The 144,179-nt window shown below is 43.4% G+C and overlaps 4 protein-coding genes across 9 annotated transcripts in view; 1 reads left to right on the top strand and 3 right to left on the bottom strand.

Annotated features, from left to right (window-relative positions):
- The window catches only part of BCAS3 (BCAS3 microtubule associated cell migration factor), a 604,042-nt gene extending 591,971 nt beyond the window's left edge, over nt 1–12,071 (bottom strand). For 2 of the 6 annotated variants that reach the window (XM_026710222.2, XM_087924916.1), the window contains exons 1-5: nt 11,814–12,070; nt 5,627–5,712; nt 4,701–4,755; nt 3,176–3,251; nt 1,921–2,027 (exon numbers count right to left, since the gene is read on the bottom strand). In XM_026710222.2, coding sequence (XP_026566007.2) covers nt 1,921–2,027; nt 3,176–3,251; nt 4,701–4,755; nt 5,627–5,697 — 309 coding nt within the window. In that variant the 5' untranslated portion in view covers nt 5,698–5,712; nt 11,814–12,070. Of the gene's footprint in view, nt 1–1,920; nt 2,028–3,175; nt 3,252–4,700; nt 4,756–5,626; nt 5,713–11,721; nt 11,744–11,813 lie in introns of those variants that run through there. The other 4 variants (XM_087924912.1, XM_087924924.1, XM_087924910.1 and 1 more) reach the window with 3 other exon arrangements.
- A 2,709-nt stretch (nt 12,072–14,780) lies between these two features.
- On the bottom strand, nt 14,781–61,510 carry PPM1D (protein phosphatase, Mg2+/Mn2+ dependent 1D). Its single transcript, XM_026710226.2, has 6 exons — nt 60,594–61,510; nt 38,749–38,977; nt 36,585–36,709; nt 29,714–29,904; nt 27,818–28,063; nt 14,781–16,372 (listed from the first exon to the last, which is right to left on the bottom strand). Exons 1-6 carry the CDS (start codon nt 61,021–61,023, stop codon nt 15,812–15,814), a joined length of 1,782 nt encoding a protein of 593 aa, XP_026566011.2. The 5' UTR covers nt 61,024–61,510; the 3' UTR covers nt 14,781–15,811.
- A 12,127-nt stretch (nt 61,511–73,637) lies between these two features.
- Nucleotides 73,638–126,053, top strand: APPBP2 (amyloid beta precursor protein binding protein 2). The gene is made up of 13 exons (XM_087924960.1): nt 73,638–74,200; nt 95,188–95,276; nt 98,659–98,810; nt 100,706–100,829; nt 108,054–108,222; nt 108,690–108,779; nt 109,461–109,528; nt 109,626–109,731; nt 111,542–111,666; nt 113,719–113,804; nt 115,631–115,821; nt 116,998–117,163; nt 118,015–126,053. Exons 1-13 carry the CDS (start codon nt 74,060–74,062, stop codon nt 118,266–118,268), a joined length of 1,761 nt encoding a protein of 586 aa, XP_087781086.1. The 5' UTR covers nt 73,638–74,059; the 3' UTR covers nt 118,269–126,053.
- A 15,956-nt stretch (nt 126,054–142,009) lies between these two features.
- YPEL2 (yippee like 2) overlaps nt 142,010–144,179 on the bottom strand; it is a 100,550-nt gene continuing 98,380 nt past the window's right edge. Inside the window, exon 5 of the mRNA XM_087925059.1 lies at nt 142,010–142,842. Within this exon, the coding sequence (XP_087781185.1) occupies nt 142,768–142,842 (75 nt within the window). The 3' untranslated portion in view covers nt 142,010–142,767. The remainder of the gene's footprint in view (nt 142,843–144,179) is intronic.

Genomic DNA, 144,179 nt, shown 5'->3' with positions numbered 1-144,179 from the left:
ACTTTGAACAGTCACTAAATGAACTGTTGTAAGTCAAGGACTAAACAGATACAGGTAATCCTCAACTTACGATTCATTTAGCTACCATTTGAAATCACAGCAGCACTGAAAAAGGTGACTCACAAAAGGTCCTCACACTAACCACCAGTCCTCACGCTGAAAACCGCTGCAGCATCCCCAAAGTCACATGATCAAAATTTGGGCGCTTAGCAACTGGCCTGAGTTTATGATGGCTGCAGCGTCCTGGGATCACATGATCTTCATTTGCAACTTTCCCAGTTGGTTTCCGACAAGCAAAGTCAATGGGGAAAGCCAGTTTCATTGAACAACCACATGATTCACTTAACAACTGCAGTGATTCATTTAACAACCATCAGAAAAAGGGTTGCAAAATCAGGTGTGACTCACCTAGCAATTGCCTTGCTTAGAAACAGCAATAGTAAAAACAAGTAAAATAAAATAATAAAATGAATTGAAATAAAATAATTTATTTATAAAATAAATAAAATAATAAAATGAATAATATAAAGTAAAATAGTCAATCTAATCCAGCTCTTTCTGAATGTCAGGGTCTTGTCCCACACAAATTGCTTTAGGCCAGGATAGAAAATTATCAGCATCTGTTATGCGAGTAGGATGAGGTTCTGAATCACACTTGAATTGGGGAAATCTGAGGTTATGAATCAGACTGGAACTGGGGAAATTCTCCTAAATTCTCAGACTTAAAAATAAGCCAGGAAAATTATTTTTATACCAGATCCATTTAGATATCTACCACATCCTGTATTAATTGGCAATAGCTCTCCAGGATCTCAAGATGGCAACCTGCCCTCGCCCTTTAAATTCTTGTTACAATTCTTTTAACTAAAGATGTTTATGATCCAAGCTGGGGGGTTTTGCACAAAATGTATCCTTTTTGCCATTCAGAGGAGCAGAAAACATCTCCAGTGCTACCGCTTCTTTCATTCATCAGAAAAGACGCAGGAAAAAAAGGTAGCTTTATAACTTTCACGTCAGAGGAGAGAGTTTATGCTCCCTCACTGAACCCAAGGTACCTTTTTTTCAAAAGGCAACTAGACTTCCTTTGTTTTTCCTCAAAGATGTTTCGCTTCTTATCCAAGAAGCTTCTTCAGTTCTGGCTGAATGGTGGAGAATGGAAGGATTTAAATTGATTGCAGTCATCTGGTCATTAGCGCTCTCTCTGAGTTGTTGAGGTCAGAACTGAAGAAACTTCTTGGATGAGAAGCGAAACGTCTTCAAGGAAAAACAAAGAAACTCCAATTGCCTTTTGAAAAAGCACTTTGGGGACTGAGTGTCTCCAGAGACATTTCCCTCACTCCAACAGTTGCTGGAATTGGGTATGTCTTGTCTGATGAAGAGAAGGACCAGGGGTGACATGATAGCAGTGTTCCAATATCTCAGGTGCTGCCACAAAGAAGAGGCAGTCAAGCTATTCTACAAAGCACCGGAAGGCCAGGACAAGAAGCAATGGGTGGAAACCAATCAAGGAGAGAAGCAACCTGGAACTAAGGAGGAATTTCCTGACAGTGAGGACAATTAACCAGTGGAATAAATTGCCTCCAGAAGTTGTGAATGTTCCAACACTGCAGATTTTAAAGAAGAGATTGGACAACCATTTGTCTGAAATGGTGTAGGGTCTCTTGCCCAAGCAGGGGTTTGGACTAGAAAACCTCCAAGGTCCCTTCCAACTCTGTTATTCTATTCCAGGGATGTCAAACTCACATCGTCACGGTGGCACCACAGGATGTATCGGGACTTTTTTCCCCTTCACTAAACCAGGCGTGAAGGTGGCATCCAGACCGCAGGCCGGGAATGGCAGCCTTGTTCTATTCTATTCACTGAAATTCTGCTTACTGTCTACTAACCTTTCCCTTTTCTTCTCAGCTACGAGATACTTACAGGTATGCTCCATATCTGTATCCCATCACTGTAGCCAATCATGAGCAGAAGAGGAGGCTCGTTCCCAGTGCTGTGCATCTCATGTAGCTCCACATTCCTTAACATATCTAAAAAAAAAAAAAAAATCAGAAAAAAGGAATCAAAGACAGAAGCACCAGACAAGGACAATGCTCCCATAGAATCCAAAGAGTTGCTTTGGATAGCGGGACCGGTGGCGTATAAATAAAACAAACTGAAACAAAACAAAATATTCCATTATTTCTACAGAAATTAAGAAAAAAACAAATAAACCATGTTATTTCATTAACACACTGAAAAGGCTTTGACCCGCTAACAAAAGCTATGTGAAAACAACAGCAGCCAAGCAACTGGGACATCTCTGTGTTGTGGTGACATTTCAGGCGTTGCAGAACAATAATTGCCTTGTAGGATTCCTTGCACTGTTACTGAAGCCATCAAATTAGTTTTTAACAGGACTCTGAGTAGTGCAGAAGATCAAACGAAAAGAACATTAAAAGGTAAAGCCAAGAGTGCTTTTTCAAGAGGCATCTGGACTTTCTTGCTTTTTCTCTGAAGACGTTTCGCTTCTGATCCAAGAAGCCTCTTCCCAGTGGATTTTACTTCACTAATCATTGCCTACTGGAGGGGGCGCTCTCATCTGTTTCAACGGCCACTGAACCAATGCTGTCCACACACAATTTCCATGGTCATGTGGCCAGCATGACATCATAGGGTGCTGCTGTTACCTTCCCACCCAAATGGTACCTATTTTATCTATTCGCCTTTACATGCTTTCGAACTGCTAGGTTGCAGCACCCACTATGGTCCTGTGATTAAAATTTAGACGCTTGGCAACTGTCATGTATTTATGACGGCTGCAGTGTCCCCGGAGTCACGTGATCAACAGTTCTAACCTTCCAGCTGGCTTCTGACAAGCAACATCATTGAGGCAAACCAAATTTGTGAACAACCACATGATTCGTTTAACAATTGCGGTGATTTACTTAACAACTGTGCCAAAAAGGTCGTAAAATGGAGCACTTAACAACTGCCTTGCTTAGCAAGGGAAATTTTGGGTTGAACTGTGGTCATACGTCAAGGACGAACTGTATAGGCTGTCCAAGCAAGGACGCCTCCCGTTTGTTACCATCTGATTTGGAAAGAAGTGGCTCTTAAAATGCAGATGCCACAAAACCGAACAGAAAGTGCAAGGCCGTGAATTGGACAGGGAAGCTGAGGCGGCTGGGAGACTTACCATTCAAGTCAGAATTTTCAAATCGGATCCATACAATTTTCTCTTTTTCTTCTGTTGGAGCTGTACTGCTATAAGCCTGTAAGAAAAAAAAATGAGGTTCAAAAAAAAAAAAACCACCTTCAGTTGTACAGTTAACAGCTATTCTGTGGATATACTACAGAGCCAATTTGGTGTAGTGGTTAAGGTGCTGGCAGAAAACCCAGGAAACTGAGTTCTAGTCCTACCTTAGGCATGAAAGCTGGCTAGTTGACTTTGGGCCAATCACCGGGAGACTGGGAGTTCTAGTCCAGCCTTAGCCATGAAAGCCAGATGGGTGACTTTGGACCCATCCCTCTCCCTCTCAGCTAAACCCACCTCAAAGGTTTATCATTGTGGGGAAAATAGGAGGAGGAGGAAGGAGTATTAGGTATGTTTGCCGCCTTAAGTTGTTTATAAAGTTAATGCAGGCAGGATAAAAATCTAATAAATAAAAAATTGCATCCTGTCTCTAAAAATAGTACATAGTTTCACTCTCCTGGCTACCTGTATGTAATGCTGTCATTTTCAAATCTTCATACTACATTACATAGATAATACGGTAGTTTTCCGGTAGCTGCTGGAGGGCATAGTGTATTTTTCCTGAACTACAATACTACCCGTTTGTGACAGTACTTTTTTCATCTGTCGCGCCATTGTGATTACAACTGCATAAATACTCATAATCTGAATTTAATTTTTTTTAAAGTATACAACTCATTTGTATAACATGCTAAATGAAAATCAAACCAATCACAGTATGATTTATTGTCATATACCCGTGATGATGAACAGGTGCGATGCAGAGCCATTTATGTGGGCACACGAGCCCTAGCCAAACTTACCTGCACTGTGCATGTGTGCGCCTCCCAGATGATTTTTGGCCCATTTGAGGCCGTTTTCGCCCTCCTGGAGGCTCGAGGAAAGCCTCTGCAGCCTTGGGAGGGCGAAAAGTAGACCTTCTGGAAATAACAGAAGTGCCGAAATGGGCCCGTTTTCAGCCTCCAGAGGCTCCGGAGGCTTCCCTCGAGCCTCTGGAAGGGTAAAAACGGCCCCAAACGGGCCAAAAATCAGCTGGGAGGCATGCACCTGCGCGGTGCAGGTAAAGGGGCAGGGCAGGGGGATTGCACAAGCCTGCACAGGGGGCGGGCACATTGCATTGCGGGTGCCAGCATGCGCACGCTTTCGGCACATCACAACAAAAAGGTTCGCTATCACTGTCATATACAAACTATGACTCACTAATTAACATAATTTAACAAGCTCTTTCCTGCATTTTCAATTACACTTTCTTTGGGGGGACCCATTTCAAGAGGAGGAAAAACTTTAAAAGAGAGTGTTGGTTGGGCACTGGGCCAGAAGCAAAGCCCCATCTGCGGGATGAAGGCAGCACATGAAATCACACCCCCTCCGGTCCATGGGAAAACCTCTCTCCACGGAACCAGTCCCTGGTGCCCAAAAGGTTGGGGACCACTGGCTTAAAACATTGCAGCAAACCAGTTGCACTTGCCTGTGGTACGACATCTTGCAGAAATGTAACAACGCTTTCCATGTAGGACTGCTCCCTGGAACAGAAAGATGAATATCCATTAAAAATCAGCAATGGTTATTATATATACATATATAAATGTCCATGGTGGAATTACAGGTCAAGGGGCATCATGCATGTCACAGAATGGGACTAAGAAATGAAGGGCATAAGATGAGAAAAAAGACATTGGAAGAAGTTAGGTTTAAAACTGCACTTTTTTTCTGAATGGTACAGATCTTTTTTCCCGAAAGTCAATTTTCATACTGTCATTATCAGAATTCACTGGAATGTAACATGAACAACTATGAAAAAAAATTGTAAAAGTATATGTACCTATAAACTGCTGGAAGAATAAAAACTGACTTCAAAAGTTAAGAGAGGGTTTCTAAGACAAATGACAAAATTTGAAATGCTCATATAGAATTAAGACTTGAGATTAATTATGACAGCTCATAGTTGTTACAGCTACTTTGAACTCTGGGTTGCATCAGATAAAGCAATTCCAAAGTAGATATCAAAATTACCCACCACCAAAAACTTCATTCCATCATTCATACAGGTAGTGTGTTTAGCAAACTTCAGCAGCAGACGTAAATTCAAGTTTCATCTACCATTTGGAATTCTAGATGAACAATATGAATTGCATCTATAAAGTCATGCTGGCGCAGTGGTTACAATGCAGTATAGCAGGCTGACTCTGCCCACTGCCAGGAGTTTGATCCTGGCAGGCTCAAGGTTGACTGAGCCTTCCATCCTTCCAAGGTCGGTAAAATGAGGAGCCAGATTGTTGGGGGCAAGAGGCTGATTCTGATTCTTAGAGAGGGCTGTAAAAGCAACGTGAAGCATAAAGTCTAAGTACTATTGCTAAAGCATAAGTCTAGGTACTATTGCTATTAACCACTTACGTAACGGCCTGTGGCCGGACTATCACTCCTCCAGTACATCGGCTTGGACGGCGGGGAGATTCAGCAGCCATTACTGTTCTAAATTCCTAGAAGCAAAAACAAGGTATTTTTTAATTATGTCTCACACTTCCTTCCTCTTCCTCACTAACTTCTTCAGTGTTCATCAACAGTACTATTTAAAAAAGAAACTGATATCACAAGGTATGTAAAGAACAAGTCCGCAGGTCAGAAAAGGCAAGTTGTGATGGATTAATGATATACTGTATTTTACCTCCCACGGCTCAAAACCTTGAATTGAATCTCTAAAGCCCTGCCTGAAAAAAGTGCCCAGATCACCTTCCTATGTAGATAGAAGCAACAGAAAAATTAAGTCAGTCCTAATTCAGTGGTTATTTCATTCAATCACATTAAACTAAAATCAAACAAGGAAAGCTCATAAAACATAGTTTGGTGTGATATTGAAAATTATCATTAATATCAGTGGGGCTTAAGTTAACTGCTGCCTAGAATAGCCACACAGTGAGATAGGTGCCAAATAAATTTAACAAATAATAACAGAATAACAGAACTACCGATTGGAAGGGACCTTGTAAGTCAGGGGTGTCAAACTCGTGGCCCATGGTCTGGGTGCATCACGCGCTCGCCACGCTCACCCCCACTTTAGCAAAGAGGGGCAGTTGTGATACATCATGTGATAACGTGATGACGTGAGTTTGACACCCTTGTTGTAGGTCATCAAGTCCAACCCCCTTCTCAAGCAGGAGACACTACCCCAGGTGTGTCAAACTCATATGTCACATGCTGGCCACACCTACCCCCATTTTAGCAAAGGGGGAAAAAGTCACAATATGTCATGTGACTGATAACACTATTTTGACACCCCTGCTCTACACCATCTCTGATAGATGGCAGTCCAGGGAGCCTCCAGGGATGAAGCTCCCACAACTTCTGAGGACAACTTCTGTTCCATTGGTTGGTTGTTCTCACCGTCAGGAAATTTCTCCTTATTTCTAGGTTGAATCTTGCTTAGTAATAGAAATAACCCACCCCGCATGCTATGTAGGGATCCACAGGTCATAACCAGCATCTTTAATTGAATCTGGACAACCAGTACAGCCCACAGGGTAGAGTTGTAACATACCCTGGTCAAGGAACACATATAACACCAAGATATTTTGTATCAGTGGCAACTTATAGGTGCTCTTCAAGAGCAGCCCTTTGTAGTGCTTGCAGTAATCCATTAGGGATGTGACTAAGGTGTGTGTGACTGAAAGTAGTCTTCTATTCCAGGAACAAGTGCAACTGGTGCACAACACGAAATTGCACAACTGGAACCTGCCACGGAGGAAGGAAGAGAACCAGCACAATACTGATGCCCATCTCCAAACTCTGGAGTAGTCAATCCAGAAGGATACCATGGTCAATCGAGCAAGGATGGACTACCCAAATCCCATTCCTGCCAAAGGTGATCCAAAGGACAACCAGTCACTGTGTTTTTTAAAGTATGGTTTACAGCTTAGATTTGCTACTTAGCAGAAACCCTATATTCATTTTTTTGAATGTAAAAATGTCTCTATTGTTGTTGCCCAAAAAAGAACATTTGGGGCCAGTGTAATAAGTAGCAAATACCGTATATCAATAAGACCCAGAATGGTTTATATAAGATTTATTCTACATTGGCTCAGCTATTCCTTCCCCCTTGCCCTTCTTAAACATATATGCCCTCCAAGAAAAGCAATATAATTGTTTTCTAAGATCAAAAGTTATTCTTTTATTTTCAGTCTTCTAAGAACTGTCATTTATTTTAAACAAGCCCACGAATGAGTTCAAAAGAATCCTTCAGGCGCATAGACATACATGACCAGCTGGGGGCCACAGTAGGTTTTGATAACCCAAAAATCTGAAGCTGGCAGAACTGTGTCAATCATAACCTCAAATGTGTACAAGTATTCCTTGACATAAGATTTCAGCTGAGCCCAACATTTCTGTTGCAAAATGAAACAGTTAAGTGAGTTTTGCCCCATTTTATGAGCTTTCCTGCCACAGTTCTTAAATGAATCACTGCAATTGTTAAATTAGTTAATGGTATTAAGTGAATCTGGCTTCCCCACTGACTTTGCTTGTTAGAAGGTCGCAAAAGGTGATTCTCCTTATTTCTAGGTTGAATCTTGCTTAGCAATGGAAGTAACCTACTCCCATGCTACAAGTGTCATAAATATGAGTTAGTTGCCAAGTGTCTGAATTTTGATCATGTACCATGGGAAAGCTACAATGGTCGCAAGTGTGAAAATGGACACAAGTCACTTTTTTCAGTGCCACTGTAATTGTGAATGGTCACTAAACAAACTGTTGTAAGTCGAGGACTACCTGTACATATACACATGGTTGTCCCCTCCTTTCTACCTCGGCTCCTGCTGTTTTATCTCAAACTCCAAGCAGCTAGGTATTAAAGGAAAAAACAGCTAAGAACTGGTTGCATACAAAGTGAACAAGGCTTTTTTGTTTTTTGAAGAACCTCTATTTTCAGACACTTCTAATGTCTCTATTGTCCCTATCCCAAGAGCAGTAGTATATCTCTCTGACTCCCCACCCTATCAAATGCTCTTGTAGATGTTCCCTAAACTATCTTATATTCTTGCTCTTTCACTGTCATTTGCTTTTAAATTAATAAGTAACCTCATTGACATTATTAGGGCTTTCCACACCCTACAATTAACATATGCTACAAAATGTGAGACAGAAGATCTTTCAATCCCATTTTTTCCTAATATTATAACACAGAACCTTCAGGGCCCGGACCAGCACCAGGCCACAAAATGCCAGAATGCCAGAACCAGGCAGCTCAAATAAGCAAAGCCCCATCCATGGGATACAGGCAGCTCGTGAAACAACGCACCCACCAGTCTGCTGAAAAAACTCTCTCCACAGAACCGGTCCCTGATGCCCAAAAGATTGGGTGCCGTTACTATAGCAGGATAACTAACAAATCATCTTTTGGATTGACCAACAAAACAAAGGCAAAAGGTATCAGCTTCTTATTCTTCTGGCCTGGTATAAATAAAAAATGCAGACACTCAAGTAGTAATTAAAAAGCAGTTAAGAGTGCAGCGTGTCAAACCATACTATTGGTTATCAATGGGCAACATCCACCGATGGCTGTGTTCACACAGCACACCGGCCCACAAATTAATCATGTGGTTAGTGTATAGTTAACAAGCAACTCCAGAAAAATGAGTCAGTTATCCATGGCCAAGTATGTCAACACAGGAACTGTTTGCTCAGTCATAGCTTATGAAATAAATTAGCCAAAGTCACACAACATCAATCAGGCTGCTTGGCAGCATATACCATTCAAATACATTTGGTGCCTCATGGGTATTGCACTAATGGGGAAAAGGATGGCATTGAGAATGAATAGTTATTGTGTTATTCATTAATTGGATTAAAGTAAATCAAAATAGTGGCCTTTTAGAGTTTGCAGGATACAGTAGTTTGGTTTGCATGAATCTCAAACTAGTCAACCGGCTTTTACCCAATGTGTCACAGCTTAGTTTACAGTTCAATGTATTTGGCAAACTTCAAAATTGGTACATTTGAATATACCTTCATTAAATTATCCATGGTTAGGAAAGTTGTGCAAATACACTCTATATTCTATGTCATACTTCTGTTTAAGTTATCACATTTGAATACTCAGTAATGTTATTTGCGATACTATCAAGTGATGTGCAGATGTCATTGCACTCAAGCTAAACATAAATAATACGTCCAAGTATTCTCCTCACCCACTTCTTATTCAAACGCATATATTTCATATAATAACCCTTTCAATTAATTCCTGCCTTTATCCTACACGAAAACCAATCCCTTGTCTCATACATTAACCGAAAGCATAATACAAATAGAAAAGAATATTTGTAGCTCGGGGTTGAACTGTAGGGTTTTTATTGCTCTCTGAGCTGGGTTATTTTCCTGAAGATATTTTATTACCCAACTAGGTAACATCAGCAGTGCTAAAAGAGAATGGGATTTGCTCTCATTATCTTATAACACTGATATTACCTAGGAATAATGATGTTATCTAGTAATGAAAGATTACTGCAAGAAAAAAGCTCAGAGATCATCAGGAACCCCACAACCATAGAACTATCTGTTTGATTCTTATACAGTACACTTAAAATATGCTAGCTACAGCATGATTATCAATCACCCATAGCTGGCTGATTTTACAATATTATGCTAAACGGTAAATAAATTAATCTCTCATTCCCTTGTTGTCAACTATATGTGTATTTTCTAATCAGACTCCTCTAACAACTCTAGGTAAATTCTATATACAGGTAGTCCTTGACTTACAATCAATCATATAGTGACTGAAACAGCACTGAAAAAAGTGACTTATGAAAGTTTTTCACACTTACAAAATCCCCATAGTCACGTGATTAAAATTCAGAAGTTTGTCAACTGGCTCATATTTATGACAGCTGCAGTCTTTCTGAGTCATGTGATATTTTTTGCAACCTTTTGACAGCTAAAGTCAACGGGGAAGCCAGATTCATTTAACAACCGTATGACTAACTTAACAACTGTGGCAAAAAAGGTTGTAAAGCCAGATTCACTTAACTACCGTGTTACTCACAAAACAAATGTCTTGCTTCGCCACAGAAAATTTTGGTTAAATTGTAGTCGTAAGTCACACACACATACACAAAAATAATAAAAATACCTCAGCATGAAGAAAAACAAAGATTTTTTTCTCCTAAACTGGAAAGAAAAAAAGTGTACTACCCCCCCCCTCAATATCTGGCTGTCCAGTTTTGCCCTGTGATATTTTAATAAATTATAAAAAGTATAACCAAATAAGAGTTGGAATCAGGCTTGTCAGATGCTACAACTTTTCTATCCCGCTCTGTGGAGTGGAGAGTTGGTCTCTGACAGAAAGCCATTTGAAGGGACTAGAAGCATTTGAAATGCGGATTCACAGGCGGCTGGGTTGACAAAATCAGAAATGAAGAGTTGATAAGCCACCTGGGAAAGCCAAGAAAAATAATCAAAGCCATAAAAAAAGCAAAAATTAGAATATTTCAGACATGGGATGCCACACCTGGAAAAATATGCCATACTTCACTTAATCCTCCAGGGAAAGATTGAAGGCAAATGAGGTCAAGGCAGAAAAACCTCATGGCTTCAACATCTAAGGGATTGCTTTGAACACAACTCAGCAGCACTTTTTCGTGCGGCTGTTGATCAAAATAGGATTGTCAGCATGATCACCAATATCCGATGATGGATACAGAAGAAGAAGAAGAAGAAGAAGAAGAAGAGGAGGAGGAGGAGGAGGAGGAGGTCTTCTAGTCCAACCCCCTGCTCAAGCAGGAGATTATCAATTATTGTCAATTATTTTTTTTAAAAAAATATTGGGGGCTATATACTGATTCTGTAAATCGCTTAGAAAGGGCTGTAAAGCTCTATAAAGCAGTATATAAGTCTGCTATTGCTATTAATTTACATTTATTTATTTATTTTAACAACAGATGGAAATATTTAATTCCATTCTTAGAACTGTACAAGATAAGATACAATACAGAACTTTTCAAACACACTTCCTGCCAAATTTGTTAAATATTCATTCGCCTGAATGTTCCCAGAATTATTCCAGGTACCCTGGAATATTTAAATCAGATTTCCAGAATAAAAGCCTCATTATATAGAATTTCCTTGGGGGTGTTTCTTTTTAATTGCTATGAGGGGGATAATGAAAAGTTGCCTCAGCTCAACCCACCCTCGCTGTTGAAAAAAAAAACGGTTTGAAATGACCCTGAAGCCAAAAGGAAGGCCCGGGCCCCATATCTGGCAGCCCCACAGGCTCAGCACGACGGGCTTCGGAGTCAGTCGCCGCCTCTGAGGCTGGCCTACCTCGCAGGGCTGTCGTGAGGGAGGAAAGGGGGCGTGGGAGAGGAAATATCGGGGGCTTTGATATTCCCCCCTATTGACAGTTGAAAAGAGGGTGCCTGAAGCGGCACGTGCCCCCCAAATCGCCCCCCACACACACATCAAATTGGCTCCCTCATAAACGCGCGCGACCCTCCCCTCACCTTTCCTGTCAGCCTGGCTTCCCCCTCCCCTCCCTGACAAGCCACACCCACCGCTCGCGCTTCCCGTAATTGCCCCCTCTCTCTCCGTCTACCTGCTGCCGTTGAACAAGCCTCGCTTTCTCCCCTCCCTTGGCAATATTTGGGACCCTCTCACCGGCCGCCGCGCTGACAGCCAATGGTCGGCCAGGGGAGGCCGGCGCTCTACGGCTTTCGGATCCAATCAGCAGGCAGCAGGGCGGTCGGCAAAAGCTTGCCGCGGGTGGTTGTCCCTCTCGCTCTCCACCCGACGTTTCCCTTCTTGCCCAATCGCTGCAACTAAGCTAGGTTGAGAAAGCTGGACGTTTGGGATGCTTTCGACGCTCCCACCTGGAGAAGGGGTGGGGAGTTGTTTACATCCGGGGCTCAAAGGAGGAGGAGAAGGAGGAGAAGGACGTGTAATGTAGCCGGTGCGGAGAGCGCCAATGAGATTCGGGGTTGTCGGATATGCGTAAGCCACACCCACCAGTGACGAACGAGAAGGTTGTTTACTGTTTTCCACTCGGGAAGGGGCAAACTGAGGACGAGCGTGTGACGTCAGGCGGTGGCTGACGCAATGACGTAACAGTCAAGCGCTTTCAGGATATGTAGAGATAGAAAAGTATAGAGGGACAAATCAACCTCTGACAATGTAGCCTTTTTTTAAAACCAGGATATAGACTTCTGAAAAGGTCTTGATTTCCATAAAAGTAAGGGCTCTTAATTAATCAGATTAAGGGCTGTTAATTCACAAAATTCCCATTTGGTCTAGCAATTAAGATGCTGAATTAAAGAACCAGTTAGGTCTAATTACAAAGGTGGGCAATTATGGCCACTTTACAACTTGTGGACTTCAACTCTCAGAATTCCTGTCCCAGCATGAGAGACAGTAAAGTAAAAGGAAGAATATTGAATTCTGCAATATTTTTGCACCTGTACAGATAGGCCTTAACTCACAACCACAACTGAGCCCAACATTTTAAAACAGCTGTTAAGTGAGTTTTGTCCCATCTTAGGACCTTTTTTTTGCTGCAGTTATTAAGTGAATGACTACATTTGTTATCATTCTGATAGAAAGGAAATGGATGCTATGTGGCCTATTGTAAAGAGTGAATCTTTGTCAAAAAGGAAACAAAAGGCTAGTATACACAGGCAGTCCTCGACTTACAACGGTTCATTTGGCGACCGAAGTTATGGCACTGAAAAAAGTGATTTATGACTGTTTTTCACACTTATGACCGTTGCAGCATCCCCACAACCACATGATTTACATTCGGAGGCTTGACAATTGACTCACATTTATGATGGTTACAATGTCCCAGGGTCATCTTTTGTGACATTCTGACAAGCGAAGTTAACAGGGAAGCCAGATTCACTTAACAATCTAACTAATTTGACAAATTGCAGTGATTCACTCAACAAATGTGGCAAGTAAAGTCATAAAATGTGGCAAAACTCACTTAACATTTTTTTTTTCATTTAGCAATATAAATTCTGGACTCAATTGTGGTCATGTTGACGACTTGCTGTAATTGCTTGTCTGGTCTTTCTATGGATGTCAGATGACTGCATGAGAAGGACCACCAAATCGAGTTGGATGTATAGTACTCCTCAACTTATGAATAGTGACCAACTGAAGTTATAGTACTGAAAAAAGTGATTCACAACCAATCTTAACAACTGTGGTAGCATCAGGTAATCAAAATTCAGGTGCTTGGCAACAGGCACCTAATTACCACAGTTGCAACATCCCATAATCATCTGATCTCCATTTGCAACTTTCCCAGCCAGCTTCTCCCAAGCGGCGGGGGAAGTTGAACTTGCTTAATGATTTCATGACACCTTTAAAAACTGTAGTGATTTGCATAGCAACCACGGCAAAAAATAAGCTCATCAAATCAGGTGCAGTTCTCTTAACATTCACCTTGCTTTGCAATGGAAATTTTGGTTGAAATTATAATTAACTGGAGGACAACCCGTTGTGGAAATGAGCTTAAGAAGGATGAATGGGGATAAAACAAGATTGTCAACAAGGAGCAATAGCACTTAGACTTATATACTGCTTCACAGTGCTTTACAGCCCTAAGCAGTTCATAGAGTCAGCATCCGGGTCCTCACTTTACCAACCTCAGAAGGATGGAAGGCAGAGTCAACCTTGAGCCGGTCAGGATCAAACTTCCGGGCAGTGAGCAGTGAGTTAGCCCTGCAGTACTGCATTCTAACCACTGTACCACCACGCGCGGTCACATTCGTTGAGTAATCAGTGAATGGTGGTGGACTGAATTCAAATCTTGTCAATCAGGACGAAAGAAATCCGTTGAGGTGGTTTGATCACAGAGAATGAATACCAACGGTTCTTGATGGGTATTTTGTGTAAGCCATAGCAATAGCACATAGACTGGTACATACCACTTCACAGTGCTTTACAGCCCTAAGTGGTTTACAAAGTCAACATTTTGCCCCCAACAATCTGGGTCCTCCTTTTACCAACCTCAGAAGGATGGAAGGCTGACTACTGCCTGGTTAGAATGGTTCATACATTGTATGAAGCAGTGGATGGATACAGCAGAAGCGAAGGAAAAGCAAATTCTGGTGAATGGATTGGTGTGAACTATCTATGTTCTTTTTTCATCTCTGACTAAGGGAGAACCTGAAGCTCCTAACCCAACAATTTTTGTCATGATACAAGAAGTATTGGGATAGCACGAGAGAGAAAGACATGTAGATTAGATAGATGGATGGATGGATATGTAGATGAGAGAGATAGAGACAGAAAGATATAGAGACAGACATATATAAATGGATGGATGATGTATGGGGACACAGATGAGAGAGAGAGAGAGAGAGAGACAGACAGACAGACAGAAAAGGAGTCAGATACATTTTTTTTCTTTCTAGCTTTATTGTTGTATTGAAGGGTTTTTCCTTTTTCCTTTTTTTATATATTACAGAAATAATTTCTTTCAAAAAAAACAAGTTCTGGGAAACCTGAGCTGCAGCTATGTTTAAAAATAGTTTTTAAAAACCAGAAAGCACCAGACAGGTTTTTAGCAATTTTATTTTATTGTAGGTATACAATGACAACATATGCAAAGAAAAACTAAAAAACTAACCCAATAACTTAAAAACTTTTGGTGGTCACTCTTACGTGCACCATCGATGGTTGGAATAGTAAAATATCTCATGCGTCCATAAAGGAATGTATCATAATTCCAAGTATATCAACCAAGAGAACTTCAAACAGCGGCTCCCAGGAATGGGGAAGCCCAAGAATTGATGGAGAAAAACTTTTTTGTTTAACTGAAATACTGGCCCTGCGTGTTCAACAAATGAACAAACAATCAAAACCCAAATGCAAATACAGCCAGACCTAAAGTACTGCATAGTATTTTAATTAATTTAATTAAAACACAAGAACTCAGCATATACAGCTGTTATAAAGGCTCAACATCTTTTCAGCATAATTTCATTCTGAATAGAGAAATCTAAAAGTTAACAAAAGGAAGAAAATAGACCTACTATTATATTCTCTAATAGAGCACATTCCAGGCAAAACATATTAAGTACTACGAAAATACGTATCTTCCATTCTGTTTTTAATAATTTACTTTTATTAAAAAGTTGTGAGGTCGTCACAGGAAGGCTATACAAATTTGTTACTTTGTACTAAATTAAACTCCCCAACCATATTTAAAAAATAATAATAAAACAGCATCCCAACGCAAGTTTTATATTGTTCTGTTATTTTTTTTACCTTTGTTGTAACAATAAATGCAAGTACCCAGGTAAGGAGACTACAAGCTTCTTGAAGGAATATAAATTTACGCATATATATTTTGTTTTACACCAACCTCTTTATCCTCCTAAGGATGTCTACAAAATTCACAGTTATCTTACAAGCGGGTAGAAGGTTGGGATGAAGCTGCCTGGATTCTCCCGCCTTCTTCTACATTAAAAAATAATGATGATTTTTTTTTCTTCCCCTTAATAAAAGGGAGCAGAGAATAGAATTGCAGCTTCGAATTCTCTGCAAATCTCCAGATTGGGTTGGAATTCTGGACGAGGTGGGGAAGATTCAGCAAACACACAGCGCTTTCCTAGTTTGGTGGAATAAGGGGCTCCCTAACTTCTTCTGTCCTCGTACGCTTCGGCGCATGGCCAGCCTATCGGTGATTTTTTGCTGGGAGGCGGGAGAGAGGCTTTCGGGCTGCCCGCCAACATTTCGAGTCAGGCCACGTCTCGGTTTCTTCACCACGGGCCCCGAGTTGGATTCTTCCAATGTCCTTTTGAAGCTGGCCGCCGATGGAGTCCTCTCCGCTTCCTGTACTTTGGAGGCATCACCCGGGGAGATCCTGAAGGACTTGGGATCAGGACCCACATTCCTGGCATTGGAGGGAGACAGAGTCCCAGGCGGGTTTCGACTGAACGAGTCGTGGGCCCGCAATCCTAGCGCTTTGCCGCCCTTCTCGTCCGGCGGCGCCGCCTCTCTCGAGCAAGCTGCTCCTAAACCATCATTGTCCTTCGTCAGCTCGCCGGCTTGCTCCGGAAATCTGCCCGACACGGTGGCACTGCTGCAGGAGAACAAAGGGAGGCCTTCCGAGGAACTCAGCCGTGGCCACAAGTCATCTTCTACAACCTGATGGGATTTAAAATAAAAAATGAAAATGAAAAACACAATTTTCAACATCAAAGGTTCCATTCAGTCTCATGAAAAAAAGGACCAGGGGGTGACATGATAGCAAGGTTCCAATTGTTCTGACCAGGATTCTCCAGAAAGCACTAAACCGACTCTGTCCCGGCAAAACCCCTTTTATTAAACGAAGGGGAATTTCTTGCATTCACATTCAGCCAAAGGCCTGGCAAACAGTCTTTCCAGGGTGCAATTAGGAGCCCAAACCTTATCTAGCCTGGAGAGCTGCCAAGTAAATATTTCCAAACGCAGTGCTGACAAGGAAGGGCTCAGCACGGTGTCTCTGAGATGCACAGACAGAGCTTCACACAGCCGCAACGAACAAATTGTTTCCTGCAAAAGCCCCCTCCCCTTTTGCTCCTCCTTTAATCCCTGTGGGAGGGGCCATTCACCCTCCACCTGTGGCCTTACTCCCACGTCGACCCTGAGTTTGTAATTGTTCTTTCCTTTTGGTAGCTCAGCGCATGCGCAGACTAGGAACGTGTCCAGCTGCCCCCTCGCCTCACTGCTGTCCGACTCCGAAGGCAGCTGATGACTGCCCGACTGCCCTGGCCCCATCTCTGCCTCTGACACAGAGCCCTCATCCAAGACCTCCTCAGCCTCCAAGACTGGCCATGTTCCTCCCCAACCTCCTCACTGTCCAACTCTGCTGCCAGCTCCGCTAGTCGCCGGCAGGCCACAACACCTATATCTAAGGGTCTGTCATAGAGAAAAGGGTATCAGCCTATTCTCCAAAAAACTGAAGATAGGTATGTATCCTGGCTAAACACAACTGTCCAAGGAGCTGCGGATGGATGGCATAAATTCTGAGGCAGGGTGCCATCCATGTCAAAACACCTTGCCCAGATTGTGGCTCTGTCTATCCTGGAACTGATGATGTTACCTAGTTGGGTCATGAATTTTCTGTAAGAAAACTACCAAAAAGCCTAATAAAAATGATTAGGAGGTTGGAGGCTAAAATATACGAAGACGACATGACTTAGTGTCAAAACAGTAGTAAATGTAAACGTCTGACTGACTAAATAATGGGCCAATGGTCAGGAATCCTGACCATTGCTCTGTTTACCAATAAACCAAGAATCCAAAAATGTCCTGGAGTGTAGCAAACCATTAATTCACACAGAATCTTTTGCCTCTGCCCCTGTAAATGAAGCAGTGGGCCATCTTTGGATGGCTTATCATTTTTGACCCACTGATTGGCCAAAACCTAAGTAGGAACACATTGCACTTGTCAGCGTGGCTGAGTTAAGGGTGGGATTTTGCAGTTCGTTGTTGCGAGATATCCTTGGTACTCTCTGAGCTTGGTTTTCTTGCAGACTTTTCATGAACCAAACTCAGTGCTAGTAAGGAGTGGGATAAGGAGTGGAGTAACCCAGAGGTGGTATTCACAGGTTCTGGCCAGTTCTGGAGAACCAGTTGCAGAAATTTTGAGTAGTTCGGAGAACCAGCAAATACCACCTCTGACTAGAGATTTTACCCTGTCCTTCCCCTGCCACGCCCACCAAGCCATGCCCATAGAACCGGTAGTAAAAAAAAAAAAAATTGAATCCCACCACTGGAGTAACCCAATCATTCCTTACTAGCACTGATGATGTTTCCTAGCTGGGTCATGAAATATTCTCTTTTATTGACAGCGTGTTGTTGGTTTTCAACTGGGATCTGCCTGGATGTCCCTTCCAGATTTCACTGGTTTCCCAATTAAAAGAATGGAACATTTAGATTTTTCAGGAATAATGGGCAAAAAAATAATAATGTCAAAGGTCCAACATGCTTTGGGGACCATCAGTTACCCAACTCTGCATGGAAATCTAGTGGTCTAAAAAAAATCCCAATGTAGGCCGGGTTAAATTCATCTACCCCACCAAGTTTTCAGTGTCCTCACAACCCAGAAATCTCCCACCTAAAACAGAAAATATAAACATTTCTCCTTCCTTAGCGTTCTCCCATAAAGATTATTCTTGCAAACTAATTATTTAGAGCAGGGTCAGCAACCTTAAAGAGCCGCAAAAATCCTAATTGGAAGCCCCTCCCCCCGTGGAGCTGACCGGAAGTCCGGTTCCCCCACCATAGAGTCTCCTCCTAGCAGGGCGTCCTCTACCTGTCCTAACCAAAAGCCCTATCAATTGTGGAGTCAACCGGAAACCCCGCCCCTTACCATAGAGTCTCCTCCTTGTGTGCCATGCTTTCCACCCCCACTTAACCAGAAGCTTATCTCAAAAACTGTGGCACCAACCGCCAACAGGGAACCACAGCAGAGGGATGAAAGAGCTACATGAGGCTCCAGAGCCATAGGTTGCCAACCCCTGATTTAGAGGAGCCATGGGGTTGTTAAGCAAATCCAGTTTCCCTGAGTGTTCTGACCAAGGCTTCCTGAGAGCATAATTAAGCACATGCTTAGTCCAAACAACTCTTGTTTTATTTCAACGCTGGGAATGTTCATTCCCAGCCCGTAATGAGTCCCAAACAGTCCCTCGAGATAAGCACCCACCTTTCTTTCCTTTGAATTACTGCCAACAACTAAAGTGCCAAATTAACTGTAAAAACCCAACTGAAGTACAAAGTCCACACACAGCTTCAAGGTTTAAACTGAACAGAACGAACGACTTTGCTTCCTGCAAAGGTTTCTCTATCTTTGCACTTCCTTTGTACCTTAGGGGAGAGGCAATCACCTCCAAGCCTTACTCCCGAGTCACCCCTTTTGTCTTAGCTGCTCTCGCCTTCTAGCAGCTCTGTGCACACGCACACTGGGAACAGGCTCTCCTCGCTCCTCTGCCTCGCTGCTGCCAGACTCTGGAGGCTCCGGAGTCAGCACACAACTCACAGATTGTCCTGGCCCCATGTTTGTATCAAACGCAGGACCCTCGTCCAAGTCCTCCCCAGACTCCCGGATTGGTCCTCATTCTTCCTTACTGTACGATTCCGCTGCCATTTGCACAGGCTGCTGGCGAACCACAACACGGAGTTCGCTTGTCAGAAGACAGCTGGGAAAGTCCCAAATGGCAATCACATGACCCTGGAGGTGCTGCAAACAGTCATTTGTGTGAGGACCGGTTGTAAGTTACTTTCTTCAGTGCTGCTGTAACTTCGAATGATCACTCAACGGATGTCTGTAAGTCAAGGACTACCTGTCCACCTCGGGCTGATGCTGTTAACTCATAAAACATTCCTATGCCTGTTTTCAAGTTGCCATAAACAAAGGGGGCAGTAAATCTGAAGGAGCATTAGGACAGTTTAAAACCAGAAGTACATTCCACTCTTATCTACAAAGATGGTAGCTGGGTTACCAGATCTTCTGCCCTCGAAAATCCTTCATTGGAGAACGTGAATGATGACACGCTGCCTGTGTACGTGCTTCATTGGAGAATCTGATTTATGGCACACCCAGGGGGAGGGGAATTTACGTTTTCCCCTATAGGTTCAGTTGCCATCTTCCATGCCAGCATCCCCCAGTGCCAGGAATGGGATCCTTATGGACACTGGCTGGGTGGAGGGACCCAATTCTCATTCTACTTATCCAAAGAAGAACCTCCTCTCTGCCACCCTGCCAAAGATAAACCCCCAGGTGGCCTCAAGAGCTCCCAGGGAGAGTACTAATGACCAGAGGACTGCAAAGAAATACAATCCTTTTATTCCTCCCATTCGCACCATCATTCGGTCAGGACCTATCCTTCCATCCCACCACCATCCTGTCTCAACTCTCACTACTTATACCGAAGATGCTTTTTTTTTCAAAAGGCAACTGGACTTTCTTGAAGACCTTTCAGTTCTCATCCAAGAAGCTCCTTCATTTCTGACGGAACGGTGGAGGATGGAAGGATTTATATTCCTCGCAGTCATCTGGTCATTAGCACTCTCTCTGAGAGCCATTGAGGCCACTTGGAGGTTTATCTGTGCCTTCATTGTCACCTGAATAGCGCAAATGGGTGTGGAGCCTTCTTGGAACTGCTGAAAGGACTGTTTTATATAGACTGGAGATAGAGGAGGTTGTATTCCTTCCCCTCTGTTGAGAGAGAGAGAGAGAGAGATGTGCAACTTGGCCTCTTTGACCCCTCTTTCAAACCAGCGCTCCTCTATCCAGAAAATGGACTTTGTTGCCTTCAAAAGAGCGGCCTTTTGTCTTTCAAATGCAGATGGACCGCTGACTCTTGTCCCGGTGGGTTTGTTCTCCTAAGTTGCACCATGCATTTCTGAAGTGGCTGTTGTGTTTCTCCAATGCACAGACCTGCACAGATCTCACTGCACAGAGTCAGCCTTCCATCCTTCCGAGGTCAGTAAAGGGAGGACCTAGATCAGTGATGGCGAACCTTTTTGCTGTGGTGTGCCAAAAGCACGCGCCCGCGTACCAGCACCCACAATACCATGCACCCCGGCCCCCCTGTGCATGCGTGCGCAACACCCCTGCCCCACCCCCTTGCCTGCACTGCGCATGCGCGCGCCTCACAGCTGATTTTCAGCACGTTTGAGGCAGTTTTCGACTTCCCGGAAGCTCAAGGGAAGCCTCTGCAACCTCGGGAGGCTGAAAACAGGGCCCGTTTCAGCACTTCCAGTATTTCTGGAAGGCCCATTTTTCAGCCTCCCGAGGCTGCATAGGCTTCCCTCGAGCGTCTGGGCCTCAAGCAGACCGAAAATCAGCTAGGAGGCGCGCGCATGCACAGTGCAGGTAAGTTTAGCTGGGGCTTGCGTGCCCGGACAAATGGCTCTACATGTCACCTGTAGCACGCATGTCATAGGCTCGTCGTCACGGACCTAGATTGTTAGGGGCAAGATGCTGATTTTCTAAACCGCTTAGAGAGGGCTGTAAAAGCACTGCAAAGCGGTCTACAAGTCTAAGCGCTATCGCTATCTTCCCAGCAAAAAAACAAAGTCCTGTTGCCTTTTGAACAAAGCAGCATTGCGACGGCTGTGGTCCGGACGAGTGAGAATCTTCCACGGATGCCCCTCCTCCCCCCCACACCAAAAAGAAACTCACAAAAAGGGACTCCAACTGAGGATCTTATTCCATTTATTCGCCTCTTTCTTTGTCAAAATCATCTCTTTTGCCCCCGGGTCATTACTCTGACCGATCCGAGCGCCCACCTCCTCCTGTTGCCCCGGCTTGGCACCCCAATGCCTCTCCGTCTACCCAGACAGGTTTTCTGTAAGACAGAGGGCACCGAGTTACTAAGAGGATACCTACCGCATGGCAATGCCACCTTGGCACTTTGCAAGAGCTCGAAGTCCTTTTACGGATAGTCCTCGATTTACGATCACAGACTTTCCGTTGCTAAGCGAGACAGTTCTTAAAATGGGCGTTGCCTCATTTTATACAGGTAACCCACGCCTACAAAACTACAGCCCAAAATTTCTGTCGTAAAGTGAGACATTTGTTAGTGAGTTTCGCCTCGTCTTACAACCTTTCTTGCCACCGTTGCTAAGTAAGCAACACAGCTTTAAATGAATCTGACTTCCCCACTGACTGCTTCTCCAAAGGGGATCACGTGACCCCAGGCACATGGCAACCGTCATAAATATGAGTCAGTTGCCAACCGTCTGAATTTTGATCATGTGACCAAGGGGGATGCTGCAATGGTCGTAAGTGTGAAATAATACACAAATGTGAATTTGGGGCTCTATTGTGGTTGTAACTTGAGAACTACCTGTAATTCTGGAGAGATTTGTTATAACTTAGAATGGTGGTGGCTGACCTTTTTGGGCTCCTGTGCCAGAAATTGTGTGCGCGCTTGCATGCGCTCTTCACATACCAGCACCCAGAAGGCAATATGCACAAGCTCCCCCATGCATGCACGCATGCCCCCCACACACACAGCGCATTTCTGCACGTGTATACATGATCCCCCACCCACCACGCATCTCTGTGCATGAACACGAGCCCCTTGCGCATGCACCATGTGTCTCCCGTGCCCCGCATCCTCTGCGTATGCGCACCAGATACCTGACAATCAGCTGTCAGGTGCGGGGCAGGCAGAGTAGACCTGCTGTGGGCGAGAGCTCGTGTGCCAGCAATAATGGCACTGCGTGCCACTTCTGGCACACCTGCCATAGGTTCGCCACCATGGACTTAGAACAATCATTATGTGACCAGTCATAAGTCAAGAATTACCTACCATGTTTCCCCGAAAATAAGACCCAACCAGAAAATAAACCCTAATGAGCCTTTTGGAGCAAAAAATAATATAAGATCTGGACTTATTTTCGAGGAAACACGCTATATATACCCCTTAGCCCAAGGGTCCACAACCCCCAGAATAAAACCTTTCTCCATGGAACCAGTCCCTGGTGCCCCAAAGGTTGGGGGCCACTTCCTCAGCCCCTCTGCAAACCTGGTAATAAGCTCCCTTGAAGGTAAACTCATTTTATTAAGCCAAATTGGAAATAGAAGGCTAATGTTACACAAGATATAAAAATGTGGTAAGTTGCTGTATCAGTTTCTCACCACTAGGAGGCAGTACACAACTGATGTTTGTCCTTGTATTGGGACCCGCCTGGCACAAGTTAACATTCCCTCTACAAGTAGTCCTCAACTTTACAACAATTTGTTTACCGACTGCCCAAAGCTACAACAGCATGGGGACCGACAAACAGTCTTCGCAGTTACAATGGTTGCAACATCCGCGTGGTCCCATGATCAAAATTCCAGCACTTGGCAAACCCTGGTCATCTCTCGCCTGGACTACCGCCATGCACTCTATGTGGGGCTGCCCTTGAAGAGTATTCGGAAAGTACGGCTGGCTCAGAATGCAGCCTCAGGGAGAGACCTTGATGGCTCTCATGCCACACCACCGTGATGCAAACGGCAGGGATTGGCCCTCTGCTGCCATGCCCAATTCAAGGTACTGGTTCTTACCTTTGAAATCCTTTACGGCGCGATGGACGTGTGCCGGCCCGCCCCTCGCACGAATCAAGCTGTGCGCAAGCATGTGTGTACATCAGCCCACCACTCACACATTCTGGCTCCCCTCTCCCCTCCCCCGCCCAGCCAGGGCACCAAGTTGCAAAGATAGAATAACCGAGTTGGAAGGGGCCTTGGAGGTCTTCTAGTCCAACCCCCTGCTTAGGCAGGAAACCCTACACCAATTCAGACAAATGGTTATCCAATCTCTTCTTAAAAACTTCCAGTGTTGGAGCATTCACAATTTCTGGAGGCAACTTGTTCCACTGGTTAATTGTCCTCACTGTCTGGAAGTTTCTCCTTAATTCCAGGTTGCTTCTCTCCTTGATGAGTTTCCACCCATTGCTTCTTGTCCTGGCCTTCCGGTGCTTTGGAGAATAGCTTGACTCCCTCTTCTTTGGGGCAGTGTCGGGCTCTGGGAATTTACTCGTGTAGGGCACTTGCTTGGAGCCCGACACATTCCTGGGGCTGCAGAACCGATGGATGTATGGACGACTGAATTGTTGAGATGCGAGACCAAAGGCATGGGAGATGCCCAGAACTGTGTTCTTGTAATGCCATGGATGCTACTAGCCTCACTAGACAGCTGCGAGGCATATGGACACTAATCAGTCATCAGTGTTAGGAATAACATAGGTTACCTAACGTAGTTTGGGTAAAATAATATATTTAAACTATGATAGTAAGTTTAAGTGTGTGTCACTTTAAACTGCAAAGCATGTAATTTTGGGTGCGGTGTGAAACCGCCATAAGAGGGAGCAAGAGAACCTGCTGGATTGCTGACGATTGATGGTTTGATGGATTGATGGTTTGTTAACTGCGTGTTCCCTACTACTGCTGCTGCTGAAGGAAGAAAGGAGGTTTGACTTCTTCATATCTCTACTGCGAGGAGATATATTACTGGACTGATATTTGTAAGTTTACTGACCTCTTTTTAAACACTGGACTTTGCAACTGAATAATCCCCGGACGGACTGAATTAGTGAATGATATATGGACTTTTTTGACTATGCTAAAACTATTACTGGAATAAACTATTTAACTAGCACAGTCTATCTGTTTTACTGTGTGTAAGCTACAAAAACGTTTATCTCACATATTTTGCCTGCCTGCCTGACTGCCGTGCACAGTCTGCTAGGGTGTATCCACCCTAAATCAGGCTTATTTCCAGTCGTGCCTTGATATAAACCATCTTGTGGGGTTTTAGGAGATACCCGTTGGTGGAGGGTTATGATCCTGATTCAGATAGATGGTGGGGGGGGGGGGAATGCGAGGTAGGTAAGAATACAGAAGGGATAGATAGCAACGGGGAGAGAAAGGAGTGTAAATAAAGATTAGGCAGTGACAAAGAGGCACAGGGAGGAGGCCCGGGAGTAGATAACGCAGCCGCTGATGTCAGATTGTTAGCTGGGAGGGACACAGCATAAAAGCCACCGAGAGGCAGAAGGCTGTCCGCGCTGACTTTAATCGAGAAATACCATTTTTGCTTTATGGGGACTGGAACTGCTGTCATAAACTTCACCATACCAAATGTGAGTAGAGTGATTTATTAGCGAGATACTCCAGTACCCAGCGGGAGCTGAAAAGCAGCCCCCGAGTTGTTGGAAGACTGCTATAGCGTCACCCCTGGTCCTTCTTTTCATTAAACGTACCCAGTTCCAGCAACCATTCTTTCTATATTTTAGCCTCCAGTCCCCTAATCAACTTTGTGGCTCTTCTCTGCACTCTTTCCAAAGCCTCAACATCTTTTCTGTATGGTGCTGACCAGAACCGAACACAATATCCTCTAGGTGTGGCCTCATTAGTGGAATATAAAGTGGGACTATCACTTCTCGTGCTATCCCTCTGCTGATGCAATCTAGGATTGGCATTGGCCTTTTTTGGCAGCTGCAGCACGCTGCAAAATACCCGGTGAGGGCTAGACAGACCACGACCAGACAAAAAAAAACATACTTGGTTGCGTCAACCTGTCTTGTGAGTCCGACAGTAGTTCATTCATTCATTCAATCAATCAATCGATCAAATCAATCCATTTCTATACCTGCCTAACTCAACCAAGTGACTCTGAGTGACTTAGAATCCTGAAATTGGAGCGGGTGACTCACCTGCTGGTTTATTTTTGAATACAAGTAGTAGAAAAATAGAATTAGAATAGGATTAGGATTAGGAATGGAATGGAATAAATAATACCGTGGAATGGAATGGTATAGAATGGAAGATAGAATAGGACAGGATAGAAATAAAAACAGAAACAGAAATGCAAGAGTTGGCAGGGACCTTGGAGGTTTTCTAATCCAACCCGCTGGCACAGGCAGGAAATCCTACATCATTTCAGACAAATGGTTGTCCAATTTCTTGTTAAAAACCTTCAGGGTTGTTGCAGCGCCCACAACAGCTAGAAGCAAGTTTTCCCACTGATTAACTGTCCTCACTGTCTGGAAATGTCTCCTTAGTTCTAAGTTGCTTCTCTCCTTGATGAGTTTCCATCCTTATTGCTTCTTGTCCTGCCTTCAGGGGCTTTTGGAGAATAGCTTGACTGCCTCTCCTTTAGGGCAGCCCCTGAGATATTGGAATAGTGCTATCATGTCTCCCCCAGTCCCGCTTTTCATTACATACCCAATTCCACCAATTAAGCCATTCGTTTAGCATTCGAAGTTACAACGGCACTTTCAAAAAGCGACGCGCAACCCGTCCTCGCACTTATAACCGTTGCAGCATCCCCCCCTCACGGTCACATGATCAAAATTCGGGCACTAGGCAACCAGCACGTATTTAGAAAGTTTGCAGCGTCCCAGTTTGTGATCCACATTTGCATCTTTCCCAAGCCAGCTTCGGACAAGCAAAGTCAATGGGGGAAGCCAGGTTTGCTTAACACCCCCCCACACACACACGATTCACTTAACAACTGCAAGCGCTTTGCTTAACGACCGTGGCAAAAAAAAAGGGATGGAAAATCGGGTGCCGCTCACTTAACAACTACCGCTTTTATGACTGTTCTGACCCAAACCTTGTTCCAAGGAAACCACCACAAAACGGAGGTAACAGCAAAACCTTTTAATGATTCTTTACGAATTCCGTTCCTTCCTGTTTAAAAGGCTATTTCAAACTAATTGTCTCTGATAAGAACAAGCCTTGCCAAGGTGGTGCAAGGCTGCCAAGAACACTAAAGTTGCTAAGAAATATTTCAAACACAAAGTCTCCAAACACCAACCAAGATATTCCACAAGGCTTGAGTGCAAAAACTTCTTTGCTTCCTGCAAAGAACTCAGCTGGCTTTTATCTATTAAGGGAGGGGCCATTAAGTTGCAACCTTACTCCCAAGTCACTCATTGTTCTGACCCAAACCCTTTTCCAATAAAACAAACACGAACCAAAAGGGAACAGAAACCTTTTAATGATTCTTACGAATCCCCAATTAAAAGGCTGCTGCAAACTAACTTTGATAAGCACGAGCCTCGCCAAAACTGTGCGAGGCTGCCAAGAATAACAAATAAGGTTACCTAGAAATATTTTATAACACAAGGGTCTTCAAATACCAAGTAAGATGCTGCAATGTCCATGAGGCTCGAGTTTCAAAATGTCTTTGCTTCCTGCAAAGAACGTCCGATTCACAGCTGCCTTTTATCTTCTCGAAGGAGGGGCCATTACCTTGCAGCCTTACTCCCGAGTCACCCGTGCTGCTGCAGCTGCTCTTTCCTGCGAGCAGCCCTGTACACACGTACACTTGGCACAGGCTCCACGGGAACCTCCTCATCAATGCTGCCAGCCCCCACAATCTCTGAGGGCATCAATCAGTCCACTCCCCAATGGTCCTGGCCCCTCATCTGAGTCCTCGCTCTCCTCAGCCGTCCACACCTGCTGCCGGCTAACCACAACAATGTCAAGCACTACTTGTAATCCCTCTTAGAATAGCTATACACAGAACTGGAGCTTTTTTTTCTTTCAAAATGCACTTAAAACCATAAAACTTGGGGTGGGGCGGAGGTGGAAATGCCCATTTTTAACATCATCTTAATGGCAGCTGAATTTCAAAGCTTGGGAAATAATTGCCAAGCATCCAGAAAGTATCCATGAGATCAATCAGTCCGAGACATTATCTCTCCAATTGATTTATTAGGAACAGATCTGGCATGTCAAAAGCAATTTCCCAAGTGAAAGTATTTTGGCGCTTTGCACAGAATCCACCTTCTCTCCTCCCACTTCTACACTTCATAAATCACGAGAACCAATTAACTGCAACTGGAAATTCTTAATAGGACACACAGAATAACCGTGAACTTTTCAACTCCTCTCACTCTCTAAAAAAAATAAAAAACCAAAAACCAAAAAAAGAATTCCCAACTTAGCACAAATAATATAAGAAATAAACCCACCCCCCCCCCTCCACCCACCAATTCTGGGAGTTGAAGTCCACAAGTCTTAAAGTGGCCAAGTTTGGAGACCTCTGTCTTACAAGCTCTCAGCCCTTGAGCCTTTAAAAAATAATAATAATCAAATTTTACCTTGGATGACGGAGTTGAGCATTGCGAAGGGGCGATTGTCCATGTTTCGGGGCTGTTGTACGAGGGTCCTTCGGCCAAGTTGAAGCATAGCTCCTCCTCGCTTTGCAGGCAGCCGCTCCGAGATTTTCGGCCGGAACATATACGGATGACGATGGCGCTGGTGTTATCGGCACGAAGCATGCGCTGCCTCCATCGGGCCAGCGCTCGGCTGACCAGCATTTTAGCCAAGGACTGTTGATGTTCTCCCTTTGGGGGTCAAGACACGGGGAAGAGGAGGAGAAAACAGGCAAATCACTATTCCGAAAGGTTGCGATAAGTATGGCCGGATACACAAAGTCTGCTTAAAATCTCTGCGCTGCCACAGAAAATTGGGAAAGATTTACACTGCAACGTTTAGACAATGCTTTAAGAGGGGTGAGCTTCAACTCCCAAAATTCCCCAGCCATAATGCTTTAAGTTGGGAGGACTTCTACTCCCAGAATTCCCCAGCCTGCATGCTTTAAGATGGGAGGACTTCTACTCCCAGAATTCCCCAGCCGGCATGCTTTAAGATGGGAGGACTTTCACTCCCAGAATTCCCCATCCAGCATACTTTAAGAGGAGTGGACTTCCACTCCCAGAATCCCCCAGCCAGCATCCTTTAAGAGGGGTGGACTTCCACTCCCAGAATTCCCCAGCCTGCATGCTTTAAGATGGGAGGACTTTCACTCCCAGAATTCCCCAGCCATAATGATTTAAGTTGGGAGGACTTCTACTCCCAGAATTCCCCAGCCTGCATGCTTTAAGATGGGAGGACTTTCACTCCCAGAATTCCCCAGCCATAATGCTTTAAGATGGGAGGACTTTCACTCCCAGAATTCCCCAGCCGGCATGCTTTAAGATGGGAGGACTTCTACTCCCAGAATTCCCCAGCCATAATGCTTTAAGATGGCAGAACTTTCACTCCCAGAATTCCCCAGCCATAATGCTTTAAGATGGGAGGACTTTCACTCCCAGAATTCCAGCATACTTTAAGAGGAGTGGATTTCCACTCCCAGAATCCCCAGCCAGCATCCTTTAAGAGGGGTGGACTTCCACTCCCAGAATTCCCCAGCCATAATGCTTTAAGAGGGTGGACTTACACACCCAGAATTCCTCAGCCAGCATGTTGGTGGACTTGCTAAAGTTGCTAAGGGTTACAGTGTTTGTCAAAGCACAACTAAGTGATGATAGGGAATGTTATGCCAACAGGAGTACCAAAAACAGTCAAGCTGCTGGCCATGATTACTTGATCGAAGCCTGTCTGTTAGGAATATGAGTCACCTAACAGCTATTTGGGTTAGAAATATATAAACCAGGATAAACACTTTAGTACTATATCTTTAAGGGAATGCAAGAGCATGCAATTGGGTGTGGTTTCTCAAACGGCCATAAGATGGAGCCAGAAACCTGGGTTGTTTTAGTCTGAGTCTCAGAAGAGAGTGTAAGTGTAACTCTGTTTCCTTCTGTTGGAAAGCATTGCCGTTGCTCCATTTCTTCTAATTGACTGATATTACTGGATTTAATGTAAGTCTGATATTGAACTGTTTTTGACACTGGACTTTGATATTTGGATTATCCCTGGATGAAAACTGACTGATTTTACCTGTGAATGACTTTTGGATTGCTTATTTTGGACTTTGCTTAAACCTTTCTGGAAGTAAAAACCTACATTTACTGTACAGTGTATCTGTGTGCTCTGTGTGTATTATTCCAACACTACTCTCAAATATGTCTCCCTGTATGCGCTCATTCTCCTAACGGGGAATTACCTCAACACCCCCTTTTTTACGCAAAATGCATGCAAATTTAAGGATTGGATCATGTGGGATCAGCGAAGAAAGCCAAGAAAAAAAGCAAAAATTTCTCACAACTCACCATAAAATATTTTTTCTCTTCGTGGTCCTGGCACATGGATATAGCCTCCTGGGGTGGGATCATGTTCCACAGTCCATCACTCCCCAAAATTATATATTTATGCTTCTGAGGATCTAGTGTGTGTACACTCGTGTCCGGTTCTGGAGAGACCACAAACTCCCCGCTGTAGAAGTCATAACTCCATAGATCACCTGCATAAAAACGGAACGGAACAGATTAACAGAGTTGGAAGGGATTTTGTAGTCCAACCCCTGACCCAAGCAGGAAACCCTACACCAATGGTGGCTAACCTTTTCCATGTTGCGTGCCGAAAACACACACGAACCCCCCCCCACGACCCCCTGCACATGCATTGCGTGCCTCTGCACATGCACGTGTAACACCCCACATAAACCACGCACCTCTGTGCATGTGTGTGTAAGAGACCCCTCCCACACGTCTCCCCCTGCGCATGCATGGTAGATACCCAGCAATCAGCTGGCTCCCCCCGCACACGTGCATTGGGGCTCTTCCGAGCGATCTCTCGCGTCCCAGTAAAAATTTAACATCCGGTTCACATGAACCAGCCCGAATAGGCTGAATCCCATTCCTGGCTTGGAGGAACAGCCAGGTCTTCAGAATCCTACAAAAATCTAATAGGATCTCTTGAGGGATACTGTTGAACAGGGCAAACACAGCCACAGAGATGGCACCTTGGCTCAAGGAGCGTTGGAATTGGCCCACTAGCCAAAGCTCAACAAAGGTGTTAGGAATCTGTCCATCAATTAGTTGGGTTGGCAGTATATAAACCAACAATGTATGTTTGTAGCTTTAAGACAAAATCACTGTATTGATTTATGCTATATTCCGATTGGTTGGTTGTGTTGTGAATTGCCATAAGAGGGATCTAGAGATCATAGCTTGCTCTCTTTGGCATGCTCTATCTCTGACATTCTGTATTTCTGACATTCTGTTGCTATCTAAGGTTCTCTGTTGTGCTTATACTTTGATATCTTTGTTTACTGTAAATGACAAAGGCAACCGGTAAGAAGACTTTGTAATTGGATATTCTTTGGACTGTAAAACGTATATGACCTGTTTGTTGGACTGTGCTATTTCTTAAAGCAAACTTTAACTCAATTTAGTGTAGCTGTGTGTGGCTGAATAATTATTCATAACTACTCTCATAAACGTTTCCATGTGCATATCCTTGTTACTCAAGGGTTATTCTGTACATATCATAACAAAAAGTATCCCAATCATGGTTCTTACCCACTGTTTAAGGTGGGGAGTCCAGAAGGACCCCCAAACCACAAAACATCTCCTTCGCTCCCCAGAAATCTTGGGTTCCCAGAGGGAACCCTAAAATCATGAACCCCCTTCTTCAGATACACACAACGAACTTAAAATCAACTCCGGGTCTTCATTCAGGCTTCCGTGCCATGAAGGCAAGCCCAACTCACATGAACACACAACACTCCAAAGAATAAATCATAACTCGGCTTAAGGGCACGGTAACCTGGTTCCCACGATACGCTAACAAGCTGGGTTCTTACAACACTCCAACCACAAGTTCTCTAAACTGTAGCCTCACCCAGTGCGCTATGTAAAATATCCCAGTTTCTCACAAAATTGTCCTGCTAAGGAATCAACCAGCCACAACATCTCGTAGGACTCTGTTCCCTGCCACCTTTTGCGTTGTCATCCCTGGTTTACTTAGGGATGCTGGAGGGGGTATCTCAAGTCTTTATTTTTAGAGGATTTAGCACTTAAGACTTATATACCGCTTTACAGTGCTTTTGGCAGCCCTCTTTAAGCAGTGTATGGAGTCGGCATACTGCCCCCAACAATTTGGGTTCTCCTTTTAATATACATAATATATTACATACAAATAATAACAATAGCCCTTAGACTCATATTCACAGTGTTTTACTGCCCTGTAAAGCGGTTTATAGAGTCAGCCTCTATTGCCCCCAACAACCTGGATCCTCATTTTACCCACCTCGGAAGGATGGAAGGCTGAGTCAACCTTGATCGAACTCCTGGCTGTGGGCAGAGTTTGCCTGCAATAGCATTTAGACTTATATACCACTTCACAGTGCTCTACAGCCCTCTCTAAGCGGTGTACAGAATCAGCCTATTGCCCACAACTATCTGGGTCCTCGTTTTACCCACCTAGGAAGGATGGAAGGCTGAGTCAAACTTGAGCCTGGTGAGATTCAAATTGCCACATTGCAGGCAGCCGGCAGGTAGCAGAAGTAGCCTGCAGTACTGCACTCTAACCACTGCGCCACCATGGCTCCTCATTTATGAGTTTATATAGATAGCCTTTGGCTTACAATCACAATTGAGTCCAACAGTTCCACTGCTAAATGAGACAGTTATTTAACGTGAGTTTTGCCCCCTTTTTATGACCTTTCTTGCCACCGTTGTAAAATGAATCCCTGCACGGTTGTTAAGCGAATCTGGCTTCCCCATTGGCTTTGCTTGTCAGAAGGTCGCAAAAGGGGATCCTGTGACTCCGGGACACTGCGACCGTCAATAAATACGAATCCGTTGCCAAGCGTCTGAATTTTGATCCCGGGACCCATGGGGATATTGCAATGATCGAAAAACCATCGTTAAGTCCCTTTTTCCAGGGCTGTTGTAACTTCAAACGGTCACTAAATGAACTGTGCTAAGGTCACTACCTGTGCAAAGTCAAACTTCTGAAATCCCAGGTGGTCTCTTTGTCTCTCAGTGGCACCTCAGCCGTCTCTTTGGCACTGACCACCTGAATCTCTTCCCAAAGTGGACCGAGGGAACAAGCGGTACAATCTAAACAGGTGTTCTGACTCAGCTCCCCAAACACAACAAACCCTCTGTACTTAACTCAAAGATTCCTTTATTTGGAGCGCCGGCAACCCCGGCAAAAATTCTCACCGCAGGCTAACAAGTCCGTCCGGCAGGGAGATTAATAGTTGTCTGTCACATCTATTCATCTCCACCCGCTGCCTTTTATCCCCAGAGCTAGGGTGGGGCTTCAATAGCAACAGTAGCTCTTCCGTCCCAAGGACCGGCCCATAGATTTCCACTGCTCTCCTCTCCTCTCCTCTGCCTTCTGGGCATCCACGCGTCAGGCACTGGACCCAGCTGTTCCTCCTCTTCCTCATCAGCCACCTCCAGACCTAGGGGGGCTGTTGACTCTCCACCTGAGGACTGGTGGATGGCCTAGTCTCTATCTCTAACAGCTCCATTCCCACTTTCCCCTTGCAGCTCTCCGATTGCCCAAATGCTGGCCCTGACAGCCACACCGCCACCTAATCTGATTTGGCTGTTGAAGGGGCCGGCGGCTGACAGGCCACAACACCAGAGATGGCTACGGGCCCGACTTGAGAATGAGCAAGCAGGCCTAGCCTATAATTATATCTGGAAATTAAGCCGTGCCTGGAGAAGCAGCCAAGAACATGTCATCTTAATTGCCTTCATGGGGCGGGTTAGAAGCACTGAAGGCCCTAAGGGGAGAGGAAGGAGGAGGGAGGGAGGGAGGAGGAGGAGGAGGAGGAGGAGGAGGAGGAGGAGACGACAAAGGCAGGGAAGAACCATGGATGCAAAACCAGATGCTTTTACAGGTAATCCTTGCGTGATGACCCGGGACAAGACACGAAGGCCACACAGCCAGCTGAGAGTTCAAACTCCCTTTTAATGCTCCAAACACCCCCTCCAACGCTCCCACATTCTTGGCAAGACCCAGAGCAGAGCACGCACACAAACACAAACACACACACACACAACACACCCGGCAGCCTCTAGCTGCACCGAGGCCAGTAAAACAAAGGAACAAGGGAAATGAATCCAAGGAACAAACCACGAGACCACAAGTAAGGGGGAGGAAGGACGCAGTCGGGCAAACTGCAAATGTCTGTATTGGCATACCAGACTTTTACCAATTCAGCATTTGTTCCCGACAAATGCCCCTCCCCCACAGTGTCTCCTTAAATCATCAGTCCCCAGGTGTGCCTTGAGAAGAGGAGGGGCAGGGCGCTCTCCTCCCAAGTTGTTGAGTCAGCCTGCGCTGTTCCCGCCTTCTCTCCACTCTCCGTGCTCTGGGATCAGGAGGGGGCGGTCCTTGTTCATCGCCTGAGCTCCGTCGCTCCTCATGTCCGCTGCCTGCCCTCTCTCGGTCATCCTGCCCCCAATTCCTCCCTGATAACAAGCCATCCCAATCCTGAGGGACCCTGGGCTGCCTCAGCCTGCTCCTCCCCGCATTCCTCCGAAGCCAACAAAGCCACCCGCTCAATCACCTCCAGCTCCAGCTAGTCCTCCTCCGCCGATTCAGGCTCTGACGGGGGGTATGACAACAAGGAAGAATCATGGATGCAAAAGCAGGTGCTTTTACAGGTAATCCTCAACTTACAACAGTTCATTTAATAACCATTCAAAGTTGCAATGGCACTGAAAAAAGCGACTTAAACACATTTTTCACACGGATGACCAGTGCGGCTTCCCCATCGTTACGTAAGTTATCTTTAGGCGCTTGACAATTGGTTCATTTCTATGATAGTTGCAGTGTCCTGGGGTCACGTGATCCCCTTTTGCGACCTTCTGAGAAGCCAAGCCAATGGGGAAGCCGGATTCACTTAACAACCGTGTGACTAACTTGACCACCACAGTGATTCACTTAAACAACTGTGGCAAGAAAAGTCGTAAAATGAGTCAAAACTCAATGCGTTTCTCACCGGCATGAATTCTGGGCTCGATTGTGGTCGTAAGTCGAGGGCTACCTATGATAAAAGGGTTTAGGCCAGAAAAGCAAGACCGAGGGAGAATTAAGTCCAATGGAAAACATCACTTTTGGTCAGAGAAGGTGACAATAAGCGGTACGTTCTCACCACCAGAAATGTTCAAAGCCAGGTTATTAAGCTATTACCCTCTAGATGTGGTAGACTACAAAATCCAGTAGTCCCAACTAACGTAACTATCACAAGGAATTTCAAAGGTTAGTGCATAGGCAGAGCCACTTTGGTATAGCGGTGTTAAGCCTAGAAACCAGAAATTGTAAGTTCTGGACACACCTTAAGGCATAAAGGTTGACCGGAAGACTTTGGGCCAATCACCAGGTGGCTGTGAGTTCTAGTCCTGCCTTAAGCATGAAAGCCAGCCGGGAGACTTTTGGTACTCCTCTTTCTCAGTGCAACATAGCTCACAGAGTTCTTCGGGAGAAAATGTATTTGCAAATACGAATACCAATTTATATTTATCCCTTGTCAGTCAAATTCTTGCTTTGTTTCGAGTTCACCCTTTTCATTTAAAATTTCATCCTATCTAATTATGTGTTCCTTTTTAAATAGCTATGGATATGTAAAAGCTTCTAAAGTTGATAACCAGGCTGGTATTTTCCCATACTGTTAATAAAGCACCTCTAATGTAATGTCTCCTAAAATATCCAGGTGCCTTACTTTCTTTGTACCATAAAAATGCATGTCAACCCAATTGTAAATCATGCCCTGCTAACATTAGTAATCTGGCATTTTTCAATACAATCCATTCCTTCATCCACATCAATATTGTTGCCTGATAATATACTTCCCAATCCAAAACCCACTCTCAACCTTGCATCTTATAACACCTTACAAGCAATCTTTCTTCTTAACTCTACACGGAGACCTCTGCAATACCAGACACAAGGAGAGAGAACAGGCCCTCTAATGGCTGCCTTTATATAAACACCTCTTAAAAGGGGTAGAACCCATCCCTAGTCTGAAAGGGAAATACTCCTGCTGACTTGATTTTTTTATCTTGAATTTTATCTTGATTCTTGCCTTTTCCTCCTGCCAAATAAATGTCATCATCATTTTATTTAAGCCTTCAAAATATTTTTTTTTCAGTCTTAGTGGAATCGTTTGAAATAGATAACATTATTTTTGGCAGTATGTTCATTTTAATTGTTGCTATTCTACCTATTAAAGATAGTTGTAGATTTTTCTATTTTTCTAATAAGAGGAGGAAGAAGTTTTTTTCTAGAGAGCCAATCTGATTTTGTGTTAATACACCAGGCTGGAAACCAGGAGATTTGTGAGTTCTAGTCCACCCTTAGCCGTGAAAGGCAGTTGGGCGACTTTAGGCCAATCTCCAGGAGACGGTGAGTTCTAGTCCTGCTTTAGCCATGAAAACCAGCTGGGTGACTTTCAGCCAATTCTGTTAAGGTCTTGGGATTTAAGAGCAGTGAAGCTGATGCAACAAGGATGAATCAGCATAGCAGGAGTATTTCCCTTTAAGACTAGGGATGGGTTCTACCCCTTTTAAGAGGTGTTTATATAAAGGCAGCCATTAGAGGGCCTGTTCTCTCTCCTTGTGTCTGGTATTGCAGAGGTCTCCGTGTAGAGTTAAGAAGATAGATTGCTTGTAAGGTGTTTTGCCTACCACGTATATGTCTCTATATAACGGCTGTATATAAACCACTGATAAATGTCTAAGTCTCTGTGTGCTGTGTTTTGCTCCTGGGTTGCCTCATAACAGCAGTCACGCTGCAAACGCTGTGACAAATTCCTAGCAGACGGTGAATTCTAGGTCTCACCTTGGGACTTGAAATGAAAAACTGGCCGAATGCTTTGTTAAGTGAAGGCTGTTGCTTTCCTATTGATTTTGCCTATCCAAAAGTTGCATCCCATGACCCCCGGACGGTATAACCGTCATATATATGAATCTGCTGCCTAGTGTCCAAATTTGGATCACGAGACCACGGGGATGCTGCAAAGGTCGTAAGTGCGAAAAGCGGTCATAAAGTTACTTTTTTCAGTGCTAAACGGTTGCTAAACGGACTGTTGTAAGTCGAGGACTACCTGCCTACGAATCCCTAAATCTTTCTGCCGGTCATCACATCATTTCATTTCTGTCCGCAGAAGCTACTTACCAAGGGCTCGGGCCACTGCCAGGAAGGGAATCTGGTCGATAACGGTGCTTCGTCGGACGGGACCGTTGTGACTCAGACGAGGTCGTTTCCAAACCACCCGATTCACACCAGATTTGTTGATCACACTAAAACAATCAGAGAGAACAGAGGGGAGGGAGGAATTCAACGAAGGGTTTAAATTTTAAAGTACTGAGATTTAAGAGCTGACCAGTTGTAAGGCTGATGCAATGTAAGGCTGATGCAATGAAGATGAATCAGCATTGGTATTGCCTCTTTAAGACTAAAAGTGGGTCCACAGAAGTTTTACCCCTTTAAGAGGTGTTTCTCTAAGGCAGCCATTAGAGGACATATTTTCTCTCCTTGTGTCCGGTAACAGAGTTCTCGATGTAGAGTTAAGAAGATTGATTGTTTGTCAGGTATTTGCCTACCCTATTTCTGTATATGTCTTGCATATAAACCACTGTTAAATGTCTAAGTCTCTATGTGCTGTGTTTTGCTCCTGGGTTGTCTCACGCTAATAGTAGTCACACTGCAATCGCTCTGACAGTAAAGTTTAAAAGAGACTAAAATTTCAAGGTATTTGTACTAAACAAGTCTTCTACAATGTGTGATTAAAGGTTTGTATCTATAAAGCCCTATGTAGCCTGGTTAACTGAGGAACGTAACAGCAACAGCAATAATACTTGGACTTATATACTGCTTTATAGTGCTTTATAGCCCTAAGCTGTTTAGAGAGCCAGTTTCTTGCCCCCAACAATCTGGGTCCTCGTTTTACCAACCTCGGAAGGATGGAAGGCTGAGTCAATCTTGAGCCTGGTGGAGATCGAACTTCCTGGCTGTGGGCAGAGTTAACCTGCAATACTTCATTCAAACCACTTTGCCACCAGGGCTTGCTTGCTTGCTTCCTTCACAATAGCACTTAAGACTTATATCCTGCCTCATAGTGCTTTACAGCCATCTCTAAACCATTTTACAGAGTCAGCCTCTTGCCCCCAACAATCTGGGTCCTCATTTTACCGATCTCAGAAGGATGGAAGGCTGAATCAATCTCGAGCCGGTCAGGATCAAACTCCTGCCTGTGGGCAGACTCAGCCTGCAATACTGCATTACAACCACTGCGACACCACGGATTCCTTCCTTCCTTCCTTCCTTCCTTCCTTCCTTCCTTCCTTCCTTCCTTCCCTTCCCTTCCTTTCCTTCCTTCCTTTCCTCTTCCTCCCTCCCTCCTGTCAAACTATTTACTAAGACTATATTAGGATTATTCTTTTTATCCTTCCTATTCCGTCTCTTCCAGCTTATGACTATAACTGTATTGCTTGTATCTCTACAATTTATGTTGTTTTATTTGTTCTCTAGTATAATTTGACTGCTCATTAGTAACCTATGACTATCACTAAGTGTTCTATCTTATGACTCTTGATGAATGTATCTTATTTTATTTTTTCTTATGTACATTGAGAGCTTATGCATCAAAGACAAATTCCTTGTGTGTCCAATCACACTTGGCCAATAAAGAATTCTATTCTGTTCTGTTCTATTCTATTCCTCCCGAAGTAATCACACTTAGACATATATATACCGCTCCGCAGTGCTTTACAGCCCTCTCTAAACGATTTACAGAGCCAGCCTCTATTGCCCCCAACAATCTGGGTCCTCATTTTACCAACCTTGGAAGGATGGAAGGCTGAGTCGACCTTGAGCTGATGAGAATTGAACTGCTGGCAGTGAGCAGTGAATTCGCCTGCAATATAGATAGTCCCCGACTTATGATCCCAATTGAGCTCAGAATTTCTGTTGCTAAGATAGACTTTTTAAAAGTGAAATTTACCCCATTTTACAACTTTTCTTGCCCCCATTGGCAACTGCCATGTACTTATGACATCTGCAGCGTCCTAAGGTCACGTTATCCCCATTTGCAACCTTCTGACAAACCAAGTCCATTGGGGTGGGTGGGAGCCAGATTCATTTAAAAACCGTGTCACTAACTTAACCCTGCAGTGATTCGCTTAACAACGGCGGCCAAAAAGGTCATAAAACAGGGCAAAACTCCCTTAACGGTCTTCCTTAGCGACAGAAATGTTGGGCTCCATTGTGGTCATAAGTCGAGGACCACCTTGTAGATAGAAAAAGGCCGCCTTCTGAACAAGCCACTGAGGTCTGTTACCTTCCGCCAAGGCCTTCAATCCTCTGCCTCTCCTTCGGGAGCTCAGGTTTGTGATCCTGCGTCACCTCCACGGCCCGGACGTATTCGTCCTTGGGGTCATCCTGGACTCCAAGAACCACGCCTGAATCGCCGACATGAGCCACGTACATCTTTGAACCACGGATTATTACCACGCTGGCTGTGGTGCCTGATGTACTCGGAAGACCCGTCATGGTCTTCGGCCACTCTGCTGCAAAGGGAAGGAAATAATTGTAAGCTATGTAATAAATACATAAATCAGTAAATAAGTAAGCAAGTGTGATGACCCGGGGTGTGGCACAGTCACATCAGAAGAGCCTTTAGCACTTCCAATTTTGCCCCCAATGTCCAGGTTACTTTTGGCTGGAGAAAAAAACTCTCCCAAGAACAGTCTTTAAGTGGAGGAAATTCAGTCCGAAACTACATATAAACTGGAAATAAAAATCCACACAAACCACGCTGCAGTAATTAACTGGAGAAAGAATTGCAGACTTGAAAGCCCAGCAAAACACACACAGTTGGGAAGACACCAGGAACCCAGATAAGCCTCGACGATACTAGATAAACTCACAATTTGCTCTCAACAGTTGGCTGTGCGCAAACTCCCTTTTTAAACACTGTGTTCCTAGCTGCAGCTAATGAAGGGAATCGGGGCCCTTTCCTCCCCCATAAGCCTTGCAACTCACGTTGCTCCCTTCTCCGTGCCTCTTCCTGTGTGCCCTAGGATGAAGAGCAGGTAAGCCTGGGTCTTCCTCCGAATTCCTTCTCCCTCGCTCTCCCTCTCCTCTGCTCTGCCCAGCCAGACTTTGCTCTTCCCCAGTTTCTTCCACAGCCAACGGAACCACACTCACACTCCCCGTCAGCTGCTCAGCCTCCCCCTCAGAATCAGATTCTGACAGGGACATGACAGCAAGAGAGCCGGTTTAGTCTAGTACGGGTGTCAGCAACCCACAGCTCTGGAGCCACATGCGGCTCTTTGGACCCTCTGCTGTGGCTCCCTGTTGTGTGATTCCACCACTGGCTGGCCTCGCCCCTCGCCCTCCCCTCCCAGTCACTCCTCGCCTGACCTGAGAAGGTAAACCACAAAAAAAAACAGAAATGAGAAGGAGGGAGGGAGGGAGACCCACTTCCCACAGAAAACACCGGAAGCCACAAAACCAGGGTAGGCGTGATGAGCGGGGTGTCATATGACTGGGTGGGAGTGACATTGAGTTGGCCACGCCCACCCAGGTTTTTGAAGCTCCCGGTGTTTTCTTCTCTTCTGTGGGAAACGGCTGCAAATGGCTCTTTGAGTGTTTAAGGTTGCAGACCCCTGAGCTAGTACTTCAGGCAGCAGGGCTAGAAGCCCCGAGACTGTGAGTTCTAATCACAGAACTCAGGAGACAAGCTCAGAATCCAAAAAGGTCTCGATGTCAACTTGTAAAAACTTCCTATGCCTGTTTCCAAGTTGCCATGAGAAAGAGGTGGGGGGGAAAGACCTGAAGGAGCATACAGCAAATAAAATCAGAAGCACATTCCAAGCTTCTCTCACAAATATTGTAACCTAGGCAACCAGCTATTCTGCCTGGGGAAAATCCTTTATTGGAGAATGGGAATGATGACAACCAGCCCATGAACTCTTTTGCTGGAGAAGCTGAATTATGATACACCCAGGGGGAAACAGGGTCATGGGTGATTGTAAATTACGTGTCTCAGAGTCGGCTTCATACAAGTCATGCCGGCATGTTGCTCCTAAATCTTTCGACGTTTTTTTTTAAACTTGGCTCAAGGCTTATGATTTAATAAGGGAGATCGCCGGAATCCTGACAGACTTGACAGATTTGACAAAAATCCAATTGAATGTGGAGAAAAGCTAAGTTTGACACCTGGCCAGGCAAAAACCAAAGGTTCCGAATATAGATTAGGTGAAACCTGGCTCAAAAACAGTGACCGTGAGAGAGACCTCGGAGTCCTAGTGGACGATCCCTTAAACGTGAGCCAGCAGGGTGCGGCAGCATCCAAAAATGCGAATTACAATCCTTGGTTGCATAAACGGAGACACAGAATGAAAATCGCGTGAAGTTATTAGTACCGCTTTATAAAGGCTTAGGAAGGCCACACCTGGAATGATGCATCCGGTTTTGGTGACCACATTACACAAAAAAAAAGATGTTGAGACTTTGGGAAAAGTGCAAAGAAGAGCAACTAAGATGATTAAAGGCCTGGAGGCTAAAACATACGAAGAACGGTTGGAGGAGTTGGGCGTGGCCGGTCTAGAGATAAGAAGCGCTAGGAGGGACGTGATAGCAGTATACCAGTATTTGAGGGGCTGCCACAAAAAAGTAGGGTCAACCCAGGCTGGGATTTTACCAGTTCGGACCGGTTCTATAGAGCCAGTTGTTACAATTCTGCACAGTTTGGAGAACCAGCAAATCGTACCCCTGGCTGGCCTTGCCCCTCTGCGCCCACCCCCGCCTACCCAGTCAGTCCTTATCGCGCATGCCTGACATCGCTAATTGCATTCTCCCCTGCCCAGTCACTCCGTAAAGTATTTCTTTTTTTTCCTTCCTCCCCACGATCAGCTGTTCTGACGATCAGCTGTTCTGACGATCAGCTGTTCTGACGATCAGCTGTTCTGACGATCAGCTGTTCTGACGATCAGCTGTTCTGACGATCAGCTGTGCCGGGATCCCCCTGGGAGCAAAAACGCCACCCTAGGAGGCTTCCCTGAGGGCCAGGAAGCCAAAAAAAAATGGGAGGGGTGGGGCTGCAAAAAGAAGCCACACCCATCCAGTCACATGGCCCCTCCCACCTAGCCACGCCCACAGAACCAGTAGCAAAAATACTTGCATCCCACCCCTGGGTCAACCTATTCTCCGAAGCACCTGAAGGCAGGACAAGAACGAACGGATGGAAACTCATCAAGGTGAGAAGCAAGCTGGAATTAAGGAGAAACTTCCTAAAAGTGAGGACAATTAAGCCAGCGGAACAGCTGGCCGCTAGAAGTTATGGGTGGTCCGTAACTGAAGGTTTTTTAAGAAGAGACTGGACAGTCCCTGGTCTGAAATGGTATAGGATCTCCTGCTTGAGCAGGGGGGTGGACTAGAAGACCTCCAAGGTCCCTTCCAGCTCCATTGTGATTGATTGAATTAATCCTTTCTTCAACATGAAAGCCAGCTGGGTAACTTTGGGCCAATCATTCTCTCTCTCGGCCCAACTCAGGGTTCAGGGTTGTTGTGGGGAAAATAGAAGGTGGAAGCAGTATTGCACCCCTTGAGTTACTTATAAAAATAAGGATGGAGTGCAGTTAAATAAAATACGTAGTACAAAGAGTTCATTCACACAGATACAACGTGCAAAGCAAAGCAGATGATCAGGTATCTATTTGCCCAGAATAAATAAGGATATTCCATGGAAACGCAGCTTTTACATACTTCTCTCATATTTTTTTTTCAGATAGCAATAGCACTTAGATTTATATACCACTTCGCTGTGCTTTGCAGCCCTTTCTAAGCAGTTTACAGAGTCAACCTCTTCCCCCCTCCCCCCCAAACAATCTGGGTCCTCATTTTACCCACCTTGGAAAGATGGGAGGCTGAGTCAACCTTGAGCCAGTCAGGATCGAACTCCTGGCAGTGGGCAGAGTTTGTCTGCAATAGCAATATAAGCGGTATACAAGCACACCACTTCACAATGCTTTACAGCCCTCTCTAAGCGGTTTACAGAATCAGCCTTTTGTCACTCCAACAATCTGGGTCCTCATTTGACCCACCTCGGAAGGATGGAAGGCTGAGTCAACCTGGAGCCTGGTGGGATTCGAACTGCCAAATTGCAGGCAGCCGGCAGGCAGCAGAAGTAGCCTGCAGTACTGCACTCTAACCACTGTGCCACCGTAGCTTAATTATCCACACCAGTGCTTAAACTGCAGGTAGTCCTCAACTTATGACCCCAATGGGGCCCAAAATTTCTGTTGCTGAGACATAGTTTAGGTGAATTTCGCCCCAGGTTATGACTTTTCTGGCCACAGTTGTTAAATGAAGCACTGCAGTTGTTAAGTTGTTAACACAGTTGTTAAATGAATCGGGATTCCCTTCATTGGCTTTGCTTGTCAGAAGGTCGCAAAAGTGGATACCATCATAAATATGAACCAGTTGCAAAGCATGACCATGGGGATGCTGCAACGATCGTAAGTTGTGAAAAATGGTCATAAGTCCCCTTTTTCCAGTGCTGCTCTAACTTTGAACGGTCATTAAATGAACTGTTGTTAAGCCGAGGACAACCTGAATTTTCTGCTGTATTCTTATGACTTCAAATCAGACCACGAGAGCAGTGAAATTCTCACCATTCAATGTTCTGACCCAAGCCTTGTTCAAATTAAACACAAACTGTATATAAAAGCAAACCTTTTTTAATGCGGCGCTGGGAATTCTTTGCATTCCCAGCCAAGAGTCCTTTAAACCTAATTGTTCGAGATAAAAGCAAGCCCTTTCAAGGTTGTAAAAGGCTGCCAAGAACAGAAATCTAATTATTGATAAATATCAACCAACAGAAGTTTCAAAAACTAACTGGAGCTCACAGGGCTTCAAACAAGGACTCAGAGTCTAAAGAACTTCTTTGCTTCCGGCAAAAAGCACATCCCCGAGGGCTGGTTTTTATCCCTTATGGGAGGGGCAATCACCTCCCAGCCTTACTCCCGAGTCGCTCCTGCTGCTTCAGCAGCCCTGCACACATGCACACTGGGAACAGGCTCCCATGGGTCCTCGGCTTTGATGCTGCCAGACTCCAAAAGCTCCAAAGGCAGCACCCCAATCTCTGATAGTCCTGGCAGGACCCTCATTCGAGTCCTCGCCAGACTCCCTGACTGGTTGGTTCCTTTTCATCCTCGCTGTCAGAGACCTCTGCCGTCCGTACCTGCTGCCAGCAAACCACAACATCCAAAGGCCCCCCACCAATAAAATCAGCCAGTTCCTTAAGACCGGGGTCCCCAAACCCTGATCTGTGGACCGGCAGGTGGCATGCTAGAATCCAGGCCACGCAAAACAAGCGATGACCCATCTGCGGGATGGCAGGCAGCATGCGAAACCACGCTTACTCTCTCTTTTCCATGGTTCACATGTTGGGAATCCTGGGTTTTGCAGTCCAAATATTTCCCAAGGCCTTGGATTGCGTTATAAAGGGGAAAGTGTGATCAAAGCAGAACGAGGAGGAAGCGACAGGAAGCAATTTAAGGGAGGCACAGCAGGCAAACTGCACGCCACCCCAAGGGGCCTCGGTACACTCAGGATGGGTCCCTTCTGCTGAAAACAATTAAAAGATTTAAGCGTTTCCTCTCCTTGTTTCCTTCCCCTGAGCTCAGCAGCCACTTCCCTAAACCGAATGGCTGGTTTCTTTGGGCAATTTCAACAAACCCAACCAATTGGGTGGCTTTTCAAAAGGCAGAATAACAGGGAGGGCAGAGCTGGCGTCGCGACGATACGGCATGCGATCTTGGAGGTCTGAGATCGCTGCCGATATCTTTGCTCCTGGACGATCCAATTGGACCTAAACCGTCCCGAAGAGACGGTGAAAGTGAAGAGCGCATCCCAGGGACACCGCAAAGTCCCTGGTAGATCCAGGAGAAGCTCTTCTTGCCAGCGGCAAAGAGGCAGCCATTAAAGCTGCTGAAATTGGGACAGCTCTGAAACGGAAAAGAGCAGAAAGAGAAAGTATGCCGGTTTGGTGAGAACTTTTTTTTTTACTTTAAGATCTGAAAGGACACCCTAAGGGAAAGAAAGAATCTGTAAAAGTTTTGACAGAAGTGATTAAGCGGCGATTTTAAACAGGAGCGTCAAAGTAATATTTTTGTTTTGTTTTTCTCATCGCTGGATTTTTTTATATACGATCTTGTATTTTGAAACTGGACTGTTTTTTTGTTCATATCCATCTTTTTTTTCTTTCTTTCTTCTCCTTTTTGACTTTGTAATATTTTAGGCTAGAGGCTCCCTTTAGTTAATTCACACTTTTAAAAATATCTTTTTTTTTTCTTTTTATCAACTTTCATTATATTCTGCTCGGGGGGGAAAAGGAGGGGGAAAGTGAGAGCAAAGAAACTTTTGTAACACTGCCAAAAAGAGGCTTGAAAATATTTTTTTTTTCCCTGTGACCAGACAAAGCTGAGAAGGAAAGAACTGAGACTCTTTTTCAAGGACATTGCTACTTGATAAGATAGAGGGAAGAGCAGGAGAGAATATTATTGCAGGTGCTCTTCTGGGTTTCTATCAACAGCTGGAGTCTGGTGTTGAAATGTAGGGGGGGAAAAGGTGATAGGTTTTTGGAGACGAGAGCTATAATAAGAGCCTTGGATAATTAAATAAAGGGCAGTGTGCCCTTTATATTTTTCCTAAGTTGTGCTATCTCTCCTCACCAGCTTTATTGCTTTTTTTTTATCTCCTTCTTTGTAATAACTGTTTGGGTTTCTGGCTTTGTTGGAGCTTATCTTTGTTTTTCTCTCCTTTTTTTTGGAAGTCCAACCTCTACTTTTGCTTTTTATTTTAAAGGGAAAGCCTTAAAAGCCTTTTTTTTTCCTCTTTCCTGGTATTTTTGTTTTTTCATCCACTTTTCTGGTTTATTTTTATGCATTTTTTTTCTATTTGAGATCTTTCAATTGGATTAAGGTGTTGAAGAACCTGAAGAATTTTTCCTTTTTCTTTTTTCTCTTTTTTTCTTTATCTTATTTTTGATTGGATTAAGGTATACAAGAACTTGAAGAAATTTTGTCCTCTCTTTTTTTTTCCTCTTCTTTTTTTATTATTACTACTGGCCTTCTTTTTTTTTTTACTATTTTTACTTTGAACTGCAATTGGTTATTTCACAATTGGATTAAGGTTTAGAAGAACCTGAAGATTTTGAATTGCCTAAAATGAGTAGGAAACTTACAGCTCCTGGCTCTTTAACTTCTACTTCTTCCTCTCCACCATCCGGAGGACAACGTTCAATACAATGTTAAAGCAAGAAAAAGAACAAGAAAAAGTGACTCTGCAGATGATTATGCAAGGAATTCAAAATATCCAAGCGAGGTCAGAGAATTTAAATGAAAAGAGAATTTAAAACATCGAACAAAGAACTAAGAGCATAGAACAAAGAATAGGGAAAACCGATGAAAAAGTGGAGAACATCCAACAAATGATGTTGAAGTAAGACGAGAGATTCCAAACAATTGAAGAAGATAAACAAAGAGACAAGAAGATTGGAGATATTGATAATAGAGTAACGGTGGTTGATCAAGATAAAAGTGGCATGTTGAGATGGGAGATGGATAGATCAAAATTCTATCTTAGATTTCAAAACACAGAGGAAGAAAAAGGACAAAACCTAGCTGAGATAATGATAGAAACACTGGCTGAAGCCTTGGAAATAAGTCAAGAGAAGATGATGGATGGAATAGATGAGGTTTATCAAGTCTTTACAAGATATGCAATGAGAAACAGCCTACCAAGAGAAGTTCACATTAGATTTACAAAGAAAGCCATTAAGACGCAAATATTGCAAGTGGCAAACGAGAAAACACTGAGATACAAAAAAAAGGAGATTGTGGTCTTGAAACAAATACCCAGAAGAGTGAGAGAGATGAGAAGAGAATACCGATTCCTGACTAAAATGCTACTCAAAAAAGAGATGAACTATAGATGGCTGGTCCCAGAAGGTTTAATGTTCACATGGCAAGAACAGAGATACAGAATTGACTCAATTGAGAAAGCGGAATTATTTTATGCAGAATTTTTTGGAAGGAAAGAGGAAGAGGCAGAAAAAGAGGTCTCATTAATTGAATTCCAAGAGGACTTTCAATTGGCGACTGAAAAAGAAGAAGGTGGAGTAGGTGGAAAGGTGGAAGCCAAAGAACAACGTGAATTAAGATCTACGAGAGCGGCCAAACCTAATTATAAAATATAACCATGGAAGAGAAAAAAATGATTATAAATGGACTCAACTCAGCCATTAAAAGAAGGAAAACCTTTCATAAATTGGAGAAATTAAAATTTGATATAATTTGTCTACAAGAAGTACATATTAAAAAACAATATGAACAATTGTTGGTACAGCCAAAATTAGGGAAAATATTCACTTTCTTGACCCAATGCAAGAAAAGAGGAGTGGTTTTATATATTAAAGAGACCACCCCAGCAAAATTGATTTATACTGATGATGGAAAAATACTAATGGTGGAAATAATGGATAATAATATGAACACACTCCTGATTACAATATATGCTCCGAATGATAAACAAGAAGAATTCTACAAAAAACTACATATGAAAATAATTGAATTGGACTATGCTAATATAGTTATGATGGGAGATTTTAATGGAATTGTAGACAACAAATTGGATTATACAGCACAGAAAACAACAAAGCAAAACAGAAAGACTCTCCCTAAATCTTTTTTTAAAATGGTAGATGAAATAAACTTAAAAGATACATGGAGAGAAAGAAATGCTAAAACTAAACAATACACCTTCTACTCAAATAGACACTTATCATGGTCCAGAATAGATATGATACGGATGTCAACAGAATTAATACCTAACATTCAAGAAATAAATATTGAAACAAGTACTTGGGCAGATCACAATCCAATGACAATTAAATGGAAAGGTCAAAAAAGAAGATCTAGATGGACGTTAAATAATACTATTTTAAAGGAAAAAGACTTTACACAGTGGATGGAGAAAGAATTGTCCTTTTTCTTTAGAGAAAATAAAAAAGAAGATACATCAATTCAGAATGTATGGGACACAATGAAAGCATATGCTAGAGGCTTGATAATTGACTATACAAGGAAAAGGAATACTATGAAAAGAGTAGCCTCCAAGGCCCTAGAGGATGAGCATAAAAGACTTGAAAAAGAGCTACAGAAAATGCCACAGAAAAAGGACATTAAGTTAAAAATGGATATAATTAAACACAAAATGGGTCAAATAGAAAAAGAAGAATTAGCGCAGAAAATTAGAGGTGCTAAACAAAACTACTTTGAAGACGCAAATAAACCAGGTAGATGGTTAGCATATAAATTGAGAAAGGAGAAAGAATCAAGGAAGATATTGCAATTAATAGATGACCAAGGCCAAGTTTGCTATGGTAGTAAAGAGAAGAAAGAAATCATTCGAGACTTCTATGGGAAATTATATATGCAAAAGAATATTGATGAAGAGAGAGCTAAGCAGTATTTACAAAATGCTAATTTACCTCAGGTACCTAAAGAGACTGAAAAAATGTTAGAAAGCAACATAGCGATGATGGAGTTGACTGAAGCACTCAAGAAGCAAAATAGTGGAAAGGCCCCAGGCCCAGATGGACTTCCGGCAGAATTTTATAAAACATTACAAGAATCGTTGAATCTTCCATTGCTAGAAGTTATAAATGAAGTTATGTCAAAAAAGAAGATACCTAAATCATGGTCAGAAGCCTATATTATACTTATTCCTAAAGAGGATGCCGACCCATTACAAATTAAGAACTATAGACCTATTTCTTTACTAAATGCAGATTACAAAATCTTTGCTTCAATATTGGCAAAAAGACTCAAAAAATATTTAAATAATTTTATCCATCCCGATCAAAATGGATTTCTGCCAAAGAGACAAATTAAAGATAACATGAGAGTAATTTTGGACACCTTGGAATACTACGAGGCACATCCTGAAAAACAAATGGCTCTGATATTTCTAGATGCACAGAAGGCATTTGACAACGTGAATTGGCGATTCATGTTATTACTGTTGGAACAGATGGGTTTTGCTAGAAAATTCATCCAAGCAATAGAAGCTATATACTATAAGGAAAAGGCAAAGGTAATGATAGAGGGAGAGCTGACAGACTCTATTAATATAAGAAAAGGAACAAGACAAGGGTGCCTACTATCACCTTTGTTTTTTGTGTTAACCTTGGAAATGTTAAACAGAAATATTAGAGATGAAAAGAATATAAAAGGAATGAAAATCAAAAAGGAAGAATTTAAGCTGCAAGCATTTGCGGATGATCTGGTATTCATCTTAGAAGACCCTTTAGAAACAGCATCAAAATTGATAGAAAAGATAGAGACATATGGAAAGGTGGCTGGTTTGAACATAAATAAAGATAAGACAAAGATTTTGACAAAGAATATGCTATTAAGACAAAAGGAAGAACTGGCAGACTTATTGAAAATTCAAGTCACGAATAAGATCAAGTATCTGGGGATATATTTGACAGCAAGATGTAGCACATTAAAAGAGAATAATTATATTAAACTTAAACAGCAGATAGCACTAGATTTGGCGAAATGGGAAAACTTACAACTCTCACTAATAGGGAGAATCTCATCAATCAGGATGAATATATTACCCAGAATTTTATATCTGTTTCAAACAATTCCAATTAGGCTTGGAAAAGATCATTTTGAAGATTTAAATAAAATTGTGTTGAAATATATATGGCAAGGTAAGAAAGTGAGAATAAAGTTAAAACTTTTGCAGGATGCTAGAATTAGAGGAGGATTTGGTTTGCCTAATTGGGAATTGTACTACCAAGCTACAAAACTGATGTGGGTTAAGGAATGGATAACATTAAGAAATGCTAGATTGTTGACATTTAGAAGGACATGATCTGTTGTTGGGGTGGCATGCTTTTTTATGGTACAAAGGAACTAAAACACAGGGGTATTTTAGAAGACATTATATATGGGAGTCTCTGTGGTTAAACTGGGAGAAGGTTAAAAGACAATGTTATTTGAAAATTCCAGTCTGGTTATCGACTATTGAAGCATTTTCGCATCCTATAATATACAAAAAGGAACAAACAGTCTGATATGGTGAAATACTGAATGAAAAGGGTGAACTTAAATCTATGCAAAAATTAGAGGAACAAGGTATGAAGATGAATTGGTTTTCATATGCGCAAATGCATTCAAGGTATGATAAAGATTCTAAAACAGAAGGTTTCTATGATAAACTGACTGACTTAGATAAGATTTTGACAGGTACTGATGAAAAGGTGATTTAAAAATTGTATGGATATTTATTAGAAATTAAACTAGAAGAACAACAAGTTAAAGAAATTATGATTGCTTGGGGAAAGAATTTCGGATATGGGATTGATTTAGAGAAATGGCAAAAATTGTGGTCTCAAAATTATAAAATGACAATGTCAACAGCATATAAAGAAAATTTGTATAAGATGTTTTACAAGTGGCACTTTCCCCCGACAAGAATAGCAAGAATGTTCAAGAATAAATCCGAAAAATGTTGGAAATGTCATCAGACACCTGGATCATTTTACCATATGTGGTAGACTTGTGCGCACACCAAAAAATGCTGGACTAAAATCCACATGTGGTTGGAAAAAATGACAAAAAAGCATATAGATTTGAAACCAGAAATATTTTTATTGGGAATTTTACCTGAAATACATAGTAAAGACTTGAAATACTTGATTGTAAATGTATTAACAGCGGCTAGGATTGTATTTGCCAAAAACTGGAAAAATGAGAAGATACCATCACAGGAGGAAATCATTAAGAAAATATTGGAATGTGCTGAAATGAGTAGATTGACATTTGAAATTAGAGAACAAGAGGATAAACAATTTTATAAAATTTGGGATCTTTTCTATCAATGGTTGGACAATAAAATATAGTAATGAAATATGTAGACTTTTAGAAAATAATAAATATATAAAGATGTACTTTTTTATTATAACTACAAAATGATTTTAGGATAGATTTGGGGTGATAATATGAACTGTTATACAATAAATTAAGTAAATTATGGTTATCTTGTAAAACATGAATGAATAAAAGTATACTCAAATGATTAATAATGATACTAAGGGATTTAGTTTTTGATTGACAATATGAGATTATATGTAATGTAATTGTAATTGAAGACTACGAAATGGAAGCACAAAACAATTTGTAAACCAACTGGCACACTGTATGTACACCTATGGAAGATAGCTTGGTGTTTTTATGTTTTGTTTGTTTATGTTTGTTTTTAAAAACCAATAAAATTTACTTTTTTTAAAAAAAAGGCAGAATAACAGTTAACAGATAATCAGAGTTGGAAGGGACCTTGTAGGTCATCTAGTCCGACCCCCTGCCCAAGCAGGAGACCCTACTACACCATTTCTGACAGATGGCAGTCCAATCTCTTCTTGAAGGTCTCAAGGGAAGAGTTGGAAGGGACGTTGGAGGTCTTCTAAGCAAACCCTATACCAGGGATCCCCAAACTTGGCAACTTAAAGACTTGTGGACTTCAACTCCCAGAATTCCTCAGCCAGCAAAGAATTCTGGGAGTTGAAGTCCACAAGTCTTAAAAGTTGCCAAGTTTGGAGACCTCTGCCCTATACCATTCCGGACCAGGGAGGGAGAGGGGATGGGGTGGGGGAGGGGAGAGATTGAGATTGGCTAAGCAAGACCATTATGACATTTTATGATCTTCCTTGCCACAGTTGTTAAGTGAATCACGGCAGTTGTTAAGTTAGTAACACAGTTGTTAAGCAAATCTGGCTTTCCCATTGATTTTGCTTGTCAAAAGGTCGCAAAAGGGGATCATTTGACCCCAGGACACTGCATCTGCCATAATTATGAGCCAATGGCCAAGCCTATAATTCTTTATCATGTGACCATGGGGGGGTGCCGCAATGGTCATAAGTGTAAAGAATGGTCATAAGTCTCTTTTTTCAGTGCCATTGGTGACTTTGAACGGTCAGTAAATGAACTATTGTAGGTCAAGAACTAACTGTACTTGAATTCTCACAACTCCCAAGAGCAATTCTAAAAGTAGGGTATGGTGGAAAATTTACTTGTTCTGATAAAACAGAGGAAGGAAGGAAAGAAGGAAGGAAGAAAGGAAGGAAGGAAGGAAGGGAAAGAGAGAGAGGAAGGAGGAGGAAGGGAGAGAGGAGAGGGAGGAAGGAAGGAAGGGGGAGGGAGGAAGGGGAAGAGAGAGGGAGGAGGGAAGGAAGGGAGAGAGGGACAGAGGGAGGTAAGGAGGAAGGAAGGAGGAAGAAAGGGAGGAGGAAGGGAGGAGGAGGGGGGAAGGGAGGGAGGAAGGAAGGGAAGGAAGAGTGGGAGGGAGGGAGGAAGAGAGAGGGAAGGAAGGAGGAAGGAAGGAAGGAAGGAAGGAAGGAAGGAAGGAAGGAAGGAAGGAAGGAAGGAAGGGAGGGAGGACGGAGGAAGGGAGGTAAGGAGGAAGGAAGGAAGGAAGGAAGGAAAGGCAGGATAGAAGGAATGAAAGGAAGGGAGGGGAAGGAAGGAAGGAAGGAAATATAAAAGGATGTAATATAAATGAAACTTGAGAAAGCTGAAATCCACCCCCACGCCCCTTTCTTTCCCTATCAAAAGCTTACGTTTTGTTATTGGCATCTGGGCCCCTCTCTCTTTCTCTCTCTCTCTCCACTCCAGCTCTCCGCTACTAATTCATTCCAGATTTCTTTTCAGCTGAGGGCATCTGCAGCCAATTTTTTTGTAGGACACACTTTTCTACAAAAGCATAACCAGGAAGCCAGAGGGGCCAAAAGGAAAGATAGAATTACACGTATGAGCTCAACTTGGGACAACCGTACATAACAAGGAGGCCCTTTAAAATCAACGGGGACACAATTCTGAGCCCACAGATTAAAAAAAACTTGAGTTGTGTGGCTATTATTCTCCCTTTTTTTAAAAAAATCAATGTTAACACAGCAAAATGGGGCTGCTCTGGCCATTGAGCCAAATAAAACGCAAAAATTAAAATTAAAAATCCACAACCGTCCCTCAACCTCTGCATTCACAGTCAATACAGGTAAGTCCACGACTTAACAACCATTCACTCAGGGACGGTTCGAAGTTACAACGGCATTGAAAAAAGTGGCTTATGAGAGTTTTTCACACTTACAACATCCCCGTGGTCACGTGACTAAATCAGGAGACTCGGCAACTGACTCATAGTTATGGCGGCTGCAGTGTCCCGTGGTCACGTGATCCCATCCCCCGTTTGCGACCTTCGGTCACGCAAAGTCGATGGAGAAGCCAGATTCACTTAACAACCATGTGACTCACTTAACAACCGTGGTGATTTGCTTAACAATAGTGGCAAGAAAGATTGTAAAATGGGGGAACTTAACAAATGTCTGGCTCTAGGAACAGAACCCCGGGCTCAATTGTAGTCATATGTCGAGGACTACCGTACCTGTAATGCCAAAGGTGAAATTTTCTGGCTAAATGAATCCTGAGACCATTGTCGATTTAATTTCATTGGGCAGGAGCTATAAAGTAAGCCCAAACCATTTCCCACTGTATTAAATAAAAATAAGAAAGAAGCAAAGAAGTATTGGAGGAGGATAAAGAAACGGCTCAAGGAGAGAGATTATTAAGCAAAAATAGAATGGAAGCTGGAATTATTTCTATTAGGTATAATAAAGGACAATCTAAATTAAAAAAAAAAAACACAATATATTACACTTCATATACTGACAGCGCCCAGAAGCGTTTTCGCACAACAGTGGAAACAGAAAATAATGGTGATTTTAAAAAGTGCCTGAATGTGCAGAAATGGACAAATTAACGATGGAGTTAAAAGATAAGGAGGAAACGGAATATTATAAGATTTGGGACATACGGTATGAGTCAGTGGTGGTATTCAGCCAGTTCACACCAGATCGTGTGAACCGGTAGCAAAGGTTTAGTGTGGGTCGCCGAATGGGTAGTAAGTTCTGGCTGGCCACGCCCCCCGCGACCCAGTTGTCCTCCCGATGCTCGCTCACTCCGCCTGCCTGACATTCGACCCTTAAGGTATTTCTTTCTTTTTTTTCCCTCCCGACAATCAATGGTTCAACCTCCCTCCTCCATTTATTGTGTTCCTGAGCCTCTGAGGAGCCTTATGGGAGCCAAAACACTCCCCCAGAGCCTCTTCTGAGGCCCAGAAGGCCCCAAAAATGGGTTGGGGGTGGCTGGAAAAAAGCAAAAAAAAAAAAAGAAAAAAGCCACGCCCACCCAGTCACATGGCCACGCCCACCAAGCCACGCCCACAGAACCAGTAGTTAAAATTTTTTGAATCCCACCACAGGTATGAGTAGTTAGAGGAGAAAAGTAAAGAATGTGTATAAAAATACTTAGGAGTTGCAGGAAGTGTATATATAAGGAATTATAAAAAGGTAAATATAATTGTACAAATAGTAGAGAAATATACTAGGAATCGAAAATGAAAATATTATTGTGTAAATAGAAAAGCTGATGTACTGTCAAAAATGGAAATGTGGGGAAAATGTTTCAAAAATGTGCAATAAAGATTAAAAACAATAGATAAGGAATTCTCCTTTTTTTTTCTTTTCTTCAGCGCTTTACAGTCAAAAAAAAAACGTCAAATTTGCTTTTGTTCATTTTTAATGGAAGCTGAGAATTCAAAGCTGGAATCCCCTTTCGGGGGCCTTTCACACTGGGCCGATTTTACTCTTCAGCAAACAGAAGCCAATATATATACAGGTAGTCCTCAACTTACGACCACAACGGCGCCCAGACTTTATGGGGTCAAGTGAGTTTGGCCCCCTTTGGACGACTTTTCTCGCTGCATTTGTTAAGCGCATCATCGCGGTTCGCAAGTTAGTAACACCGTTTGCTAAGGTGAATCCGGTTTTCCTCACCGATTTTTGCTTGTCAGGAAGGTCACCAAATGGGGAATTACGTGATTCCAGGGACACTGAGACCCATCATAAATGTGAACCACTCGTCAGGCCTCTAAATTTTGATCCCGTGGCCATGTGTATTGCCCCTGGTGGAGACTGACCCCGAGGGAGACCAGGAACAGCCGACAGGGAGTGGACGTGTGGCTCCGGAGGTGGTGGAGGAGGCTGGGGAAGGGCAGAGGCCGGCTGAGCGGTCACAGGAGGACCCAGGACCATCCCCTATCCATCCTAGGGCACGCAGGGAGGAGAGGATAAGGGAGAGAGACCAGGAAGAGGGGGCCTTTGATCCGTCTTTTAAAATTACTGGCTGAATATAAAGACAGACAGGCAAACTCTACAAAGGCTTCCATACAAAGTTTCTTTACTGGGTCACAGGGCATCCTCAAATATAACTCACAGTTATGTCGAGATTCATCTAATGTCCAATTCTTTGCATGGATGACTTCATAGTGTACAATTCTAGTGATCTTCGTCCCATAACGATGGAGCAAAGGGTATGACACCAGCACGGTACTGGGGTCCAAGCAACAGTTAAAAAAAAACCTCCCCCAACCCAACCAAGGGTCAATTCAGTGACCAATCAGGATTACAGATGTGACCACATGACATGAACTACATTTCCCATGATGCATTAACTACATTTACCATGAAGCATTCCCTTAAGGGGACAGCTCCCAATTCCTAACTAACTATATGCTGTCTGGACAGCACAACCTTGATCCTCTTCATGGGCTGCAGGTGTGACAACTGAATAAGAGTTTGGACCTGCGTACTGGCGAATACTGGAAACAAAGCGTGTACATATCTCTAGTTTATAGTTCCTCTCTTGAGTTTGGCGTCCTTCCCAGTGTGTGTTATCTGTGGACGTCCTCCAGCCTTTTATCTTGCCTGGTTTGTGTTCCTTTTTTCCTTCTTGTAATTGTGTGGGAGTTTTTTTGTCTTCCATATTTGGAGCTTGGAAGCAAAGTGAAGGAATAAAAGGGGCTTCATCTGTTTTCTTCATCTGACTGTGTTTGTTTTGTAACCCACCCTGGATCATCACACCATAGGGCAGCGGTCACAAGTGTGAAAAACGGTCCCAAATCAGTTTTTCCAGTGCCATTGTAACCTTGAACAGTCACTAAATAAGTCAAGGACTACCTGTACAGATCTCATCAAATTCTTTCAAAAGAGTAGTCCTCGACGTACAATTGTTCACTTAGCAAGTGTTCAAAGTTACGACAACACTGAAAAAAGCGACTTAGGCCCATTTTTTCACCCTTACAACCGTTACAGCATCCCGATGGTCACACGTGATCAAAATTCAGACACTTGGCAAACTGACTCATATTTATGACGGCTGCAGTGTCCCCTGGGGTCACGCGATCCCCTTTTGCAACCTTCTAACAATCAAAGTCAGTGGGGAAGCCGGATTCACTTAACAACGGGGGTTTCTAACTTAAGAACTGGTGTGATTCACTTAACAACCGTGGCAAGAAAAGTCATAAAACAAGGTAAAACTCATTTAACAACTGCCTTGCTTAGCAGCCTAAATATTGGGCTCAAAGTTGAGGACTATCTGTATTTATGACAGTCCCAGGGTGATGTGTTTATCATTTGTATCCTTCCCAGCCGGTGTCCAACGAGCAAAGTCAATGGGGGAAGCCCGATTTGTTTAACCACTGCAAGATTCACTTAACAACTGCAATGTCTCTCTTAACAATAGAATAGAATAGAATAGAATAGAATAGAATAGAATAGAATAGAATAGAATAGAATAGAATAGAAAAGAACAGAATATAGAATAGAAAATAGAATATAGAATATAGAATATAGAATAAAGAATAGAATATAGAATAGAATATAGAATAGAATACAGAATATAGAATAGAATAGAATATAGAATAGAATAGATAATAGAATAGTATAGAATAGAATAGAAAAGAACAGAATATAGAACAGAGTATAGAATATAGAACAGACCAGACCAGACCAGACCAGACCACACCAGACTAGAATCTTTATTGGCCGAGTGTGATTGGACACACAAGGAAATTGTCTTTGATGCATAAGCTCTCAATGTACATAAAGGAAAAATAGAATACATTCATCAAGAATCATATGATACAACACTTAGTGATAGTCATCAGTTACTAAATAAGCAATCCATTCATACTAGGAAACAAAATAAAGCAATATAAATTGTAGAGATACAAGCAACACGGTTATAGTCATAAGTGGGAAGAGATGATTAATAGGAAGAATGAGAAGAAGAATAGTAGTACAGTCTTACTAAGTAGTTTGACAGTGTTGTGGGAGTTAGTGGTTTAGCAGAGGGATGGCATTTGGGGGAAAATGGGATAAAACTCATGTAACAACCGCAACAAAAACACTGCAACCAAAAAAACCTCATTTAATGCTTTGCAACAAAAATTTTGGGCTCCATTGTGGCCATAATTAGAAGATTACACACTGTTGAACGCCCAAAGAAGAGGAGAGATTCCCCACTAACCCTGTGTAACCCCTGAGTAAAATAACCCTATGGACCTCAATTGTGTCAATCAAGAGAAAACATTCCTTACACTTCCACACAACCAATTCAGCAAACAAGATCCAGCTATGCACATCCTTAAAAGTGAGAATGTAAGACCTCCTTCCCATATTCCAAGTGTACTCCAAAAATACAGTAGTCCTCGATTAGTGACCATTCAAAGCCACAACAAACACTGAAAAAAGCGACTTACGGCCATTTTTTCATGCTTATGACCATTGCAACATCCCCACGGTCACGTAATCAAAAATTCAGACACTTGGAAACTGACTCATATTAATGACCGCTCCCGGGGTCACGTGATCCCTTTTTACAACCTTCTGACAAGCAAAGTCAATGGGGAAGCCAGATTAACTTAACAACCATGTTGCTGTCTTAACAACTACAGTGATTCACTTAACAACTGTGGCAGGAAAAACCATAAAATGGGGCAAAATTCACTTAACAAATGTTTCATTTTGCAACATAAATTTTGGGCTCAATTGTGGTCATAAGTCGAGGACTACCTGTATTTTGGGACCTGTATGCTTCCTGGTCTGATTCAGAAATTCACTTTAGTGAGTTCAACAGGACTTACTAGTTAGAAAAATATACAGAGTGACTCATCCATTTCCACTGGTCTCAATCTTCACTTGAGTGTGCATAATTTAGGTGGAGGAGTTTTTTTGACATTAAATAAGGGAGTCAACCTTGTTCTTTGAAGAACAGGGTAGCTGGCTTGATACATGACACTAATATCGTGGGAAAAAATATAAAAGCTGGATTCATACATGACACTGATATATTGGAAAAAATTATGTAAGCTAGATTCACACATGACACTGATTGATATATTAGAAACAAATATAAAAGCTGTATTCACACAGTTCACTCTTAAGATATTGGGAAACATTTATAAAAGCTGAATTCACACAACTCTAATTTATCAAAAAAATATAAAGTTTGGATTCACACCTTGCTCTCTTACTATACTGGAAAACGCAAAAGCTGGATTGACATTAATTTATCAAAAAAATAAAATAAAAGCCAGATTCACACATTTTACTCTTAAGATATCGGGAAACACTTATGAAATGCTGGATTCACAGGACACTAATTTATCAACAAAAAAAATATATATATATAAAAGCCAGATTCACACATTTCACTGCTAATATTTGGGGGAAAACTTACAAAAGTTGGATTCGTAGGACACCAATTTATTGAAAATATATAAAAGCTGGATTTACACACACACTAATATATTGGCAAAATGTAAAAGTTGGAGTCACGCATCTCACTCTCATATATCGGAAAATCACTATAAAAGCTGGATTCACACATGACACTAATATATTGCGGAGAAGGGAATACAACATTCTCACAACACACAAACCCCAAACCAATCTCTCTCTCTCTCTCTCTCCTCCTGCCATTCTGGCTTTTTCTGAAATATGAGGTACCCAGCCGTGTACAGAGAAGGGGGCTTGTGTATAATGGTTCTCAGATGTGGGACAAATACAAGATTTTGTGTTACTGCAAAGACATTTGATCACAATCTAAACAGCCAATTATGAATCAAGCAATATAGATATTCCTCAACTTAACAGCCATTTTTTCAGCAACTGTTCGAAGCTACAATGACAATGAAAACAGTTGAGTCAAGACCAGACTTCGAACTTACAACCATCGTAGTATCCACAACACAAACATAATTTGGGGGCTTGGCAACTGGCATGGGTTTATGACGGTTGTCGCATCCCGAAGATGTGATTGGCCTTTGGAAACTTCCCAGCTGGCTTCCAACAAGCAAAATCAATGGGGGGAAGCCAGATTTGCTTAACAACCTGCCGATTCACTTAACAACCGTAGCAATTGGCTGAATAATCAGGGCCAAAAAAAGCTCATAAAATCAGGCATGACTCACTTAACAACCACTTTGCTTAGCAAAGACACTGCAGTTGTTAACTCAAGGACTACCTCTTCCTCTTCCAGTAATCAAACCTGGATTTGGCCCACAACGCGAGGAAGAAACCACAGAATTTGTACTGGAAGGGGGCCCCAAAATTCCATAGCATTTGGATGCCCAACTCATCTTGAGGGTTAAAAGTAGGGGAGAACGCTGGTTCACACAATCCCAGGTCAAACTCTACAACCAACCATGTAAAACACAGCTCTCCCTGACTTTAAGGCAAGGGTCTTCAAACATGGCAACTTTAAGATTGTGGACTTCAACTCCCAGAATCCCTGAACTAACACTGACTGGAGGAGGAACTCTGGGAACTGAAGTCCACAAGTCTTACAGCTGTGAAGTATGAAGGCCCAGCTCCTTCTACACGCAACACACAAGTGAAAACACAAGCTATGCTCCTTTTGTAAACACACACCAGAAGGCCAATTGGGGGAGGGGGGGAATGGACATTAAAAACCAACTTATAATCACAGGACTATTTTATCATCATCATCATCATAGCCCTCTGCCCTACAATATGCATTCTGATTGGTTGTTTGGTTTTTCAGCCCCAAAAGAAATAGGAGAGCTACAAAACCAGGCACTCGATCCTAGTTCTTTGTTTTGTTTTCACATGCACCCACCCAGCTTAGGGCAAACCCCCCCCCCATCTCCTTTGAAGCCCCCACAAAGAGATGCCTCCCCATGGAAAGCCAGCATGATAAAACCCATTCACCCATTCAGTGGGTGAGCCATGGGTGTGTGGAAAAAAAAAAAAGCCCTCCCCACCTGTCTCCCCAAATCCCTGGGAAGGAAGTTTCCTGGGATGGAATCGAAATAAAATAATGTTTGGAGGCTTAAGCAAGGGGCAAGAGAGGCGAGGAGCACTGGGGGAAGGGAGGGAAGGAGAGAGACAGGTGAGAGGGAGGAAATGAAGGAAAGGAGGGAGTGAGGGAGGAAGGGAGGGAAAAGAGGAAGAAAGGAAAAGGGAAGAAGGAAGGGGCTGTGGAAGAAAGGAAGAAAAAGAGAGGGAGGGAGAGGGGAAGAGGGATGGAAGGGAAAGAGGGAGGAAGACTGAACAGAATGATGGAAGGAGAAAGGAAGAAGGTGGATAGAGAGGGAAGGGAAAGGGAAAAAGGAAGGAGGGAGGGAGGAATGGAGGGGAAGAGAGAGAGGGATAGAGGAAGGAAGGGAAGACAGGGAGGAGAGAGAGAGAGGGAGGGAGGAGAAAGGAAGAGAGGGGGAATGAGAGAGAATGAAAGAGAAAATGAAAAGAGAGAGAGAGAGGGGAGAGGAAGGAATGAGAGAGAAAATGAGAGGGAGAAAAGGGAGGGGAGAGAATGAAAGAGAGGGAGAGAGAAAGGGAGAGGGGGGAATGAAAGGAAGGGGGGGATAGAGAGAATGAAAGGGAGAATGAAGGAGAGGGAGAGTGAAAAGGGAGGGGAAATGAAAGAAAGAGGGGAGGGGATAGGGAGAATGAAAGAGAGAAAGAGGGAGAGAAAGGGAGAGGGGGAATGAAAGAAAGCGGAGGGGGGGATAGAGAGAATGAAAGGGAGAATGAAAGGGAGAGGGTGAGAGAGCCAGGTGTGGAGGGGCGAGGAGGGGGAAGAGTAGGAGGAAGGGCGGCCGGCGGGCCTTCTTTCTCCCTGGGCCTCAGCCGCCTTTCCCGGCCGGCTTCTCTTTCCCCGGGGCGGCGGCGGCGGCGGTACTCACGCAGCTTCTTCCACATGGCCCGGTGGCAGGCGAGGAAGCCCTTGCGGAGGGCTGCGCAGACGGCGGCCGGCTCGGCGGAGCGGAAGCCTTTCTGCTTCTTAATGAAGGGCCAGAGGTTCTCCCGGGCGAAGTGAGCCGCTTCCCGGCCGCCGTGCCCGTCGCACACGGCGAAGAAAGCCACCGAAGAGGGCGGCGGAGGCGGCGGCGGCGAGGGAGCCGAGGGCGGCGGCTCCGGCGCCTCGCTTGGCGTCCTGGCCCGGCCGGAGGCGGCGGCGGCGGCGGCGGCTGCCCCTCTCCCGGCCGCCGCGATGCTCTCCTTCTCCTCCTCCGGCTCGGGCTCCAGCACGATCTGGGTCACGTCCTCCATGTATTTCCGGCCTCCCTGGTCGGAGAAGAGGCTCACCGCCAGCGAGCAGCAGAGCCCCTCCATGCGCGGGGGGGAGCCGGCAGCCCCGGCCGGCCGCCGCCGCGGAGGTCACGACGGTGCCCCCCTCCCACCCGACGGATCCTCCGGGCCTCGCTTGGCCCCCTTTGGCCCGACGGCCCTCTTCCCTTTCTCTCCTCCGCCTCGTCCTTTTGGGCTTCCCTCGCTGGCTTCTTTTTTATTGTTTACACGCGCCGGGGAGGCAGAGACGGCAGAGGCGCTGTTCCGACATGGCTTTTTTCTCCTCCTCCTCTACCTTCTCCTCCTCTTCCCCTCTTTCCTCCTCCTCCTCCTGTTTTTCCTCTCTTTCCTCGTCCTCCTCCTCCCCTTCCTCTTCTTTCCTCCTCTTCCTCTTTCCTCTGCCTCCTGTTCTTCTCTTCCTTTTCCTCCTCTCTTTCCTCCTCCTCTTTCCTCCTCCTGTTTTTCCTCTTTCCTCGTCCTCCTCTTCTCCTTCCTCTTTCCTCCTTTTCCTCTTCTTCCGCCTCCTGTTCTTCTCTTCCTTTTCCTCCTCCTTCCTGTTTTTCCTCTTTCCTCCTCTTCCTCTTTCCTCCACCTCCTGTTCTTCTCTTCCTTTTCCTCCTTCTCCTCCTCTCCTTCTTCCTTCCTCCTCCTCCTCCTCTTGCTCTCCTTCTCTTCCTCCTTTCTCTCCTTCTCTTCCTCCTTCTCTTTCCTCCTCCCCCTGTTCTTCCTCTTTTTTCTGCCTCTGCTCTCCTTCCTTCTTCTCTCCTTCCTCCTCTTCTCCTTCCTTCTCCTCCTCCGCCTGGAGCGTTGGAGTGGAAGCGAAAAGGAGGGCGGGGGGAAGTGAAAGCGGCGCGGTATAATCGCCGGTGGAACGCTGGGGAGCCCAACGTTCCAAAAGGAGGGGGGAGGAGGGACCACCCACTCTTTCCCCGGCCCCCGCCTCTCGCTTATCAATCTCGCCTCCCGCTTGGCCCCGCCCCCACCCCACCCCCGCCAATCTTTCAGTCCCTTATTTTATTTGGTCTCGGTGGGAACAGAAAGGAGGGGGGAGGTAGTGTTAAAGGGAAGGGCAGAAGCTAATATTTGGATTAAACAGGGGACTCATTACTTTGACCGGATTTGGGACCCCCACCCCCATCCTCTTCATTAGGCTAAACCAGGGATCTTCCAACCTTGGCCACGTTAAGACTTGTGGACTTCAACTCCCAGAGTTCCTCAGCTGGCTGAGGAACTCTGGGAGTTGAAGTCCACAAGTCTTAACGTGGCCAAGGTTGGAAGATCCCTGGGCTAAACACACCTAGTTGCCTTCCAACCCTGCTAATGCATTTGAAATGCAAAATTAAATCATGATGCCGCCAGTTCTGAAGCCACCTTTCAATCCGGATGATGTGAAAGGTGTCTTCAAACGTTCAAAATCAGCAACGGGATCTTTTTTCCAGCAATGCCACATTGAAGTCCAAATGTCCCCCCCCACCAGACTCTCTGAAAAGGTCATTAAAGGGTCCCATTTGGAATGTGAAATGTTTCGCTGAATAAAAATGTCTTCAGAAAGCATCTTACATCAGGGGTCTCCCCAAACTTGGCAACTTTAAGACTTGTGGACTTCAACTCCCAGAATTCTCCAGCCAGCTATGCTGTCAGCTATGCAAGTCTGCTGGCTGGAGAATTCTGGGAGTTGAAGTCTTAAAGTTGCCAAGTTTGGACACCTCTGTCTTACAACCGTGTTGGCGAACCTATGCCATGCATACCAGAAGTGGCACGCAGTGCCATTTCCTCCGGCACACAAGAGGTTGCCCGGAAGAGCCTCACTGCTCATGCACGTGTGCACCACCACCCAACAGCTGATTGTTGGGTATCTGGCACACATGCATAGGAAGCAGAGGGGTGTGTGGAAGAGACGCACATGCATGTGCAGTGATGCGCATGAGGGGATTACATGGAGACACACAGCACAGAGGGGGAATCATGTGCGGAGGGAATCGCATGCGCATGCACAAAGAAAGCGTTCTATGTCTGCTGCTGTTTTGGCCTGCCTGCCTGCCCTGACCTTTATTTCCTGCTTTTTCAACCTCCGCTGCTTAGCATGGCACAGCTGCAGTTGAAAAAAGCAGGAAAAAAGTGCTTTTTCAACCGCTGCGCACCCCCACGTAGCGCTGCTCAGCTGTCCAGGTGGCAAGCTGACAATTCACACATGCACGCAAATCACAAATCACTGAACCGATCCCACCCCTGGTCCGGTGTCAGGATCCTAGCAGTTACTCCAATTAAATCATGAGCCTTGAGCCCCCACCACTTCTTTCTGTTGTCAACTATAAACCGTGTATACAAAATGTTTTATGAGTTGACATCCAGGTTGCTTCTCTCCTTTATTAGTTTCCATCTGTTTCTTCTTGTCCTGCCCTTGGATGGTTTGGAGTGTAGAAAGTTACCACCCACCCCTCTCGTAGAGGAATAAAATATTCTGGTGTTGGAAAAAATATCCTTCTGGGTTCAGTTCCAAGTGGGGAAAAAGACACTGGAAACACGGAGGCTGTTTGGAAAGATGGTTTAATGGTGGACAGGATCACATGCAGGGGTGGAATTCTACCAGTTCACACCTATTTGCTAGAACCTGTTGTTAACATTCTAAGCAGATTGGAGAACCAGTTGTTAGAAGAAATTACTGGCCTAATCCTGTAAGGAAGGCAGGAAGGAAACATTCTGGTGTTGCTTACAGAAACTGCCTCTCCCTTAACCCTTATTACATTCTTGGCAGGACTAGACTTTCTGTCTCAGGAACTTCTCTGGGTTTTTTTTCCCCCTACTTTGCTTGTGTGGAGTGACCATTCAAAGTTACAATGGCAACTTATGACCATTTTTCACGCTTACTGTTGCAGCATCCCCACAGTCACAAGAGGCCATGGGAGGAGATGCATGCCTCAATGTGAGTGATATTGAGTTGGCCACACTCAGCCATGTGCACCCGGTCACATGACCACCAAGCCACCTCCATGTCTTTGTATATGTGATTTATGCGCTCATTTTCTCAGATTCAGAATTCTTTTGTTGCTACCACTTGACTTCCAGTAAAAGATATCTTTTCTCCAATTAATGGAGTCTTAAGTATTTCTTTCTTGGATTTTGAATGGAGCACCATCTGACAGTGCCCATTTGGCCTCGGGCAAGTTCTTGTATTTCTCCATGTAGTGCCGAGTTGAATTGTAATCCTTAAACACAGCAATGTATACCCCGCAAATTAAGCATTCGGCTTTCCTTTGGCTTCAACAAATAAATACTTCTCCCTCCACCTCTGGTTAAAAACTCTGCATTTTGCATCTCCCCACTCCCCCTTTTATTCGAATAGAGTAGAATAAAATAGAATAGAATATAGAATAGAATAACAGAAGGGACCTTGGAGGTCTTCTCGTCCAACCCCCTGCTTAGGTAGGAAACCCTACACCACTTCAGACAAATAGTTATCCAATTTCTTCTTTAAAATTTCCAGTGTTGAGATGACATTTTGGAGGTCAAACCCCAGCAACCTGCGACACAAGGATCCGCTGGAAACTACCGGCACATGAAACTTTCTTTGTTTTCTTTGTTTTCCTGGATCGGGCTGATGACGCAAATTAGACGCGCCCAGAGCTCCGTAGTTCGCGTTTCATATCAGCCCCGTGCGGGATTGGTTCGTTCCCCGTCGGCCCGCCTGCTTTCATTTGCATTGAGTCAACGCCGGCTTCTTTCTCTTGGAATGCTGGGAAGTGTGGCGGGCAGAGACGGCCTTTCCTGTTTTGACCTTCCTCTGCCTGGAATCATAGAGCATAGTAGTGAAGGGCTGGAAGGGACCTCGGAGGTCTTCTAGTCCAACCCCCTGCTCAAGGCAGGAGACGCTGCTATACCACCACTTGAAGACGCCTGGACTTTGAGTCCCAGAATCCATTCCCGAGCCAGCCAGCCATACTGGCTGGGAAACACTGCATTGTAGCATTGCAGAGACTTTTTTTTGAATAGTTTTGCTACAAATCTGTAGAAATTCTCAGTTACCCAGGTCCTGGTGTACCAAAGGTGCTTTTTTCAAGAGGCAACTGGATTTTCTGGGTTTTTTTTTCTTTGAAGATGTTTCACTTCTCATCCAAGACGCTTCTTCGGTTCTGACAGGATGGTGGGGGATGGAAGGATTTATACTCCCTGTTCCAGACAGCTGGTCATTTGCATCTGTTGGAAGAAATTATTCCTTTGGGTTCAGTTCCAAGTGGGGAAGAAAGACAGTGGAAAGATGGAGGCTGTTTGGAAAGATGGTTTAATGGTGGACGGGACCACATGGCTTGGAGCTCCAAAGTGAAAAGGACAATCACATGCTTCAAGATGTTCGGTGAAGGAAAAGAAGGAAGATAGCAATAGCACTTAGATTTATATACCGCTTTATAGTGCTCTACAGCCCTCTCAAAGCAGTTTACAAAGTCAGCATATTGCCCCCAATAATCTGGGTCCTCATTTTACCCATCTCGGAAGGATGGAAGGCTGAGTCTGGTGGGATTCGATCTGCCAAACTGCAGTGAGAGTAGCTTGCCACTGCACCACCAAAGCTCCATATGATGCTGAGAGTGCAATTGTTTTATACCCTCTGTTGGGCCACACCTTAGGGTTTCCTGTTCCTGTGTAAGAAATGTATCCCGTTGGCTGTCAGACTCCCAGGGGCTGGAACAGGGGTCTTAACTAACTTTGTAGGCTTTGTCTGGACCATATGGCTTCACCTGACTGCTGGCTTATGCAATCTTCCCAGGCCAGCTGGTGAAATGGGTAGAGGCCTTTGTTATGTAGAATACTCTGGCCCAGGCCTTAATGGACCGACCATTAACAAAGGTGGATGGGTGAGCTACTACCTCTGAGGTGAGTTTCTGCTTCTCTTTTAGGGGAAATATTCTGCCTTTTTCATATTTCCTAGCATATTTCATTTTTCTAGGAGAGGGGTAGGTGCTAACTTCCTACACATCCTTTGGGAAGGTTTATCTGTGTCCTCAGCTAATTCTGAGGACGAAGACAAACCTCCAAGTGCTTCAACAACTCTCAAAAAGGATGCAAATGACCAGCTGTCTGCAAGGAGTATAAATCCTTCCATTCCCCACCATCCAGTCAGAGCTGAAGAGGCTTCTTGGACAAGAATCAAAAAGTCTTCAAAGAAAAAGCAAGGAAGTCCAGTTGCCTCCTGAATAGGGATAGTTTTACTACATTACACAAAAATGATCATTGAATGGCTACATTTCTAATAGGGTTTCTTTGCATTTGTTAATATAGTTTACATATTTATTCCATTCCACCTCAGCTTCCAGCTATTAATAAAAGATTAGAGTTCCAATGGTAGCATTCTGATTATCTGTATTTTTCCTATACCATGTTTTTCACACCTTATATGCCTTTCCCTGGAAGAGCATCCAATATACCTGTGGTGCAACAACAGAGACAACTGAAGAAATAAGAAAACAAGGACAGCTAAGATAAATATGTAATTATTTCAATTATACAGGTATAATTACAGGCTTCGTTGAAGCAAGGCATGGGACTTAGGGAAATATGCTGAGCAACTTTTTAAAAAGTGGAAAGAAAGCTGGCATAGGAGATGTTTTGAGAGGCAGTTACAAAGTAGATGGCGTAATTTTAAAATATGCATTTTAAATGGGTGTGGAAAGAGAGGCTTCCAGAGAGCCACTTGGGTCTAGTCTAGTGCTTAAGGCACCTGGGTAGAAAGATTGTGAGTTTTAGTCCCACCTTAGCCATGACAGCCAGCAAAGTGACTCATTAAGCAAAGCGCTTGTTAAGTCAGTCGTGCCCAATTTTGCAATCTTCCTTTGTCACAGTTGTGTGGTCACATCTCGAGGACTACCTGTATAAGACAGCTAGCTTGCCTCTCCTGCCATATCTGACTGCATAGATGGAGACAACTAAAGACAGAACAGAACAGAACAGAATAGAATAGAATAACAAGAGTTGGAAGGGACCTCGGAGGTCTTCTAGTCCAACCCTCTACTTGAGCAGGAGACTGTAAACCATTTTGGACAAATGGCTGTCCAATCTTCTTTAAAACCTCCAGTGATGAAGCACCCACAACTTCTGGAGGTAACCAATTTCACTGATTAATTGTTCTCAACATCAGGCAATTCCTCCTTAGTTCCAGGTTGCTTCTCTCCTTGGTTAGTTTCCATCAGTTGCTTCTTGTCCTGCCTTCAGGGGCTTTGGAGAAAATATTCCTCAACTCCTCAACTGTAGCTGAGCTGGGAATTATGGTATTAAATCAGAACAACAGAGTTGGAAGGGCTCTTGGAGATCTTCTAGTGCAAAGTTCCTCAACCTTTTCAGCTTAAGAGCTAGCAGATGTTATCTCAGAACCATTATATCATATCTTTAAAAAAATCTTGGAGCACTGGAGAACTACCAGAGGATTGGAAAAGAGATGATGTGGTTCCCATTTTCAAAACAGGGGAAAAAATTCAGGAAACTACAAACTAATCAGCTTAACATCAATACCTGGGAAAATATAATTTAAAAAACCAGATCTGTGAACACCTAGAAACAAATAAAGTAGTCAGCATGGGTTTGTTGAAAACAGATCATGCCAAACCAAATCTTATCTCATTCTTTGACAAAGTGACTAGCTAAATGCTATGGACATAGGAGATTTAGACTTCAGCAAGTAGACCAAAATCTACTTCTTGGTAAGCTAGAAAAATGTGGGATAGAAAGCATCACCACCAGATCAATTTGTAACTGGCTGACAAACCATACTCAACAAGTAGTCCTTACTGGTACTACAACTACATGGAGGAAAGTAAGCAGTAGGGTACCACAAGGTTCAATCTTAGACCCAGTCCCCTTAAATATCTTCATAAATGACTTAGATTAGGGAATAAAAAGGGAACCAACTTACCAAATTTGCAGATGACACTAAATTGGCAGGAATAGCCAACACCCAAGAAGACAAGGTCAGGATCCAAAAAGATCTTGACAGACTTGAACAATGGGTCCTATCCAACAAAATGAAATTTAATATGGAAAAAATAGTGGGCAGGAAAAACTAAAGGTACAAGTTCTAAAACAGTAACTGCTTAAACGTGAGTCAGCAGTTTGCGGCAGCAGCCCAAAATGCTAATACGATCCTTGGTTGTATAAACAGAGGCATAGAATCAAAGTCAGGTGAAGGATTAGTACCGCTTTTATAAAGCCTTACTAAAACCACACCTGGAATACTGCACCCAGTTTTGGTCACCACTTTACAAAAAATATGTTGAGACTTTGGAAAAAGTGCAAAGAAGAGCAACTAAGATGATTAGATACAGACACAGATTAACAGAGTTGGAAGGGACCCAGTCCAACCCCTCGCCCAGGCAGGAAACCCTACTCAGTAAAACCCAAAGTCCGTTTCATTCTTCTCTACATCAAACACGAAGTTCAGAAGCAGCTTCCATGTGGAAACAAAAGTATTTATGTTCTTCTTTTCTGTAATCAAAGTGGTCAATTTTGCCATTTCAGCCAACTCCATCAACCTCTGCAATAGTAGGAATTGAAGCGTCCTTCCATTTTTGTACATACAATAGTCTTGCTGCTGTCAACATATATAATAATGAATTGCCATTTTTTTTCTCTAGTTCTTTTTCCATTAAACCCAAAAGGTAAACTTCTGGTTTCATTTTTATCTCCATTTAAAATATATATATATTAAAATAAGAATCACACTCCAATTTTTTTTTTGCTTTTTCACCTGTCCGCTATAGATGATTAAAAAGTCCCCTCTTTATGCAATTGGCATGTCTTTATGATGATTGTATTGTCCCGGGCTCACTTAATTATCATTTGTAACCTTCTCGGCTAGTTTCTGACCAGCAAAATCAATTGGGGAAGCGAGATTCACTTAATGACTGCGTGATTCATTTAACAACTGCAGTTTTTCTTTTACAAGGGTGGCATTACAAATCGTAAAAATAGGGAAAAACTCACTTAACCAATCGCAGTGAAAATTTTGAGCTCAATTGTGGCCATCAGTCAAGGACTGCCTGTAAAATTTGGGGCAATTCACTTAACAACCGCCTCGCTTAGCAATGGAAATTCTAGTCCCAATTGTAAGTCGAGAACTACCTGTACTGTGTACTAGTTTTTGTGGATTACATTCCACATATTCATGGAATTATTGCTTTGGGAAAGAATGTACCCACACTGGAGTCAGGCGTGTATAAATTGCGGGAGATACAGTGATAGCGGACAATAAAGACAATTTACATAATTGTTGGGTGTCATGCATGTCATGTTGGTTCCATATTAGTATAAAGATAAAATGCTGGAGGTAAAAACGTTAATTAGTTCCTGTGTGATGAAATGGATTATAGGAACAAGCTCTCTTGCTAAGTGAGACAGCCATTAAGTGAGTTTTTGCCCCATTTTATGACCTTTCTTGCCACAGTTGTTAAGTGAATCACTTAACAGTTGTTAAATTAGTAACATTACTACCGGCTGTGGAAGTAGCGGGCAAACGTGCCCCAATGGACGCACATTCTGGGTGAAACCAGGCTCAATAGCAATAACTGTGAGAGGGATCCTGGAGTCTCAGTGGACAACCAGCTAAATAGGAGCCAGCAGTGTGCAGCAGCAGCCAAAAAAGCCAATGCAATCCTAAATTGCATTAATAGAGGGATACAATCAAGATCAAGGGAGGTACTAATACCACTCTGTAAAGCCTTAGTAAGACCACACCTAGAGTACTGCATCCAGTTTTGGTCACAATACTATAAAAAAAGATGTTGAGACTCTAGAAAAAGTGCAGAGAAGAGCAACCAGGATGATTAGGGGACTGGAGACTAAGGCATATGAAGAACGGTTGCAGGAACTGGGCATGGCTAGTCTAGGGAAGAGAAGGACCAGGGGAGACAGGATAGCATCTTCCAATATTTGAGGGGCTGCCCCAGAGAGGAGGAAGGGGTCAAGCTATTTTCCAGGGCACCTGAAGGCCAGACAAGGAATAATGGATGGAAACTGAACAAGGAGAGATTTAACCTGGAAATAAGGAGAAACTTTCTGACAGTGAGAACAATCAACCAATGGAACAGAAGTTGCCCTCAGAAGTTGTGGGAGCGCCATCACTTAAGATCTTTAAGAAGAGATTGGACTGCCATTTGTCAGAAATGGTGTAGAGTCTCCTGCTTGGGTGGGGGGCTGGACTAGATGACCTACAAAGTCCCTTCCAACTCTGGTTATCTGTTGTTATTCCCACTTGTGCAAGCACTCCATTCTAGCTAATCGTTCAGCTGACCCAGAACAGCATGCTGTCATTGTCTCTGTGGTTCTGCTTCATCAATAAACTTTCTTTCCGATCAACCTCCATGTTGTTTTCCAGCATTTTTCTCCCAGCTCGGAACCGAAACCAGATGGATTTTCCTTCCAACAGTGATGAAGTGAATCTGGTTTTCCCACTGACTTCGCATGCCAGAAGGTCACATGATCCCAGGACATTGCAAACCATCATAAACCACCAAGCATCCGAAGTTTGATCACGTGTCCGTGGGGATGCTGCAACAGCCATGTGAAAACCTGTCATAAGTCACGATTAACAATGACATTGCAACTTCAGATACTCACTAAATGAACTGTTGTAAGTCAAGGACTGCCCGGTTTTTGTTTTGGTTTTTTTGATTGCCTACTTTATTTTTTTTTATGGACTGTGACCTGCCTTGAGCCAAGTCAGACAATATAATTAAATGATTCAGACAACTGAAAACAGTATTTTCTCAGAAATGGCCCACCCTTATGATTGGGTTTGTTTGTTTGTTTTGCCAGATTTGTTAGCTATGCCTGCCCACGTGTATACAGGGCCAAAAATTTAAAAAAATAGTGGAAATCATTAAGCTTTTACCATTATTAAATCTGTTTGTAACTTATAAACCAAACTCCTGTATTATCAAGTATTGTAACTGTACAAACCCAGTAATTACACCAGTTCTCTTCCTGATAATCACTAAACCGTGCTATGCCCAATGGCACTTTGGGCACAGGAAATGATTTACAGAATGGGCGCCTGAGGCTAAAATCCTTAGAGACAGACCTATTAAACGCTATAGCGATGTTTATGAAGACGTGACACATGAACACGAAACCTTGCTCAACAAGGATGCGGGGATCAAAATTGTACATGCAGTCCGCATCAGCTGGATCACATTCTGCAGTCAGAGCTGAAGAAGCTTCTTGAATGAGAAGCAAAATGTCTTCAAAGAAAAACCAGAAAGTCCAGTTTCCTCTTGAGAAAAAAAAATGCACCTTTGGGACAACCATGACCTGGATGACTGAGTATCTCCACTGACAGCTGGAGCTTTTGATCCAGATGCAAAATCGATGTATCACCCACTCAGAAATGCCGCCTTCTGGGAGTTCAGAACCAGTTCGGTTTAGTGCGGTGGTCTCCAACCTTTTTGGCTTGGGAACTTGGCTGGTGGAGGAGAGAGGGGAATTGGGATGCATAAATGGCGGGCTGGCAGGTGCGTGCACAGCTCGACTTGCACAAGCGGCAAGTTGGTGGGCACACAATATTGGTAGCTCATGGTTGAACTGTGAGACCCTTGGTGCTTTCCGAGTTTGGTTGTTTTCTTGCAGACGTTTCATGACCCAACTAGATAACCTCATCAGTTTCCTAGAGCACCTAGTTTGGAGAACGGTCTAAACTAGGTGCTCCTAGTTTAAATGCAGATTTAAATGTCATTGTTTTAATAAGGACAATGAGTGGGTCCTTTGGTGCTCCTTCAGCTGGGCTGTTTTCTTGCAGATCTTGCATTCTCCAAACTAGGCGCCCTATTCCAGCCAATTAACGATGTTAGTGCTAGAGAGCCTAGTTTGGAGAATGCAACCACTGCAAAAAAACAACAACCCACCACCACCAAGCTCAGAGAGCACCAAGGGCCCCCTCATTGACTTTATTAAAACAATGTTTAAATCTGCATTTAAATCCAACAAACACAATGGGCAGAAAGGCTACCCATTTTGACCTCGAGACACCCCCTCCTCACAAAGATGCTAAGAAAAACCCCTCAACCTGTGCCTGTTTAGGGCCAGTTCGCCTTTTAGATGAGCCTGAAACACGTGTTTTGCATCCATTAAACTAATTTTAGATTCATTTTTCTCACCATGTACAGGTATACATCCAAACTAGACTGTGTTGTTTCTCTGTGTCATATATGTGGCTATATGCATAATTCTGTATTTCTGTATTTATTTTGTTATGTTTATGCAGTATATATTGGAGGTGGTGACACTTTGAGAGCTGTAGGCAACAAAATTTAATTTTAATGTACGCTGATTAGGGTACATTCAAAGTTACAATAAAGTTATTATACTATTCCGTTTCTTTTCTCTTCTCTAACAGATAGATTAACAGAGTTGGAAGGGACCTTGTAGGTCACTTAGTCCAAGAAATCCTGCACCATTTCTGACAGATGGCAGTCTAGTCTCTTTTTGAAAGCCTCCAGTGATGAAGCTCCCACAATTTCTATTCTATTCTATTCTATTCTATTCTATTCTATTCTATTCTATTCTATTCTATTCTATTCTATTCCTATTCTATTCTTTAACATAGTGGTCGCCAACCAGTGGGCCAGGGACCACTGGTATTCAGTGAGAAAATTTTGGTGGTCTGCAGAGAAGTGTCACTCTCAAAATACCTCCCAAAGCAATTACTCCAGGCTGCGCAGGAACACAAGGCTTGTGTCGCTTGCACTGCGAACAACACGAGGTAGTAAGGGGAAGGGAGAAAGGGTGGAAGGGGAAACTTGCCCCGTGTGACTGGCCTGGCCACTGGGCTGCTTCTTTCCGCTTCTTTCTTCTTCAGCTTTTGGTTGCATGCAAAGAAAGCAGCAAAAGTCTTTCTTTCTCTCCCCCAAACTCTGCCAGAAATGAGTTTTTGGGACCCTGCAAGGCCTCCTGCTCCAAGAGGCTGTGCCAGCATGACTCATTTCTGGAATTCAGGGGAGAGAAAGAAAGACTTTTGCTGCTGCTGCTGCTGCTGCTTTCCTTGCATGAAGCCAAAAGTCTCTCCCCCCCCCCCAAAAAAAAATAAAATAAATAAAGAACAATAGATCGGTAGGAAAACGGGATGAGGAATTTTCCTGCAGACTTTTGGGGGGATTTTCCCAGGGATTTAAAATTATGAGTTTGGTGGTCCCTGAGGGGCAAAAGTTTTAACAGACAAGATTAACGGAGTTGGAAAGGTCCTTGTAGGTCATCTAGTCCAACCTGCCCCTCCAAGCAGAAGACCCTACTACACCATTTCTGACACAGGGCAGTCTCTTCTTGAAAGCTTCCAGTAACGAAGCTCCCACAGCTTCTCTTCTATTCCTCCCCACCAACCCTCTCACACCCCTTTTAGCCAAAGGAAGAGGGATGACCGGGTGGTTGTGTATGTGTGAGGCGTGTGTGTGTGTGTGTGTGTGTGAGATAGGGGTGTGTGTGTTTGTGTGTCCGTCGGCTGTTCCAACAGCAGCCTCCCTCACGCTCCCCTTTCCTAAACGTCCCTCCCTCCGCTAACTTGGGAGAGGGGGAGGGTCACGCGCGCGCCCCCTTCCCCAGCCGGGGCGGGGCCAGCCCCTCCGAGGCCGCGCGCGCGCGCGCGCGTCGAGGGGGTCGCCCCTCCCATTAGAGGGCCCTCCATGAACCCCGCCCACCTCCTCCTCCTCCTCCTCCTCCCCCCGCCGCCGCGGTCTGCGCGCGCCAGGCGAGGCCGGCCCCCCGCGGCTTTTCCTCAGGCGGGACGCGGTCGCGCTAAGGGGGGAAAAAGAAGCGCGGGCGCGCACTCGCCCCTCACGCGGGCGGCGGGGTCCCTGCCAGGCCGCGGCGGCCGCCTAGTTCTTCCTCCTCCCCCTTTCTCCCACCCTTCCTCCTCCTCCTCCTCCTCCTCCGTGAGGGCTCCCCCAGCGGCTTCCGCCTTCGCCTCAGCCCGGCCGGGTTGAGAGGAAAGCAGGCGGAGGAGAAGGAGAGAGCCGCGGCGGTGGCGGGGCGGAGCGACTAGGCCCGAGCGGTGAAGGCGGCCGAGGCCTGCCCGCCTCCCGGTCAGGGCGGCCGCCCCGAGCCAGGCAAGATGGCGGCGGTGGAGCTGGAGTGGGTGCCCGAGACGCTCTACAACACCGCCATCTCGGCCGTGGTCGACAGCTACGGCCGGGCCCGACGGAGGGACATCCGCTCCTTGCCGGAAAACATCCAATTCGACGTCTATTACAAGGTGAGGATAAAGGAGGCCCGGGCCTTCCCTCCCCCTCCCCTCCCTTCGCCGCCTGTCCGGCTGGGATGATACTCGGATGTCTTATCTATCTGTGTGTGGGAGGTGTGGAAGGACACCTACGCTGGAATTGCACCCCCCCCTTTTAGACAAGGTCTTCTCCCCACGGCCTCTTTTGTGACCCCAATTTTCCCCAAACCATCATCATCCTCATTAGCGCCCCCAGATTTGCAAGAGCCCCCTCTTCTGCTGCCTTAACCCCCACCCCCGGCTCTGCACCCCTTCTGGGGAGAATTGCACCCCTCCCATCTCTTTGGTTTCCCCCACCGCGTTTGCTTGCAATTCCCCCCGCCAAGAATTGGCGAACCCCCTTCCCGGATTTGCTCCCTCCTATCTCCTTGGTTCCCCCACCCCGTTTGTTTACACCTTCCCCCATCAAGACTTGGCTAGTCCCCATCCCCCCCTTGGTTCTCCCCACCCCATTTGTTTACACCTTCACCCCCATCAAGAATTGGTTACACCCTCCCTGGCTTTGCATCCTTTCTGGGAAGAATTGCACCCATCTCCTTGGTTCCCCCCAGTTTGTTGGTTTGCACCCCGCTCCCAATCTGCTTGCTGGTTGCATGGGCACCTTTTTAAAAAAAATTGCACATAGAAATTTGAAAGAGAACAACCCCCTTCCCCCAAATATGGGCCTTATTTATCCTGCACCCAGTTCTGTCAATTCGTGCCAGAATTGATTTTCCACCAAGAATCCTTTTTCTTTGAATTCTGTTGTTTTCCCATTCCTGGAAAAAATGACACTCTTTCTAATCTGTGCCTTTGCTTGTCTTTGCACCCTTTTTGCGGGGAGGGGGGAGAAATTGCACCTGGGAGCTGCTCCCATCCACATGGTTTGGGGTTTTTTTTAAGTCACCTTGGGACCTTTCAGCCTTTGGTGGAATTTTGTTTTCTTTCTGGGCTTCTTTGCAGTGGGATTGCCCCTCCTTGGAAATACCTCTTGTTCTCTGTTCTGAAAAATGATTTGCACCCATCAGAATAATTGGCTTGGTCCCAGCCCATTGCTGCATGATTACTCCCCTTTACTTTTCAGTTTGCTTCCCAGGGATCTCTCTCTTCTGGCCTGTGTCTCATCCAATTATTTCATTATTGCATCTCTTTGGATTTTTTTCACTCCATTCCACTCCAAACCTCCTTAAAAGTGAGGAGATTCATTTCAACCCTGAGCTACAAATACAGGTAGTCCTCAGTTTACAACAATTCATTTCAGGACTGAAGTTACAACAACATTGAAAAAATATTATTTATGACCATTTTTCACCTGACGTTTGCAGCATGCCTATGGTCACACGATCAAACTTCAGATGCTTGGCAAAATTCAGATGCTTATGACAGTTGCAGTTGCCAGGGTCATGTGGTCACCTTCCCAATGGGAAAGCCAGATTTACTTAACAACTGTGTTACTAATTTAACAACTACAGTCATTTCACTGTTGCAAGAAAGGTAAAATGGGGCAAACTCACTTAACAAACATCTCACTTTTCAATGGAAATTTTGGGATCAGTTGTAAACATAAGTTAAGGACTATGTATATCCTACTTTATTGGCTCTTCAAAAGGTTATCCCCACGTTTAAAGATGTTCAGCTTTGATACCCTTGCTCAGTAGGTGACCTCATGATTTTTAAAAAACTTCCTTCAGAAAACTGCTCTTATTTCATTCTTGATGCTTTATTGAAAAATTTGAGATTTATGTCTATATGATATCCACCAAATGTCCTGATTTCTCAGGTTTTGTGATTTCTGCCCAACTGAGTGCCATTTTTAAGAGTCATTGCTCAACACATCTGGAGGGCACTGGTCCAGGAAAGCCAATTTAGGAGCTGTGCATATGTCATGTAGCATCCTAAAGGCCTAATTTACAACCTTCCTGCCCATCCCAGACATGAAATACTGTAATGTCATTGCCTTGGAATTTGCGTTGTTTTTATTATTTGTATTTTTTTTAGAATGCACTATGGTTTGTAATGTGTTTTTGAATTGTTCTGGTAAGTTAAATCTGTTATAATACAGATAGTTCTCGATTATTTGTTTAGTGACCATTCATAGTTACAATGGCGCTGAAAAAAGTATCTTATGACCAGTTTTCACATTTGTGACCATTGCAGCACTCGAATGGTCATGTGATCAAAATTCAGATGCTTGGCAACTGTCGTGTATTTATGATGGTTGCATTATATGGGGTCATGTGATTACAATTGTCACCTTCCCAAGCCGGCTTCTGACAAGCAAAGTCAATGAAAAAAGCCAGATTCATTTAATGACCGCATGATTCACTTAACAATTACAGAGATTCCTTTAACTGCTGCAAACATGTAGAATGGATCAAAAGTCACTTAATTGCCTTGTTTAATAATGGATATTTTGGATACAATTGTGGTGGGAAGTAGAGAACTACCTATAAAGAAGGATAGTTGTTTTTTTACATTTTGGTTTTTGAAGTATGTCCACAGATTGGACCTCATCAGGGTGCTGAGATTGGTAGCATTCGTTGGAAACAGCCCTTTAATTAAGGTGTGCTTTGTTGGTTTTTTAGTGCCCCATAAAAATGACCATTTGATTGTTTACTGCAGTCCTTGCTTTTTGTGTTTTGTGAATATTTTCAGAGAGGGATCCACAGGAAGGCTCCAAGCAAGTTAGACAATAATCCTTGGTGTTTATCTAGACTAGAAATGTTGTTATTCAGTGGCTTTGTTTTTCATATTGGTTATGCAGCAAATCACTTCATCTATTTATATAGAATTTTCCTTTGAAACATAATATGTATTTATTTTCTTGATGGTAGTGGAAACACTGTTTATTTTCTGTCCATTTTGAGACAGTGTAGAGACAATATGTGGCTTTTGTATTTTAAAAAAATAAGAATAAACTGCCACCTATCAGTTATTTTCATACACTGGAGTGTATGCTTCTATGTTATATCTGACTTAATTTTTCTTCCAAGAAAGAAATCTCCCATCCTTTTCACCTAGGAGTAAATCTTTAAGGGGTTCCATGAATTATTTCCAAGTGCAGGATATATCATATGGACAGTAGAATGTTGTTGTTATTGTTGTTATTGTTAAGCTACAACTTATGGTTGAGAGAAGGTTGGGTTTCTGATTCACTCTTCTCTTCCCTCTACCTGAAAATATTGTAATATACATTACAGGGAGTCCTCGAGTTACAACCACAATTGAACCCAGAATTTCTGTTGCTAAGTAAGACATTTGTTTAATGAATTTTGTCCCATTTTATGACCTTTCTTGCCACAGTTGTAGGATCATCATTGTTAAAATAGTAACATGGTTGTTAAGTGAATGTGGCTTCCCCATTTACATTCCTTCTTAGAAGGTTGCAGAAGGTGATCACATGATGCCAGGACTCTGCATCTGTCATAAATATGAGTGAATTGCAAAGTGTCTGAATTTTGATCACGTGACTAGGGATGCTGCAACAGTTGTAAGTGTGAAAAACAGTCATAAATCACCTTTTCCAGTGCCCTTGTAACTTTGAATGGTCACTAAATGAACTGTTGTAAGTCAAAAATGCCTATTATATGAAAACTATAATAGGCTATAATAGGCATTTTTCTCATCTGAAATATCTGTCCTAGGAATTAAAGTGATCATGTTATGGGAACTCAGTTCCGTTATTCAGAAATGGAAGGATGAACTTTAGCTAAATCTGTCTAAGGTGAAGAAAAATGTAAATTTCCTGTATGCGAACAGGTGCTGAATCTGATTCCCACCTGGTCCCCCCCCCTTACATTGTCCCTGACTTAAAATTTGAACATCATGTGAGGAAGACATTCTTGGAGGGTTGTCATAAAAAATAAACATGTCTGCTTTAAAGTTAAATTTTTGCCCTAGCCCTTCTCACTTTTTTGTTTTGACCATTTGCCTCTGTTAAAAGGTAATGCCAAATGTCTCCTCTGCCTTAAAAAATGTTTTACATTCTTGCTACTTATCATAGCATAATACTTAGCTTTTATCAGTAAGGGAAAACAAGCCCTCCAGCTTTGGTATGTTTTCATGGGAGTTGTGAATTGCTGAATAAGCTATTTGTTTTGTGCCTTGTGACATGCCATAGTCCTGTTTTTGCATGGCGATCAGGGGAGGGGGCTATGGGCAGACCACACAAAGATCTGAACCCTGGCAAAGAATTTACTGGGGGAGCCTTCTGTTCCACACATCAGGTATAAGATGAATATTTCTCAGTGGTTTTTTCCCCCACTTTAAATAATTCTCACAAATGCAGGCAATATGTGTGTCCCAGGATAATGTTGCAGGATCCAATCTGGGTCAGTCACCGGGACCATGGGGACTCTTCCAAGCTTTCGGACTTATGCTAGAGCCCATCTTCAGGGAACTTCTCTCTAGAAGAGTGTGTGCTTTGGGCTGTTCTGTGAGTCATGTTTATGTGGTGCCTTCCTATAATAAGCCAATAGGAAGGCAGCACATAAACACAACTCACAGAACAGCCCAAAACACATACTTCAATAGAGAGAAATTCCCTGAGGATGGGGCTCTAGCACGAGTCCAAAAACTCGGAAGAGTAAATCTCTGGTCCCAGTAACTGACCCAAATTTGATCTTGCATTAAATAGTTCTGCTTCTGGGACGTTTAAATGTGGGATAAATACTGTTTTTTTTTAAAAAAAAATAGCCAGTAAGAAGTATAAATTATATTTATTCTGAGACAGAGGAATAGTCTATATAGCATAGCCATAGACCAGAGGTGGGCAACTATGGCCCTTTTATGACTTGTGAACTTCAACTCCCAAAATTCCTGAGCTAGCATGGCTTGCTCAGGAATTCTGGGAGTTGAAGTCCATAATTCATAAAAGGGCCATAGTTGCCCACCCCGCCATAGACAATACAGATTAATGCTAACAATTTGCTTCATCTTTTGGACTAGTTGGAAATGTAATTTGATTATAAGTGTCAATGAATCTGATGAGTCTAATGCATCACTCAAAACGGCAGAAGGCACTCAGTTCCTTCAAGCTTAGCCAACATGGCCTTCAGTCCAGGAAGGATGGGGGTTTCGTTCAAATCATCTGGATGGTTTATGTTGGATAATTCTGTATCAGTTCACAAAAGCTTATGACATGAATGCTTTCTGGTGGAGCTTTCAGTCAGTGTCGACTTGTGGCTGCTGCTTGGACTAGTCCCCACACTTTTCTTGGAAGGATTTTCAGAAGTGTTTTATTCTTGTCTTCTTCTGTGGGCTAAGAGAGGGAGAACTCGAAGTCACACAGTTTCTACCCTGGTGCTTTAGCCGCTACACCAAGCTGGCTTTTGGTTTTTAACTGCAGGCAGTCCTTGACTTAACAACCATTCATTTAGTGTTCAAAGTAACGGCAGCATTGTAAAAAGTGACTTTATGACTGTTTTTCCGCACACAGCTACAACCGTTGCTGATCCCCATTACCCCGTGATCAAAATTCAGACACTTGGCAACTGTCTCACATTTATGACAGTTGCAGTGTTCTGGGGTCATGTGATCACCTTTTGTGACCTTTGAACAAGCAAAGTCAATGAAGAAGTTAGAGTCACTTAACAACTGTGTTACTAGCTTAACAATTGCAGTGATTCACTTAACAAGAAAGGTCATAAAATGGGGCAAACTCAATAACTGTCTTGCTTAGGAACTGAAATTTTGGACTCAATTTTGGTTGTAAGTTGAAGACTACTTGAATTTTAGTTGGGTCATACAACACATTGGACCAAAATGTGTTCTGCAAATCTAACTGATTAAATTAAATCAATCATGGATCAATTAACTATTTAGCTCATCATCTAGGATAGCTGCGTTAAGATATTGGTCCAGGATTGTGAGAGATAACTTTAAATTGCTATTTGGTAGGAAGCTCATTTGCTGATTGTTTTTTATATGTTATTTATTTCATTTCAGAGTTAAATTTCAGTATAGTGGAAAGAGGTGGCACAGAGAGAAATACCCGTGGATGCTGCTTCTTGTGCAATAAGATATAAAGTATGGTTTACAAAACAATGATTAGCAATGCAATATGCAAGACAAAAGCCAAACAACTTGTATAAAGTCTTAATACCGTAATGCATTATGTGAATCAAGCCTTTGTCTGACCCAGCATTTGTATCCTGAGATTCATTGAACTTATTCTAGAGCCCACTAACTAGAATTGTGTTATCTTTGTTTTTCCAAGAAGCAGAAGGGGAAAAAAAAATCATTTAACAAAATGTGACTAAGAAGTTGTGAAATAATGTTTGGAAAATCTGACAGGGTGATAGTGCTGCTCAGGCATTATTTGCAAAAAAAAAAAAAAAAGCTATATTAGGAAAAATAAGGAAAAGACAAAACAACCTCAGGCTATGTCTTCTTCTCAAAAGAACAACATGGAAGTGTTATTAAAATCTTAGTCCTGTGGTGGAGCCTGTGGGTTCCTCCTTGGGACAGAGCATGAAAGAGCATCACGGAGTTGCTATGCTGTGTAAAATAAATACTGTGTGTTTAAGCAGCAGCTTGTTGTTTTTTTAATTTGGAATATTTATTTACTTTTTCTCCCAAACCGAATAGAGTACATCATCCAGTTTTTGAGCAACCTTGTCTTTCATCAAAACGTTGCTCTGATCCAAATCTGTCACAAACTCAATGTTATTACCCTATCTTATCTACTGTGGTGGTAGAACAGTACGGCTCATAGGTAAAATACAATGTAAGATGGCCTGTTGCTTATATGGAAGGGCTAATGCCTGTCATTTAGGTTTTTTTTTCAATTCGAAGAATTCTACGATATCTGGGAGTTGCACGTGGATAAGATGTGTGTATTTGATTTTTTAAATATTGTTTTATCCCACCAGTATATTTTTTAATTATTGGTTATTGAAATCATGGCTTGGTTCATTCAACATGCTGAACCAGAGAGCAAGCGACAATATGGTTTAGTACAATGTTTGAATCTAGCCTAGGTCCTGCCTTCAAAACATGCTTGTTGTTAATCCTTTGATTTGCAATGTCTGGAAGTTGAGTCATGGCAATTGGATTTCTTTTCTTCTTTGGTTTGAAACATTTTGCCTGCTTATCCAAGTAGCTTCTTCATAACTTTGCTTCCTTCCATCTTTGGCCTACAGTTCCTCCTTTCCTGTGGCAGTTTTGGATCCTGGCATGCAGAGTTCTACACCCAACAATATTCTTTATCTGGGTTAGATTGCAGCACTAATCCAACACCACCATTCTGAGAGAGGTTCACATAGGCTGATGTTTTGAAGGGCAAGATCTAGCAGGCAGAAGCCTTAAAGTCACAACTTGGATTTTAACCTAGAAAGAAATGACATACTGTGTACAAACAATTATTTTCAGAAATGAAGAAATGGAATACGAGATATAAGAGACTTCAAAATATATAATGCATGGCTTTCTAGAGTGTTGTAGGAGCTCTCTATTAGGCCCTGAAACCCCCATCCAGTTATCTGGTGACAGGATGGCTCTTAGGTGTGGTCCAAAGTACCTCTTGATCAGCTTCTGATAAAATTCCAAGTGTTGATCTGTGTACCTGTTTTATTTTGATGACATAATTATTCCTGGAACACTGACCTTTGCTTGGATAACTCAGAAGACACATAGCCAACTCTTTTGGAGGCAAGGCCTCGCGAAAACATGACAGGCATTTGGGAAGAATTTCAAAAATTACTTCAGCCACGCTGATTCAAAGAAGTGCAGCCAGCTGGTTCTTAACTTTTATAAATCTACACTAACTAGTTGATTACCTTTTCAGAACTTAGAAATTTAATTTAGCCAACTTAGATACTTTTATACCCTTAAAATACTATGGTTGTATAGGATTGGATTCCATGCTAAGCCTTCAGCCTTGTTTGCTCTTGGTTTGGCATAATGGTGTTAATGCAGTTAATCTAGCCACTGTGATAGAATCTATGGGTGGTGACTCAGTGCAGAGATATGACAGCATTGGGAACCATCACAGAAAAAATGCTACCCTTCACCGCCATGATGCAGAACTGATCTGTCATTAGAAAAGAGGCCGGTATCTACCCGCCTTCAAAAGTTGGGAGAGCTTAATTGCTGGAAACTTTCAAGAAGAGACTGGACTACCATCTGTCAGAAATGGTTGTAGGCCTGCTTGGGGGGCGGGGTTGAACTAGATGACATACAAGGTCCCTTCTAACTCTGTTATTGTGTTATCTTCAAACTTTGAGCCCAGAGTAGGTAATTTCAAATGCTGCATTCTCCTCCATGTTGCATTGAGAGCCCAGGATGGGTTGACTCCTTCCTATGATGTCATAACTGAGTCTGTACTAAGATATAAAAGCCAGCTCCCGGGAGAGACCCCAGCTTTTGACTCAGCTCCTTTCAGTCAGTAGCTGTGTTCTGATAGATAGCAATCACCAGCGATCTTCAGTACTTTTTTCCTCTCTTCAAGCAGCTCCCAGGGATCTGGGCAGCTGCTCTTCCAGGAGAGCTCTCTCTCTCTCTCTCTCTCTCTCTCTCTCTCTCCTGTATCGTTGGGAGCAGTGTCACAGAACTCTGTGCAGGCAAGCTGGGCAGCGTCTGCAGACCTCCCCCACACCTGCAGTTTGGAGCGATCCGCAAACTGATAAGAGCTCCAGCCAGCTGATCGTGTAGCTGGTTGCTGTGTTTTTCCATTGCTGTGTTTTTCCCTTGCTGACTTCGCTCGGGGCTCTGTATAGCCTAAGGAGCGATTCTTCAATCTTGGAGCCTGTTTTCCTGTAGTCAGCGGCCATCTTGGATTCAAGCCTTCCACCACGAGGTGAGCGGCTATTTTGTAAGCCCGGGGGCCATTTATACCCTAAGGGGCTTAATAGAAAAATTTCTAAACAGCTTCTTTTGAACGCAAGAACCTTTATTTTACAAATGGAGCAAGATAAGGCTCAGGCAGAGCTTTCCTCCCCAGTGGAACAGTCTCTTAAGCCCAGTAGGAGAAAAAGACGTAGGCAACGCGCCCAATCAGTCCAGAGGGAGGTGGCTGCTAAAATCAAAGCTAAGGCTCTAGCCCCTAAGAAGGCAACTCAGGCTGAATTGAGGGCAGAGAAGCGCAGACATGCAGCTCTAGAGAGGCAGTTCAACAGAACTATTCAACAGAAGGGAGTGCAACTACAGCATGTTTCAGGTGATACTCGTGGGCCCCAACCAAGCCCTCCCAGGGAGGAGAAGTTATCTATGAGCCTTTCCATCCTCCTTCCTGATCTCCTGAGGCTTTTGCTGTACAGTCAGATCCTCAGGATTTAAGCAGATCTGGGCCTTATTTCCAACAGGCTTCTATGCCCTATGCTCCTCCCCCTCCCTCCAGGCCTCGAACCTCTCTTCAATCTAGGCCTGAAGCCACCTTCACTCCCACAGCCTTTGGCCTTCTGCCTCTACCTTTGAGCACAGACCAAGGGATATCCAAGATGTAGTCTCATCAGCCATTAGGCAGGGATTGGCTGAAGGCTTCAAGCAAATTCTTTGACCTCTGGAAAGGGTTCAGGCCCTTCTCCCTTTTCAATCTATAAGTTCCTTGCCTCATCATCCTGATTTACACAGGCCTCAGGACCTCAGGGTCCATTCTTCTCTACCAGAATGGGAGAAGGTTGATGAGGAAGGAAGGCCTTCACCATCTGAACACAGTTACTCTTCTCATTCAGAGTGTGAAGAGGATGAGATTTTTGACCAAAATCTTTCAGAGGAAGAGGATTCTCGCCCAGAGCAGACATCCTCTGCATTGGTCTTCAAACCTACTCTCTTCAGATCATTACTCAGCAAGGCCTTGGTCACTGCCAAGCTGTCGCCAGAGGAAGTAGCTCCCGAGCCACAAGGAAATCCCTCTAGCCAAGGGGATTCGCTCTTCTCCAAGCCTGTAGTGCATGCAGAGGTTTTTGCCTTCTCCCATTTTGTTCCTGGACATGGTCAAGGAACAGTGCGCTTCCCCTTCAGCAGGTCCTTGCCCATCTTCTCTAGATAAGCGTTTCTATAATGTCAGCGCAGCTCTGGACAATGCCCTGGCAGTGCCTTCTGCTGACATTCCAGTTCTGGCCTCGTTCTCATCTTCTGGCACTCCCACGGAGCCAGAAGATATCCTGAAACCGGATGATAAACATTCCGAACAGACCCTCAAGCACAATCACCAGGCTGCTGCTTGGGCTGTTCGGGCTTCAACAGCAGCATCCTTCTTCACCAGGGCATCCATACGGTGGCTGCGCCAACTCCAGAATAGATTGCCTGCTTCTGACCTTCGGTCTCACCAAGACCTTAAGATTATTGCAGCGGCAGAATTCACTGGATGCCACTCTCAATTCCACCAAATTTGCATTCATGACCATGGCATCTTCTGTAGCAGCAAGAAGACGTTTATGGCTCCAAAATTGGCAGGCGGAGTCACGCCAAAAATGGAAGCTGGCTTCAGTTCCATTCGCAGGCGATAAGCTTTTTGGCGATGCTCTGGAACCTTACCTCATCGAAACCAGAGATAAACGTAAAATTCTCTCTTCCTCTGGGAAGAAAGCCGACTATCGCCCAGCTCCTTATCGCCCTCCTGCCTTCTGAGCGGAGACCTCATCTCGCTTCCCCCGCTCTCACAGGCCATACTCCCAACGCCAAGACCAATGGGCGGAAACATCTGGCAGGCAACCTTCTACTGGTAAAGGGCCCTTTCGGGGAGAGGGGGTCGTTCCTTCCGTCGCTCTTAAGTAATCCCTTGTTCTCCCCACCCATCGGAGGTCGCCTAGCCTTCTTTGCCTCATTTTGGAGGAGTCAACGACGGACGCCTGGATGCTCAGCACTATTAAGTCAGGGTTACAATTGGACTTCCTAACCCCACCCCACCCCCAAATTTTTTTGATCTGTCCTGGTCTCGGGACATTTCCAGGCAAGCCCTCATGAATCAGGCCATTCAGCACCTTCTTGAAATCAGGGCTATTCAACCTGTTCCCCCGTCTCAACGGGGACGTGGACTTTACTCTCGCCTTTTCATCGTTCCCAAAGCCTCAGGCGGGTGGCGAGCCATACTTGATCCAAAATTTCTCAACCAATTTGTAAAATACAGTCGATTTAAAATGCAGACTCTGCATTCTATTTTAGAGAGCGTTCGGGAGGGCGACCTCCTCTCTTCCATTGATCTCACTGAGGCTTACCTCCACATCCCAATTTGGCCTCATCATTGCCAGTTTCTCCGTTTCTGTTATCAGAATACCCATTACCAGTATTGAGCACTTCCCTTCGACCTCTCAACGGCTCCAAAGGTCTTCACAAAGGTTCTGGCAGCATTGGTGGCATCTCTGTGTTCTATTCCAGTGAGGATCCAATGCTACTTGGATGACATTTTGATTCTTTCCTCTTCCATCCTTGTGACCCATCGGGATCTGCAAATTACCCTCTCGTGTCTCCAGAGCCACGGATTTTCCATCAACACCAAAAAAAGCCAGCTCTCTCCTATAACTAAATTGCAACACTTGGGAGCAGTTATCGATACCATGTCGTGCTAGGATTTCCTGTCCCCAGATCGTGGAAAGAGCCTTGCAGAGATCATCAGCCAGATCCAGCAACATCAAATTGTCCCCCTGTCGCTGCTGTCCAAACTTCTGGGGGAGATGGTTTCCTGTATTAGCATTGTCCCATGGGCTTGGCTCCGCTCACAAGCCCTTCAGTGGTTCCTGCTTCCCTACCAACGAGCAGGAACCAGCCATCAAGGTCTCACTCCCTCCACAAATCCAGAGATCTCTCAATTGGTGGCATTCCCCATCTATTTGGAGGGGACTCCTTTTCAGGGAGCCAGACAGGCTAGTGATAACCACCGATGCCAGCCTCCTGGGTTGGGGTTCCCATATGCAGGGCCAGGTAGCTCAGGGCGTTTGGTCCAGATCCGAACAGACCCTTCCCATAAATTGGCTAGAGCTCAGAGCCATTTTTCTGGCTCTCAAGCATTTCAAGCAAGCAGTGACCGGCTCTCATGTTCTAGTCCTTACGGACAACATGCCCGCAAAGGCTCATGTCAACCAGCAAGGGGGGATGAGGTCCAAAGCCCTCATGAGAGAGGCTCTACGGCTGGGGTTATGGGCAGAGAAACACCTGTTATCGATCTCGGCGGACCACATCTCCAGGGTCGACAACTCCCAGGCTGACTGGCTCAGCAGGAGCCTCGTTGACCAGGCAGAATGGTCCATTCCTCCGTCTCTATTCAGGGATCTTTCCCTCAGATTCGGAACACCGGAGGTGGATCTTTTCTCCACTCCTCAAAATGCCCAAGTCACCAGATTCTTCACCAGGTTTCCTTGCCAGGGAGCGGAGGGGACCAATGCTCTTCGATGCAGATGGCCCGAGGGTCTCCTCTACGCCTTTCCCCCGTTTCCCATCATTCCGGCAGTAATTCAGAAGATGTTGGAGGAACGTGCGGAGCTCCTCCTGGCACCCTATTGGCCAAGGAGGCCCTGGTTTGCGGACCTGGTCAACCTATCGGTGGCTTCTTCTTGGAAGATTCCTGCCCATCTAATCTCCCTTCACCAGGGGGCCCTGCTCCACCCAGAGCCCCAGTCGTTCAAGCTGACCGTGTGGCACTTGAGCGGCAGTGGCTAGAGGAGGCTGATCTTCCAGAAAGGGTCATCCTCACTGTCCTGGCTTCTTGCAAACCTTCTACAAGGTGCATCTATGATGCCACCTGGAAGGCTTTTTCCCAGTGGTGCCTCAGGGAGGGTCTTTCTCCTGCTTCAGCCCAGTTGGCAGAAGTTCTTAGTTTCCTTCAGCATGGGCTGGAGAAAGGTTTGGCCCCCAACACCTTACGCAGGCAGGTTGCGGCCCTCTCCTCAGTCCTTTCATGGGGTTCGCTTCCTTCCTTATCCCATCACACTTCAGTCAGGAGGTTTTTGAAAGGGGCTTCCAACCTGCACCCTCCGGTGGTTCACAGGTATCCTTCCTGGGACCTTCATTTGGTCCTTAATGCCCTTACAAAGCCCCCCTTTGAACCCCTTAGAACAGTGTCTCTCCGTTTCCTGACTCTGAAGGTAGTGTTCCTTGTTGCCATCACTTCTATCAGGAGGGTTTCCGAGCTTGCTGCTCTTTCCATCAGACAGGACCTTTGTTCCTTTCACGATGATAGGATTGTTCTTCGTCTTGACCCCTCATTTATTCCGAAGGTTAACACCTGGTTTCACAGGTCCCAGGACATTGTTTTGCCTGACTTCTGTCCTCTCCTGCACCATGACTTAGAGCGGCAGTGGCACAGGCTAGATGTAAGAAGGGCTCTTAGAATATACATTAAGTGCACTTCCTCCTTCAGGAAGTCGGAAGCCATGTTTGTTTCCTTTTTCCCTTCTCACTTGGGGCAGAAGGCCTCTTCTCCTACGATGAGCAGGTGGGTCAGGTCTTGCATTGAGCAGGCCTACAAAGCTGCGCCCCTTCCGGTTCCCCGAAGTCTGACGGCGCACTCTACCAGAAGCGCGGCCACTTCTGCTGCCTGGGTGACCCAAGCATCCTTGGAGGAGATTTGTCGTGCGGCCACGTGGACATCCCCATCTCCTTTCATCAGACACTACTGTCTGGATGCTTTTGCCTCAGCGACTGCAGCCTTCGGCTGACAGGTGCTTCAACGAGTGGTTCCACAGTCGGTGTGATGAGCCAGACGAGGACCCGCCTGTGGACATGCGAGCTTTGGTATGTCCCATCCTGGGCTCTCGATGCAGCATGGAGGAGAATGGGTGTTGGTAGAAGTTACTATGAACGCCCTTTCTATCTATGCTGCGAGAGAGCCCAGCCCCTCCCTTGATTCGTCCGGAGAGGGTAAGACATATTTCTGTATTTATTTTGGGCTTTCAGAGACACCTTTCAGTCTGTCAAGTATCTTCACCAAAGCTGGGGTCTCTCCCAGGGGCTGGCTTTTATATCTTAGTACAGACGCAGCTAAATGATTTCATAGGAAGAAGTCAACCCATCCTGGGCTCTCTCACAGCATAGATAGAAAGGGCGTTCATGGTAACTTCTACCAACGCCCATTTCAGATACGGTACTCATTATAAGCCATTATTGGCAAATCACTGTGGGTTGATAAAGCTATGATACCAACTCAAAACCAAGCCATATCTGAATGCAGCCACAGGCAGTTTGTGTCTTTTACTACATGTTTAGTTCTTTCTCCAAATTTTGCCTTTTGCATTCTTCAGAGGAACTTCGGTGTTAAAAAGTGATAGTTACGTCAGGAAAATTTTGGTCTTTGAGAAATGAAAAGTGAAAATTAATTTTTTATTTAATGTTTATTATTTTAACGTACTAGGTTATTGTTTGTAAGACATCCGAAGTCATCTCCAATGAGGTGGTAGGCACATAAATTTAATAAATAAGCACAAATAAATACAATCATACTACTTGGAGGATTTACTTTATATAGATTTAAGGCATGTATGTTTATTCCATTTTCAGAATGTACGGCAGGAAGGAAAAGACAAATTACAGGAACTGCAATGTAATTAACAAATACATGTATTTGCCACCATTTTAACAATTATCAAAATCCCTGCAGAAAAATTCAATTTTTCCAGCCGTTCAGAACAATGCCAGGATAGGTACCAACCAAACCTACCTCGGATAAATCTCATGTGATGGGGCTTTCAGTCAATTTCAACAGGAATTGTTACACAGTGTGGCGGCTAATTAACTTAAACTATTCTTGGAAGAAAATAGATTATTAAGACTCATTTCAAAATGGGTTTAGAGTAAACTGTAGTGTTAAGTTAAAACTGGTTCACCTATAGGTGACTTTTACTAACATGCTGGCTTTTAACAGACACAGTAACATTCCTCTGGGTTTGTTTGTCTCTTTTTCTTTTCTGATCTCTTTTTCAGTTGGTGATGACACCTTGAACTGTGTGAGAGGTTTGAAAGTGGGTTAGAGCATTATCTTCCAACATAAATACCTCTGGACTCCCACTTGTCACCTGTGCTTTATAATGCCTTTATGAAATTACTGAGTGAGGTCACCAGAACGTTTGGTGCTATGTATTATTATTATTTCTTTAATCAAAGTTTTTTTTACATATCTCTTCACGTGAGCAACATGATTCCAGATTACAATATTTATACATAGTCATAGTTGCATTTTCAACTTTCTTAATATCATCTCAAATTATTATCCATTCAACTAATCTTTAGATAAATTTCCCTTTCATATTTCAATTCATTAATTCAATTTCAAAATCATGTCATCCTCACATATATTTTCAATTCTTTATCCCCTATTATTTCCATTTTGAGCTTACCACCTATTTTATGTTACCTTATGTATTGTTATCCATAACTTTCTCAAGACCAATATATAATTAGACAGTCAATGAAAGAAAAAACGAGTAAAAGTAAAGTAAGATTAATACATTGAGGATCCACATGGTATATCCCCCCATCTATGATATATCTTATATATATTCCAGAGACTGCCTTCAACAGACAGAAAAATAGCAGTCATCCTAAGAAACCCCAAAGATAAAATTGACCTGGAAAACCAAGGCATATATGAAATCCCCGTGCATCATGCCTGCCACATGCATTGGACAGACCAATAGAAGAATAAGTACCCGCCTAGATGAACACAAAAATGCAGTAAAAAACTGGAACACACTTCCTCACTAGTCCGCCACAGGTCATAGCATCGACTTCAATGGCACCAAAACCCTAGCCACTATAGAAAACCCCAGCTACAGAATTATCAGAGAAGCCATAGAGATTGAAAAAAGACTGGAAAGCATGAATAGAAGAGATGACTCCACCAGACTGTCAATTATCTGGAAACCTGCACTCTCAAACAAAAATAATCTCCACACTACAAGCCAGGCAAACACCTGGCCACAAACAGACCCCCCGATACCCCCAGTTCAAACACACCCCAACCAGGCACCCAGATGAAACCTAGCTTCCTAATAAATGATAGCCATCCGTTTACTCTGAGCCAAGCTGCACTAAAAGCCTCCAATACAGGAACACAATGTTGCCAGCCAATCAAGACAAAAAAAGCCACAAAACAGAAGATATTAGAAACACCAATCAAGCAGAACACAGCAAATTCCAAGACCAATAAACACAGACCAAGACTCCCAACCAATCAGGATGAAGAAAAAACCATTCTGGCACAGCAGTAGGCTAGCACCAAATTTAAAACAGAAACGCTGTGAAAGTCTGACTCACAGACAAACACAATACAGAAGCCTGATGATGGCAGATGAAATTCTGCCGAAACATTGCTACAACTTTAAAAGCACAACTACAATGACATGGGAAAATACCTGAACAAAGCTGAATACCATACACACACACACACACACACACACACACACACACACACACATATATATACACTTAAGTTTTATATATATATGAAAGGATTAATAACAATAGAACCCTCTTAATATTATTCATTCCTTCATTTTTCTCGTATATAATCATCTAATAATCTTAAGGTAATTCCCAGTAAATTATAAATTTAAAAGCTCCCATGTCTACATTTCTAATAAAAAATACAAAGTTACATTCCCATGTGGTATCCCCTTTTTATGCTATATCTAACCCTTATCTCTAATTCTCTCAGCCTTGTCATTTCTCTTAGTTTTAGCCAGCTTTCCCCTTACTAAGTTTTCCTGGCCTTTCCTCTTTATCCCTTTTTTTTCCTCTAAGATTACTTTTATTTCCATCTGCCAGTCCCCCATCTTTCCTCCCACCCTTTTCTCTTTTTTGGAAATTTCTTCTTGTGCAGCTTCTTCTTTTGCTTACTCTTGGGAGCTTTTTCTCTTTTATTTATTATCTCTGTCATCAGTGTCTTAGTTTTAGTTCCCTTTATGTCTTTTGGCAATGTCTCTGAATCTCCATGTCCATTTTGGCTGTTTTCCTCTTCCTTTGGCTCCTCTTCTCTAAGGTGCTGTGTATTATTAAGATGTTGGTGCCACTCAAAACAATTTGAGTCATCATTCCCAAGTCAGGTCATCTTCCTAGATGCCTGCCAACAGGCACTTACTAACTGCATGAATGAGGATAAATTGAAATGGAGTTTAAGCAAAATGATAGGTGTGTGCTTCATGAATGCCCTTGAATCCTGGTGTTTCAGTTTGAAATCCTGACCAGAGGTACTTACTGCAAGTAATAGACAGTTCCACCCATTCCTTGTAGCTTGATTTCCAAGAAGTAGTTCATCAATTGGTAGTCATCAGACTGTATTTCTATGTAATTTGCAAAGTTTGGTTAATAGAAAATATAGCAGTCAGATTGTTGGGTTGGGTGGTTTTTTTAAAAAAAATCCTTGTTAAAAAAAACTGCTTGTCAAATTTAAACATTTGCTGTGGCCCCTCGTAGATTTTGTGGATAAAATATGAAATGTTGGCTATCCTTTTTAAAGAAAGAAATAGCTTAGATATGGAAAATTCTGGACCGCTAACAAAGCATAAAATCAGAAATATCAGTGAAAACGATAGAATAGACAATAAAAGATAACAGATAAATCAGGTCTGTTAGGGCAAATAACAAACCAGCCTCCATTAACATCTTGGCCCTAACCCTTGAGAGAAGCACCAGGTTTTTAAGGCCTTCTGAAAAGCCAGCGGAGTTGAGCCTATCCAAAGGCGACACATATGGAAAGGACCTGAAGCAGGCCTATCCTGCCAGATCTGATAGGATGGGCAGAAATGACTGGATAGGAAAAAAAAAAACATTCAAGGTTGATTCAGGCCTTCCATCATTCTGAGGTTAGTAAAATGAGGACCCAGATTGTTGGAGGTGACAATATGCTGACATTGTAAACTACCCAGCGAGTGCTGTAAAGCACTAAGGGTGCTATATAGGTAGTTCATGACCACAGTTGAGCCCAAAATTTCTCTTGCAAAGCGAGGCATTTTGTTAAGCGAGCTTTGCCCCATTTCATGACTTAATTGTTAAGTGAATGACTGCGGTTCTTAAGTTAGTAACATGGTGATTAAATGAATTTGCCTTCCCCATTGACTTTGCTTGTAAAAAGGCCATAAAAGGTGATTTACATGACCTCGTAACACTGCAAGCGTCATAAATATGAGTAATTTGCCACACCTCTGAATTTTGATCATGTGACTGTGGGGATGCTGCAACAGTTGTAAATGTGAAAAACGGTCATAAGTCTTTTTTTTTCACTTCCTTTGTAACTTTTGAACAGTCACTAAATCAACTGTAACTCAAGGATTACCTTTATAAGTGTTCTTGCTATTTTTCTTTGCATAATTCCTATCACTCATTAAATCCATAAGGAAATGTATGTCTGAAGCAACTTAAGAATGGGCCAAAGCAACTTAAGAATGGGCCTTCTCCAATGTCATATTGAGAAAAATGCTCCCAGTGAAATACTAGATGTCTTGAGGTGCTTTTGTGGCTCAGGGCTAATAACCCTTGATAGCATGGATCATGGAAATGAGGAATTTCCTGACAGTAAGAACTATTAAGCAATGGAACAGCTTGCTTCCCAGAAGTGTGGGTGCTCTATCACTGGAGCTTTTCAAGAAACGTTTGGACAACACTTGTTTGAGCATTCCTGCACTGAGCAGTGGCTTGGACTAGAAGATCTCCAAAGTCCCTTCCAAACCTTTGATTTTATGATTATTGCCAATATGTCGCAGTAGTTTTTAAAGGAAATCTAAGTATGAATTTACACTATGAGGTTTCTTTTTCAGAGATTCAGGATATGAAAGCTGTGTTGGTTCAGTGGGATTTGGCATAAAAATTGCCACTCTAAATAGTTCTTTATGTTGTAATTCATGAACTTGCTATTTTTTTTCAAGTAATCAAGTTCATAATCTTTTTTTTAGTTCCCACAGTCTTGGTGGGAATTGCCCTACATATAAAATTTAGCACCTGTCCAGTTAAATGTGTCATCTAAAACAAAGATGGTCTGTTCTGGAAGGGTTTTAGTAACAAATGAGGTTATTTAATGAATACTTCCATTATATAATTGCTAAGTAATGAATGATTCTGGCTATTTGAAAGAGCAATTAAGATACATGGAAAGGTGTGTAATATACATAGCAAAGCAAAATACCATGACTTTAAAACCTGATTAATCAAACTATTGGTATTAAAGTGATTAATATTAATGACATATTTATTGACCTGGTTAATGCCTGTTGTCAACTTCCTGACTGACAGTTCCAAGCAAAGCAAGCACACTTGAGACCTACCAACAACTCAATGTAAAATTTTTGAGTACATTATTTTGGCACCATTGAAGACAAAACCAGATCTACCCAATTTCCGTGCAAACCCACATAATTCACTATGTAAATTCCCCAACCCCCTATTAATGCAGGTCATATTGTCCAATTGAGTGGTATTGGATTGTTATGAGAAAATGTCTCTGTGTTTGGCTGATATCTGCAGATGTGTCCTTGAGTCTCAGGCCTCTCCTCCTCAAAGTCTGGAGTGCATACTTTCTTACCCATCCCTCCCTCCTGATTGTTGGCAAGCTGAGAAACAAAAATGGTTGCAACAGCATGAGTGCACTTTGAGCTTGAAACCTACATTAATCTGTGATTTGTTGAACAAGATAGTGTAGCATGATTAACATAGGACCCTGAGCTATGAATTGGGCAGACACGCTTTTTTTCATTTGTTTATTTCATATTTGGAGGCAGCAGTGATCCCACCAGAATAGCAAAACTGAAATTTCTGCTTGGTCTCCCTACCCTCAAGTGCTATTTATAGGATATTTTTGGATCTGAGGGAAAATAAGTGGCTTAAAAGTTTAAAGCTACAAATCTAAATATTTGGACTGCAAGGTGAATAGCCATATTTTCATTTGCTTCAGTATGCTAACTCAGCTACAGAGGACAGATTACTAACAGAATAACAAAGTTGGAAGGGGGCTTGGAGGTCTTCTAGTCCAACCCCCTGCTTAGGCAGGAAACCCTATACAACTTCAGACAAACTGTTGTCCGATCTCTTATTAAAAACTTCCAGTGTTGGAGCATTTACAAGTTCTGGAGGCAATTTATCCCACTGATTCATTGTTCTTCACTGTCAGGAAGTTTCTCCTTGGTTCTAGGATGCTTCTCTCCTTGATCAGGTTTTATCCATTGCTTCTTATCCTGCCTTCAGGCACTTTGGGGGATAGGTTGACGCACACACACACACACACACACACACGCACCCATGCTACTGAATTTATTTGCTTGATTTTTTTTCTCAGTGTAAGAGTCATTCTTTTTTTAAAAAAAAACAAGGACATGTTCTTTTTAATAAAACATTAGATCTAGTTCCCTCAAACTAGAACACATTGTCTTAGGGAAAGCATGCAGCGCGTGTTGTAAACATTTTTCCTCTTGGTTATACAGTTATGCAGACTGCTAGGAGAGCAATATATTATTTTCTAGGGCAGGGGGGAAAAGACTACTAAATCCTTTGAGTGCTTCAAAAAGAAATTAAAGCACAATCCAAAAGATATTTTTAATGAAAAAAGGTGGTCTCCTCTCCTTTCCTGATGAGACAAAAACATCCTGGGATTAAAGTAGTAGCCTTAAGGAGCTATTTTAAGAATTGTCTTCCTGTCTCCTCTTTCTTCATGGTCCCAACAGCTATCTGTTTGGGGCTACTTTCCCTAAATTTACTATCCTCCAAACGTAGGATTTTCAAGTCTCAGAATGCTGTCTCAAAAATCCTGTGAGATGAAAACTCTATATCTGGGAGATATCCAACTTGGAGAAGATGACACTTAGAGGATTTCAAAGGGGGACAGGGGAAATGCATGGAAAATAAAGTGGATTAAGAAATAATAAATAAAATAACATTATTTTGTTTGCTTGTAGTATCTGGTATTCAGGAATAAACTGCCTTTATATGCAGGTAGTTCTCAACTTACCGCCATAATTCAGAGGAGTCTTGAAATTGAGCAAACACTCTGCCAAAACCTGTTTATGAAATTATCACCTGTTGTTATATTAATAAAAACCACGTCTCTTTTTTCTTCTTTTATGCAGCTTTACCAACAAGGCCGACTATGCCAGCTGGGTAGTGAATTCTGTGAATTAGAAGTTTTCGCCAAAGTGCTTCGAGCTTTAGATAAAAGGTACATTTTACAAATGTTGCTCCCCCCGTATTATATTTCAAACAGGTTTTGCCAGTAAAAAGTTCCTCAGCACAGTTTTAATGCTGATAAGCAGTTTTTAAAGTCCCGCCTAATTTAAGTATGAATATACTAAGATGGTTCTTGATTGGGGCCATAATGAGAGAGCTGTTAAACCTTCAGGCGGGCTAGCTTGTCAATTGTAGTTACACAGTAGTTTCTTCTTGATTAAAACGGGGCTGTTACAAGTAGCACTTGACTTAACAACCATTCTTTAGCGACCATTTGAAGTTACAACGGCACTGTAAAAAGTGACTTATGACCGGTCCTCATAAGGCATAATGCATTTACAACCATTGCAGCATTTCCAGACACATCAGAATTGGGTTGCTTGGCAACCAAGGTGTATTTATGATACACACGATCACATTTGTGACTTTCCCAGCTAGCATCTGAGATGGGAGAAGCCAGATTCACGTAATAACTGCATGATTCACTTAGTAACTACAGTGTTTCACTTAACAACCATGGCAGGAAAGATCGTAAAATAGGGCACAACTCACTTACAACTCACTTCCACTTCAGCAGTGGAAATTTTGGTGATGAAAGTCAAGGGCTACCTAAATTAATGGAAACTGCTAGTTAGTTCTTCTTGGGTGTATTCCCTTAGAGTAGGAGATGAACAAACTGAACCCAAGGGTGGGGTCAAATGCATCATGAGCCTGGAGTCCCTACACCTTCAGAAGGGACCTAACTACAGCCCCTCCTCCCCTTGAAGTCCATTGGCTCTTACAGATTAACAGAGTTAGAAGGGACCTTGTAGGTCATCTAGTCCAATTCCCCACCCAAGCAGGAGACCCTACACCAGTGATGGCTAACATTTTCGGCATTGAGTGCCCAAAGCGTGTGCATGCATGTGCAACCCCCAAAATGCAATACCTGCACCCCTGCGCATATGCCCCCTGCATGTACCCCACCCTGACATGCACCCCCCCGGCGCATGTGCGGCAGAGACCCGAAGACCAGCTGGCTGGCAGGCGCAGCAGAGCTGAGCTGGGGTGACAACTTACATGCCCGCAGAGAGGGCTCTGCGTGGCACCTCTGGCACACGTGCCAAAGGTTCGCCATCATGGCCCTACACTATTTCTGACAAATGGCAGTTCAATTTCTTCTTGAAAGCCTCCAGTGATGAAGATCCCACAACCTTTGAAGGCAACTTCTGTTCCATTGGTTGATTGTTCTCACTGTCAGGAAATTTCTTCTTATTTCCAGGTTGAATCTCTCCTTGTTCAGTTTCCATCCATTATTCCTTGCCTGGTCTTCGGGTGCCTTGGAAAATAATTCGACCTCCTCTTCTCTGTGGCAGCTCCTCAAATATTGGAAGACTGCCATCATGTCTCCCCTGGTCCTTCTCTTCACTAGACTAGCCATGCCCAGTTCCTGCAACCGTTCATCGTATGCTTTAGCCTCCGATTCCCTAATCATGCTGGTTGCTCTTCTCTGCACTTTTTCTAGAGTCTCAACATCTTTTTTATACTGTGGTGACCAAAACTGGCTGCAGTATTCTAGATGTGGTCTTATTAAAACTTAATAGAGTGGTATTAGTACCTCACCTGATCTTGATCGTATCCCTCTGTTAATACAACTTTAGGATTGCATCTTATCTGGCCCCAATTTGTGTTGACCATAACCAATCAGATTCTTGTGTATATTTTGCATGGAATAAATTTGCAGTGTTTTGAACACTATCCTGACTCTGTCTTCCCCCCCGCCCCCCAAGTACTTTTGGGGAGATTTTTTTTTGTGCCTGACTCTTAGTTTTTCCTCCTCAAAATTCCAGAATACAATTACAGGAACTATTCATGCTGGGGAAGCTGCATGAATGTGCTTGCTTGTTTGCTTGTTTTGTTTGATTTCTATGCCTCTCAACTCTCCGAAGCAACTCTAGAGTGTTTCAGCAAAAAATACCGTATAAACCATGAAAAGGATAAATAGAGACCATATATTTAAAATTCTCTTAAAATTCAGTTAAGCTTCTTGGGTTAACATTTTCCACGGGGTGTGTATACCGTCTCTGGCTGTAATGCTGAGTGATGGAGTCCTTCCTGTTTAGCAGATTTGGATTGGAGTTCCAGTTTTTGTGTAAATTGCATTTGGTGTTTGTGTTTCCCCCTTTGCTGAGAACGTGGCATAAGTCTCTTCTGTAATATCAAATGCGTGGGCTGTTGGAACGGGTTGGGTGGATCTATTAAAATTTCACCTGCTGTTCTGACTTCCTCTGCAGCTGCAGAGAGGAAAAACTAACACCGGTGCGAGGAGTGGGTGGGAATCTGTTTTAAAGGGATTAAACAAATTGTTGGACTGTTCAATGCAGAGCCTTCCATGAGGCCCTACTGCTGATCTCGGTATCTGTTGACTAAATACGAAGATGCAGTGTCACCCTAAGCATGTTTTTCACGAATATGTCTCTCTTGATAATCGTCTTCCTGAATCTGCTATTTTTTAAAAGTTCCGGCTCCAAAATTTGCCAGTGGCTGGCTGTAACTGGCTAGAAATTACCTATGGCAGGCAGAGTACAGTTACACCTTGACTTATGACCGTAATGGAGCCTGCCCATTAGGGTCCTACATTGTGAAGGTTGTACAGCAGGTGACCATATGACTGGATCCAATGTTACGACCTTTTTTTGCAACAATTACAGGTAGTCCTTGGCTTGCAACAATTTGTTTAGTGACCGTTCAAAGTTACAATGGCACAGAAATATGTGACTTACGACTGTTTTTCATAATTACGACCATTGCAGCATCCCCATGATCGTGTGATCAAAACTGTAGCCTTCTAACAAGCAACGTCAATGGGGGAGCCGGATTGACTTAACAGCAGGGTTACTAATTTATCAACTGCAGTGATTCACGTAACAACTGTGGCAAGAAAGGTCATAAAATGGGGCGAAACACAATACGTGTCTCACTTAACAACATAAATTTGGGCTCAATTGTGGCCGTAAGTTGAGGACTACCTATATTAAACCCATTGCTGGCTGTGGTGCAGTTTTGCTGAAAAAGTAAATGCCCGTTTTCAGTAAAAATGTTAAATTGTGGTCACATAACTACGGATACTGCAAACAGCCATAAATACAGGGCAGTTGTTGAGCACCTGAAATTCGGTCATATGATCTCTGGGGAGGTGGCCGTCAGAACTTTGGAGCTGAGTTGTAAGTACCTTTGGGGGGAATCCATCCTAACTTTGAAAGGTCGCTTGACGACCAGTCGCAAGTCAAGGACTACCTGTATTTTTATAGACATAAAAAAGACCACAACCTTTTAGCATTGATGGAAGGCAGGAAAATGCTCTCATCTCCGCTGGTGCTTCTTTTGTCTTCTAGGCATCTCCTTCATCACTGCTTTCAGGCACTGATGGATCACGGAGTAAAAGTTGCTTCGGTCTTGGCCTATTCATTCAGCCGGAGGTGTTCCTACATCGCAGAATCAGATGCTGCCGTAAAAGAAAAAGCGATCCAGATTGGGTTCGTCTTAGGTAACTCGCTGTAGATAAAATATTAGCCACTTGGCTTAGTTTACAGGTACCTTTAAAGGAGCCATGGCGGCGCAGTGGTTGGAATGCAGTATTGCAGGATAACTCTGCCGACCGTTAGGTGTTTGATCCTGATCAGCTCTAAATTAACTCAGCCTTCCATCCTTCTGAGGTCGATAAAATGAGGACCCAGATTGCTGGAGGCAGCAATATGCTGACTCTGTTAAACACCTTAGAGAGGGCTGTAAAGCACTATGAAGTGGTATACAAGTCTTAAGCGCTATCCCTATTGCTCTTGCTTTAAGGGTTATGTGAAAATGTAGCACTTTATCTTTTTAAAAACAAATCAGCAAACTGGATATGGAGAGTTTAGTTTGTCTCATTAAGTAGGTGAATAGTTGAAGATGTTGTAGGGAGAGGACAGAAAGTTAGACAAAGGATAGACTGGTTCAAATTCCTACTCAAATGTAGACTTGCTGTGTCATACCTGATTCCACTAATCATATATCATTCAAGGAGTAACTATTTTCTATAGGAGCAAGGTTAAAAGGCTTTCGCTTTTCCCTTCTGAAACTAAAATCTACGTGGTATACAGTTAGTCCTTGACTTATGACTGCAACTGAGCCCAAATTTCTGTTGTTAAGCAAGAAAGTATTAAGTGAGTTTTTCCCCATTTTACGACATTTCTTGCCACAGTTGTTATATGAATCACAGCGGTTGTTAAGTTAGTAACACGGTCATTAAATGAATCTGGCTCCTTCATTGACTTTGCTTGTCAGAAGGTCGCAAAAGGGGATCACATGACCGCAGGACACTGCAACCGTCATAAATACAAACCAGTTGCCAAGTGTCTGAATTTTGATCACATGATCATGGTTATAAGTGTGAAACACGATCATGTGTCACTTATTTCAGTGCTGTTGTAACTTCAAATGGTCACTAGGCCAATCGTTGTAAATCAAGGACTACCTGTGTTCAAAATGATTGTTGCAGTCATTTATCCAATGTTTCCGTCTCTTTTTCACCCCTTCTGTGGCTTCAGCAATAGGGACGTACATAAGAGATGGAGGGAGGGTCTCTTTTCTTGAAACCTCTCTGTCTATTTGTCTCTGCTTCAAAAACAGGAATGGGCAGTTTAGCCTCTAGAATTGAGCATGACCAATTTGCGTGAGAGACCAACTCGAAGCTGTTGCTAAATTCCAAACAAGCCAGGGCTGTTTTGGGCTGAAACCATCTTTTTTTTCTGGGAGAATCCATGCAACACATGCGTTTTAGTGACAGGGCATTTCTCAGATCAATTTGTCCTCCTGCATTGTTAAGAAGAAAGAGAATTGTAGTCTTCACTCTGAAAAAGCATGGAGGAAAGACATGTTTAAAATGTAATAGGACACTCCCTAATTTATAGCTCATTCTTCTTAAATGTTAAATTTAAGGCCATTACATCTGTTAACACTTTAGGCCTTTCTCTCGGTCACCCATGCTGTAGTCAGCTCCCGTTTTGGATTACTGCATTATACACCACATGGGTGTATGTTGAAGACCATCTGGAAGTAGCGAACGTGCAGTTTTGGGTGCCTCACCATTTTTTGTTAGTGGGGCTTCCAACAAAGCAAAATCTACCATCATTGTTTATATATCAGTTGATGTGTTCTTTATATGTATATAAAACTTGACTGTTGAGAAATCACCCCAGTAACTGACCTCTTTTCTTAACCAGCATGCTTAAATATTAGCAGACAGCTTGAATTTCTTTAGACCTCCTGTAGTTACAGACAAGATAAAAAATGTGACCCAACACTTATCTTATTAGGATTAGAATCACAAGTGGACATCAGTGTCTTTTAAAAATAAGATCCGTTGTGTTTTGGAAATAGGCAGTGATATCTTGATCTTTCTAGGGGGGTTTCTGTCTGATGCTGGCTGGTACAGTGATGCCGAGAAGGTCTTCCTTTCCTGCCTTCAGTTATGTACCCTTCATGATGAAATGCTCCACTGGTTTCGTGCTGTCGAATGTTGTGTCAGGTAAGCACTGCTCTGTCTTGAAGGCTGAAAAAAATTCAAGCAGCAAAATGAATCTCTGCTTGTATGAAGGGATTATCCAGACGTTTCAACACATGACTGCTTTTTCTGTCCTCCCCAAACAGGAGTAACAGGATGGAGGAAGGAATTTTTTTTTAATGTAAACAGTCTCTCCTTTGTCTGACCCGTTCCGCACAAGAAGGGGTTACAAGAGAGAGTAAGCAGTTGGGAAATACACCAAGCTGCTTGTGTAATATACTGGCAGCTGATGGTGCCAGCACATTGCTTTCTATGTCTATTTCACATTGCGTGGCTACTTACTCTCTTTGTAACCCCTTCCTCTCCAATGAATGTAATTGCAAACATTAATTCACTTCTATGAAGGAATTGTCCAGATGTTAACAATATATGATTGTTTTTTCTCTCCTCTCCAAACACTGAGATGGAGGAAGAAAAAAAAGTGATTTCTCTAAACATTCTCCTGCATCTGACCCATTCCCCACACTTGCATAGCAGAGAGATTGGAGAAGAAGTGATTACAAGAGAGTAAGTAGCTGGGGAATATGTCAGAATGTCTGTGTAGTGCACTTGCAGCTGCTAGTGCCAGCACATTCCTTTCTATGTGTATTTTCCATTGTGTTTCTACTTACTCTCTTGTAATCCCTTCCTCTCCAATGAATGTAAATGCAATTTAATTAAAAATTATTCCCTCCTTGTTTAATTCCAAGGGACAGTGGAGTGCTTAGCAGGCAAATAAAAGTGGAAGATATTGACCTGATTCGTCTTGTCAGTGTAGTTGCAGTTATGTGATTTTTTTCCACTTAGGGACCACTTCGCTTAGCAAAAGTCGCTAATCCCAACTGAGATCATTAAACAAGACTACCAATATACTGAAGTTCAGTAGAGAGATCAACATCCAAGATATCTTAGAAGAGGGGTGTCCAACTCAAGGCCCCGGGGGCTGCATTCGGCCCGCGATATGTGCGAAGAGGAAAGATCAGGCCAGCATGGCGCCGGCCCGGTCTACCCAATGCAAAGAGGAAACATGCCAGCAGTTTGTGGAATGGCATCGAGCTGACCATGGCCACCTGGTTGGCCACTCCCACCCAGTCAGCCGCACCTCCCCCCATAAGCCCTGATGCAGCCCTCAATGAAATTGAGTTTGACAACCCTGCCTTAGAAGATATTCTTTATTTACACGATCCTTTAGAACTAGAAGATAAAAATTAGAACAGTGCTCTGCTCATTCGCAAGTTGGAAGATTACAGGAACCAGTGGAATAGTATATCCGTAGGAACATGGCAAGCAACAGAATTCCTACAAGTTCTAACTATAGGAGAAGAATTGGCAGAATGAGGGGTTGGAGTTAAAAGCCACAAGCTAACTAAGTCCAGCCCTTCTTCAGTGCATTAACCCTTGTCTAACTTTAATCAGGTGCTGACTGTTAGTTGATTCTTGTGCATAGGCTTTTATCGGTAAATCAGTTCTATTGAACCTTCATGAGGACTTGGTCTTTCCAACCTGATATTATTAATCAAGCTATATCAGCAAACGTGGAGAACAGCACTGGCCAACATATTGGAGTACATTCTAAAAGACTCCCAAAAGGGACTTAACAGATTGTGCATACAATGCTCCTAATTTCACATGCTGGCAAAATAATGTTTAGGATCAGCCAATGCAGGTCAGGGCCCTACCTGGACAGGAGTCCCCAGGAGCCAGATCAGGGGTCCCCAAACTTGGCAACTTTAAGACTTGTGGAATTCTGGGAGCTGAAGTCCACAAGTCTTAAAGTTGTCAAATTTGGAGACCTCTGCCAGATGTTCAAACTGGTTTTAGAAAAAATTCAAGGAACATGAGCCGATACTGCTGATGTAGGCTGGATAATTGGGAAAGTTGAAAAATATCAAAAAGAAGGCAGCATGTGCTTCAAAAAAACGAAGAAATGAGTTGTGGGTTGTGTTGATCATGTCAAGCTGTGGGTTAGAAAAATGGCAATCACAGAACATCTCCTCAGGCGAAACTTACATGCAGATCAGGAAGCTGCAGTACAGACAGAACATGATGAACCCATTGGTTTCAGGTTGGCAAAGGCGTGAGACAAGGCTGTATGTTGTCTTTATTCAGCCTACATGCTGATTATGCATTAAGTGGGGCTGATTTGGAAGACGATAAACGTGATTTTAAAATTGGAGGAGGAAATATTAGTAATAGGCACTATGCTAATGACAAAGGTCATTGCTGTGGTTATGATTTCTTTATTTTGCCCTGTAGACACACCTCCATTAAAGAGAAAGCCTGCTGGGTTGTCTGAAGAGTATAAACACTTCTAATTTTTTTCCTTTAAGAATTGGTTGTATGTAATACCACTTTATAATGCCTTGGTAAGACCACACTTGAAATACTGCGTCCAGTTTTGGTCGCCACAATTTAAAAAAGAGGTTGAGACTCTAGAAAGAATGCAGAGAAGAGCAACAAAGTTGAAATTGGGTATGTCTAATGAAAAGAAGGACTAGGGGGGACATGATAGCTGTGTTCCAATATCTGTGGGGCTGCCACAAGGAAGAGGCAGTCAAGCTATTCTCCAAAGCACCTGAAAGCAGGACAAGAAGCCATGGATGGAAATTAATCACAGAGAGAAGCAACCAGAACTAAGGAGAAATTTCCTGATAATTAGTACAATCAACCAGTGGAACAACTTGCCTCCAGAAGTTGTGAATGCTCCCAACACTGAATGTTTTATGTATATCATTTCAGTGAAATAGTATACAAAAAATCCAGTTGGCTTGTGAAAAAGCACCTGTGGAAATGGTAGAGAGTTCCTGCCTGAGCAGCAGGTTGGACAACTGGAAGACTTCCAAGGTCCCTTCCAACTCTGTTATTCTGGTTGCTGATCTCAACTTACAATAGTTCATTTATTGACCATTCAGAGTTAAAATGGCACTGAAAAAAGTGACTTATGTCCATTTTTCACACTTAGGACTTGCAGCATCCCCATTGTCACATGATTAAAATTCAGATGCTAGCAACCGACTCATATTTATGACAGTCACAGTGTCCGGGGCCTTGGGATCACCTTTTGTGACCTTCTAATAAGAAAAGTCTATGGGGAAGCCAGATTCACTTAACAACCAACTTAACAACTGCAGTGAATCACTATCACTTAATCACTATGGCGAAAGTTGTAAAATGGGGCAAAACTCCCTTAATAAATGTCTCACTTAGCAACAGAAATGTTTGGCTCAATTGTGGTCATAAATCAATGACTACTTGTATTTCAGTCAGTGCTACTTTTATGTTTCCCTGTTTGCACAACAGATGGATTAAAGGAGGAAGATCCTGTTCTTTGTGTGTTTTTTTATGAGTAACTTGAAAGAGGAAACACTGTTCTTCCTTCATTAATCAGTATCGTTTAGTATGTTAATACCAATTACCTATTAAGGCTGAACTGACAAACTGGCTCACCTGCCTTTGGGAGTTCATTTAACTCCTTAGAGCCAGTGCCTGCTTTGTCTCAATGGTGTTTTTACCATGGTTTAAATGGAAATTTTGTCTAGGAAAAAAAATGTAGGTGGGAAAGTTTAATGATAGGAAAAGCTTGATTATTATTATTATTATTATTATTATTATTATTATTATTATTATTATCAGTATCATTATCATTATCATTATCATTATTAATGTGTATGGCATTTATGTGCCATCCTACTCCCACTTACTCTGGGCAGTTTGCAGATTGTTAAAAAAAACATTTAAACACAAGGAACAATACAGGTAGTCCTCGACTTACAACAGTTCATTTAGAGACTGTTCAGAATTACGACACTAAAAAAAGTGGCTTATGAGTGTTTTTCACTCTTACGACCTTTGAGATATCCTCATGATCATGTGATCAAAACTCAGATACATGGCAACTGGTTTATACTTACGACCATTGCAGTATCCCAGGGTCACATGTTCCCCGTTATGACCTTCTGACAAGTAAAGTCAGTGGAAAGCCAGATTCACTTAACAACCGCGTTACTAACTTATCAACTTCAGTGATTCACTTAACAGCTGTGGCACGAAAGGTCGTAAGAACATACATTTTGGGCTCAAATGTGGCTGTAACTCAAGGGCTACCTGTATTAGAAAATACACACACACACACACACACACACACACACACACACACAACTAAAGAACAGAAACGGCAGGGAATACTGGACAAGGAAAAAGAAGGGAGTTCAGTAAACATTGCCGAAAGCCTTGGTGAAGAACCACATCTTCGGGATCCTTTGAAATATAGTAGAGTGGGGGCTGTTCAAATCTCTATTAAAGTTACAAAGGGGGGGGGGGGAAGTCAAAATACAGTGGAACATCAGGTCACGAACGCTCCTGTTCGCGACCAAATCGGATGGCGACCAAAAAAATCCACTGGGTCATGATTCAAAAATCGGGTGGCGAACAAAAAGATTCCCTTTCCGTGCCGATTTCCCCTTCAGCGCCATTTATTTTGACTGTGCACATGCATAGTCATTTGTGCTTCCGGACACGACCAAATCAGGTTGCAACTGGAGTCTGGGAACGGATTACGGTCGCGACCCGAGGCTCCACTGTACAGAGAATGTCCAGAATTATCTGCCTCTATGATTTTGTGCCTACAAGAAAGAGTTATTTAAACTGAAGAGTGCTCAGAGAAGCCTGGAGGGAAAAGCATTACTGCCACTCCTCAACTTACAGCTGTTTATTTAATGACTGTTCAAATGTTACAACAGCTCTGCAAAAAAGTGACATGACCGTTTTTCACACTTATGATCATTGCATCCCCATGTTCATGTGATTTACACTTGGATGCTTGGCAAGTGACTCCTATTTATGACGGTTGCAGTGTCCTGGGGTCATGTGATCCCCTTTTGCAACCTTCTGACAAGCAGAATCCGTGGGGAAGCCGGATTCACCTAACAGCTGTGTGACTAACTTAACAGCAGTGATTCACTTAACAAATGTGGTAAGGGAAGTTCTAAAATGGGGCAAAACTCGCTGAACAAACTTCTCACTTAGCAACATAAATTTTGGCGTCAATCGTGGTCATACATGGAGGACTATTTGCACAGGTAGTTTTTGACTTATGACCGGGATTGAACGTGGCAGTCACGACTATAAACTGGGATGGTCGTAAAACAGGGCACCATATGGCCAGACTCAATTTTAATATCTTTTTCACGGTGATCATTAATCAAAATCAACAGTTGTTAAGTGAACCCATTATCAGCTCTGGGGCAGTTTTTTTTCCAGGAACCAGAAGTAGTCTGATTTCCAACAAAAACATTATATATTTTGATCAATGTGACTGTGGAGCACCATGAATGGCCATAAATGTAGGCTCATTATTGAGCACCCAAAATGAAGTCATGTGACCACGGCGGGGAGGGCATTTGATACTAGGTAATAAGGATTTTTTTTGGGGGGGGGGGGTGTGAATCCAAACTTTGAATGGTTGCTAAGTGACCACACTCACTGAAGTCAAGGACTCACTATGGTTTCATGGAAGTCATCAGAATACGACATAGGGTGATTTGTAAAGTCATAACTCTTGTTTCTATCAAGTTGCTCGAGATATCAATAATTACTTTTATAAATGCTCTCCGTATTAAGGTGATTTGTCTAAAATACATTATTTTCCCTTCATGAGAAAAAGAAAGGATTTGAGAGTTAAGCTTTATGTTCTTTGTTTAATACAATTCAGAGGCCACCCAATTTCAAACAATTCTTGAGGGGGCTTATAGCAGAACAATTCAAGAAACCACCTGCACTCCTCCAGAAAGTTTCTCCAAAGCGTGCCTTTATAATATTAAAATACCAGTTCTTATTTAGAGGTATGTTGGCGTGGTTTGGACATAAATACTTCAGTACAATAAAACCTGCTAGTTGCAAGATCATGGGAACTCCCATATCTGGAGCATTAAAACATGTAAAAACACTTATTAGGTGCAGGATGAAAATTCTTTTCATAATCTCTGACCATAATATCTTACCTTCCTTAGTGGTGCTGTAATTTCATTGGAACCTGGAAAGTATATTAGACTTTCTGATTACAAACAATAATTAATACACTGTCTTGATTCCTAATTAACCATTAAACCATGGGTTTTCCACTTCAGATAGAATAAACTGCGCTAGTTCGCCCTATTCCGTATGTTTTGCGTTGCTGCATACAAAAATGTGGATAGGCAATAAATGTCTTTAGGCTGGTAAGTCATGCTTGAGTGTTGGTATATTAGAACTGAGCTATTGGGGGGTGGGGGGGCAGGTGAAAGTTGTCTGGTTGTGGATTAACTGCCATATTTTTATTGCTTACTATTTTAAGGCAAGGATGAGAAATCTTCCGGATTCCTTAATAATCATGCCATTTTAGTACAGGCAGTCCTCAGTTATACAACCATTTGCTTAGTGGCCAACATACCCTGAAAAGAGTAACTTATGGCTGCTTTTCACACTTAATGGCCATTGCAGCATCTCCACAATCTAAGTTCAGATATTTGGCGATCGGTTCCTATGGATGACGGTTGCAGTGTCCTGGGGTCATGTGATTCCCCATTTGCGACCTTCTGGCAAGCAAAATGAGTGGGGAAGCCAGATTCACTTAATAACTGTTAGTAACTTAACAATGGCATTCATTTGCTTAACGGTGGCAAGAACGGTTGTAAAATGGGGCAAAACTTGACTGTCTCACTTAGCAAGAGAAATATTGGGCTCAATTGCTTTAAGCTGAGGACTCTCTGTGCAGGTAGTCCTCAACTTACAACCATAACTGAGCCCAACATTTATGTTGCTAAGTGAAAAATTTGTTAAGTGAGATTTGCTCCATTTTACGGCTTTTCTTGCCACAGTTGTTAGCGAATAATTGCATTTGTGAAATTAATAGCTGGTGGTTAAGTAAATCTTGATTCCCCATTGACTTTGCTTGTCAGGAGGTCACAAAAGGTGATCACATGAACTTGGGACACTGCAACAGTCATAAACATGAACCAGTTGCCAAGCATCTGAATTTTGATCACATGACCGTAGGGATGCCGTAAAGGTTGTAAGTGTGAAAAATGGTCATAAATCACATTTTTCAGTGCCATTGTAACTTTGAATGGTCACCAAATGAACTGTTGTAAGTGGAGGACTATCTGTAGTCTTGTGTGAGAAGCATTCAGCAACTTGTGGGCTATAACATAGTTTCCTGTGCCTCTTTCCTAGGTTACTACATGTCCGGAACGGCAACTGTAAATATCACTTGGGAGAAGAAACCTTCAAATTAGCACAATCTTACATGGAAAAACTCGCCCAGCACGGCCAGCAAGCCAACAAGGCTGCCCTCTACGGAGAGCTGTGTGCTCTGCTCTTTGCAAAGAGTCATTACGATGAGGTGAGTCTGAAAAACGGGCAGGTGCTTTCTCTCCAAGCGAGACTCGGCTTTGAATTAACTGAGCAACAGTGCACAGCAGATAGAAACATGATTTTGCAGCAAGGTTCTCGTGTGATGCCAACAGCACTTGGGTAAAGTTAGCCGCCTTCCCAGGTTTAAGGGTTAAGATCTGCAAGAACACCAGGGTTTTTTTGACTGTAATACGGCCTGGTTGGTAGGAACCAGTTGGGAATAGATACTTGCTGGCTGTATGTCTACACCTTAGCCAATACTCCTTGGCCTCAGGCAGGCTGTTCCCACCATCCAGCCAGAGCTGAAGAATTTTCTTGGATGAGAAAGAAGAAAACACGAAAGTCCAGTTGCCTCCCGAAAAAGTACCTTTAGGAAACCATGACTTGGATGACTGGGAATCTCTACGGACTCTTAGTAACCAATGATTTTTCCACTTTGGATGTATGTCCCCATAGGCTTACAAATGGTGTATAGAAGCAATGAAGGAGATCTCGATTGGTTTGCCTGTAAAAGTAGTTGTGGATGTTTTACGACAAGCCTCAAAGGTAAGTTGAACAGTTATTTATGTGCTGCTGAGGGCGACAGGAAATCAGACCATTTTTCTTGAGGGTAGCGCCTTATTTTTCTTGAGAGAAAAATAAATATTCGCAAAACTCATAAAACTCATAAAGGCAGAGGGAAAAATACAGGTAGTCCTCAACTTAACGACTACAATTGAGCGGAAATATTTATGTTTGCTAAACGAGACAGTTAAATGAATTTTGCCCCATTTTATGACATTTCTTGCCATAGTTGTTAAGTGAATCACTGCAGCTGTTAAGTTAGTAACATAGCTGTTAGGTGAATCTGTTTTCCCATTGACTGTGCTTGTCAGAAGGTCACAAGGTGATCAAATGACCAGGGACCCTGCAGCCGTCATAAATATGAGTCAGTTGCCAAGCCTGTGAATTCTAATCACCTTGACCGTGGGGATGCTCCTCTAAGTGTGAAAAACGACCATAAGTCATTTTTTTTTCAGTGCCACTGTCACTTTGAGCGGTCACTAAATGAACCGTTGTAACTTGAGGACTACCTGCACCTAAACATTGGCCCTCTGCTTACACACTCTGCAGTTGAGATTGCAGGTTGTGTTTTGGGTCCTCCTTCGAGGTGTGGGGTGTGACAGCAAGAAGACAGGATGGTCCTTTGAATATACATGCAGCCTTAATTTCTTCCATCTGTTTTAGGCATGTGTTGTGAAACGTGAATTCAAGAAAGCCGAGCAGTTGATAAAACACGCAGTATACCTAGCACGGTACGTAAGAGGGCTCTTGAAATGCTACAACACGCTCCATCCTTTTGGGAAGATTTTGTGATGTGTTTTTTATTTTTTATTTTTTTTAATCTTTCAGGGAGCATTTTGGAGCCAAACATCCTAAATATTCAGACACTCTACTTGACTATGGATTTTATTTACTCAACGTAGATAACATATGCCAGTCAGTTGCAATTTATCAGGTACGGTTTTGGTTTCATAATTTATCGCAAGGCAGTATGTTATAGCAATAAGCACTTTATGGTGCTTAATACCGCTTTATGGTGCTTTACAGCCCTCTCTGAGAGTCAGTATATTGCCCTCAACAATTTGGATCCTCATTTTACCCATCTCGGAAGGATGGAAGGCTGAGTCGACCTTGAGCCTGGTGGGATTTGAACTGCCAAATTGTAGGCAGCTGTCTGCAGCAGAAGTAGCTTGCAGTACTGCACTCTTAACCACTGTGCCACAGAGGCTCACATAATCAGAGATTATGTGCAATGCTTTCTTCTCCACAAGGTCAGAGAAGAGGCGTGCCAAATTAAAGTCAAAACAGAAAATCATTTAGTTTCTTCAGGCCTAATTTTGAACTTTATCTCAAGTAGAAGCTGGCAATACGATGCAAGACGGAAAAGAGTAAAGAAAAAAAATATATGAAATAGGGTGAAAACTATATATAGGTAGTCCTCAACATACAACCACAATAGAGCTGAAAATTTCTGTTACTAAGCAAGGCAGTTGTTAAGTGAGTTTTGTCCCATGTTATCAGCTTTTTGGGGACAGTTGTTAAACTAATCCCTGCAGTTGTTAAGTGAATCGGGCACTCATTAAGCAAATCTGGCTTCTGCCATTACTTCGCTGGTTGGAAGCCGGCTGGGATGTTTGCAAATGGTGATCACTTGATGCCCGGACAGCGCAACTGTCATAAATACATGGCAGTTGCTAAGCATCCGAATTCTGATCACGTGATCCATGGGGATGCTACAACCGTCAGAAGTGCAAAAAAACAACCCTAAATTATTTTTTTCAGCAGTGTTGTAACTTTGAATAGTCACTAACCAAATGGTTGTAAGTCGAGGACTATATATAATGCTCTTGTGCTTTATGCAGCCCTCTTTGCAGTATAGCCAAAAAAAAATCTGCCCTCAGTTAATTTGCCTTTAAAGGTAGCTTGTATCATCTTAGATGAAACCCTAGATTAGAAGTAAATAATACATCAATCAAGGAACTACTAGTTCAGAGAAACAAGGGGCAGTAAATGAGAGACTAGTCAAGAGCCCCCCACAACAACCTCACCGACACTGACAGGGCCAGCACTGTATATAAAGTGAGAGGAATCCCCACTAGCATCAATTAGGTCATGAACCATCTGCAAAAAAACCCACCAATCTCAGAGAGCACCAAGCACCCCACATTTTAAAATAAATCATATAGTAGGTAGTATTAGTCTACCTGCCTTTCTGACCAAAGGATGAAAAAGAAAAGAGTAAGGGGATTATTATAGCTTCACCTTTCTTTCCACTGTTCCTTCTGAGGGAATACTTGAACCTAGCCAGTTCCATTGGAATGTCCCAAGTAAGGCTGTCTTATCCAAAACTTGAAACAATTTTCCTTTTTTTTTTCAGTCTTACGTGCTTAGTTAAGGCGATGGCATTTAGGAAGTCCCTACTATATCTATGGAGATTCTCTGTCATCCAGGTCCTAGTTTTGTCCCAACGGTGCTTTTTTTTCAAGAAGCGACTGGACTTGTTTGTTTTTCTTTGAAGACGCTTCGCTTTTCATCCAAGAAGCTTCTTCAACAGTTACCTTTTGTAAAAGCACCTCTCGGGCAAGTCCCTACTATGTTAAAACATGCTGTACAAGAATGTAACCAACCCTAAGGTAATGGGCAGGAAGATTCTGTTTGCAGCTAATCTGATGTTAGATATGTAAAAAAAATAGTTTTGACTGCAAATTGAGTTACTAAGGCCTAGATTATTATTGTTATTATTATTTTTGCACAAATCATTTCAGACAGCCTTGGACATCAGACAGTCGGTGTTTGGCGGCAAAAACATCCATGTAGCTACAGCTCATGAAGATCTGGCATACTCTTCTTACGTTCACCAATACAGTTCGGGAAAATTTGATAATGCACTGTGAGTACTGTATTCATTTAGGGCCCAAATGATTTTGTTCTTTATTTCAAAGTCCTTTCTGATGTTAGAAAAGTACGTTTGGCTGAGATGGTAAATTTCAGAATTCATCTCACCCTTTTGCCAGAACGACAGATGATTTCTCTCTTTCTCCTTTGTAAATAAGAAGTTAAAAAATACTTGGTAGCCATTTGTGGGTTTTTTTTTTAGTTTTTGAAATATTCTGCTGTAGAGACATAGTCCTCAACTTACAACTGTTCTTTTAGCAACCATTCAAAGTTACGACAGCATTGAAAAAAAGCGACATGACAGTTTTTCACAGTTATAACCTTCCCAGCATCCCCATAATCATGTGATCAAAATTCGGATGCTTGGCAACTGATTCATATTTATGACAGTTGCCGTATCACAGGATCCCCTTTTGCGACCTTCTGACAAGCAAAGTCAGTGAGGAAACCAGATTCACTTAACAACCATTTTACTAACTTAACAAATGCGACGATTCACTTAAACAATTGAGGCAAGAAAGGCTGTAACATGGGGCAAAATTAACTTAACAAATGTTTCACTTAACAAGATAAATTTTGGGTTCAATTGTGGTAAGTTGAGGACTACCTGTATTTACAACTGTTGCAGCATTCCTGGGTCACATCATCGCCTTTTGTGACCATCCCAGACAGCTCCTGGCAAGCAAAGCCAAAGGAAGAAGTCTGATCCACTTAACCACGGCACCGATTTGCTTAACAACCATGGCAAAAAATTCGCAAAAACCAGGAATGACTCACCTTATCTAGCAGTGGAAATTCTTGTCCCAATGGTGGTCCTAAGTTGAGGACTCTCTGTAAAACAGAATCAGGCCATTCATATTTTAAAATAAGCACAGATAGTCCTCAACCACAGTTGAGCCCAGAATTTGTGTTGCTATGTGAAAAATTGGTTCAGTGAGTTTTGCTCCATTTCGTGACTTTTCTTCTGACAAGCTCAGTCCACGGGGAAGCCACAGTCACTTAACTGTGTCACTGCGGTGATTAATTTAACATCTGTGACAAGAAAGGACACAAAATGGGGCCAATTTCATTCAACGTCTCTCTCAGCAACCGAAATTTGGGGCTCAATTGTGACCGAATGTCCAGGATTACCTGTACACCATCTGGAGGTCTGTGAATCTTAAAGATCCTTTATGGCATGGGCCCAGGGTATCCAAGAACGACCTTACCCCAGTGGGACTAGCCTGCCCCGCTTGTTCCAGCAGAAAGGGCCTACTTTGGACCCCATCAACCCAAGAATTTCAGCTGGCAGGGTCCAGGAGAAGAGCCCTTTTGGCTGTGGCCCCTCCCTTCAGCTTGGCTTTTAGCTTTTCTATTTAATTCTTCCAATGTTAATTGCTTTGTATTGTTTTTGTTTTTTTTTAACTTAAAAAAAAACTTTTTATTATACTGTGAGTTGCCCAGAGTCGCTTTATCAGTGAGATAAAGCGACAGTAATAAATAAATGTCAGTAGTAGCTAGGAGGCATTTACACAACTCTGTCTGGTATACAGGTTGCACCCTTTCTCAAATCAAGGAGTCCTTCAGATAATTACTCATGCCCTAGTCACATTGCAGCATGACTACTGCAATGTCTCTACATGGGGCAGCCCTTGAAGACCATCTGGAAGCTTCAACTGGTCCAGAAGGCAGGCGATGACGGGCATCCCTCAGGATGTCCATATACAAACTTCTGCTTCATGTGCTGAGTTGGTTGCTAGTTTGCTTCTGGGCCCCATTACAGATGATTCCATAAGTGGCGTAGTTTCTCAACCGTGGCCGCTTTAAAATGGGTGGACTTCAACTCCCAGAATTCCCCAGCCAGCTTTAGGTTGAGAAACACCGGCCAAGTGACTGAAAGGAATAAGAGAGGGCAGGACACATTGCTGTTTTCCGCCCTCAGGACACATTCCTTGTTTCAAGTGGGGAAGTTGTGGCTTTTCACCAAATCACACAGATGGGCTAACAAAGTCCCACAATAAGGACCGGGAGCTCAAGTTTTCCTCTTTGCTTCTTTATGATCTTTTAGATTCCATGCAGAACGTGCAATTGGCATCATCACCCACATTCTCCCAGAAGATCATCTCCTCCTCGCCTCCTCCAAAAGAGTTAAAGGTATTATCTGCCAGCCTGGGTTCAGCTGCCATGGGAAGAAAGCATGGTCTGCCGTCCCCGGCCTCGTTTCGCCGTCGGAGCTTTGTTATCGGCTGCAGAGGGCTTTCCGGAAGAGTCTCTGATGGCAAAATGGAGGCCGGGGCATCACATATGTCAATCTGGACCTCCTTTCTTGGCTGCAGAGGCCTTTTCTGAAGGCCTCTGACGGAGAAACAGAGGACGGGGGCGACTCCCACAAGCGGCGGCAAGCGGCCATAAAAGAAATGGGCTGGCAGCAGGCTCCTGCTGGGCGGGGCTGTCGGTGCTGCTGCTGCTGCTGCAAGGTGAGTCAGTGGAAGATGCCCACCACCACCCCGAAAATAAGACCTCGTGCCAGAAGAAAGGCCGTGACACTTGAGACAAAACTCATTGAACAACTCGCTTTGCAACAGAAATTTAGGGCTCCATTGTGGTCGTACGTCGAGGACTTGTAATATTACAGTTGTCTGCACAAAATAGAGGGGATCTTATTGTGGTTAGCTAGAGGACTTTCTAACTATCTGCAATCAGGAAGCAGTCGGGAGGATTCCACATCATTTTGAGACTATTTACTTGGGTTCCATCCATTTATTAAGGTTGCATCTCTTCCACACTTCCCTGGCAAAGAGATTCCTTGAATCCGATGCCTCTCCGATGTCTTGGTTCTACAGCTCCCGGAATTCCTAGCCTGAAGTTCTAATGCCCACCAGATTGGAAATGGTTGGATGAAATGCAGCTTGAAATAGAAATGTGTTCTCTGTAAGGTAGTCCTCCGTATACAACTGTTGGCTTAGAAACCATAATACAGTGCCACTGAATAGAGTGACTTTCAACCGATCCTCACACTTGCATCCCTGTGGTCACATGATAAAAATTCGGACACTTGGCAACCAACAGGTATTTACAACGGTTGCAGCATCCCGGGGTCCTGTAATCTCCATTTGTGACCATCACAGCCGACTTCCAGCCGGCAAAGTCAATGAGGGAGGAGCTGGATTGGCTTAACAACTGCATGATTCACTTAACAATGCAACAATTCACTTAACAACCAGGGCAATAAAGGTTTAAAATTGGGTGCGATTCACTTAATGACTGCCTTGCTTACCAACGGAAATTCTGGTCCCAGGTGTGGTCGTGGGTCAAGGGGGACCTGTAGGGGCATTCCTTATCATTGGTGTGGGAAGGGCTTGGGAGACTAATTGCAAGTCTAAATCGATGCAGTTAGACAGAAGATTGGAAAAGTCACAGCAGAGGCAAATCTACTTGAACAGCTGCTTAACCTGAGGTTCCTTGTCTTGTTGGCTGGCAAGATAAAACAGCTGAAAATCTTTGTCTTGATTCCAGAAGATAACTTTGAGACCATGATCATCTTCACTAGCCGGATACCTTTTAATCTCTTTTATTAATCGGTGGTGGCACAGCATTGCAGGCTAATTCTGCTGACCGCCAGCAGTTCGATTCTGAGCGGCTCAAGGTTGACTCAGCCTTCCGTCCTTCCAAAATTGGTAAAATGAGGAGCCAGTTTGTTGGGGGGCAAGAGGCTGACTCCGTAAACTGCTGTGAAGCGATATGTAAGTTTTGTGCTATTGCTAATACAGGCAAACTCTGCCCACTGCCAGCAGTTTGGTTTTGAGCGGCTCAAGGTTGACTCAGCCTTATGTCCTTCCAAAGTTGGTAAAATGAGGAGCCAGTTTGTTGGGGGGGGCAAGAGGCTGACTCCGTAAACTGCTTAGAAAGCGCTGTGAGGCAGTATATCAGTCTGCTTTTTGCTGATCCTTTTTTTTATCCCCCCCCCTCCCCTTTTAAAGCGCTTATCTTGGAGGAGATCGCAATCGACTGCCACAATAAGGAAACGGAGCAGAGGCTGCTCCAAGAAGCTCATGACCTGCACCTCTCCTCTCTCCAGCTCGCCAAGAAAGCCTTTGGGGAGTTCAATGTTCAGACAGCAAAACACTACGGCAACCTTGGCCGACTGTATCAGTCAATGAGGAAATTTAAGGTAAACCCAGCTTTCTCAGGGCAGCGGGCAGGAATGTCACTAAAAAGGGCATTTCGTCACAGCACAATACAAGTAGTCTTCGACTTATGACTGGTTTGGGGCAAAAACATCGTAAAATGCAGTCACCCGGGATGCTGCAAAACAGCCATACATGCGGGGCTGGTTGCCAAAAGCCCGAAATACAGTAATATGCTTGGGGGAAGGGGTGCGGCAGAGCGGGAAGCGATGTGTTAACTTCAAAACCAGGTCACAAGCCGTTTTTGGAGAGTCCGTCATAACTTTGAATAGTGGCTAAGTCGTAAGTTGAGAACTGCTTGTATTTTCTTTGAAATGTATTACCTTGTAATAATAATTGCTAATTAATTTTGTACCGCCAAAATTACTAAACTTTACTCTTCGCGCGACAACGACAGGTTATAAAGAAGATCATTGGTTTGATGCTCAAGTTTTCTGTATTTGTTGCCTTTTTTAATTAAGCAGCATGAAAATAAATAACTTTTACTTTATTTTGAGCCTTCCTATTTTTTTTTATTACATACGTTTTTATGGCTCCAAAATAAGTGAGACTTGTTAATATGATGCTAGAATAAGTCCACTCTATTCCAGATAGTCCTTGACTTACGACAACAATTGAGCCCAAAATTTCTGTTGCTAAATGAGACATGCAATTGTAAGTGAAAAACAGTCATGTCACTTTTTTTCAGTGCCATTATGACCTCGAACGGTCACTAAACGAATGGTTGTAAGTTGAGGACTATCCATATGTAGAAGTAAGGCAGGTGTATTACTGAAACGGCATTATGGAGGTGGAGAGAAGGAAGTAGGTATATTAGATATTTTTATGACCGCTACTGTTGCTTCCAATCAAGATTTAGACAAGAACTTTTAATTTAAACAAGAACTTTTTTCCAGCATTCCGGAGAATAGTAGGTTCAAATTCAGCTACTCAACCACTTCTTCCAAATTATCCCACTCCATCTCAAAATTCTTTGGTCAGTCAATTCTCCATGTGCCCTCTTATCCGAAAAGTCTTAAATTTGCCTTTTTGTTTTAGATTTTTAAGAACCTTAGCTTGTATTCTCAAGCAGGCAGAAACACTTTCTTGGGTTGGATGATAAAAAAAAAAAAAGTAGCCATAGTGAGATTCCTAAGCCACCATTTTGGCTGTGATTGCAGGAAGCAGAAGAGATGCACATCAAAGCAATTCAGATCAAGGAGCAGCTGCTGGGTCAAGAAGATTACGAAGTCGCTCTTTCAGTGGGACACCTGGCCTCGCTCTACAACTACGACATGAATCAGTACGAAAACGCTGAGAAGCTTTATTTGAGATCCATCGCAATTGGTGGGTCAATTCTTTAACTGTTCGTGGGAAGGGGCGCTGTGGTCCCCTTGAGCCTTATTTATAGAAAATTGTTAGATAGACAAATAGACAGGTGGATGGAAAACAGGTAGGTGTGGGAGGATGAGTGGTAAAGATAGATAGATTAGATACATACATACATAGATACATTGATTTTTATATCCAGTTCAAGCAAGTCTATAGGGAGATCCTCCTGGCCACTTAGCTCAGGGGTGTCAAACTCAGAAGTGCTTAAATCTGACCCGCGAGGCCAGCCTGGAAGTAGCAAAGCCCCCCAATGCCCCATTTTGGTCAGCCAAGTGCTGCAGGAGGCTGTCCAGCCCATCTTCCCTCTTACCTCCGCCCCTGGCCGGCCCGCACAGGAGAACTACAACGCTGATCTGGCCCCTGAAGACATCCATTTTGACACCCCTGACTTAGCTTCTCCTTGGTCATTGTGTTTTCAAGCCTTTAAAGTAAGATCCCAGATTTATAATTTAGACCTACATTATTAACAGGATAATCATTGGATGTAATTAAGGTAATTAATTAATGTAAATTCCCTTTGAAGAAAGAGTTAAGCTTTTTTGTAGTTGTTGGAGATGATGACATCTTCCCAGAAAAAGAAACTTTGGAGTTCTTCCAAGATATCTGTCCCCTCCCTCCTCCCCCCCAAAATGGATTCTGTTTATAAGTCCAGATTTCTTTGGAAGGATCTGAAGAGCTCCGTTTGTAGAACCATTTATTCATACTCCCCCCCCCCAAAAATATTCTATAATTTTAAAATCCAGAAATCACATTTTAATATGGCAGCCTTTAATATTGTTCTTGGCTTTCCGATTTTGTTGTTTTAGGAAAAAAGCTTTTTGGGGAAGGTTACAGCGGACTAGAATATGACTACAGGGGCCTCATTAAACTGTACAACTCCATTGGCAATTACGAGAAAGTATTTGAATACCACAACATCTTAGCCAACTGGAACCGATTGAGGGATCGGCAGTTTTCAGTCACAGATGCCCTGGAGGATGTAAGCACCAGTCCTCAATCAACTGAACAGGTTGTCCAGTCTTTCCTGATGTCTCAGACCGTCGAAGGACCCATTTGCTAAGGAACTTGGTCGATTTTACCAATTCTTGTTTCATTCTTCGTTTTCCCCCAGATTTACACGGGAAAAGTCATACTGTGAAATTCGAAACCATATATATATATCTATATATTTTTTTTTCTTTTCCCCCTCCTTTCCCGGAGCTGTTTAAAAAAAAATTGCATTGAAACACTGGTCCAGTCCATAAAAATCCCCATTTGGGGGATGACGTCAACTTTTGATGGAGTGACCGTGAGCCGGACATGTGCTGAATGCACGAGCGTGAGCACAGCATATTTTGTTTGGGTTCAAGGTGCGTGTGTAATCTATGTGGTTCACAAACACGTACACACAAGCGTGTACGCGTGGGGGGGAAAAAAGATCTCTAATAATCTTCTCTAATTTTTTTTTTTTTTGTTCTAAAAAAAAAAAAGCCACTTTACAAGAAATCGCTGCAAAGACTAGAGAGAAATAAAACCATTTAACAGTTTTTAAAGAGTTGCATTCTTAATTGAGAAAAGAGGGTGGCAGGATTATTTTCTTTCTGCAGTAAACAAAAGAGTTTTGTTCAGTATTAGGGCCTGCAGAATCTGCATGCAAAGGGGAAAAGTACGATCAGGACTTGTGTCCAGACAGATACCTAGCTTCTGTTGGGGGAATGTGTTTTCCTGGGCTCACGCAGCAGTGGCAACCTGCCGTTGACCCACAGTGCCAGAAATAGATGGCGTAAGAATTTCCCTGCCTGATCAAGCTTGCTCCTAGCCCCTTTTTTGTCCTCTGCACCCAGATCTCCACAGTAGGTTTGATTTTTTTAAAAAAAAATCATTCAGAAGCAAAAACCTGCACATGTACAGAAAGAATCTGGGAAGTTTTCTCCTTCTCAACTTAAAGCAACAGAAATTTCTTTGGAGAAGGAACACGTGTTTGTGAACAGCTCTTTGGGCCTTGGAGAAGAGGTGTGTAAACTGGACCAATGGGTTCTCTCGCCATCGTGGTGAGAAGTCTCCAAAACAAACCCCTTGGGCCTCAACTTGCTTTCTTCTTGTAATATAGGCAAGGTGTTTATTTGGTTTATTCGGTTTTTACTTTTTCTGTGTGTGACAGGACCAGAATAATTTAAAGTGGACCAGCCTGCCCTTCGGAAAAAGAAGTTGTGAAACAGTGCCTTGTGTGTACTGTTTCTCACGCTCTCCCGTGTTCCCTTTGACCTGCTGGATTAATTTAATGAAAGGTGCATTTTCAACAATATCCGAGACATGGCAAGACAGAACAGAGAATATATTAGTAGCTTCCACCGTTTTCAGCCGTTGCAATGATAATGCCTTTTAAACTATTATGGATACACACTAAATGTTACTTTGCATAAACAAGCCTTTTTAAAACGCTTCTCCATCCTTCCCCTTCTGCCTTTTCAAACTAGGCTGTCTCTAAAGACTGTAGCTTGCTTGGGCTAACTTGAGTTGTTTTTCTTCTAAAAGCATCTGGTTTTATTTTATTTTATATCTTTGGAGATGACCATTCCTTTTATACTTTGCAGAGGTCACTGAAATAATATCCAAAGAAGAAGAAAAAAGCACAGCAAGGCAGTCACGGTCTCTCTTGCTTCCCTTTCTGTTTTTAAGCCTCCTTGTTTTTGTTAACACTGAACAAACAACCACAATGTGATTTCCTTAACTTCATTTTTAAATGCTTGTCGTTTCCTTTTCTGTTTTTTTAAGCGTTAATGCCTATCTCATTAGCTTGTCTTAATTTGAGGGTGGGGTTGCCTTTTTTCTTTTTAGATGAACTGTCTTTTAAATGTTGAGGTAATAATTGAAATTTTGAAAGACCTGGGGAGTCTGTGCCCAGTTTGGAGAGGAGAAACAAAAGACTTGCTCTTACCTCAGTTTTAAATATGGAGACACTGACATTGTCTCTGTATATCAAAGTATTGATGGGTAGCCACCCCTATTTTCAGGGGTTTTATAAGCTGCCAGGGAAAGAGCTTTGGCTAGCAGAAAGCACCTCTAGGATTTGGAATGAATTTTATTTACCATTTTAATTTTGGGGGGAGGGGAATGAAAGATCTGCATGTCTGTTCTTAAAGTCATGGACTCCACAAAGAATAGCAGTGAGTGGCTTTGTATATTCCTCTTTATCCTGGATATAGCAATACCATTGGCTTTTAAAGTAGAATATTGCAGGACAGTCCTTTTTGTTTTGAACTAGTGCCTTTCAAGAATTTCTTTCCCTCCCTCCCTCCCTCCCTCCTTCCTTCCTTCCTCCCTCCCTCCCTCCCTCCCTCCCTTACCCAGAGGTGGGGTATCTTGTAATTCTTTGGTGAAAAATTTGTAAGCAAATTTTATGCGGGGACAGACCAGGGCAAAAACACTCTGTACTTTGAAAGAGAATAGACAGTTGGTTCCACGGAGGTTGGCATTTGATTTGGGGGCATGGCGTCTTGAGTTTGGGATCAGTCCCTTGAAAAGGTGGTTGGGAAGTGAACATTAGCAATCAGAAATTCTGCTTTCCTTGGGACTCTGACCAGAAGATTTGGGGTAGCAAGGACATATGAAAAACACACCTCCACCTGGGCTGGTGTCTCTAGTAAGAATTTGCAGATCTTCAGTCCTGTTTGCAGACAGCTGTATGGGTGCTCTTAATATTTTAAGACTGTTTTTCCCCCCAGTCTTATAATAAGGTGTGTTTCTAAGAGGTTCACTATTTTAAGCGGTTGGCTAGTTTGTCTGGAGAGTTGTTGCTTCTTTGTTTGGTTTCTGGATCTTAGGACTTCCCCTGGCCTTTTCAAACTCATTGCTAACTTTTGTCTTTAAGCAGGATTCTCTATCAGAGTGGCAGTGTAAACATTTCACTTCACCCCATCATAAGTTTTAAAACCATTGCTTCTCTCTCTCCTTCCCCATCTCCTCTCGTGCAGAGGCTGCCTGTTTCCTAAATCATGTCGCTTATATTCTCACTTGCATTGAGTTGAGGGGAAATTAAATAAATCCCAATCAATTTTTTCGTGCTGGCAGGTTGCATCGTCCTAACCATTCCGGCTAACAGGAAGAAGGGAGGAGGACAGTACCCAAAAGAAATGTGCCTGGAACGCACCACCACCCCTGCCCTGCCCCCATTTGCAGTGAAAACACGGGAAATATTGTCTCCATCTTTAGAGAAAGTCCCCCCTTACAGGGTTGGTTCATCAGTTGCAGCCCCATCCTCCCAAATTTTTCATTGCAGAATTAGCCAGACCCGTGTTGGTGGCATGTTGTCTGAACTGAGCTCCCAGATGCTGGCTCTTAAGTCCGTTGATTTTGGAAATCATGACACGCTAAATTCTCACAGCCGAGTAAAGCCATGCAAAAAGATTCTTGATTTTTTCCTAGCCTTCCCGAATTCCTCGAGATTAGACTGCTCCCAGTTCTTCTGCTGTTTTCTTGAAAACCTTGCTTTCTCGTGGTGACCAGCAAGTTAATAATTCCAGGGTGCCTCCCTGAGTCTTAGACCAGTCTTTTCCAACTCAGCCTTTGTCAAGATCTTTTGGATCACAAGTCCCATCCTCCTCCCCGCCCATTATTGCTGGTCACTGGAGGTGAGGATGATGGCGTACTATAAAGCATGTGGAAAATTGGCTGCAGTTGCTTTCTCTTTTCCTAAGTGCAATTAAAACTTGCGGGGGGAAGGGGAGTGGGGGGGCGCAGACTGGATCGATGGATAGTTTGAACTCCAAATCAGAAAGAGAAACCTGAGAAAACTCATGAGTTTTAAATCTTTGGCTGTTGGAAAGACAGGACTGGAAATAATGGTGAGCTTTGAGTAATTTCTTTGGTTGGTGTTTTTTGAGTTGGGGTTATCCTTCCCATGCCAGTTCAAGTATAGATGTTGCCAATGATATAAATGTTTATTTTTCTAATCCATATCATTTGTTTTACATCGTGGGTGGATTTTGGAACATGAGAATATGTTTTTTATCACTAAAGTAGAAGATCCAAATTCCGTTCCTCAGTGAATCATGGATAGTGGCACCACAATGAGCCAGTTGTGAAGTTTGGTGTACAGTATTTGCAAGGAATTATTTATCTAATCTGTTCCCCCATCCCAGTAGTTAATTTAACAACATATCTTCTTTTTCCCCGATCCCTTTGCCTTCACCTACCCAGAAATCACAATAAGCTGTTATTTAGATCAGGGGAATCTCCAAACGGGACAACCTTAACACTTGTGGACTTCAACGCCCAGAATATCTCATGGCTAGCTGGGGAGTTCTGGGAGTTGAAGTCCACATGTCTTTTGCCAAGTTTGGAGACTCCCTGAGTTTGGAGAGCTACTGGGAGCAGAAAAAGGAGAATTCTTGTGAAGTCAGAGGGTAGGTCTTATTTCAGAGTCACTTTTGAACACTGCCAGCAATGCCATGGGACCCACTGGAAAAGAGAGCGAAGGGCAAACTTTTCTATGTGGTTGTGCTGAACTACACCAAACTTCAGGTGTGTTGCTGTTAATGAAAGTCCGAGAGGGTACAGGGGTATTCAAGTCTAGGCCAATTAAACTGTTGCACACGGAAGAAACTCCAGTTGTTGTTACACCCTTGGGAAGTTGGGTTTGTGGTCATTCCTTTTTTTTTCACCGTTCTCCTTACTCTCGAGAGCTTGTGTTGCGAAATAGTTTTGCACGGTTGTGTGAAGCGCTTTTGATTAGGGTTTCGTCAAAATTGTAATAAATATATGAGGATTTACCCGTGCGAGCAAAGTGTTCTGTCCCCCAGGAAGTGAAATAGGAAATATTTACTCCTTCCTTTGCTTGGGGTTTTTGGCGTTGTGAAAACTCATTTTGGACTTCCAGTTCTTTGCCCGTTTGATCAGGATTGTGAATGGTGAGCATGGGCGTTAGGGAAACTAGCAGAGCAGAGGCTTAAAATCTGACACAGATATGACATGTTGCTATTATTATAGGTCTTTTTCCTTCCATAAAATTATAATTATTGCAGAATTTTTCCCGCAGAGCTGCTCGCAGCTGCTTTAAAGAATTAAATGGCTCTTGAAAGAACCTTTCAGGTATAGGGACTTGTTCAGAGGCGATTCATTTGTTTAATTTTCTCTTTCATTTTGGCCTTCTGTTGAAGTTTGGCTGGAGGTGATGAAACAAGAGAATGGGAGAATCCAGCTTGTCCAGTCTACTTTCTTCATAGTATCTTAGTTAAGCAAAGACGGCTATCCTAACTATACACTTGTTTTGTACACAACACAATTCCTTTGTGAATTTTGAGGAGTTGGTGGAGGGATGCTTTAGCCAGGCAACCGGGATAGGAACAATCACCTCAGTTGCAATCCCTGGATTAAGCCGTTTCTGGATTTAAGCTGTTGATTTCTGTGGAAAACGATTTGTGAGCCTAGAATGTTGTGTTTACTTTTGGTGGATATCGACAGGGCAGAGTTCACACAAGAGGTGGTTTAGGATCCACCCCATCCACACACACACCCCCAGGTGCATTGATGGAGCTGGAACCGAGTTGGTTGCGGTTTGAGGTGACGGTTTTAAAAATTCTCTCCTGTTCCCAAGGATGCAAATCGCTTCGTGGCTTGTACATGGTAGGGAACCCTTGAACCCAGGACAAATATAGTTTGAACTTGTCCGCTTCTGTACACAAAAGGACACAATCTAGCCAAAGTGGACGACTCCTTCAGACCGTTTGGAGTCTCTCACCAAAACCCAAGAGGGCTTGTAAAAAATTGCCCCAAAGTTGTCTTCTGTAATTGACCAGATTGATTGAAATGCATCCTGAAAGCACCATTGCTATTTTCTTGGCAGCGTGTCTAAACTCCGCGTGATGGCGTGTCTTTGTAACTGTCATCACATCTACATCCTTCTCCCCTAGTCCCATCCCAACTGGGTTTTTTTAGGACAGATAAAATTACTGGCTGTAGAAAGAGGAGCAGGTGTTGGAAGAGCGGTGAGCTCCCTCTCCTTTGGACCATGCCTTTTTAGTACCAGCAATGACGACGTTTCACTCTCCGTGCAGGTCAGAAATCGATCTTGTACCACGGGGTGAATTTGTGGTGGGGGAAACGACGGCACTTAGCAGTTGGTAACTTCTTTCACGTGCCTCCTAGAGTGACCGTAGACTTCAAAGTAGGTTCAGGAGAATTGCTGCAGACCTCGGGTAACCCCAAGACCTCTGCTTTCCCAGTGGAAGGCGTCGGGATTTCATCTGGGCCGCTTAAGAAGAGCCCCTGAAAATAGAGCCAACCGCTTGAAGGAATCGTTCGATCCCTTCCGATCACCAAACTCAAAAAGTGGTATCTTTCTTAAAAGCTCTTTTATTTCCCCCCCCCCCGCCCGAAAAAATAAATAAATCATAATATAAAAGCTGCTTGGATTAACTGCAGAGAGGGGTGCTACCTTCACCTTGTCTGCAGCAATTCCTCTGAATTGTGTGTGGTTGTTTTTTAAAAAAGCGTGCACAGCCTTCGTGCCTTTTCGTCGGACGCTGAAGCCACTCTAAATTTGGTGCCTTCCACGTGGATTGGACCACCGTTCCCATCACTCCCAGTTTTTTTAAAAAAACCAACAACAGCACCCAGTTAGATGCTGAAGAATTTTGTTTCGTTCTCTTGTGGTCAAAGCTGCCCCATTACTGGGCATGGAGGAGGGGAACCGAGATACCATAAATTTTGGTCGTGTTTCTTAGCTTCAACATTCAAACCTGAGTAGAAATGTCTGTTGTGCTTGTTAACGGTTGTTTCTTTTTTTTTCTTTTTCTTTTTTTAATTTTTTGTTGGTTTTGGGTTGTGACACAAGTTTGATCCTGTGGCAGGGTTTGCCTCTTGGCCTTGGGGAGGAATAATAAACCATGGCTCCTTTGTCCTGTTGCGTTGTAGAGAAACGGGGTGAAGGCGCTGGTCACGTGGCGAAAATGGGCTTTTGCAGTAGGCTTCCTTTTGGACAGTCAAGGGGATCTGTGCATTTTGGTCTCCCCCTCCCCAAACTCAGGAATGTTTTTTAAGGCAGCGAAGCCCACCTCCCTTTTCCATGAAACTCCACCCTTTCCGGATTCTCGTTAGCAAATACTGTACTATCACGGCAATTTGTAGGTATCTTAAATAGCATGAAGCGGCCTTAGTGCGTTGTTTTTAAGTGCAGATTTCTTTGGTTTGAAGACATTAAAAAAATAAGATGGAAAAAATTATATATGCTATATAAATATATAGAGATATCTAGAAACTTGGTGTTTTGACATCCAGGTTTTTCAGTGTTGGATCGCTAACCCTCACAGGTACCATGTGTGTAAACCATCCCACAGCTTCCTTTGTATGCATATTCCTTGATATGAGCTATGTTGCCATGAAAATAAGATTTTAAAACAGAGGGAAAACTTTAAAGCATTATTTCTTGGGGTGGGGTGGGTGGGGAATGGATGAGCTTTTATTTTTTATTTAATATTACCAGTTTCAGTACTTGTTTATTTTTTAATACTCCATGGATCTTAACAAGGGGATTAAAATATGTACATATATTAAGCAGAAACTGTCTTATCAGCAACGTTGCTGGCAGCAAACCAGCCGAAAGCTGAGTCACACCACCCAGTGTCTCTTAAATCCGAATCCTTTCATCTTTTCTGTGCCACTGTTACTTATATGAAGGCGTTTTTGATCATCCGTGGCCATCCCACGTTCCTCTTTTGTATCCGATATCACGCCAGACCGCTGTGCTTGAATTTTATTCTTTGTACACATCCACCAATCCAGAGTATGTTTGTAACCAACATTGTGATATTCTGTAATTGTATTGCTAAAATGAACTATTGACTTAATAAATATAGTGTTCCTGCAAGTGTGTGGGTGTAATATTTGACAGATTTAGAAAGACGACGATAGAAAATAGGATCTATATAGCTCCCGGTCGAACCAAAACTACATAGGAAGTGGATTTTGGGATATTTTGCGAAATGTCTGCAAAAGCCTTCGATCTAAGGGCTTTCAGAAATCCAAAAGAGTCGAATTAAAGTTATCCAACAATATGATTTCTTATTTAATGAACTTTTTTTAAAAAAAGCTGCTGGTCCGTCTTTAATAGAGATTTGATGATGAAGAACTGGCTGTTTCTTCATTGGTAGTAACCGAAAGCGCATCGGATACATCGCAAGTGGCACAGTGTTGCTCCATAACTTCCTTGCCTTGGGTCATTGAGCACCTGATGGAACAATATGAAGATGTCCGTGAATTGTGAACGAGAGATCGTTGTATACCTCGCTGGGATACTGGAATATTGCATCCGGTTCTGGTCGCTGTGATACAGGAAAAAATGCTGAGAAAAGCGTGCAGAGAATAGCAGCAAAGATGATGAAGGGTTTGGACTGGAAGCTAAATCGTATGATGAACGGTTCAGGGAGCAAGGTCAGTCTTAACCTCATGAACCAGAATAACAATATCAAGAATTGGAAGGGACCTTGGAGGTCATCCAGTCCAACCCCCAGTTGTTGGAGCATCCACAACTCCTGGAGGCAAGTTTGATTGTTGTTCTAACTATTGGGAAATTTCTCCTTACTTCTTGGTTGCTTCTCTCCTTGATTCGTTTCCATCCGTTGCTTCTTGTCCTGCCCTCAGGTGTTTTGGAGAATAGCTTGACTGCCTCTTCTTTGTGGCAGCCCCTCAAATATTGGAACCACTGCTATCATGTCATCTCCAGTCCTTCTTTTCATTAGACTAGACATACCCAATTCCTGCAAACGTTCTTCGTATGTTTTAGCCTCCTAAAACATCCCTTTCGTTGCTCTTCTCTGCACTCTTTTCTAGAATCTCAACATCTTTTTTATATCGTGGCAAGCAGAACTGGATGCAGTATTCCAAATGTGGTCTTACCAAGGCATTATAGATTAGCATTAATAATTCACATGACCTTGGTATCTGACTTCAATGCCTAGATCTCACTCTCTCCCGGTGATTGGCCCAAAGTCACCCAGCCAGCTTTCATGCTTAAGACATTACTAGAACTCACTGTCTCCTTGTGATTGGCCCAGAGTCACACAGATAGCTTTCTTGCCTAAGGCAGGACTAGAACTCACCACTCCCAGCGATTGGCCCAAAGTCGTCCAGCCGGCTTTCATGCCTAAGGCAGGACTAGAACTCACCACTCCCAGCGATTGGCCCAAAGTCGTCCAGCCGGCTTTCTTGCCTAAGGCAGGATTAGAACTCACCACTCCCAGCGATTGGCCCAAAGTCGTCCAGCCGGCTTTCATGCCTAAGGCAGGACTAGAACTCGCCATCTCCCAGCGATTGGCCCTAAATCGTCCAGCCGGCTTTCGTGCCTTTAAGGCGTGACTAGAATTCACTCATCTCCTAGCGATTGGCTCCAAAAGTCACCCAGTCGACTTGCATGCTTAATGCAGGATTCGAACTCATGATCTTCCCCACTTTCTAGCCTGATGCCTTAACCGCCGGACAAAACAATTCTCTTAATCCTCTACCTTTCTGTAGGCATGTTTTTCCCTTCTGGGGATCCACAGCTTTCTGGCAGTGAGTACGAATATTCTTCTTGCGTCTTCATGCCACAAATGGTGAGTCTCCACCTATCACGCAGCTTTGCCAATTTTTTATTACCTGGCTGGCTGGCCATGTCGGCGTACTCCAAGTGGCAGTAGACTTTCTACAATTCAACCACAGGAAGAGAGGCACAGGGCAGTGGCTAATGGGTAATGGGGTGCAGTTTTTGAGGGAACACTGCTAAGGGAACCTCTTTTAAGGAACTTGGGGAGTGCTTCGTATTTTTATTTACTATTATCACCATCCTAAATCTTAACATATTTTCATGTAAAGTACTTTCTTTCATGGACTTTTTTTTAAAAAAAGGATTGGAAAACTGCAATGCGACGCTCAAAAGAATTGCAGATTTCAACGGTTTCTAAAACTGGTTCGCATACAGGTAGTCCTTGACTTACAACCGTTCATTTAGGGACAGTTTGAAGTTATAACAGCACTGAAAAAAAGTGACTTAGGGAGATTTCACAGTTGCCTTGAGTTTCCCCCCTTCAAACTAAGCCATAGTTCATTTAACCATGATTTGTGAAACAAACCACAACTGGCTGGGTTTGTCTAACTAATATTTATAACAACTGGGCCAAAAGTAATAGTTTTCAACTTTGGTGTAAGTTTGACTTACAACCTTTCATGTTGCAACTGTTCAAAGTTACAACGGCTGTGAAAAAATGACTTATGACTGGCCCTCACACTTATAACAGTTGCGAAATTCAGGCACTTGGCCACAAGCCTATATTTATAGCAATAGCAATTACGCTTAGACTTGTATATCGTTTCACAGTGCTTTTACAGCCCTCTCTAAGCGGTTTATAGAGTCAGCCTCTTGCCCCCAACAATCTGGCTCCTCATTTGACCAACCTCGGAAGGACGGAAGGCTGAGTCAACTTTGAGCCTGGTGAGATTTGAACTGCCAAATTGCAGGCAGCTGGCAGCCAGCAGAAGTAGCCTGCAGTACTGCACTCTAACCACTGAACCATCCAGGCTCATGATGGTTGAAGTGTCCTAGGGTTACATAATCATCACTTGCAATGTGATGATTTCCAGACACATTCTGAGAAGCAAAGTCAGTGGAGAAGTCAGATTCACTTAACAACTGGATGATTCATTTAACAACTGCAGAGACTCCTTTTAACAACGGTTGCCAGAAAGGTCGTAAAATGGGGCAAAACTCAGTGAGGAATCTAGATTTACCTTACAGTACAAATACATGAGCTGTTTAACAACTGCAGTGATTTATTTAACAACGGTTGCCAGAAGGGCAGAACTCAACAATTGTCTTGCTTAGCAGTAGAAATTTTGCGCTCAATTGTGGTCGTAAGTCAAGGACTACCTGTATCTCCTTCCTTCAACTCAGAAATTACACGATAGCTACCATTTAGGTGGAAAACCCACAGTTTTGGGTAGAGTCCCTTTGATATACGATAAAAGAGTAGCCCATTCAGCTCCAGAGATTACTAAATAAGCACTTTATTAAACTTGGCCAGCTTAAATGTTGCTTCTTTGAAAAAATCAAAGATGGTTCCAACTCAAACTTCCTGAGTGATGTGAGAAAACGATAAAAAGAGTGTCTCTAGGTTTACTGGCCAGGTCAAAAAAAAGTCAAAATGGTTGCAAGCACCTGATGGCAGCCCCGCACCCTTTTCCCCCCCAGGTGTGATGCACATCGAAACAGACGTGGTTTCGGTGGCATTGGCTTTGGCCCAAGGGTGGGATTCAATAATCACAGCAACTGGTTTGCTGCACGGTTGCTGGGTGGGTGTGGCCATGGTGGGCGTGGCCTACCAGAACTTCCGGGGGGGGTGATTTTTGCCTTCCCCTGGGTCCAGAGGCTTTCCTCGGGCCTCTGGGAGGGTGAAAACAGCCTCCCCCAGGGTCCGTAGGCCCTCTGGACCAGTTCCGGACTTCCTGAAGTCCCATTTTCCCGCCTCCCAGAGCCTCTTGCACAGACTGTGCGCCGACCTGCATCCAAAAAGGGGTTGGTGGAGATTCCGGGGAGGGGTGGGCGAGGCCAGCCAGTCGGTCCAACTCATAAAATTCAATGTCAACTCATAATATATTTCTAGGGTCTTTTTTTAGAGTTGCCAACTGGTTTGGCGAACCAGATGTCAATTTAACCTCCGGTTTGCTCGAACCGATCTGAACCGGCTCTAATCCCACCCACCCTGCTTTGGCCCCTCCCATCTGACTTTTGGGAAATCCCCCTCAGACCCCGCTCTGGCGAACCAAGGAAGAGATGAAAACAGGACAGGCCGGATGCATCCCCCCCCCTGGGGTGACCTTTCTGACCTCATTGAATCCCGGGGATATACCGTGTTTCTCCAACAATACGGCCTCCCCCAATAGGAAGTCCCAGCATGTTTTATAGGCATGAAATGAAATTAAGCCCCTCCCCGCAAAAATTAAGGCCTGTATTAAAACATGCAAAATGGGGGGGAATTGTGGGGGGGCTTGCTGTTAGGAAGTACTTTTGTTGCACACCTTGATATGGTGCTGCCTGCGTTGACCCCGATACGAAGTGCCCCACCAACGCCGAGGTCAACATCCAAGCCGTCGCCGCCCGCCCAACCAAAGATGCAAGGGGGGTGAATTAAGTCACTCCCGAAAAGACGGCCTAGCCGTCTTTTTTCAGGGCTCAAAAAAAAAAATAAGATCCAGCCTTATATGAGAAACACAGTAATATAAAATATAAGAGTATAATCCTTACCAGGAATTTGGTGAATTGGTCTGTCTTGCTGTACCTGTAAAGTTTATACAGCTGCTTCTCATCCAGGGTTGAGAAGAGAGAGACAAACCTCCAGAGCATTCTGAAACGGAGAGGGACAGCACTTTGCAGTCAGTCCTTGACTTATGACCGTACTAATTTACAACAGGGGGAAAAAAAAAAGACCGTTCCTTGCATCATAGCTTGCCTCCAGAAATTGTGAATATTCCAACACTGGAAGTTTTTTATTTAAGAAGAGATTTGGCAACCTTTTGTTTGAAAGGGTATATAGGGGCATGATGGCAAACCTATGGCACGTATGCCACAGGTGGCACGCAGACCCACTTGTGCCAGCACGCGAGCTGCAGGCAAACTTACCTCACTGGGGGCATGCCCGTGCCTCACAACTGATTTTCCGCCGATTTGAGGCCTTTTTTTTGGCTTCCCAGAAGCTTCAGAAAGGCTTCTGCAGGCTTTGCAGGCCGAAAACTAGCCCTGTTTCATCACTTCTTGTTTTTCCAAAAATACTGGAAGTGACGAAATGGGGCTAGTTTTCGGCCTACAAAGCCTGCAGAAGCCTTCCTCAAGCTTCTGGGAAGCCAAAAAAAGGCCTCAAATCGGCAGAAAATCAGCTGTGAGGGGCAGAGCAGGTAAAGGGGCAGCAGGGGGTGGGTTGGTGGGTGGGGATTGCGCGTGCATGCATGGGGGAGGTGCATTGCCTTCTGGGTGCTGGCATACGAGTGTGAGCGTGCAAGCGCATGCACGTGCACAATTTTTGGCACAGGAGCCCAAAAAGGTTAGCCACCACTGGTATAGGGTTTCTCGCTTGAGCAGTGGGGTTGGACTAGAAGACCTCCAAGGTCCCTTCTCACTCTGTTATTCTATTCCATAGCCCCCCTATGTGATCAAAATTGAGCACTTGATAACCAGCATATATTTATGACAGTCAGGTGGTCACCATCTTTGATCTTCCCAGTTGGCATCTGTCATGCAAAGTCAATTGGGGAAGCCCGCTTAACGACCACACGATCTGCTTAACCACTGCAGTGACTTTGCTTAACTTTGGCTAAAAAGTTTGCAAAATGGGCAAAAACTCACTTAACAACTGCCTTGCTTAGTGAGAGAAATTATGGGCTCCATTGGTGGCTGTTTTCTGACAAGCAATGTCAACAGGGCATGCCAGATTCACTTAATGACTTTTGTGATTCACTTAACAATCTGCAGTGTTTCTCTTAACAACCATGGCAAAAAGGTCATAAAACCGGGCATGATTCACTTCATGAAAATTCTGGTCTCAATTACAGTTGTAAGTTGAGGACTATCCTGCCTGGCATCAGCTGATGCCAAAGATTTCTGCCTCGAAAGGATTGACATGTGCTGAACTTTGAGTTTATCTAATGACCCGGAAGCCACTTTCTACCAGGCCTACTTGATGAGATTATTCTAATTTTTACAAAGTTGGGACCATGGCTGACTAGGGAATTCTGGGAGTTTTGGCATCTTCAAGTAGCCAAAGTTGAGAAACTGGTCTCAACTGGAAGTTGAAATCCATACACCAAAAAGTATGTCAGGTAGGGAATTCTGGGAGTTGAAGTCCACACACTGTAAAATATGTTGGGTAGGGAATTCTGGGAGTCAGCATCCATACACCTTATAGTATGTTGGGTAGGGAATTCTGGGAGTTGGCATCCGCACACCTTAAAGTATGTTGGGTAGGGAATTCTGGGAATTGAAGTCCACACACCGTAAAGTATGTTGGGTAGGGAATTCTGGGAGTTGGCATCCACACACCGTAAAGTATGTTCGGTAGGGAATTCTGGGAGTTGAAGTCCACACACTGTAAAGTATGTTGGGTAGGGAATTTTGGGATTTGGAGTCCACACACTGTAAAATATGTTGGGTAGGGAATTCTGGGAGTCAGCATCCATACACCTTATAGTATGTTGGGTAGGGAATTCTGGGAGTTGGCATCCACACACCTTAAAGTATGTTGGGTAGGGAATTCTGGGAGTTGAAGTCCACACAGTGTAAAGTATGTCGGGTGGGGAATTCTGGGAGTTGAAGTCCACACAGTGTAAAGTATGTCGGGTGGGGAATTCTGGGAGTTGAAATCCGTACACTGTAAAATTGCTGAGGTTGATGGCGCCATTTAAAGTTTTGGTGGCCTTGAGGCCACTTCAACCCACAAAGGGGGAATAGCTTTAACTTTTCTAATGGTCTTCTCACCTTGCATCTGTAGGAGACCTGTCCTTTACCTATGCACAAATTAAGAGATATTAATCTATTTTTCTGGCTCAGACCCTATTTTCGCAAAGGGCACACCAGACTAAAAAAAACTACTGTTGGTTTTACAGCTAATGATTTCTAAAAAGAAAAGGCAATTTCCCTTACTTTTTCCAGTGTTTTAGTTCCCAGGATTTGCAGTTATACAGAAGAAACATATTGATATGATCCCCAAGGATGTTGAGAGTTTTTCTGGTGCAGATTAGCTTCCTTTCCTTCGGGTAATCTTTCGGCAAATTCAGCCTCTGGAGGGTTTTTTTGAAAGGTCTCAAGTATTCTTTGCACTGGGAAGAGAAGATTCAGAGAAGTTGGGGAGAAAAAGAAATGATAAATAGTTTCTGCTAACAGTATTACATGAGTAAGTTCCAGGAATCATGCTTGACATAAAGGAGACTTCCTCATTATTATAGACCACTGTTTCTGAACCGAGGCAATCTTCAGTAGTGTGGACTTCAACTCCCAGAATTCCCTAATGCTGGCTGTGGAATTCTGGGAGTTGAAGTCCATCCAGTTTAAAACATGATGGCTATGGAATTCTGGGAGCTGAAGTCCACACCTTAAAGTATCCTGGTCAGGGAATTCTGGGAATTAAAGTCCACCCATCATAAAGCAAACTAGCATATGAATTCTGGGAGTTGAAGTCCACACATCTTAAAGCATGCTGGGTAGGGAATTCTGGGAATTGAAGTCCACACACCTTGAAGTATATTGGGTAGGGAATTCTGGGAATTGAAGTCCACACATCATAAAGTTGCTAAGGTTGAGAAACACTGTTTTAAATTAATTCTGCTGGGGCCATTGAAAAGTTTAGTGGCCAAACAACCCGCCATGAGGAATATCTTTTAAGATCCTCCTAATTTGTCATCAGCCTTCAATAATCCACTGGGAGAAGATAGTTCACTTTTCATTTAAATATTATCATATTATGCATTTAAATCAACATGTGAAGCACAATTGAAATTTGCAATTCTTTTGAGCGTTGCAATGCAGTTTTCCATTTTTTTTTTTTAAAGTAAGCCCGGGAGCATGTACAGTAAACAAAAGTGTTTTACAAGAAGATATCTAAAATGTAGGCAGAACATTCATTAAAAAAACACCCAGAAGGATACCTTACATTACACTGCAAAGATGTACAAAAGGGGAAAATTCTGCATAAAACTATATATTTACTTATTCATATGCTTTGGAGGTAAAAAAAAAAAAGCTTATTCTATTGTACAAGTTCTTGTCCTGATGGTTAGAACTATTTTTCCTGGCAGTTACAACAATTAATCAGTGGAACAACTTGCCTTCAGAAGTTGTGGGTGGTAGAGATTTTTAAGAAGAGACTGGACAACCATTTGATGGTATAAGATCTCCTGTTTAAGCAGAGGGTTGGACTAGAACAGGGGTTCCCAACCTGGGGTGCTCTTGGGGGTGCGAGACGATATTCCAGGGGGTGCGAGAAAAGTCCAGGTAAATAATAGGATATGCTGGCATTTTTATTTTCTTTTGCAACGGATTAACTTTGTTTTCATTTTAGAGTTAAGTATCGTTATTTAGTGGCCGTCACATACATAGCTGAAAAGATTCAAACCTACCATATATTTAACGCGTTCAGTAGTTCCTAAAGTCTAAATTTCAGGGGGTGCGAGGTTCGAGTGGAATTTCTTGAGGGGTGCGGGGCGAAAAAAAGGTTGGGAACCACTGGACTAGAAAAACTCCAAGGTCCCTTCTAAATCTGTTATTGTGTTCTTCGTCAGTTGAGATAACAATTAAAAAGCTAAACGTCATGCAATCACTATTTTATAAAGGTAAAGCTTCCCCTTGCACATACGTGCTAGCTGTTTCCGGCTCTAGGGGGCAGTGTGCTCATCTCCGTTACAAAGCTGAAGAGCCAGCGCTGTCTGAAGACGTCTCCATGGTCATGTGCCTGGCATGACTAAACGCCAAAGTCGCACAGAACGCTGTTACCTTCCAACCAAAATGGTCCCTATTTTTTTTCTACTTGCATTTTTTTCACGTGCTTTCGAACTGCAAGGTTGGTAGAAGCTGGGACAAGGAACAGGAGCTCACTCCGTTACGCGGCGCTGGGGATTCGAACCACTTGAACTGCCGACCTTTCTGATCGACAAGTTCAGCGTCTTAGCCCCTGAGCCATTGCGTCCCTAGCTATTTTATAAATAAGGGTTAATAAAGACAACAGACAGATATGGCTGTTAAAACAAAACATTAGTCAATTCTATGTGGAATAAATACTTTCGCCAGCTGATTAGAAAGTCCATCAGAGTAGCTCTACATTGTAAAAGTGAGAAGATGACACAGCATAATAGATAACAGATAATGAGAGTTGGAAGGGACCTTGTAGGTCATCTAGCCCACCCCTCCTTCCAAGAGGGAGACCCTACACCACAAATGGCAGTCCAATCTCTTCTTGAAGGCCTCAAGTGATGGCGCTCCCACAACTTCTGAGGGCAACTTCTGTTCCATGGGTTGATTGTTCTCACTGTCAGAAAGTTTCTCTTTATTTCCAGGTTGAATCTCTCCCCTTGTTCAGTTTCCATCCATTATTCCTTGTCTGACCTTTGGGTGCCTTGGAAAATAACTTGACCCCTTCCTCCTCTCTGTAGCAGCCCCTCAAATATTGGAAGACTGCTATCCTGTCTCCCCTGGTCCTTCTCTTCCCCAGACTAGCTAAGCCCAGTTCCTGTAACCGTTCTTCATATGCCTTAGTCTCCAGTAGTCTCTTAGTCTCTAATCAACTTAGGCAGGAGTTTCACCCATTCAAGATGTAGCTTGTACATAAGAACACATCCCGTTGTTTGCAAACATCAAAAGAACACAGAGGCATAAGCGCTGAAAAAAAGTGTAACAATTAAAAAGAATTGGAATGAAATGAAAATGGAAAAGACAGATCTTTCTCCCCTTGTTTAGTGCTATACTACTCTTGGAAATGGAGAGTCGATGTAGTTGTCTTGTTTTGTAGAAATAGTTTCCACAGCCTGGGCTTCATCAGTTACAAAGAACTTTTTACAAACAGAGCCAAGAAGAAAGCAGGTGATCAAATACAGATAGTCCTCGACTTACGACCACGGTTGAGAGCCCACCATTTCCACTGCTAAGCGAGAGACAATCGCTAAGCAATTTTTTTTTGCCCCGTTTGACAGCTTGCCTTGCTGTAGGTTGTTAAGCGAATCCCTGCAGTTGTTCAATTAGTAGTAACATGAGCATTAAGGGAATCTGGAATTCCCCGTTGATTTTTGCCCGATTTTTGTCAGAAGGTCACCAAAAGGGACCCCTATGCAACCGTCGTAAGTGTGAACCCATTGTCAAACGTCCGAATGTCGATCACCGGACCACGGGGAGGTTGCAACGACCCTACGTGTGGAAAAAAACGGGTCTATTTCCATCTCCCTTTTTTTCCAACGCCATTGTAACTTCAGTCACTAAACGAATAGTTTGTTAAGTTGAGGACTGCCTGCATAGTCGGACAATGTGAAAAGCATTAGTAAACATGGATTTTGGAGACTTGCTATTTTGAAGGCGCCTTCGCTGAACCCGTTGATGTGGTGGACGAGCCTCACTTCGGTAGGTATCATCCTGGCCAGAGTCCCTCTGAGGGTGACCTCGTTCAGCCGGCAGGAGGTCAGTGGGTTGATGGTCACCTGCAATGAAGAGGAACCAGAGCGTTAGGGCTCCAACAATCCACCTCCATTGTTACCATGAGTCTCTAGCCCTGCGATGGCGAACCTATGGCACGCATGCCACAAGTGGCACGCAGAACCATTTGTGCCGGCACATGAGCTGCAGGCAAACTTACCTTACTGTGCATGTGCGTGCCTCACAGCTGATTATCGGCCAGTTTGAGACCTTTTTCAGCCTCTCAAAGGTTTGAGGAAGGCTTCTGCAGGCTTCTGCAAGCTTTGCAGGCTGAAAACTAGCCCTGTTTTGTCACTTCTGGTATTTTCCGAAAAATGGGAAGTGACAAAATGGGGCTAGATTTCGGCTTGCAAACGTTGCAGAAGCCTGCAGGAGCCTTCCTTAAACCTTTGGGAGGCTGAAAAAGGCCTCAAACTGGCTGAAAATCAGCTGTGAGGCGCAGTGCAGGTAAGCAGCCGGCGGGGGTGGGTGGATTGCGCATGCATGAATAGGGGGTGTAGGGGGGCACATTGCCTTCTGGGTGCTGGCACACAAGCGCGAGCGTGAAAGTGCGTATACAATTTTTGGCACAGGAGCCCAAAAAGGTTAGCCACCACTGCTCTAGCCGCATCTCTCAGAGTTTAAAAAAATCATTTATTACGAGTGAACATGCCGGCGTTACCTTGGGTGCAGCCGACTCTGAGACACATCATTCATCTCATCCTTGACCCTGGTCTTCCCCCACCCCCTGGATGTATATTCTCCAATGGGACACATCCCTAGCCAAGAGTCATCCATCATGCTCTCCAGTAATAATCTTGCATGCCAGAAGCTTGGCTGGCCTAGCAATTATCTATGAAAATATTTAAGGTATGCATTACTTCCCCAACTCCCTTTCTGCTGAAAACTCTAAAAGATGAGAGAAATATTTTTGAGTTGACACTAGAGGTGGTATTCGGCAGGTTCTGACCAGTTCTGGAGAACCGGTAGCAGAAATTTTGAGTAGTTTGGAGAATTGGCAAATCCCACCTCTGACTGGCCCCGCCCCCATCTATTCTCCGCCTCCCCAATCCCAGCTGATTGGCTGGGTCTTCTTTGGTTGCTCTGCACAGGAGAACGGAGCTGGAAAGCAGGTTAGTGGGTGGGGAGGGAATGGGGATTTTGCAGTAACCTTCCCCTGCCACGCCCACCAAGCCACGCTCACAGGACTGGTAGTAACATTTTTTTTAATCCCACCACTAAGATGAACATCTGGATCTGAGCATCTGGGTGCTGGGCAGAAGGAAAGTGGAGGTGGGAGTTTACTAGGGGTGTGGCCTGCCCACCTGAAGGTTCTGTCAGTTGATACGGCAGCCAATGGCAGCCCACGAAGCCCTAGAACATCCTGGCAGCATCGGTTGGTCCTCCATCCGTGGTGTCAGGATGCATCTCTGGAATGAGATCTTCCTTCTGTCTTTGGAGCTCTCCTTGTCACCCCTTCCTTAGTGATTGTGAGACAACAAAGCCCATGGGCCACCCCTCTCCTCTCCTTGTCATCTTACTCCACTCTGCAGAGATTCTCCGTTATCCAGGTCATGGGTGGTGCTTTTTTCAGGAGGCAAGTGGACTTTCTGGATTTTTTTTCCCCCCTTTCTTTTGTAGATGTTTCCCTTCTCCTCCAAGAAGCTTCTTCAGCTTCAATGGAACTGAGGAAGCTTCTGGGATGAGAGGCAAAATGTCTTCAAAAGACAAAAAACAAACAAACAAGAAACTCCAGTTGCCTGCTGATAAAGCACCTTTTGGGATCTACTCTACTCACAAACCCTGACCATCATTGTTGCCAACCTATAAACCACAAAACAAAAGTTCCCTTAAGCCTTTGGGCCCATATAGACACTAAGGCTGAAATAGATTAAGCACGTTGGCAAATGCCATCAACTCAGTCATAACCAAACCGGTATAAACCCCCTAGGCTGAAATTGATTAAGGGCATCTCCTGTTAGGAACTTGGCAAAAACTCAATCATAACCAAATCAAATCTCAAAAAATGGAAATCCTTTGTCCATACAATGCAATTCGCCCGACAAAAGATTCATCACCTGTCAGGAAAAAGCAACTACAGTCTCTTGTAAAGAGCCACAATTACTTTAACTCTTACAAGACTCCCCGCGAGATTGTCTGCCTTCCTGTGGGAATGACCAGATAAGGTTTAATTTCTGCTTAATTTCCTTTGAATCTTTCCCTTAACTAATTTGCAGCCCACTGTATTGCCATGTCAGGGACAGTTTGATAACTACCTTTTTTTTCCAGATTGAATACCTACTTTTTAATACTTACAGTTAAAAAGGTGGAGTTACACATTTATCTGTGTGGGGTTTTTTTTTAAAGTAAAGTTTGATTTTCTTTATCTCACCTGAGATAGTTCTGTGAGTGGTGCGGTGGCCTAGAGGCAAAGCTTTCAAGCCTCACAATCAGGAGGCTGTGAGCTCGATCTTAAGTAGAGACAGATATTTCTCTCTCTGGACACAAAGAGAGAGAAATATCTGCCGCTGCACACTCCACATTGGCAACAGGAAGGGTATCCGGCCAGTAAGCATTCAGCTCCATTCAATTGCCCCAACTCCATCCCAGTGCAAGGGATTACGGGGTCATTAAAAGACAAAAAACAACAACATGTGAGATAGTTCTGTTCAATTATTTTCCAAAAGGGTAAGGAAAGGCTGTATATGTGTGTGCATGCACATACAAATATACTACATTTTCCACAAAATTACCCAGGACTGGCAGGCCTTCTTCTCCTTTCCGCACTTTCTTCTTTCTTAGCTACTCTTTTGGCAAGCAAAAATTTGGTTTATGTTCCCCGTTTTCCAAGCTCTCCATTCTAGCTCAGGAGGCCCGATGTAAAACAGGTGGATACACACAGCATGTGTGTAAACATGCTTTTATGACCTCACTTCTGAGGTGAAAAAATTCCAGGTTCCTATGACAATCCCAGGATAATCTGGTTGTCTGGAAAAGGGAGAAGGATCGGAGAACAGAGGCCTTGATAGTTGGTGTAGGATTCTGAATTTGGGAGGCCATAGCGCTCAGCGCTTTGGGTCCCAAACTTCTTGCTGGGATGTTCTTTGTGATTTTTACTGTTGTTCTACGTGAGCTCTGTTATATGACATGATCCCCAATATCAGTTGTTTTTGAATGTGTGAACAAATATCTTTGTGGGGAAATGAGCTTTGAATCTTGGCTATTCTGAATAAAGCTTTTATTTCTCTGTCACATGCCCTACTTGAGGGACTTTTCAGTCAGAATAGAGCTGGAAGGGACCTTTGAGGTCATCTAGTCCAACCCACTGCTCAAACAGGAGACCCTACACCATTTCAGACAAGCGACTGTCCAGTCTTTTCTTTAAAAACCTCCATTGATGAAGTACTTACAGCTTCTGGGTGGCAAACTGTCCCCACTGGTTAATTGTCCTCCCCGTTAGAAATTTCTCCTTAATCCCAGGTTGCTTCTCTCCTTGGTTAGTTTTCAATCCTTGTTTCTTGTCCTGCCTTCCGGGGCTTTGAAAAAATAAATTGACCCTTTCTTCTCCGTGGCAGCCTCTGGAATACTGCTATAATGTTTCCCACCCTAGTCCTTCCTTCTTAAAGGTGCTGAAAATGAGAGGCAGCAGTAAACAATTGTTCTGATTAAACCTTGCATTTTTCTTAGCTAGTTGTGACGCATTACATTTCTACACCCCCAATTTTCTGTTAAACAGGTATTCCAGATTGGCTTTAAATTACTTTCCCAGACCCATCTCCTCCTTTCTTCTCCCTCCTTCCTTCTCCTTCTTCCTCCACCCTCCTCCCCTCCCCCATCCCACTCCTCTTCCTCCTACCGTGGTTCCCTCCTTCTCCTACATTGCAAACAGTGCTGTGGATTGACCCCTTGTTCTAGATCATGGTTTGTTTTAGCCAAGATGTGTTGACCGGGCCATAAAGATTGTATTTTCTGACAGTGAGAACAATCAACCCATGGAACAGAAGTTGCTTTCAGAAGTTGTGGGAGCTTCATCACTTGAGACTTTCAAGAAGAGATTGGACTGCCATTTGTCAGAAATGGTGTAGGGTCTCCTGCTAGGGGAGGGGGGGGAGGGTTGGACTAGATGACCTACAAGGTCCCTTCCAACGCTGATTATCTGTTATATTGCATTCACGCACCACCTTATAGAGTGCTTTGGTTGCTGTGGCTTTAATGCGTACCGTACATCTAAGGCTACCATAAAAGGGCTGCAAAATTATTGAATGGCCACTAGAGGGCACACGAGGATATTCTTTGCCTTCGCTTACCTAGGGCAATGTTTCTTAACCTGGGTAATTTTGAAGATGGTTTATAGATTTACAGAGTTGGAAGGGACCTTGTAGGTCATCTAGTCCAACCGCCTGCCCAAGCAGGAGACCCTACACCATTTCTGACAGAGGGCAGTCCAATCTCTTCTTGAAAACCTCCAGTGATGGCGCTCCCACAACTTCCGAGGGCAACTTCTGTTCCATTGGTTGATTGTTCTCACTGTCAGAAAATTTCTCTTTATTTCCAGGTTGAATCTCTCCTGGATCAGTTTTCATCCATTATTTTTTGTCTGGTCTACAGGCACTTTAGAAAATAGCTTGACCCCTTCCTCCTCCCTGTGGCAGCCCCTCAAATATTGGAAGACCTCTATCCTGTCTTCCCTGGTCCTTCTCTTCCCTAGACTAGCCAGGCCCAGTTCCTATAACCGTTCTTCATGTGTGGACTTCAATTCCTAGAATTCCCCACCCAGCATACCATATTTCCCCATGTATAAGCCACCCCTTTTTTCCAAAATTTTCAAGCCCAAAAAGTAGGGGGTGGCATATACAAAGCAGGTACACTTTTTATACGTGAAAAATGCATAAAATAATAAAGTAGGAATAAACTGGTTTTCCAGCAGTATGCTATACTTTTTTGTAAAAATTGTAAGTGACGATACGATTACGAGTGCGAGTACACGATAGAAATGCATACGCTAGGCATCGGCCTGAATGCTTCGTTCCTACTCTCGTTCCGATGCGTAGATTGCTAGCGTCGCCCGCACCGCTTTCGGCGTCATGACCGAAGTTGTAGATCTAGACGTCGAATTTTGTTTCTTTGTAAATTTTCTTTCTTCATAACTTGTTTCTCTAATAAAATATTTTTTTCAAAACTTCACAGTCCAAAAATTGGGGGGGTGGCTTATACAAAGGGGGTGCTTATACATGGGGAAATACGGTACTTTTACAACCTTTGTTCCTCGGTTGTTAAGCAAATTGCTGCAGTTGTTAAGTGATTCACACAATCATTGCAACTTTTCAGTGTGGACTTCCCCAGCCAATATGCTGGGAGTGGAAGTCCACCCATCTCAAAGCTGTGTGGAATTGAGCCACTAAGTTCACATTACAGCAAAAATCCAAAGTCAGTAAACCACGGCGTGGCCTTACAAGATCCCTGCTGCTGATGTAATCGAATAATATTCCAACTATGAAAAAATCTACAGGAGATTGTGTTACTCTGGTTTTTAAAAAAACGATGGTTGTGTTGGAATAAAAATCTGGTCCAGTTCCAAACTGGGGATGAAAAGACGGGCTGCAGGAAAGAAAATCTCTGTTAGCCAAAAAAAACTAGTTGACAGCAGCAGTCAATAAATGAAAGGTTGTGTTGGAAGAAATATCCTTCTGGGTTCAGTTCCAAGTGGGGAACAAAGACACTGGAAACATGGTGACTGCTTGGAAAGATGGTTTATTGATGACCAGAAGAGATGCTGAGAGTCCCTGGGTTTTATGCCCTCTGTTGAGCTTTGAATTCAAGCTGATTTGTGTCGGGCCCCCATGGGGCCATGCAGGGGTGACTATGTAGGTTGTCTTTTGAGTCCCAGGCTTGGTTGAGCCTTGCTGGGTGATGATGTAATGAAAGGGTCTGCTATGAAGGAGGTAGATCTTTGTTATGGGTCTGCTTGAAGGAGGTAGATCTTTGTTATGTAGAATAGGCTGGTCCAGGCCTTAATGGCCCATTCACCAAAGGTGGGGAGGGGCTGAGTTTCTGCCTCTCTCAGTTTCTATTTCTCTTTTAAGGGAAATAGTCTGCCTTTTTAATGTATCCTAAAATATTTCATTTTTCTAAGAGAGGGGTGGGTTTTAACTTCCAACAGATGTAAGTCAAAGAATACCCCTAATATGGATGTCTTCAGATATCATCAAAAAATAAACATGTCAGCCATAAGTGTGTGACTGAAAACTCCTCCTGTTTTGTTTTGTTTTTAATGTCTGTTGTGGCACACCTTTCAAAAGCGGCAAGGTTTTAATTGCACAGTCACAGAGGCTGTCTGGCTTCTCGCCATCCTGGAAGAGACGCTTCTATTTGTGTTTTTTGTTTTTCAATTTTTCTGCATCTCCAGAGCTCACCTTGGTAAGACCATAGTTGGAATGCAGCATCCCGTTTTAGTTGCCACGATAAAGGAACTATGTTGAGAGTCCTAGAAACAGAAGAACAACAAAGATGGTTAGGGCAGAGGTGATAATTCAACAGGTTCTGACCTAGTTCTGGAGAATCGGCAGTGGAAATTTTATGTCGTTCAGAGAACCGGCCAATCCCACCTCTGACTGGCCCCGCCAACCCCACCTCTTCTCTGCCTCCTATTGAGTCCCAGCTGCTCGGCTGGGTCTTCTTTGGTTGCCCTGCACAGGAGAACGGAGCTGGAAAGCAGGTCTCAGCTGTTCAGCTGAAGTCCAGAAAGAAAGGTTAAACAAAGCTTCCACAGCAAGTTAGAAAAGTCTTTATTAGTCCATATATTGTTCTGGGTTCGGGTAACAAGCATCAAAATGATAGTAAAGTCAGCTCTGGCGCACCTCGCAGCCAAAGCTGTATTTATACACCAGATAATACCGCGGTAGAATACTTAGACGCAGCGGAGCGCTCGGTGTCACGGCTCCAGCATGCCGTGGGGATGTGACAGCAGGTTAGTGGGGTGGGCTGGGGAGGGAATGGGGAGTTTGCACTTCTCCTTCCACGCCCACCAAGCCACGCCCACCAAGCCATGCCACGCCCTCCAAGCCACATCCTCCATGCCGGGCCGCGGACCGGTACCGGTCCGTGGAACATTTCCTACCGGGCCGCCGGTTTGCTGGGCACCGCCATCTTGTTTGAGGAGAAAGTGCTTCCGGGTGAGCTTTTCCGGTTGGAAAGCGGCGTTTGGGTCCTGAAGGAATCCTCGCGCCTTAGTTTCATCGAAGGGGGGGGGCTTTGAACGAAACTAAGGCGCAAAGATTCTTTTAGCACTCAAGGCAAGGCGAGCCGAGCGACCGTCCCGAAGCCATCCTGAAGCGAAGCCCATCGACAAAGGTACGAAGGAGGAGTTGAAGGTGGCGGGGAGAAGCGGGGGATGGCTGGCTGGCCGGTTGCTTGGCTCACCTTGCCTTGTCATGCGTGCTGATACCGGTACCGGGCCGCGGATCATTTTGTGATGTCGGTACCGAACTGTGGCACAAAAAAGGTTGGGGGCTACTGCTCCAAGCCAAGCTCACAGAACCGGTAGTAGATTTTGAATCCCACCACTGGGTTAGGGGATTGGAGACTAAAGAAAAAATGGTTGAAGGAATTGGGTATTCTTAGTTTAATGAAAAGAAGAACTAGGGGTGACAGGATAGCAGTCTTCCAATATCTCTGGGGCTGCCACAAAGAAAAGATGAGCCAGAAACCTGGGTTGTTTTGTCTTCGTCTTAGTCTCAGAAGACAGTGTGAGTAAGTTTCTGTTTCCTTCTGTTGGAGAGTTTTGCCGTTCCATTTTTCCTAATTGACCGATATTCCTGGTTT

This window comes from Pseudonaja textilis, chromosome 1 (assembly GCF_049901715.1).
Source record: "Pseudonaja textilis isolate UNSWEBS1 chromosome 1, rPseTex1.2, whole genome shotgun sequence".
NCBI classification, from domain to species: domain Eukaryota; kingdom Metazoa; phylum Chordata; class Lepidosauria; order Squamata; family Elapidae; genus Pseudonaja; species Pseudonaja textilis.
The sequence above is the reverse complement of the archived record's forward strand: the minus strand, read 5'-3'. Positions and strand labels throughout refer to the sequence as shown.

Excerpts from the sequence above, each read along its gene's own strand:
- PPM1D (XM_026710226.2), bottom strand. The coding sequence starts at position 61,023 with ATGGAGGGGCTCTGCTGCTCGCTGGCGGTGAGCCTCTTCTCCGACCAG. Across the intron at positions 29,905-36,584 it reads GGCAGTGGCCCGAGCCCTTG|GTGATCTATGGAGTTATGAC; the intron begins GTAAGTAGCTTC and ends GTTTTTATGCAG. Across the intron at positions 28,064-29,713 it reads AAGAGAAAAAATATTTTATG|GGAGAACATCAACAGTCCTT; the intron begins GTGAGTTGTGAG and ends TGACCCCCAAAG.
- APPBP2 (XM_087924960.1), top strand. The coding sequence starts at position 74,060 with ATGGCGGCGGTGGAGCTGGAGTGGGTGCCCGAGACGCTCTACAACACC. Across the intron at positions 98,811-100,705 it reads CCAGATTGGGTTCGTCTTAG|GGGGGTTTCTGTCTGATGCT; the intron begins GTAACTCGCTGT and ends TGATCTTTCTAG. Across the intron at positions 111,667-113,718 it reads GGAAAATTTGATAATGCACT|ATTCCATGCAGAACGTGCAA; the intron begins GTGAGTACTGTA and ends ATGATCTTTTAG.